The sequence below is a fragment of the Eleutherodactylus coqui genome, chromosome 7 (genome assembly GCF_035609145.1).
Source record: "Eleutherodactylus coqui strain aEleCoq1 chromosome 7, aEleCoq1.hap1, whole genome shotgun sequence".
In the NCBI taxonomy this organism is placed as follows: domain Eukaryota; kingdom Metazoa; phylum Chordata; class Amphibia; order Anura; family Eleutherodactylidae; genus Eleutherodactylus; species Eleutherodactylus coqui.
Window position 1 is genome coordinate 5,352,565 of NC_089843.1, and position 144,179 is coordinate 5,496,743.

At 50.3% G+C, this 144,179-nt stretch overlaps 2 protein-coding genes across 7 annotated transcripts in view; both read left to right on the forward strand.

Moving 5' to 3' along the window:
* The first annotated feature begins 9,760 nt into the window (after positions 1-9,760).
* Positions 9,761-69,020, forward strand: LOC136572337 (rab11 family-interacting protein 1-like). Of its 4 annotated transcripts, none has more exons than XM_066572841.1 (7): positions 9,761-9,985; positions 10,199-10,583; positions 35,837-36,291; positions 37,931-38,573; positions 46,102-48,417; positions 58,621-58,789; positions 66,571-69,020. In XM_066572841.1, the coding sequence occupies exons 2-7, from the start codon at positions 10,228-10,230 to the stop codon at positions 66,772-66,774; spliced, it is 4,143 nt and encodes a 1,380-aa protein (XP_066428938.1). In that variant the 5' UTR covers positions 9,761-9,985; positions 10,199-10,227; the 3' UTR covers positions 66,775-69,020. The 4 variants fall into 4 exon arrangements, with proteins under 4 accessions (XP_066428938.1, XP_066428937.1, XP_066428940.1 ...); XM_066572840.1 differs by having other exon boundaries at positions 9,761-9,921; XM_066572843.1 differs by lacking the exons at positions 9,761-9,985; positions 10,199-10,583 and adding an exon at positions 23,674-23,697.
* A 57,016-nt stretch (positions 69,021-126,036) lies between these two features.
* The window catches only part of SFXN5 (sideroflexin 5), a 425,941-nt gene continuing 407,798 nt past the window's right edge, over positions 126,037-144,179 (forward strand). For all 3 annotated transcript variants that reach the window (XR_010785791.1, XR_010785792.1, XM_066572844.1), the window contains exon 1: positions 126,037-126,365. Coding sequence is in view for 1 of the 3 variants with exons in the window: in XM_066572844.1 (XP_066428941.1) it covers positions 126,222-126,365 (144 nt within the window). In the remaining 2 variants the exon portion in view is untranslated. The remainder of the gene's footprint in view (positions 126,366-144,179) is intronic.

Genomic DNA, 144,179 nt, shown 5'->3' on the forward strand with positions numbered 1-144,179 from the left:
CTGTATCACATCTTGTATCCAAGCTAGAGGCAACCCAACAGGATACTGAAGCCTCCATGCCCACCCATATCACATTTTGTATCCAAGCTAGAAGCGGCCGAACAGGGTACTAGAGCCTCCATGCCCACCAGTATCACATCTTGCGTATAACCTAGAGGTAGCCCAGTAGGGTACTAGAGCCTCCATGCATGACCGTATCACATCTTGTATCCAAACTAGGGGTGGCCCAACATACTACTAGAGCCTCCATGCCTGTCTGTATCACATCTTGTATCCAAGCTACAGGCAGCCCAGCAGGGTACTAAAGGATCCATGCCCATCTGTATCACATCTTGTATCCAAGCCAGAGGCGGTACAACAGGGTACTAATTAGAGATGAGCGAACTTACTCGTTTAGGGCGTTTTTGCACTGGAGCACCTGACTACTCGGACAAAAAGATTCGGGGGGCGGCGTGGTGGAGCAGGGGGTAGCAGTGGGAAACTCTCTCCCCCCCCCCCCCCCCCCGCCACTCCCCTCTTCCGCCCCCCGCTTACTTCCGGCGTTTCCCGAATCTTTTCGCCCGAGTAGTCGGTTACTCTTAAGAAGCGGTGCTCGAGTGCAAAAACGCCTCGCTATATCAATGACTGCGGCCTCAGTGCATCGCGGACTTCAGATAGACCATACATAATTCTGTTTTCGCAGTTTTTCGCTATATCACGGAATTTTGCAGTACATACAGGAGATACAACACACCACTAGCGCTGCCAACGCGAGATGCTACACGGTTTACTATTGGCTGATGGAAGGTGTTCTGTATCCTGGGTGCTGATTGGCTGACTGATTGCAGCATCGGTCTGTTTGGTCACTTCTGCGCTTGTTTGGTAGGTAACCCAACAGATTCATTAGTGTAAATAGAACAGCGCTGCTTTCGGTTTTTACGTATAGCAGAGGTCTCTGGAACGTAACCCCTGTGATAGACAAGGGATCACTATATATATATATATCACTCCTGGGGGAGGGGTGTTACTGACAATGAGTGTATATACACTCGCTTAGGGGGGATGTTACGGACATTATATACACACTAAACTGCAGAACTTCCTCTGTCCTATATATACACTATAGGAAGCACAGAAGTGCCCTTACTGAGTCCAGGGGTGGTGAATGGAGTGCAGGGACTGAGTCCAGGGGGTGGTGAATGGAGTGCAGGGACTGAGTACAGGGGGTGGTGAATGGAGTGCAGGGACTGAGTACAGGGGGTGGTGAATGGAGTGCAGGGACTGAGTACAGGGGGTGGTGAATGGAGTGCAGGAACTGAGTACAGGGGTGGAGAGTGGAGTGCAGGAACTGAGTACAGGGGTGGTGAATGGAGTGCAGGGACTAAGTACAGGGGTGGTGAATGGAGTGCAGGGACTGGGTACAGGGGTGGTGAATGGAGTGCAGGGACTGAGTAGAGGGGGTGGTGAATGGAGTGCAGGGACTGAGGATAGGTGTGGTGAATGGAGTGCAGGGACTGAGTACAGGGGGTGGTGAATGGACTGCAGGGACTGAGTACAGGGGTGGTGAATGGAGTGCAGGGACTGAGTACAGGGGTGGTGAATGGAGTGCAGGGACTGAGTACAGGGGTGGTGAATGGAGTGCAGGGACTGAGTAGAGGGGGTGGTGAATGGAGTGCAGGGACTGAGTAGAGGGGGTGGTGAATGGAGTGCAGGGACTGAGTACAGGGGGTGGTGAATGGAGTGCAGGGACTGAGTACAGGGGGTGGTGAATGGAGTGCAGGGACTGAGTACAGGGGGTGGTGAATGGAGTGCAGGGACTGAGTACAGGGGGTGGTGAATGGAGTGCAGGGACTGAGTACAGGGGGTGGTGAATGGAGTGCAGGGACTGAGTACAGGGGAGGTGAATGGAGTGCAGGGACTGAGTACAGGGGGTGGTGAATGGAGTGCAGGGACTGAGTACAGGGGGTGGGGTGGTGAATGGAGTGCAGGGACTGAGTACAGGGGGTGGTGAATGGAGTGCAGGGACTGAGTACAGGGGGTGGTGAATGGAGTGCAGGGACTGAGTACAGGGGGTGGTGAATGGAGTGCAGGGACTGAGTACATGGGTGGTGAATGGAGTGCAGGGACTGAGTACAGGGGTGGTGAATGGAGTGCAGGGACTGAGTACAGGGGGTGGTGAATGGAGTGCAGGGACTGAGTACAGGGGGTGGTGAATGGAGTGCAGGGACTGAGCACAGGGGGTGGTGAATGGAGTGCAGGGACTGAGTACAGGGGTGGTGAATGGAGTGCAGGGACTGAGTACAGGGGGTGGTGAATGGAGTGCAGGGACTGAGTACAGGGGGTGGTGAATGGAGTGCAGGGACTGAGTACAGGGGTGGTGAATGGAGTGCAGGGACTGAGTACAGGGGTGGTGAATGGAGTGCAGGGACTGAGTACAGGGGTGGTGAATGGAGTGCAGGGACTGAGTAGAGGGGGTGGTGAATGGAGTGCAGGGACTGAGGATAGGGGTGGTGAATGGAGTGCAGGGACTGAGTACAGGGGGTGGTGAATGGAGTGCAGGGACTGAGTACAGGGGTGGTGAATGGAGTGCAGGGACTGAGTACAGGGGTGGTGAATGGAGTGCAGGGACTGAGTACAGGGGTGGTGAATGGAGTGCAGGGACTGAGTAGAGGGGGTGGTGAATGGAGTGCAGGGACTGAGTACAAGCGGTGGTGAATGGAGTGCAGGGACTGAGTACAGGGGGTGGTGAATGGAGTGCAGGGACTGAGTACAGGGGGTGGTGAATGGAGTGCAGGGACTGAGTACAGGGGGTGGTGAATGGAGTGCAGGGACTGAGTACAGGGGGTGGTGAATGGAGTGCAGGGACTGAGTACAGGGGGTGGTGAATGGAGTGCAGGGACTGAGTACAGGGGTGGTGAATGGAGTGCAGGGACTGAGTACAGGGGGTGGTGAATGGAGTGCAGGGACTGAGTAGAGGGGGTGGGGTGGTGAATGGAGTGCAGGGACTGAGTACAGGGGGTGGTGAATGGAGTGCAGGGACTGAGTACAGGGGATGGTGAATGGAGTGCAGGGACTGAGTACAGGGGGTGGTGAATGGAGTGCAGGGACTGAGTACATGGGTGGTGAATGGAGTGCAGGGACTGAGTACAGGGGTGGTGAATGGAGTGCAGGGACTGAGTACAGGGGGTGGTGAATGGAGTGCAGGGACTGAGTACAGGGGGTGGTGAATGGAGTGCAGGGACTGAGTACAGGGGTGGTGAATGGAGTGCAGGGACTGAGTACAGGGGTGGTGAATGGAGTGCAGGGACTGAGTACAGGGGTGGTGAATGGAGTGCAGGGACTGAGTACAGGGGTGGTGAATGGAGTGCAGGGACTGAGTAGAGGGGGTGGTGAATGGAGTGCAGGGACTGAGTACAGGGGTGGTGAATGGAGTGCAGGGACTGAGTACAGGGGGTGGTGAATGGAGTGCAGGGACTGAGTACAGGGGGTGGTGAATGGAGTGCAGGGACTGAGTACAGGGGGTGGTGAATGGAGTGCAGGGACTGAGTACAGATGGTGGTGAATGGAGTGCAGGGACTGAGTACAGGGGGTGGTGAATGGAGTGCAGGGACTGAGTACAGGTGGTGGTGAATGGAGTGCAGGGACTGAGTACAGGTGGTGGTGAATGGAGTGCAGGGACTGAGTACAGGGGGTGGTGAATGGAGTGCAGGGACTGAGTACAGGGGGTGGTGAATGGAGTGCAGGGACTGAGTACAGGGGGTGGTGAATGGAGTGCAGGGACTGAGTACAGGGGGTGGTGAATGGAGTGCAGGGACTGAGTACAGGGGGTGGTGAATGGAGTGCAGGGACTGAGTACAGGGGGTGGTGAATGGAGTGCAGGGACTGAGTACAGGGGGTGGTGAATGGAGTGCAGGGACTGAGTACAGGGGGTGGTGAATGGAGTGCAGGGACTGAGTACAGGGCGTGGTGAATGGAGTGCAGGGACTGAGTACAGGGGGTGGTGAATGGAGTGCAGGGACTGAGTACAGGGGGTGGTGAATGGAGTGCAGGGACTGAGTACAGAAGGTGGTGAATGGAGTGCAGGGACTGAGTACAGGGGGTGGTGAATGGAGTGCAGGGACTGAGTACAGGGGTGGTGAATGGAGTGCAGGGACTGAGTACAGGGGGTGGTAAATGGAGTGCAGGGACTGAGTACAGGGGGTGCTGAATGGAGTGCAGGGACTGAGTACAGGGGTGGTGAATGGAGTGCAGGGACTGAGTACAGGGGGTGGTGAATGGAGTGCAGGAACTGAGTACAGGGGGTGGTGAATGGAGTGCAGGGACTGAGTACAGGGGGTGGTGAATGGAGTGCAGGGACTGAGTACAGGGGGTGGTGAATGGAGTGCAGGGACTGAGTACAGGGGTGGTGAATGGAGTGCAGGGACTGAGTACAGGGGTGGTGAATGGAGTGCAGGGACTGAGTACAGGGGTGGTGAATGGAGTGCAGAGACTGAGTACAGGGGGTGGTGAATGGAGTGCAGGGACTGAGTACAGGGGGTGGTGAATGGAGTGCAGGGACTGAGTACAGGGGTGGTGAATGGAGTGCAGGGACTGAGTACAGGGGTGGTGAATGGAGTGCAGGGACTGAGTAGAGGGGGTGGTGAATGGAGTGCAGGGACTGAGTAGAGGGGTGGTGAATGGAGTGCAGGGACTGAGTACAGGGGGTGGTGAATGGAGTGCAGGGACTGAGTACAGGGGGTGGTGAATGGAGTGCAGGGACTGAGTACAAGGGGTGGTGAATGGAGTGCAGGGACTGAGTACAGGGGGTGGTGAATGGAGTGCAGGGACTGAGTACAGGGGTGGTGAATGGAGTGCAGGGACTGAGTACAGGGGTGGTGAATGGAGTGCAGGGACTGAGTACAGGGGTGGTGAATGGAGTGCAGGGACTGAGTAGAGGGGGTGGTGAATGGAGTGCAGGGACTGAGTACAGGGGTGGTGAATGGAGTGCAGGGACTGAGTACAGGGGGTGGTGAATGGAGTGCAGGGACTGAGTACAGGGGGTGGTGAATGGAGTGCAGGGACTGAGTACAGGGGGTGGTGAATGGAGTGCAGGGACTGAGTACAGGGGGTGGTGAATGGAGTGCAGGGACTGAGTACAGGGGGTGGTGAATGGAGTGCAGGGACTGAGTACAGATGGTGGTGAATGGAGTGCAGGGACTGAGTACGGGGGTGGTGAATGGAGTGCAGGGACTGAGTACAGGTGGTGGTGAATGGAGTGCAGGGACTGAGTACAGGGGGTGGTGAATGGAGTGCAGGGACTGAGTACAGGGGGTGGTGAATGGAGTGCAGGGACTGAGTACAGGGGTGGTGAATGGAGTGCAGGGACTGAGTACAGGGGGTGGTGAATGGAGTGCAGGGACAGAGTACAGGGGGTGGTGAATGGAGTGCAGGGACTGAGTACAGGGGGTGGTGAATGGAGTGCAGGGACTGAGTACAGATGGTGGTGAATGGAGTGCAGGGACTGAGTACAGGGGGTGGTGAATGGAGTGCAGGGACTGAGTACAGGTGGTGGTGAATGGAGTGCAGGGACTGAGTACAGGGGGTGGTGAATGGAATGCAGGGACTGAGTACAGGGGGTGGTGAATGGAGTGCAGGGACTGAGTACAGGGGGTGGTGAATGGAGTGCAGGGACTGAGTACAGGGGGTGGTGAATGAAGTGCAGGGACTGAGTACAGGGGGTGGTGAATGGAGTGCAGGGACTGAGTACAGGGGGTGGTGAATGGAGTGCAGGGACTGAGTACAGGGGGTGGTGAATGGAGTGCAGGGACTGAGTACAGGGCGTGGTGAATGGAGTGCAGGGACTGAGTACAGGGGGTGGTGAATGGAGTGCAGGGACTGAGTACAGGGGGTGGTGAATGGAGTGCAGGGACTGAGTACAGGGGGTGGTGAATGGAGTGCAGGGACTGAGTACAGAAGGTGGTGAATGGAGTGCAGGGACTGAGTACAGGGGGTGGTGAATGGAGTGCAGGGACTGAGTACAGGGGTGGTGAATGGAGTGCAGGGACTGAGTACAGGGGGTGGTGAATGGAGTGCAGGGACTGAGTACAGGGGGTGCTGAATGGAGTGCAGGGACTGAGTACAGGGGTGGTGAATGGAGTGCAGGGACTGAGTACAGGGGGTGGTGAATGGAGTGCAGGAACTGAGTACAGGGGGTGGTGAATGGAGTGCAGGGACTGAGTACAGGGGGTGGTGAATGGAGTGCAGGGACTGAGTACAGGGGGTGGTGAATGGAGTGCAGGGACTGAGTACAGGGGTGGTGAATGGAGTGCAGGGACTGAGTACAGGGGTGGTGAATGGAGTGCAGGGACTGAGTACAGGGGTGGTGAATGGAGTGCAGAGACTGAGTACAGGGGGTGGTGAATGGAGTGCAGGGACTGAGTACAGGGGGTGGTGAATGGAGTGCAGGGACTGAGTACAGGGGTGGTGAATGGAGTGCAGGGACTGAGTACAGGGGTGGTGAATGGAGTGCAGGGACTGAGTAGAGGGGGTGGTGAATGGAGTGCAGGGACTGAGTAGAGGGGTGGTGAATGGAGTGCAGGGACTGAGTACAGGGGGTGGTGAATGGAGTGCAGGGACTGAGTACAAGGGGTGGTGAATGGAGTGCAGGGACTGAGTACAGGGGGTGGTGAATGGAGTGCAGGGACTGAGTACAGGGGTGGTGAATGGAGTGCAGGGACTGAGTACAGGGGTGGTGAATGGAGTGCAGGGACTGAGTACAGGGGTGGTGAATGGAGTGCAGGGACTGAGTAGAGGGGGTGGTGAATGGAGTGCAGGGACTGAGTACAGGGGTGGTGAATGGAGTGCAGGGACTGAGTACAGGGGGTGGTGAATGGAGTGCAGGGACTGAGTACAGGGGGTGGTGAATGGAGTGCAGGGACTGAGTACAGGGGGTGGTGAATGGAGTGCAGGGACTGAGTACAGGGGGTGGTGAATGGAGTGCAGGGACTGAGTACAGGGGGTGGTGAATGGAGTGCAGGGACTGAGTACAGATGGTGGTGAATGGAGTGCAGGGACTGAGTACAGGTGGTGGTGAATGGAGTGCAGGGACTGAGTACAGGGGGTGGTGAATGGAGTGCAGGGACTGAGTACAGGGGGTGGTGAATGGAGTGCAGGGACTGAGTACAGGGGGTGGTGAATGGAGTGCAGGGACTGAGTACAGGGGGTGGTGAATGGAGTGCAGGGACTGAGTACAGGGGGTGGTGAATGGAGTGCAGGGACTGAGTACAGGGGGTGGTGAATGGAGTGCAGGGACTGAGTACAGGGGGTGGTGAATGGAGTGCAGGGACTGAGTACAGGGGGTGGTGAATGGAGTGCAGGGACTGAGTACAGGGGGTGGTGAATGGAGTGCAGGGACTGAGTACAGGGGGTGGTGAATGGAGTGCAGGGACTGAGTACAGGGGGTGGTGAATGGAGTGCAGGGACTGAGTACAGGGGGTGGTGAATGGAGTGCAGGGACTGAGTACAGAAGGTGGTGAATGGAGTGCAGGGACTGAGTACAGGGGGTGGTGAATGGAGTGCAGGGACTGAGTACAGGGGTGGTGAATGGAGTGCAGGGACTCAGTACAGGGGTAGTGAATGGAGTGCAGGGACTGAGTACAGGGGTGGTGAATGGAGTGCAGGGACTGAGTACAGGGGTGGTGAATGGAGTGCAGGGACTGAGTACAGGGGTGGTGAATGGAGTGCAGGGACTGAGTACAGGGGTGGTGAATGGAGTGCAGGGACTGAGTACAGGGGGTGGTGAATAGAGTGCAAGGACTGAGTACAGGGGTGGTGAATGGAGTGCAGGGACTGAGTACAGGGGGTGGTGAATGGAGTGCAGGGACTAAGTACAGGGGTGGTGAATGGAGTGCAGGGACTGAGTACAGGGGGTGGTGAATGGAGTGCAGGGACTGAGTACAGGGGGTGGTGAATGGAGTGCAGGGACTGAGTACAGGGGGTGGTAAATGGAGTGCAGGGACTGAGTAGAGGGGGTAGTGAATGGAGTGCAGGGACTGAGTACAGGGGTGGTGAATGGAGTGCAGGGACTGAGTACAGGGGGTGGTGAATGGAGTGCAGGGACTGAGTACAGAAGGTGGTGAATGGAGTGCAGGGACTGAGTACAGGGGTGGTGAATGGAGTGCAGGGACCGAGTACAGGGGGTGGTGAATGGAGTGCAGGGACCGAGTACAGGGGGTGGTGAATGGAGTGCAGGGACTGAGTACAGGGGTGGTGAATGGAGTGCAGGGACTGAGTACAGGGGGTGGTGAATGGAGTGCAGGGACTGAGTACAGGGGGTGGTGAATGGAGTGCAGGGACTGAGTACAGGGGGTGGTGAATGGAGTGCAGGGACTGAGTACAGGGGGTGGTGAATGGAGTGCAGGGACTGAGTACAGGGGGTGGTGAATGGAGTGCAGGGACTGAGTACAGGGGGTGGTGAATGGAGTGCAGGGACTGAGTACAGGGGGTGGTGAATGAAGTGCAGGGACTGAGTACAGGGGGTGGTGAATGGAGTGCAGGGACTGAGTACAGGGGGTGGTGAATGGAGTGCAGGGACTGAGTACAGGGGTGGTGAATGGAGTGCAGGGACTGAGTACAGGGGTGGTGAATGGAGTGCAGGGACTGAGTACAGGGGTGGTGAATGGAGTGCAGGGACTGAGTACAGGGGTGGTGAATGGAGTGCAGGGACTGAGTACAGGGGGTGGTGAATGGAGTGCAGGGACTGAGTACAGGGGTGGTGAATGGAGTGCAGGGACTGAGTACAGGGGGTGGTGAATGAAGTGCAGGGACTGAGTACAGGGGTGGTGAATGGAGTGCAGGGACTGAGTACAGGGGTGGCGAATGGAGTGCAGGGACTGAGTACAGGGGGTTGTGAACTGAGTGCGGGGACTGAATACAGGGGGTGGTGAACTGAGTGCGGGGACTGAATACAGGGGGTGGTGAATGGAGTGCGGGGACTGAATACAGGGGGTGGCGAATGGAGTGCGGGGACTGAGTACAGGGGGTTGTGAACTGAGTGCGGGGACTGAGTACAGGGGGTGGTGAATGGAGTGCAGGGACTGAGTACAGGGGGTGGTGAATGGAGTGCAGGGACTGAGTACAGGGGGTGGTGAATGGAGTGCAGGGACTGAGTACAGGGGGTGGTGAATGGAGTGCAGGGACTGAGTACAGGGGGTGGTGAACTGAGTGCGGGGACTGAGTACAGGGGGTGGCGAATGGAGTGCGGGGACTGAGTACAGGGGGTGGCGAACGGAGTCCGGGGACTGAGTACAGGGGGTGGCGAACGGAGTGCAGGGACTGAGTACAGGGGGTGGTGAATGGAGTGCAGGGACTGAGTACAGGGGGTGGTGAATGGAGTGCGGGACTGAGTACAGGGGGTGGTGAATGGAGTGCAGGGACTGAGTACAGGTAGACAGCTGCAGTCATTTTGAACACAGAGGAGCTGTAGTGAGTGCAGCCGTTGGTTTGTAGCATGCAGAGCCCTGCAGAGCGTTCTCCCTTCTCCCAGCTGGCAGCAGCATGCAGAGCCCTCTCCCTTCTCCCGGCTGGCAGCAGCATGCAGAGCCCTGCAGAGCGTTCTCCCGGCTGGCAGCAGCATGCAGAGCCCTGCAGAGCGTTCTCCCGGCTGGCAGCAGCATGCAGAGCCCTGCAGAGCGTTCTCCCTTCTCCCTGTTGGGCAGCAGCATGCAGAGCCCTGCAGAGCGTTCTCCCGGCTGGCAGCAGCATGCAGAGCCCTGCAGAGCGTTCTCCCTGTCAGCTGCCTCTGCTGCAGGATCTCCTCCCCTCTCTCTCTCCTCCTCTTCTGAGCAGCAGACACACAAGAAAGTTACTTTGCAGCAGCAGCAGGAGCTCCGGGACCCGCCTGCTCCCCCCCTGCAGCAGCCTGAGGACCCCCAGGAGACGAGCACCATGTGCATCAGCTGAGGGGTGAGCAGCCTGCATTGTGGGGAGGGCGCTGCGCTAAGTGCTGCATCATCCAGCCCTGCTGTAGGTAGGTAGCTGCAGTGCTGGGCATGGGAGGGGGCTGCTCAGGTCCTGCATGCGGGAGTATCGCCCCCTAGACCTGTTATGGGCCGTGACCTGGAGACCTTAGAGGAACTCCCAGAAAGTCCCAGAGCTTAGGGGGGCGACCGCTGGTCGTTATGCCATCCGGTAAGTCTGCGCACACCGCCGTATCTCTCACCGCAGACCTCTTGTATTTCAGGTCCGGCTGGTTCCTGGTACCGTCTCCAGATGTTTCTCCGGCCTGAGCCCGAGTTGGGCTGGCTCCCCACCCATGTCCAAGTCACCATCCTGCAAGCCAAAGGGCTGCGTGCCAAGGGCAAGCATGGCACCAGCGACGCCTACACGCTGATCCAGGTGGGCCGCGAGAAGTACAGCACGTCGGTGGTGGAGAAGACCCCCGGGTCTCCGGAGTGGAAGGAGGAATGTTCCTTCGAGCTTTCCCCCGGGTCCCTGGAAAGAGGGGAGAACTGCGATCTGCTGCTCACCGTCATGCATCGCGCCCTCATCGGCCTGGACCAGTTCCTGGGGCAAGTCAGCGTGCCGCTGCAGAACCTCTTCCAGGAGGGCCGCTCGCAGCGGAACCAGTAAGTAGGCGTAACGCAGCGCAGCCGGACCCGCTGTTAGATGCACCAATCCGCGTGTGTCGTGTGTATTGGCTGCTTGTTTGTGCCGCCCCGCTACCATGGCTGCTCTCCGCGTAACGCAGCGCAGCCGGACCCGCTGTTAGATGCACCAATCCACGTGTCGTGTGTGTTGGCTGCTTGTTTGTGCCGCCCCGCTACCATGGCTGCTCTCGGCGTAACGCAGCGCAGCCGGTCGCGCTCTGTATTTTTTCATGCAACAAAAAATCTTGTGAAAAATCCGCGACTGTGAAGGAGCCCGATGAAATCAATATAATCTGTAGACCGGTATTACGCCTGTAATAAGGAGCGTCCGCCGTGTGAAGGCGCCCGCTGGGTTATTTCACGCACCGCGGTTTTAAAGTTTGTGGGGGTTTTTTTTCCCCCTAGGTAATTTTGTACGATTAAAAAATTGGCGCAGCCGGATGCAGAGAGTTGCGTTCGTCGCCTGCCGACACCGCCGTTTCTTCTGTGGTGAAAGCTTTTCATGCTATTTTGTGGGTTATTGGCGTTTTTCTCTTTTCAGCGGCGGGTTTTATTTCCGCTTTTTTTTTTTTTTTTTTACATTGGCTTCTCTGTAGAAAAAAACACCCGGATTTACCAGTAAAACGCACCCAAACCGCGTGTGAAGGAAGGATCTCCCCTCTGCCACATTGCGCCAGACTCCGGTCGTATGTGTGGTCACGCTCTCCTCCATAATGACGGGGGGGGGGGGGGGGGGGGGTGACGGTAAAACCCACCGCAGGCTTTTCTGAAGGCGCCACGTTGCTCTTTGCAGCAGTTTCAATCTGCTGTGGTCATCGCCTGCAACCAACCGGAAACGGAATGGAGACTTACGCGAGTGACGTCACCGTCTGCAGTCTGTAAGAGAGGTAAGCATGCAAGATGGCGCCGTGCCCGCCGACTGCAGTTGGCTGCGGGATGTTTATGGATCCGCTGACGCCCATAGAGGCCAGCAGCGTGCAAGTGGTGCCACGTTGGTTCCCGGTAGGCCTGTGAGTGACCACTTCTTTCCTTATCACCCCCATTTGGGCAATATGGCGGCCGTGAAGGCTTGCATTGTCTGAGAACACCGCCATCTTTCTGCTGCATTGCCCGGTATAGGCCGACTTCAATAAGAGGTGTGGGCTTCATACGCAGGACTACGGCGTGCGTTGTGCGATTGTCGCCATGGCCACTTCATCGTCAGATGTAGCAGAGCTGAGCTTAGCGTTACACTAGGGCGGGGCGCGGCCTAGAAGGATGATATATGGACCCTCCAGCTGGGACTTGTAGTTCTACAGCCGGTCAGGTGGTATTATGTCATGAGTTCGCCGTACACCGCGGCGCTGTCGGTCTGTATGGGCTTCTGTACTGTAATGTCGGCCGTATGTATGCATTGGGTGTAAATATTCCATATCTGCCTACATATAGCCCCGGCTTAAAGGGTTAATTTCGTCATTAGGTTCTTCGTTCAGAGGGGCTTTGTTTATACAGGGGGCCGCGGAAGAGTAGCCGCTAAACGAAAAGCTGTCCTTGTTGCCCATAGCAACCAATCGCCCAATCACAGCGCAGCTTTCATTTTACCTCAGAAGGAAATGAAAGTGCAAGAACTGCAGAGGTAACACGGAAGCTGCGCTGTGATTGGGCGATGGGTTGCTATGGGCAACAAGGACAGCTTTTCTCTTAGACAGCCTTCATAAGGCTGGGGTCACACGGGGCGTAAATGTCACGGAATGTCGGCAGCACGACCGCACGGAAATACGGCGAGATGTCTGCAGCTGAAGCCCCGTGGGTCTTGGCGCAGGTTTTGAAAGCTGCTTATTCCGCAGCGGCCATCTCTGCCCCATAGAGAGGAGAGAGCCTGCAGCGGAACCAGCCATACAATGGACCTGCTGCGGCTTTGAATTCCGCGTAGCGTGTCCGTTTGAGCGCGGCCTGACCGCAGTGGAGCGCCCGCAGCGTGGGGGCGACATGTTTGCAGATCGTGCAGCTGGACTTCACGCACAGAACCTTCGCTGCCGCTCCGCCCCGTGTGACCACAGGTCTGCTGTGTGGCGCTGCCACTTGTCTGCGCCCCCCGGGGGGTTCATTAGCCACACCATTCCTGGCATGTGGGGCTGAATGCGTTCCATCCGCAGTAGTTGTCGGGCGACCGCCAGATCTCCGTGGGCCTGATTGGTCCGGTTGCCCATAGCAACCAGTTTTCTGTGCTGTGATTGGCTGCCCATAGGCCTTATTGAGGTGCAGACTGGAGTCCACCGCTCAGGACCCCTGCGCATGGGGCAGGAATACCGCGACATCCATGGCTGCTATGTGAACGTACGCCTGAAGACCCCCACAGGAGGCAGCCTAACTGTCAGACTGCAGGGGTCCCTAAAGGAGGCCATCCTGAGGTCTGTGCGCCCCACACGGACGGAGCGGCGCTGCACATGACGCTGCATCGCCGCCGCGAGATGCACCCCTCCATCTTCCCACGTCGCCCGTACGTACCGCCACCCCATTCACGCTGTACTTGGGGGTCCCAGCAGTCAGACCCTCTTCCCCTTTAGGGGGCGCTCACATGGCCTCCTCATACCGGCATCACCGGTGCCAATCTTAACTAGTATTCGGTTGCGGATTGCATCCATTTTGAACCTGCCCCCATACTGTGCCCTCGCTGCAGCGCACATCCGCCACCCGGGCGAGGGCTGGCAGCACTGCAGGCTCAGTATGAGGCGGGCGCAGGCTCAAACCGGCTGCGAATTCGCTAGTGACTAGCAGTCAGTTGGCACAGGCCGCAGGTTTGATGCGTAGTTTTGCCACGCTCGGCGTGGACGCGCCCTCTAAGGCGGTGTTCACATCTGCGTTGTGGCGTCTGTCCAGTAGACATGTGAACGTGCGGTGAGATCTGACGGCCGACGCCACAAGCGCCCGCCGCGCCGCACATTGGAGCTATTTCCACTTGTTCTTGGTCTGTGCGAGGGCGGACGGGCGTTTTGTCCCAGAATGCTTTGCTCGGGGTCGGTCCGGTCGGTCAGGGGTTATCAGCAGGCGGCTTGGGTGTGACAATGGCGGCGTCCTCCCGCTGTGTGGCGCGTGCGCGGTGCGCTGCAGCCCTGGGAGGAGGCCGGCTGTCTCTGTTTTGGTTTGGGTTATTTATTCCCGCTCTCACAGGACCGCTGCCTCCTGCTGCCGCTCGCCCGCTTCTCACCTGTATCTGGGAAAGCTGAGTGATCCACCGCTCCGCAGGCCGCGCTGCCGCCATCGCTCTCATAGTTGCACAGCAAGAATTTCCAGTATGGAAATGTGGAAAAAATCTGCCATCTTTCCCAGAATCCCTCGTGGGGAGCGGCTGATCCCTCGCCGACCGGCACTTCTCATCCTACTTTCCTCAGGGACACGCTGAGATTTCCCGTAGCGAGGTGCGTTACAGCCGCGCATAAGACATAATCTGCACGAACAATCGCCTGTCTGTACGCCACTAACCTACTTATGTGATCAGCCTGAGGGCGGCACTTGTACTTCACAGACCGCCGGTAATACCTCTATTACTGCACCCCTCCCCCATTACCAGCCAGAAACACCATGTACCAGAGAGCTTATATACATCATACCGGGTGTATGTCATTACACTGACCATAGGGGGCGGTAGTATAGTAGTTCTATTCTTGTACATAGGAGGCAGTATTATAGTAGTTATATTCTTGTACATAGGGGGCAGTATTATAGTAGTTATATTCTTGTACATTGGGGGCAGTATTATAGTAGTTATATTCTTGTACATAGGGAGCAGTATTATAGTAGTTATATTCTTGTATATAGGGGGCAGTATTATAGTAGTTATATTCTTGTACATAGGAGCAGTATTATAGTAGTTATATTCTTGTACATAGGGGGCAGTATTATAGTAGTTATATTCTTGTACATAGGGGGCAGTATTATAGTAGTTATATTCTTGTACATAGGGGGCAGTATTATTGTAGTTATATTCTTATACATAGGGGGCTGTATTATAGTAGTTATATTCTTGTACATAGGGGGCAGTATTATAGTAGTTATATTCTTGTACATAGGGGGCAGTATTATAGTAGTTATATTCTTGTACATAGGGGGCAGTATTATAGTAGTTATATTCTTGTATATAGGGGGCAGTATTATAGTAGTTATATTCTTGTACATAGGGGGCAGTATTATAGTAGTTATATTCTTGTATATAGGGGGCAGTATTATAGTAGTTATATTCTTGTACATAGGGAGCAGTATTATAGTAGTTATATTCTTGTATATAGGGGGCAGTATTATAGTAGTTATATTCTTGTACATAGGGGGCAGTATTATAGTAGTTATATTCTTGTACATAGGGGGCAGTATTATAGTAGTTATATTCTTGTACATAGCGGGCAGTATTATAGTAGTTATATTCTTGTACATAGGAGGCAGTATTATAGTAGTTATATTCTTGTACATAGGGGGCAGTATTATAGTAGTTATATTCTTGTACATAGGGGGCAGTATTATAGTAGTTATATTCTTGTACATAGCGGGCAGTATTATAGTAGTTATATTCTTGTACATAGGGGGCAGTATTATAGTAGTTATATTCTTGTACATAGGGGGCAGTATTATAGTAGTTATATTCTTGTACGTAGGGGGCAGTATTATAGTAGTTATATACTTGTACATAGGGGGCAGTATTATAGTAGTTATATTCTTGTACATAGGGGGCAGTATTATAGTAGTTATATTCTTGTACATAGGGGGCAGTATTATAGTAGTTATATTCTTGTACATAGGGGGCAGTATTATAGTAGTTATATTCTTGTACATAGGGGGCAGTATTATAGTAGTTATATTCTTGTATATAGGGGGCAGTATTATAGTAGTTATATTCTTGTACATAGGGGGCAGTATTATAGTAGTTATATTCTTGTACATAGAGGGCAGTATTATAGTAGTTATATTCTTGTATATAGGGGGCAGTATTATAGTAGTTATATTCTTGTATATAGGGGGCAGTATTATAGTAGTTATATTCTTGTACATAGGGGGCAGTATTATAGTAGTTATATTCTTGTACATAGGGGGCAGTATTATAGTAGTTATATTCTTGTACATAGGGGGCAGTATTATAGTAGTTATATTCTTGTACATAGGAAGCAGTATTATAGTAGTTATATTCTTGTACATAGGTGCAGTATTATAGTAGTTATATTCTTGTACATAGGGGGCAGTATTATAGTAGTTATATTCTAGTACATAGGGAGCAGTATTATAGTAGTTATATCCTTGTACATAGGGGGCAGTATTATAGTAGTTATATTCTTGTACATAGGGGGCAGTATTATAGTAGTTATATTCTTGTACATAGGGAGCAGTATTATAGTAGTTATATTCTTGTACATAGGAGGCAGTATTATAGTAGTTATATTCTTGTACATAGGGGGCAGTATTATAGTAGTTATATTCATGTACATAGGGGGCAGTATTATAGTAGTTATATCCTTGTACATAGGGGGCAGTATTACAGTAGTTATATTCTTGTACATAGGGAGCAGTATTATAGTAGTTATATTCTTGTACATAGGGGGCAGTATTATAGTAGTTATATTCTTGTACATAGGGGGCAGTATTATAGTAGTTATATTCTTGTACATAGGAAGCAGTATTATAGTAGTTATATTCTTGTACATAGGAAGCAGTATTATAGTAGTTATATTCTTGTACATAGGTGCAGTATTATAGTAGTTATATTCTTGTACATAGGGGGCAGTATTATAGTAGTTATATTCTAGTACATAGGGAGCAGTATTATAGTAGTTATATCCTTGTACATAGGGGGCAGTATTATAGTAGTTATATTCTTGTACATAGGGGGCAGTATTATAGTAGTTATATTCTTGTACATAGGGGGCAGTATTATAGTAGTTATATTCTTGTACATAGGAGGCAGTATTATAGTAGTTATATTCTTGTACATAGGGGGCAGTATTATAGTAGTTATATTCATGTACATAGGGGGCAGTATTATAGTAGTTATATTCTTGTACATAGGGGGCAGTATTACAGTAGTTATATTCTTGTACATAGGGAGCAGTATTATAGTAGTTATATTCTTGTACATAGGGAGCAGTATTATAGTAGTTATATTCTTGTACATAGGGAGCAGTATTATAGTAGTTATATTCTTGTACATAGAGGGCAGTATTATAGTAGTTATATTCTTGTACATAGGGGGCAGTATTATAGTAGTTATATTCTTGTATATAGGAGCAGTATTATAGTAGTTATATTATTGTACATAGGGGGCAGTATTATAGTAGTTATATTCTTGTACATAGGGAGCAGTATTATAGTAGTTATATTCTTGTACATAGGGGGCAGTATTATAGTAGTTATATTCTTGTACATAGGGGGCAGTACTATAGTAGTTATATTCTTGTACATAGGGGCAGTACTATAGTAGTTATATTCTTGTACATAGGGGCAGTACTATAGTAGTTATATTCTTGTACATAGGGGCAGTATTATAGTAGATATATTTTTGTACATAGGGGCAGTACTATAGTAGTTATATTCTTGTACATAGGGGGCAGTATTATAGTAGTTATATTCTTGTACATAGGGGCAGTATTATAGTAGTTATATTCCTGTACATAGGGGGCAGTATTATAGTAGTTATATTCTTGTACATAGGGGGCAGTATTATAGTAGTTATATTCTTGTACATAGGAGCAGTATTATAGTAGTTATATTCTTGTACATAGGGGGCAGTATTATAGTAGTTATATTCTTGTACATAGGATCAGTATTATAGTAGTTTATATTCTTGTACATAGGATCAGTATTATAGTAGTTTATATTCTTGTACATAGGGGGCAGTATTATAGTAGTTATATTCTTGTACATAGGAGCAGTATTATAGTAGTTATATTCTTGTACATAGGAGGCAGTATTATAGTAGTTATATTCTTGTACATAGGGGGCAGTATTATAGTATTTATATTCTTGTACATAGGGGGCAGTATTATAGTAGTTATATTCTTGTACATAGGAGCAGTATTATAGTAGTTATATTCTTGTACATAGGGAGCAGTATTATAGTAGTTATATTCTTGTACATAGGGGGCAGTATTATAGTAGTTATATTCTTGTACATAGGGGGCAGTATTATAGTAGTTATATTCTTGTACATAGGGGGCAGTATTATAGTAGTTATATTCTTGTACATAGGGGGCCGTATTATAGTAGTTATATTCTTGTACATAGGGGCAGTATTATAGTAGTTATATTCTTGTACATAGGGGGCAGTATTATAGTAGTTATATTCTTGTACATAGGGGGCAGTATTATAGTAGTTATATTCTTGTACATAGGGGGCAGTATTATAGTAGTTATATTCTTGTACATAGGGGGCAGTATTATAGTAGTTATATTCTTGTACATAGGGAGCAGTATTATAGTATTTATATTCTTGTACATAGGGGGCAGTATTATAGTAGTTATATTCTTGTACATAGGAACAGTATTATAGTAGTTATATTCTTGTACATAGGGGCAGTATTATAGTAGTTATATTCTTGCACATAGGGGGGCAGTATTATAGTAGTTATATTCTTGTACATAGGGGGCAGTATTATAGTAGTTATATTCTTGTACATAGGGGGCAGTATTATAGTAGTTATATTCTTGTACATAGGGGGCAGTATTGTAGTAGTTATATTCTTGTACATAGGAACAGTATTATAGTAGTTATATTCTTGTACATAGGAGCAGTATTATAGTAGTTATATTCTTGTACATAGGGAGCAGTATTATAGTATTTATATTCTTGTACATAGGGGGCAGTATTATAGTAGTTATATTCTTGTACATAGGAACAGTATTATAGTAGTTATATTCTTGTACATAGGGGCAGTATTATAGTAGTTATATTCTTGCACATAGGGGGGCAGTATTATAGTAGTTATATTCTTGTACATAGGGGGCAGTATTATAGTAGTTATATTCTTGTACATAGGGGGCAGTATTATAGTAGTTATATTCTTGTACATAGGGGGCAGTATTGTAGTAGTTAGCACTAGTGTGTTTGTGTATATGTTCCGCACTTCATATATTGGTTTATAGTTTACAGAAGTGACAGCCAAATGTCCTCGGAGTAGTTGTCGGTGCCCCTCCCCCACTTCAGAGAAGTACTTCACCCTGGGGTATGATGGGAGTGACGTTCTGGCATAATGACATTTGGGAACATTACTTTCTGGCGTCTTCTCACGAGTTGCGCTGACATGTCTGAGCGGTGCCGGCAGTCAGGAAGACTTTCCATGTCGGACGGTGTGATGGCAGTGAAGTGTACAGGGGGGGGGAGGGCTGTGCTGTTTGATCTTCGTGTCTGTAGAACGCTTTCATCTGGCGTGTTGGAAGCGTTCGCCGTCTTCTCGCTGTCACATTTATTTTCTCTTATCTGAAGCCGCGGAGACACGAGAAGAGCAGAGACCACTGTTCGCAGCGCGGCTCTACAACTCCTCTCAGGGCATTGGTGGGATCTCCGTGGTGCCGGATTATCGGGAGGTTTCTGGATTATCAGATGGTCATGGAAAGTGCCCGTATGATGTGTGAAGTCCCTGTGTTCGCGGCTGCGTTGTGAACCCGTCAGAGCTGTTGGTTTTTGGCGCCGCGGGCACGGCAGTGTCTGGATAACGTTGTAGGGCGTTGCTGCGGGATTCCTCGCCCTTGGTCGGAGGCGAGCGTCTCTACATTCGCCGCGGCTGCGCTGGAATGTTCCAGTTTACATCGCCGTCCTCCTGAGACATTCCACACGCTGACATCTCGCCTCGTCTTGTCCGCCTCACATTCCTGTAGAGACGTGTTACGGGTCGTCACGCGGCCGGGGAGGGGTCGCCCTCAGCATTTCGCCTCCGGGGGGATTGGACAGGGGGGCTCGGCCCGTATGTGGAGGATCGATGTGTGCTGGGTTTAGGGTTTATCCGAACCGTAACGCTAAGATGTCCTCGTTGTCCGTAGTAACCAAACGCAGCGGTGAGCTGAGAGCACGGCCCGGGTTGGTTGCTACGGGCAACAAGGACTGCGTGCAGCTACTTCTACGTCCACCAAATTCTTGGCGCCGCGGTCCGTTCGCCGGGTGATTTCCTTTAATTATCAAGAAGCCGCTGTTTTTACGTGTTGTCGTACCGGCCATCGGTGAGCATCGCCTGCTGGAAGTCCGCGAGGAGCGAGCGCGGGTTGTGCTGCGGCTCGGACCCCTTACAGCACGCGTCAAACTCCAGGCCCGCAGGCTGCATCCGGACCGCCATGATGGTTATGGCCACGACGAGGTCCGCATGTGGAATGCCCGTCTCTCTACTGTCTGTGGAGGACGCAGCTGGCACTTGTGGAGGGGGCGGTGCCAGCACAGGGAGCAGCTGCCATCTTTGATCCTGAGCTCCAGCGCACCTCCTCCGTTCAGCACCTCACAGGCGGTGGCCCAGCCCTACCTGCCCCCCACCCCTGAGGTAGGAAAGCCCCCTCATAGTGCGTGGAGCGCCACCGCCGTGTGAGGAGCGGTCACAATTAGGGATTATTCGCACCGGCGGATGCAGCTTCTGTCCGTCCTCCGCAGCGTTTCCACGGACTGACGCTGCGCGGATTCCCCGCGTATTTCCACGTTTCTGCTGGGTTTTTATTGTGCGTTTATTCCCTGTGATTTTCATGTGTGCAAAAAAGAAAAGGGCGCGTAGATTTCGCCGGCCTCCTTGTATCATTCGTATTTACGCGGTGCCATTGACCTCGCGTGCGTAAAACACAGGACTGGGGGATAAGCTGTCCGTATTACACATGTAATAAGGAGCTGGATACGAGAATGATGGGGCCCTCGGTGAGGGAGTCGGACGCCCCGGCCCTGGAGGCTCCGTGTTTGGCGTCACACGTGATGATAATTCAGGACGTCATGTGACCTGCGCCAGTTATGGGGCTCCTAGGATGGAACACGGTTCCAGCGCCGGCGTGATATGATTGCTCCTCCTTCCGTTTATCCGTCTGTCTGTCCCGAGGTACCTGTGTCTGACTGGCGGAGCGGGTCACAGGCAAGTCGCAGTCCCTGTCGAGGTTTGCGCTGCGACTTTGTCGACAACCATTGGCACAGCTCTGGCCGGAGCAGACATCCTGCCGTATATTCCAACCGCTTCACGCAGCGTGACTGCGCCATTTCAGCGTTCTGTCGCTGTGGCCCGTGCGGCGAGGGTTTAGCTGTCATGGGAAAAGAACGCACAAATGGCGGGAAGGCCGAGAAAATATTAGTCAGAATTGTGTGTTTTCCCGGCTTTCTGGGGTGCGGCGCTTCTCCCCTGTGTGTCTGCCCACCCGCCGGCCGTGGGATGTCTGCGGGTGTAGCAGAGCTGAGTTGGTCATTCTTCGGACATCTCCCCACAATCTGTGGTGTTACTCTGGGCTCTGCTACATCTAGCGGGCAGTGACTCCCCTCCCCCGCCGCTGCTGCCTCTATTATTCTTCCCTTTCCGGTCGTCCGCGCCCCTCCGTGCGGCTGTCGGTCCTGATAGGCCGGGAGGGGCTCTTACCGTCTCCGCAGGTTTTTCCTATTTGCTTTCCCTTTCAAGTTCCAGCTGCTGAGCGCTTGTTGGCTTCGTAACGCGTTCGCAGCCCCGCCGTCCGGCCGCTACCTGCTGCTTCCAGCCAGAAGGAACATTTCATCGCTGCTTGAAGCACGAAAGGGAGAAGGCGGCGAAAATATGTAATATACGTAAACCGTGTGCCGGATTATCAGGCCTCTGGAGTGTCGGACCTCACGGACCAGCGATTACCTCCCCCCCCCCCCCCCCCCCGAGCGTTGTAAGACCCAACCAAGGCGCACAAAAACCCTTGCATGGGTCCGTTTACCCGTCCGCTTCGTACTCTCGCAGGTTGGACAACAGCGCCGGTTATTTCCTCTGGCGAACCGTGTGATCTGCGTGCGGCACAATGTGGTGCTTTGAGTAAATTGTGCGTTTTGCGTGTTGCGAGACCACTTGCAGCGGCTGTACTCCCCTGGGCGGGCTCTCCCGCTGCGAGATGGAACGTAACGCTATTTCCCTGCGCGGCCGCAGAAATCTCACCGCTATTTTCATTGATTAAGAAAATGATCTTTTTTTCTATTATAAGGAACCTGCAATCCGCAGGAGCGCGACCGCTGCGCCATTCTTTTGCACTCGCATGCAAAATCTCTTGTTTACCATCCGTGTTGGCCCACTTGTGGCGGAGGGTATCGCGCGTGTCCACGCGGACGCTCGTCAAGTTGTGCGGCGGTAGCTTGCATGCGGACCAGAATGGGCGGCGCGTTTCTCCTCGGACTTCCAATGAACGGCCTCCTTGCCTTCTGGTTTTTCCGTCTTCAGACCGTGGGAGGATTGGCTGGTGTGTCCGCCCGCCAGTCTATGAACGCAGCATCCGATGTGGCGCTGCCGGATTAATGGAAGTTCACGCTTTAGATTTTATGTCTATAATTTAGTTTATATTTCTTTTCCTAGGTTTAGTTCATGATTTCGTGGCTGCGGTGGGCGGGGCTGCCACGGGTGGGCGGAGCTCTGACCACTACTAGGCTGGTGTTTCATTTAAACCAGTTTGGGCCAGAATTCAGCAGTAAGACGGTCACAATGATTTGCAGCTTTTTGGCACTTTGTGGCACCCTCTGCTGTAAATGGCGGGGTGGGCGGGGCATCTCATTATTTACACAGCAAACTATGATTGTAGGCGGTCTTACCAGGCGTGGACAGAGTAGGTGACCTCAGCGAAAGGGGTGTCACCACCTGTGATTGGCTGAGCTATTTCTGTGATTCATGCTCCGCCCCCTGTGTACCCCAGCCGACCGACTACGGTTCAGCTATCCTGGGGTCGTCGGCAGAATTACCTGTGGGAATCCTCTATAAAACATCTCTCCCGTTTGGCGCTCTCTTGTGTGTTTGCCACAGACAGGTCCTGATGCGATTGTAGCGCCCCCGATGTCCCCAACGCCCTCGAAACGCTCTGGGGCGCTGTTGGGTCTATTGTGCCTTTCCAAAGCTGTCGCAGGCTTCGGGTCTTGCGAGCTTCTTGCTTTGCCTTCGCTCTCAGGCGTTCTCCTATAGACCCCCCCCCCCCCCCCCCCCCAAACAATGGCGCTGAAAATAAAGCAATGTTCTTTGGTGATTTTTTTGTGAACCGAACAAAGAAAGAGGCGGAGCTGTAGACTGAAGCGCGGAGCGGGCGGGCGCCGCCGCTGTGAGGGCGATGAGTTTTGTGTGTAGTTGCCCTTTAAGACGGCGGTGCTGCAGAGTACAGAGCTGGTCTGACCACATGGCGCAAATACCAATACAGAGTGCGGCCGGCAGCTGAACCCACGGGAGACCGGCCTGTCAGCTTGGGGGACTACAAGTCTAAGCATGCGCACTCATAGACAGCAGAGCTGAGCTGCTAATTAACCCCTTCAGGGTCACAAATGTATCATATTTATAATGATTCCATTGACACGGCCGTCCGGCGCTGCCGCTATTGTTTAGTCTACGGAGGAGCCTAGAAGCATTAGTGGGGAGCGACAGGAAAAGCACGCCGCGCCGCTTCTGTTGGGTTTACTTCGTGCGGTCAGTCCGTACGGTTACGGCGACACCAAAGCTCTATGTATCGTCGGCCCCTGCGGACGTACTGCGGACGTACTGCAGTGTATTATCATCATGATGGTAAAACGGCTTTTCCCTCACTTTCTGCTGTAAACCGCGTGTTTGGGATCGCCGCGTCCGTGACGACCGGCGTGGTGAGCTGAACGCACTTTATTCTTCGGGGGTTACAAAGTTGTGGGCCTCTGAATGCAGCGATGCAAAATGAGATCAAACCAATGAAACTATAATTGTGTTTTTTTTCGTAACCGTAGCGACCCGCAGAAGAGAGATGAGCGCTGCAAAAAAAGAAATGTAAACCGGAGGGCAGGAATGTTCCCCCAAGTACAACACGCTACATGTGCCGCTGACAACCCCCCGGAGAGGCTTCTGGGAAGGGAGGAACAGCCCAAAATAGGCCGCGTCACCAAGGGGTTAAATCTGCACGGCGAGTTCTGCGCGATCCCTGAGGAGCCTCCGCCCGTGTGAGCGGGACACAGTAGGTAGGGCTCTACATCTAGGGGTGCGGGGAATGTGTGACCTCAGACCTCCCTCCTGGCAGCGGCCGGCAGGTCACACAATGTTCCAGCGTCTCGTAACATAAAACCTTCCCGGCTGCTTGTGCGGACGCTGTGGGGGTCATTACTGAGGGAGGATGTGAGGAGCGTGGGGGCTGCCGACTGGCTGCGCCGCGCCAATGTGGGGGCTGCTGATGGGCTGCGCTGCGCCAATGTGGGGGCTGCTGATGGGCTGCGCCACGCCGGTGTGGGGGTCATTACTGAGGGAGGATGTGAGGAGCGCGGGGCCTGCCGACGGGCTGCGCTACACTGCGCCAGTGTGGGGGCTGCCGACGGGCTGCGCCGCGCCGTTGTGGGGGCTGCGGATGGGCTGCGCCGCGCCAATGTGGAGGCTGCGGATGGGCTGCGCCGCGCCAATGTGGAGGCCTGCCGACGGGCTGCGCTGCGCCGTTGTGGGGGCTGCCAACGGGCTGCGCTGCGCCGTTGTGGGGGCTGCCGACGGGCTGCGCTGCGCCGTTGTGGGGGCCTGCCGACGGGCTGCGCCGCGCCGTTGTGGGGGCCTGCCGACGGGCTGCGCCGCGCCGTTGTGGGGGCCTGCCGACGGGCTGCGCCGCGCCGGTGTGGAGGGCTGCGCCGCGCCAATATGGGGGTCATTACTCAGAGAATTTGAGGAGCGTGGGGGCTGCCGTCGGGCTGCGCTGTACTATATATATTTGCTAGAAGGTGGTCTTAGTTTTTTGGAGGGCCAGAAGGATAACCGCATGGGTTCTGCCATGTAAACATTTAGCGGGCTCGCACCATTCCGCGGGCTCTGAGCGCCCGTGTGATCCGCGGTAACTCGCAGCATCCATTACATTGCCGTACGCGGCTCTGATCACAGTATGTTGGGGTTACGTAATATGCAAGCGCAGAGAACGCCATTTCTCCGTGTATATATGTGAGATGGCGCCCATTGTTCTCTGTGGGTGCATACATACCCTTTACATGTCGGGGGTTAACAGCGGGCATCACTGGTATCTGCAATCCCTGCTGTTGGTGCAGGAGGCCAGCTATCTGGAGCCTGCGCTATCCCACAGCGAACAATAAAGTTGGGGCTTTTGAACATGGGAAGGAAAAAAAACAGCCGCGATCATCAGTCCCGCTGATTACGGCTGTTAACCCTTAAATGTAATTCTGACCGCAGCTTGTCAATGCACTAGTCAGAGTTTGGGGGTCCCGGATCAGATTCCGGGGTGCCGTTTGGTTGCCATGACAGCTGGGGGCCTTCAGATAGCGCTATAATGTATTACTATTGTATTATCCAGGACCGGATGGGGACTAAAGAAGTGTAACATTAGGGGGGAAAAGGGTTAACTGTGGAGAAGTAGCAAAACTAGAAATGTGGCGTTACTGTTAATTGTACCGATTTGCAGAATTATGGTGTCCTCTGTACTAAGCAGCCCTAATAGGATGGCCCCTCCCCCGCCGCTCCTCGCTCACGCCGAACGTTTTATGTATCCCGAAGTGATGGCATAAATACAAGTCCTCCGGCGCGGTCACGAGCGCCCGCACCGCCGCATCAGCAGAAGGGGAGCACGGAAAAAGCTGAGAAGAAAAATGCTGCGCCCTTGTGTGCCGCCGCCACGGATTAACCCTGCGGAGTCCGGGACTGCGAGGAGCGCAACATGGAGGCGGCGTAAAGCAAAGTGTATTGGAGAGCTGAGCGTCTCCCTGCGTGCAGCCGCGCTCCTGGCCTTCACTGTGAGGGGGCGCTGTTGCTCACTGCCCCCCCACCGCCACGCTCTGTAGGAACTTATATTTAGACGGTTGGCCTTCCTGTTGGCGGCGTCCGCAGGAAGCGACCGCAGAGAAATGGAAGCAGCCGGACGCTGGATTGTCGCTAACGTCCCGCCGGCGGGGGCTGCAGGCTGACCAGCTTCTGTGCCATGCGGGTTTGCTGTTTGCACTGCTCTGCACTTGCTGTATGTGTTAACCCTTTCCTGCCCCGGGACGTAAACTTATGTCCTGGAGGTAAGTGTATGGATAGGGCAGACTCCGAAGCCTCCCGATGTTAACCCCTTACATGCTGCGATCGATGTGGATTGTGGGGTCACAGAAGGAGGGCGCTCCCTGTGTGACGTCATCGGTCCTCCGCTATGTAATCACGAAGGGCCAATGCATTGCCAGAAAATGGCGTCCGTGTCTGCCGTGGCCCGCGATCGCTGCAGTACGGACGTCCTCGGGGCGATCAGGGTCATCGATCAAAGTCCCCGCAGGGACTGCACAAGTGGGGAGAAATAAACGGGTTAAGAGCCTCGTTTGGCGCACTTTCCTCTTGTGCGTTTGGTATTGTCGCATCCGTGGAGCAGAATGAAGACGCTTTTATCCTCTGCGGCAAACACCGATTTACAGAAACGTCCAAAATGCTTTTTTCATTTATTTTGCCTCTAAAAAAATGTAATAAAAGTGATCAAAAAAGCCGTATGTCCCCCAAAACGGTACCGATAAAAGCTGCAGCTCCTGGCACAAGGGGCGCAGCCTCCGGCCCGCGGGAGATAGAAGTGGTGGCTGATGGAGGGTGAAGGTACTAATCCCCGAAGACTGTTTGTGTAGGGTCATGTGACCCGCAGCAGTGCGCTGCCGATACGTTGGACCGCGTGTCAGGTGACTGTTTGTGTAGGGTCATGTGACCCGCAGCAGTGCGCTGCCGATACGTTGGACCGCGTGTCAGGTGACTGTGTAGGGTCATGTGACCCGCAGCAGTGCGCTGCCGATACGTTGGACCGCGTGTCAGGTGATTGTTTGTGTAGGCCCATGTGACCCGCAGCAGTGCGCTGCCGATACGTTGGACCGCGGGTCAGGTGATTGTTGTTTGTGTAGGGCCATGTGACCCGCAGCAGTGCGCTGCCGATACGTTGGACCGCGTGTCAGGTGATTCTTGTTTGTGTAGGGCCATGTGACCCGCAGCAGTGCGCTGCCGATACGTTGGACCGCGTGTCAGGTGACTGTTTGTGTAGGGCCATGTGACCCGCAGCAGTGCGCTGCCGATACGTTGGACCGCCTGTCAGGTGATTGTTGTTTGTGTAGGGCCATGTGACCCGCAGCAGTGCGCTGCCGATACGTTGGACCGCGGGTCAGGTGATTGTTTGTGTAGGGCCATGTGACCCGCAGCAGTGCGCTGCCGATACGTTGGACCGCGTGTCAGGTGATTGTTTGTGTAGAGCCATGTGACCCGCAGCAGTGCGCTGCCGATACGTTGGACCGCGGGTCAGGTGATTGTTTGTGTAGGGCCATGTGACCCGCAGCAGTGCGCTGCCGATACGTTGGACCGCGGGTCAGGTGATTGTTGTTTGTGTAGGGCCATGTGACCCGCAGCAGTGTGCTGCCGATACGTTGGACCGCGGGTCAGGTGATTGTTTGTGTAGGGCCATGTGACCCGCAGCAGTGCGCTGCCGATACGTTGGACCGCGGGTCAGGTGATTGTTTGTGTAGGGCCATGTGACCCGCAGCAGTGCGCTGCCGATACGTTGGACCGCGGGTCAGGTGACTGTTTGTGTAGGGCCATGTGACCCGCAGCAGTGCGCTGCCGATACGTTGGACCGCGGGTCAGGTGACTGTTTGTGTAGGGCCATGTGACCCGCAGCAGTGCGCTGCCGATACGTTGGACCGCGGGTCAGGTGATTGTTTGTGTAGGGCCATGTGACCCCGCAGCAGTGCGCTGCCGATACGTTGGACCGCGGGTCAGGTGACTGTTTGTGCAGGGCCATGTGACCCGCAGCAGTGCGCTGCCGATACGTTGGACCGCGGGTCAGGTGATTGTTTGTGTAGGGCCATGTGACCCGCAGCAGTGCACTGCCGATACGTTGGACCGCGGGTCAGGTGATTGATTGTGTAGGGTCATGTGACCCGCAGCAGTGCGCTGCCGATACGTTGGACCGCGTGTCAGGTGATTGTTTGTGTAGGCCCATGTGACCCGCAGCAGTGCGCTGCCGATACGTTGGACCGCGGGTCAGGTGATTGTTGTTTGTGTAGGGCCATGTGACCCGCAGCAGTGCGCTGCCGATACGTTGGACCGCGTGTCAGGTGATTCTTGTTTGTGTAGGGCCATGTGACCCGCAGCAGTGCGCTGCCGATACGTTGGACCGCGTGTCAGGTGACTGTTTGTGTAGGGCCATGTGACCCGCAGCAGTGCGCTGCCGATACGTTGGACCGCGGGTCAGGTGATTGTTTGTGTAGGGCCATGTGACCCGCAGCAGTGCGCTGCCGATACGTTGGACCGCGTGTCAGGTGATTGTTTGTGTAGAGCCATGTGACCCGCAGCAGTGCGCTGCCGATACGTTGGACCGCGGGTCAGGTGATTGTTTGTGTAGGGCCATGTGACCCGCAGCAGTGCGCTGCCGATACGTTGGACCGCGGGTCAGGTGATTGTTGTTTGTGTAGGGCCATGTGACCCGCAGCAGTGCGCTGCCGATACGTTGGACCGCGGGTCAGGTGACTGTTTGTGTAGGGCCATGTGACCCCGCAGCAGTGCGCTGCCGATACGTTGGACCGCGGGTCAGGTGACTGTTTGTGCAGGGCCATGTGACCCGCAGCAGTGCGCTGCCGATACGTTGGACCGCGGGTCAGGTGATTGTTTGTGTAGGGCCATGTGACCCGCAGCAGTGCACTGCCGATACGTTGGACCGCGTGTCAGGTGATTGTTTGTGTAGGGCCATGTGACCCGCAGCAGTGCGCTGCTGATACGTTGGACCGCGGGTCAGGTGACTGTTTGTGTAGGGCCATGTGACCCGCAGCAGTGTGCTGCCGATACGTTGGACCGCGGGTCAGATGATTGTTTGTGTAGGGCCATGTGACCCGCAGCAGTGCGCTGCCGATACGTTGGACCGCGTGTCAGGTGATTGTTTGTGTAGGGCCATGTGACCCGCAGCAGTGCGCTGCCGATACATTGGACCGCGTGTCAGGTGATTGTTGTTTGTGTAGGGTCATGTGACCCCGCAGCAGTGCGCTGCCGATACGTTGGACCGCGGGTCAGGTGATTGTTTGTGTAGGGCCATGTGACCCGCAGCAGTGCGCTACCGATACGTTGGACCGCTGGTCAGGTGATTGGTGTTTGTGCAGGGCCATGTGACCCGCAGCAGTGCGCTGCCGATACGTTGGACCGCGTGTCAGGTGACTGTTTGTGTAGGGCCATGTGACCCGCAGCAGTGCGCTGCCGATACGTTGGACCGCGGGTCAGGTGATTGTTGTTTGTGTAGGGTCATGTGACCCGCAGCAGTGCGCTGCCGATACGTTGGACCGCTTGTCAGGTGATTGTTGTTTGTGTAGGGCCATGTGACCCGCAGCAGTGCGCTGCCGATACGTTGGACCGCGGGTCAGGTGATTGTTTGTGTAGGGCCATGTGACCCGCAGCAGTGCGCTGCCGATACGTTGGACCGCGGGTCAGGTGATTGTTGTTTGTGTAGGGTCATGTGACCCGCAGCAGTGCGCTGCCGATACGTTGGACCGCTTGTCAGGTGATTGTTGTTTGTGTAGGGCCATGTGACCCGCAGCAGTGCGCTGCCGATACGTTGGACCGCGGGTCAGGTGATTGTTGTTTGTGTAGGGCCATGTGACCCGCAGCAGTGCGCTGCCGATACGTTGGACCGCGGGTCAGGTGATTGTTGTGTAGGGCCATGTGACCCGCAGCAGTGCGCTGCCGATACGTTGGACCGCGGGTCAGGTGATTGTTGTGTAGGGCCATGTGACCCGCAGCAGTGCGCTGCCGATACGTTGGACCGCGGGTCAGGTGATTGTTGTTTGTGTAGGGCCATGTGACCCGCAGCAGTGCGCTGCCGATACGTTGGACCGCTGGTCAGGTGATTGGTGTTTGTGCAGGGCCATGTGACCCGCAGCAGTGCGCTGCCGATACGTTGGACCGCGGGTCAGGTGATTGTGTAGGGCCATGTGACCCGCAGCAGTGCGCTGCCGATACGTTGGACCGCGTGTCAGGTGATTGCCATTTGCGCTATTTTCACGGTCCGATAGAAAATAATAGGCGATTCCTGATAGAGTCCTGACAGTTCCAGGCGTGCCGCCATGTTTTTTCCGTTAAATTGCTCGTGTGAATTGATGTTTATCTATGAAGTTGTCCATCTTGGATTCGGCCCGAGGCGCCCGTGTGAGGCAGCCGGGGGAGCCGGCCTTCATGTGGGGATGGTTCCCGACTCGGAGAGATTTGGTTACATGCTTTATCCGTACGGAGAAAATGACCGCCGCTGCGGGGCCCACGCACATTACACTACGGGCCACAACCTGACGGGGGCGCTATAGAGATTGTGAGATGAGACCCTTTCTATCCGGTGTAAAGGACTAGCTGGTACCAGCGAGGTCGGCCTGTTCTCCTCCATGGCGCCCTACTGCTTCCGTCCGCAGCATGGAGACCAGGGCTGGATTCACAATGGCAGATGTGAACCAGCCTGTGCCGGGGTCCCACCGGGGTCCTCGGCACCAAACAGAAACTGGGCATATGCTGGACCTGGGGGGCATCGGACGGACCCCAAAGACTACAATGGGGTCAACATGAAGGCTAAGATTTCCCCAAGACAAAATACCATGGCTAGAAGTTGGCCAATCCACTGATTGTAAAGGGACCACCTGGCTGTTGGCACAGGGGGGTGAGGAGCCCTCGCCTAGCTGGTGCCAAATGGCGGATGTCTACGTGCCCGGCCCTCTGTTCCTGCAGGATACTAGATACATCCCCTCTGCTGCTCCGAGCACGTGGGGGGGGGGGGGAGAATAGCGGGCGGCTGAACAAACAAACGCTATGAAGCTACAGGGGATGATAAAACCGAGTATCGGGGATGTTTGGCCCGATGGGCGTGCGCCGCCCCTGTAGCTCCGCCCCTGGGTGGGGATTTCTCGTAGGTGTTCTTTTACTACGGGCCATTTGTATTCCGTAGGAGGGGACCCCTAAATCCTGCGCAGGTAGCGCCCCTTATGGGGCATGTGACCCGGGTGACCCCTCTGGGTCAGCTGACTGGCGGGGGGGCTCCTGGAGTGCGACCAGTTTTCCTTGGAGATTTATCAGTGAAGTTTTGGCGTCCAGAAGACAAGAAAGGCGCCCCAAGTATTTCCGTAAGCGCACAATATGGCGGTCTATCTGTTGCACTTGAGAAGCCATTGCCAGCGGTGCCTTCATCTGCGGCGTGAGGTGGAGGGGACCGTCTGTTAACCCCCAGCGGTGGAGGACTCTGCTGCGCTCCTCCCGTGGTGGCGACACTTCTCGGGGTTTCCTGAGTGCCGCCGCCTTTGTGTAATCGTGCAGGAAATGTGTAACGCCGGCGCTGACCACACAGTGTCAGCAGCATCGCTGGGGCTCCCCTATTACCGCATGTAGCTGAACAGCTATTTCTTCCTGTTATCAGCCATTTCTGCTCTTGTTCTCTAGTTCTATAGAGAAGGCGACCCTTGCAGTCGGGGCGGATGGCATCTCCACGTTGTAACCAGGGGGCGTAGAGAAGAAAGACCCCGCGGCTCTCTGGTCCCCCGCCCGATTCCGCAGTCCCCCGCCCCATTCCGCAGTCCCCCGCCCCATTCCGCAGTCCCCCGCCCCATTCCGCAGTCCCCCGCCCCATTCCGCAGTCCCCCGCCGGGCCGCATGTTCTCGGCCACCTTCACAACATGTATCTAAAATGGAAAAAATAAACCAACTCTGCAAATCTTCATTAACCGCTTCAGGACCACCGAACGGCCATAAGCCTCCTGCAGTGTGCGCAGCGGGCTCCTCGTCTGACCGCCAACGGTAATTGCTGCCATCAGAGTTTGCGTTGATCGTGGTAGTTAACTGCTTAGGCATCGCGGTCAAAGCGGACTGGACATCTAAACAGTCAACGGGGCGGGACTTCCCAGACTCCTTTCGAAATCCATGGTAAAAACCTCCACCGGGCCTGGATCAGAGCCGGCATGGATACTATTCCCCAGATATAATGGTGTTCCTGCGCCCTCCCCGTCTCCTAGATGACCCCCATCATGTGATCAGTTGGCCGCAGTTCACAGTACGGGCGAGGCTGATTCGCAAAATACACGGTCCTTGCCAATCGCGGTCTCTCCGGTGCTGCCAGCAGCCGTGGCTACATGTGACCCCCATCACCACCCGGCTGGTAACGGGCTTCCAAGGCCGGAGCCGGGATTTATTTATAACAAGCCACATTAATGGCCGAGAACCAAAATCATTGCTTCCTGTGAGAAACCGGCAGCAACCAGGACTGCAAGCAGATTACTCCCCGAAGCGTCTCTGGACCAGCCTCCGACCGGTGCGGCGCAGACCCTGGGGAGAAGCAGGCAGTTTGCATACAGCAGCCATGGTGTCCGGACCGGAGCTGCTTTGGGGAAGAAGTTATTTGTGGCTGTGGTTGTTACTCAATGCCACAAAAAGGGTGTTACTATTGGGGCCACTACAGGGGGCGTTATTACCTCTGGGGCCACTACAGGGGGCGTTATTACCTCTGGGGCCACTACAGGGGGCGTTATTACCTCTGGGGCCACTACAGGGGGCGTTATTACCTCTGGGGCCACTACAGGGGGCGTTATTACCTCTGGGGCCACTACAGGGGGCGTTATTACCTCTGGGGCCACTACAGGGGGCGTTATTACCTCTGGGGCCACTACAGGGGGCGTTATTACCTCTGGGGCCACTACAGGGGGCGTTATTACCTCTGGGGCCACTACAGGGGGCGTTATTACCTCTGGGGCCACTACAGGGGGCGTTATTACCTCTGGGGCCACTACAGGGGGCGTTATTACCTCTGGGGCCACTACAGGGGGCGTTATTACCTCTGGGGCCACTAAGGTGCACACTATTACTATTGGGGCCACTACTGGGAATGCACTTTTACCTTTGGGTTCATTAAAGAGGACTGTTGCTATTGCTGTGCCCTATAACCACAGAGGGGGCGCTATTACTACTGGGGCCAATGAGAGGCAAAATGTTGTGTTGTGATAAGCCACACCCTCGACACGCCCCCTTTTATGTTGGTCAGTATTTTCTGGTGACGGAGGTGGCAACCCACCCCGGGCCCGGTGAGATCAGCAGCTCCTCTAACAATGTGGCTTCCTTCAGTTTATTGCGTCGCACTTTTTTATATTCGTTTAGTGTTTTTCTTTGCCAGAGCAATAATGAGGGAAAAATAAACTCTGGACCCTAAAAACTGCGCCAAAAGTGAGGAAAAACACAATGTTTGCGGGATGTCGGAGGGGTCATATCTTACTGTGATCCTACAGCCAACATTTGCATGCTGCCTCCCACTAGGTGGCGCTGCAGAGGTCTTGTTCCATCTACCTATTTGCATATTTCCCAGAGGAGCCTGCATGGCCTTAAGTCTCCTCCCACCTGCCAGTTCCTCTCCCTAAGGAGAAGCAGTACCGCTCCTGAAAACTGGCAAAAAAAAGTCCTGCTGGCAGCGTGAAGGGCGCTCCTCACACCGTCCGCTGCGGATATTAACTCCGAAATCACCTGCTTATTTGAAGTGAAATCCGCAGCATAAATCGAGATGCTGAAAATGTAAAATCGTCACGTCAGGCGGCCCCCGCGGCGCACTGTCCGCACAGCGTGGGGGTGGGGGCCCCTGGGATCTGTAGTACTTGTGTGGATGTTTCCTAGGGAATCCCAGATGGATAAGCGGCCCCCCGACGAGGTGGACGATAGCCATCTGCCCCCCAGCCCCCCCCCCCCCCCCCCCCCCCCCCCCCCCCCCCCCCCCCCCCCCCCCCCCAGGCGCTGCCCCTCATCCTGTCTGCTCGCCTCTCAGCCCTCCGCACCATTACATTAATATTCAACCCCAACGGATGACTTTCCTAAGAGACGGGTTTGTGTTCCGGTTCTCTTGCGGATTAACCCTTTCTGGAATGGAATGCCGCCTGGCAGGTTGGCACGTCGTGAGGGCGTAATGCCTGGCCCGGTGTATTATAAGATTCTCCTGTTTGTCTTGGCTCCGGCTTTAAAGCCCTTCAACATGAAGCGGATGAAAGTAAATACGGGCGTTCCTGCGTCGCGGGTCAAATCCAGCAGCTCCGCGGCTCCCCGGCTCTGCACCCACCAGCTAGCGTTATGTGAATGTAGAGCCGGGCTGCGCGTGCCGTGGGGCCACCTCCCCCGTGGACGGCGGGCATGTGCTGTGGGGCCCCTGGAAACAATATAGTGGCTGAATGAAGCTGGCTAACCGTCTCTTAAGCGCGGTTCTGCGGCGGTTTCCCCTCTGAAGCCCACATTGGATTCTCTGCGTCCCGTGCCGATAATGGCGGGGCCCTCGGATTACACAGCGAGTCTTAGAGAATCTGACCGCTAACCGTAGGCGGGTATAAAGGAGCAAATCTGTGTGCCGCCTCCCCGAAGCCGATCCCGTAGCGAGGAGTGACACCGCCGCCCCCGCCACCTGTAAGGTGGACTTGCATCTGCGCACAGGAAACTCCCCCGGCCCCTCCTGGATGGGACACTTCTGTCCACAGGTTAGAGTCGGAGTCACGCGATGTCCTCCTTGTGAATGTCCTGATGCTACTCACAGCTGAGGGTTTGTTACAATTGTATCCGTTCCAGGCACCGAGTTCTGTTCAGACTGGAGGCGCCCCCTCAGCTGCGAGCCGTACCCCGCCCGTACACACTTGGCGTCATTCACTGACTGTGAACAGAGATCTTAAGTCATAAGCAGTGTGGGTCACACGGTTTTGTGTACTTGAACACAAAATTACAACTTTTGGGCCTTTTTGTCTGGACTCGCCGCTTTTCTAAAAGTGGGTGGGGCTTTGGAAAGAGGCGTGGCCTTCCAAGGTGCTCCTGATTTTGCTTCAGGAAGTGGCGTAAGCCGCAGTGGACATCTGTGCCACATTCTGGAGCACCAGCGTCCCAGACACGCAGCAGGTTTATGAAGGATGCCCCGCGGCGCACATCACATCGGGGGCTCAGAGGTGATACAATGCCAGCTTTAACCCCTTCATGCCCCAGTGTTATGTCCTGAGAGGGCGGGGTTTGTATGGAGCTAAGGCGGTGTGGGCTGTCTGACAGCCGCCTGCAACACCCAGGAACAGCATTCACGCGGAGCATGGCTGTTAACCCTTTAAATTCCTTTTTTGGTGTTTGTGAGCAATCAAATTGGGGACTAATTAAAAAAAACGTAATAATGAGTAAAAAAAATAATAAACTCAAAATAACCCCTTCCCATAGTTATACTCTCCAACCCATTTTGTATCGCTGCGTTCCTCCAATATATCGGAGTACGGCGTCAGAAAAAAATACCCCCCACCAGATCTGTGCTTTTTTTTCGGTCCCCCGTCTCCAAGAAAAGATGTAATGAAGAGCGATGAAAAAAAATCAAATTAAAGGGGGTTTCCAGGGAAATACTATTGATGGGTCCTCAATAGATGACCGGCTGGGGTCCGTCGCTAGGGACCCCGACCGATCAGCTGAGCGGGCGCATGCTGTCAGCACCACAAATACAGAGGTCGGAGTGGAAGCAGCGGAAGCCTCCACACCTGACCTCCGTATAGTGGCCGGCGCCTGTAACTGCAGGCTGTGGTATTGAAATCAGCGGGAGCCGTGCCTGCAGTTACAAGCGCCCGCCACTATATGGAGGTCTGTGCAGAGACTTCCACTCCGACCTCTCTCTGTTGCGCCGTTGACAGCATGCGCCCGCTCAGCTGATCTGTAGGGGTCCCAAGCAACGGACCCCAACCGACCAACTATTGATGAGCGATCCTGAAGACCCATCATCAGTATTACCCTGGAAGACCCCTCAAAGTTCAAAACGGTACCAAGAGAAATCTTGTACAAAGCTAGATGGAGGAGCTGCAGTTTTTTTCTCAGTACATGACATAGATCCACTGATAACCACAACCCTCCGACGGCGATGGATAAATAAGAGTTATAGCCGGGAGGAAAAACAAAAATGAAAAAAGGGCCGTGTCATTAAGGGGTTAAGTGAATTTCCCCAAGGTGTGCTGAAAGTGGCAGAGCTTCTGGTGATACGCACCTGGTTGTCCGTGGTTGTGTTCCATCATGGGGCGTCTAATGTTTGTAGCATTGTGAGTTTTTGGCTTCTCTTTGTCTCCCGGACTCCGCTTGCATCTTGTAGCCGCTTCCTTCCAACCACCAGTCTTTGTTTCCATTGTCTTGTAGTTGGTACAAGCTGCACTCCAAGTCCGGGAAGAAGGAGAAGGAGCGAGGAGAGATCCAGGTGTCCATCCAGTTCACCAGGAACAATCTGACGGCCAGCATGTTCGACCTCTCCATCAAAGACAAACCCAAGACGCCGTTCGGGAAACTCAAGGACAAGCTGAAGGTCAAGAAGCTCTCCCAAATGGAGTCGTCTTCCGCCATTGTGCCGAGCAGCATTGGCCGTCTGGACAGCGACGACGAGGATGAGAAGAAGCCAAAGTCCAAGGCAGCCGCTTTCTTTAAGGGACGTCTAAGAAAAAGCTCCCTAACCAGGTCCAATACATCTCTGGGATCCGATAGCACCGTCTCGTCCACCAGCGGCACCGTGCCGACCGGCGCCGGAGTCTCCATAGTGCTCCCTGATGTCGTCAAAAAACCGGCCTCCAGAAACAGCAGCCTGTCCGCTGAGCCTACAGGTAAATGTCCCACCTGTATTCACTGCTGCGTCCACAGAGCGATTCTCGTACAGTCGCTGCGCACGTTCACACGGGACCATTATGGTTCAGGTTCCCGCAGAGCCTCTGCGCTTCTGAATGATAATCGTCCCGTGACAGAGGTCCTAACGAGAGGCGTGGAGAATGACCGCTTGTGGTGGTGTTTGATCGGAGTTAGGAGACTGCTTTGTGACACGCAGTAATCTTAGACACTGTTTTACTGCTGGCTCTCTGCTGCCCTCTGCTGCAGTAATGGGTACTGCAGGCCTGAAAGTAGATGGTCTTTGCCTGGATCAAAATAACACCTATTTAGGGCTGGGTGGTTTACGGATATGGAATCTAATTCTGTTACGTGAACTAAATGGGCATCCAATTACCTTCCAGAATATTACTGTGAGGAGGTGCGAAGCTGCAGGGGGGCTTATTACTGTCATGTATAAGAAAAGGGGCGGGTCTATGTGCAAATAGCTTTAGTCATGTCCACGGCTCTTGACGAGTTCCCTGATGGCAGTTTATACATCTTGACCATTATGGCTCAGGCGGAGATGCAGATCAGAAGCCAAACGGGCACGAGGCGCCTGCGGTGCGCCACCAATGCTGGCAGCGAGGGACGAGCCGGCTGTACGAACCTAGGAGCGCCCGTGCATTGGTAACGGAGTCCATCCTTGTAACCATCAGGAATTTGTTTGGTTGTAAAATGCATATATCTTATACTGTAAAAACCTACTGAAAACTAGGAGCGCAGCTCTGAGGTTACGTCACGTTGGACCGATTCTTGAGGGTTCCGGTATTTCTATTTCTTTGGAAACTAGAGAAACACAAACCGACGTCCTTTCTTGTATTCCTTCATATTTCAGATGGAGTCTTGCATTTTACTGGACGTTTTGTCACTGAAATTCCCATCCGGAGCCGACCTGAACCTCTAAAGTCCCCGGCAACCATACCCCAGCCATACCCCTCCCTGCACGGCTGCTCCGCGGACCACAAATTGCTATTGGCGTAATGTGGCTGCTGTGTGTAAATGTGTTGTACCGTGTGTAATGGACGCGGTCCAGCCTTTCTTCCACTCCAACGCGCTGCTTGGTTCCTGATTTACTGTCTCGGCTCTCCCGACCCGGAGACGTCATGCGCTTCACACACAACATATGCGCCACAATTTGCAAGCTTGATGGTGACGGCTGGGAATGTCGCAGTGGATGCACCGAGATGTACAACGCATGTGCCGTGTGTGGGACACATAATGTCAGAACTGGAGGTATCCAAGAGCCAAGGGGCATGGAGGAGAGAGCCCGGACCCGTCCTGAGACTGAAATGCCGGACCCCTCTCAACCCATTTACATACTGCCAACGTCACACAACAACAGCCATTTTGGGGCCGCAGAGCGCAGGGAAGGATGTGGTTACAATACGGATATCGCCCCCGCTTTGGTTAGGTGTCATTTATGATGGCCATTTTCACCTTCTAAGCCCTAGTGATGTACGGCGCTCTGTACATTAATCAGTGTGGTGTAGAATGATGGAACAATTAGAACTAGAAACGGAGAATATTCTTAAATGGGATAAATACTTCTAAGACCCCCCCCCAACGTTATAATTGTCCGGGTGCCTTGTATCTTTCTAGTTAAAGACCACGAAGCTTCGCCCAGGATGACGCACAAGAGAGCGTTCAGTGATGAAGTCAGCCAATTAAAACTCTTCCCTGAACCAAAGTCGGTGCAGAACCTAAAGCCAAAGGGTAGCCCCATCTCTAGGTCTTCTGTCTGTATCAACGGAAGCCACGTCTACACAGAAGTGCCTGCTCCAAAGCCCGTCACTTCTCTGGAGAAATCTTCACCGGCGTCCAAGTCGTTTCAGAATATTGTAAAGAAAGCTGAGGAGGTGACAGAAGTAATTCGAGGACCCAGCCTTGGCTCTGAGAAACCAGAGCATAAAACGGGTCCTGCCACAGAGGAGCAAAGTACCTCCTCAAAGCCAACGCCACAACCAAAGCCAACGATTGACCCAGTGCGAGTGGAGACCAAACCTGTTCAAATCACCACCCCTATGGTGTTTTCTGAGGAGGAGTCCAAGAATAAAAGTCATGAAGTGAAGACCAAAGAAGAGAAACCCAAGACTGGCTTTCACCATGGACCTGGGAAGAATGATCCTGGTAACAAGAGTCTTGCCGAGTCTAAACCTCATGTGCCGGCAACCACTGAGGAGAGGGGCAAGGTCGGCTCCTGGTTTGGTTCCAAAGATACTAAGGAGGCTCATCAAAAACCAAGGTGGGTCACTTTTATTTCAGTTAGTATTTCCACCTGTAGTTGATGTCTTGGGTTTTCTTCTTGCTTATGTCTGTCAAGCTATGTCCTTGTTGAGAGGATATTCACTAGTTCCTTATACTAGCTGGTGGCACCACTTCTTCAAGCCTCTTTACCCCTAGGGCGTTGTCTTGGGCTTTGCAACTAAAGCTCCATTGTGAGAGCTTTGCGACCCTCTCTTCTGGGAATTGATAGGTGGTCTCAGCACATGGACCTTCTATTCATATGACCTGTGGAAGAAGGACTATCCATCAGAGATGTAGAACTGTCCACGGTGATGGTTTGGTTTATAACAGTTTGGTCTGGTTAGTCGAGATATTTTTGAGTTCTGGTAATTTTTTGGATGGCTCTCGTAGGATGGGGGTGTACAGTTGGGGATCTATTTTACTGCTTGGGTTGGTAAACCCAAAGTAAAAGGGTTTTTTGGACTGAAAAATTAGAATAGGCCAGGAATGTAATAAAATACAAGAATAAGCCTTTCTTGCCTTCTTAAGTGGCCCTCCAGTCCAGCACCGGAGCCTCGGCCTGCCCTGCGCCAATCCTGGAACAGGCTACAGCGGTCGTAGATGACTTGTCGCTGAAGCTTGAGATTGGACACGCGATCACTTGCACAGTGGACAGTATGTGACCGCGGCAGCCTCCTCTTAGTTCCTGCTGCTCCGATCCCAGAGTTGTCCACTGGACCGATGTGCCACCAAAAGGGGTTAATCAGGAATGCAACATAATGGCCACCATCGGTGCAGCCTGTGGAAATGCATTCTTGGACAGTAGGATGCATCCGTAGACCGGAGGAGGAAGGGAATGGGTTGGCCTGCAGACTAGGGGGTGGAGCTTAATGCCATACCGTTCCATTTTGTTAGGCTGGATAGTAAATCTGAAAGCGTGTGGTGTTGGGCTCAACCGTGGCTCCTTCCCTCCTCCAGACTAGAGATGTATTCCTTCCGGACTAGGAGAGGCTTCAACAGGCTCTTCGGATGGGGCCATTATGTTTCATCTCTGGACATCCCCTTATGGCTTATTTTTTATACCATTCTGATGTAAGGAGGGCGGGCGGCTCTCCGGTCTGTAACTACTTTATGTAACCATTCTGCAATGTCTCTTAGATCTCTACGTTGTGCCGTTCCTCTAGTTGTTCCTTCTGGCATAAATTGACAACTGGGTGTAACCTTTCTTGTAACTAGGGGTGTATCCCTACCCACTGACTCTGTCCAATCAGTGGCTGTAGGCCACACTCCCATCTGTCGGCAGCCTCCAGTGGAATCTGTTCTAGCTCGCTGTCTTACATTGACGCTACGTAACTTGAGCCCGTGGCGGAATCCCCTCCACTGTGTAATTATAGGGAAGGAGGCTGCAGGCCGGCGCCGCACGTCTGAGGAGAGACCCGGAATAGTTTCATCGTGGCCCTTATAATACTTTGGTTATAATGCATACTTTATCTTGTAGTAGTAGCGCCGTCTTAAAGGGGCGTTTGGTTGACGTTCAGTTACCACCGCTGCATTAACTTCAATGGGAGCAACAAATAGCATAGATGAAGCGCTCGGCAACCCCAGGGGCCTCATTGTGATGACTGGAGCACTCGCCGGGCGCGGGAAACTGATTAGAGGCGGTCCAAGCAGATGGGGGAAACTTAATGTCACCCGAATACCCACAAAGCCATAGGCATATTTACCTATTGGGAGAACGCGGATCCCTGGAAACTGTAAATTGGTGTGATGGTCGTCCACAGCGGCTGAGCAACACATTGCTTATTTGTTGGAGTCGCTTGGCTTCTAGTTCACCTAGAGACCGAGCGACTGTTGGCTCTGGTAAACGGCAGTCTTCGAGTGACTGGTGTGTACTGTGAGTGGGCGGCCGGGTCACTCCGCCTCCGTTCGCAGAACGGCTGTCAATCCTATGGAGCGGCAGTTACTCAATCGCTGTTGGGCGCCGATGCAGTTGTCCCGCGTAAAGGTACCGTAACGCCACGCTCGCTCGATCAGGCACATTGTTTAACTTACTGCAACAGAACAATGTTGGGTTAGGCTACGCCTGCGCCCCTTCCCCCCCCCCCCCCCCCCCCCGGTCTGCCCATGACTTCCCCCATCCTATTTGGGGTCTCCACAGGCCAAACAAACCGTGCAACCGTTGGGATGACTTCCTGAACAATCCCTGTAAGATCGAGCTGCCCTATCAAAGGGAGCCTCACCGGTTCTTCACACGTAAATCTCCCCGCCGGTAAAACACTAAACAATGAAGCATTGCGCCGGTGCGTCAAGCAGATGTTCTGCTGCGCCACATGCAATCAGTCCAGTGGGTGTGGCGGACTGATCGTGGTGGCCTGTCCGGACCGTCTCTGGAGCCCTGAGTAACTGCCCCAGTACTGTTCCCTCTCTGCAAGCGAGGTCATCTCAGCCGCACTCCAAGTGTCGCCGTGACCCCAGAGACAAGCGCACGCACAGTTGGAAGGGATGTATCTGCACCTGCACTCGTCTCAGCGGTCCGGGACATACGGGACACCTCGCTATGATCAGGTGGAGAACGTCTCCATGTTGCCTGCAGACAGTAGGGAGTTGCTCAGAGCTCCAGAGACGTAGTTGGCCCGGCACGTCCCGTGGACCGACCATACGGGATTGGCATTTGACGTGGGGAAAGTAAAGCTCTTTATTTTGTAGATGTGCTTGACTCCTATCTCTGTGCGCAATTCTTCAGTTTTCCATGTGTAAATCTGCTAGGCTGTTTAAACACTTGTGGCGGGTACCTCTGAAGGGTTTCCTGGTTATAAAAAAAAAAATTTGGCCTAAAATTCCAAAATCTTTTGTCCAAGAGGAACCCTGAAAATTGTTTCCTGCCCCCGGGAGCCCCTATAACCATCAACCTCCAGAGAGGCTTAAAAGGCCCATGCACAATGCCCAGCTATGAACATCCGGCTGTGAGCTGATGAACGAACCCTCATCGTTGTTGGCTTCACATCTCCCAGTGTGATTGTGGGATGTGCCGCCGACTGGTTGCTAGGGACATACTACGGTTGTTATGTAGTGTGCTGATAGCAACCATTCTGTCTCTGCGATGGTCTGGATTGTCTCCGTCCTGCAAGCAGCCATGCCAGTCCTGATGGAATGTGACTTGGAAGGTACTGATTCCCCTTGTGGTGATCCACCTGGGGGTGTTTAGGGCAGTGCTTCATGGGAAGAGTATGCAAATCAGCTCTCCTCCAGGCTATAATCCAAACTAGGTTCTCCTGGCTGTAGATGGCTCCGGGTCCGATCAATTCTTTCTGAAAATGTGTTTCCCATAAGGAGTCGTCCTCTCTGGACGTTTCCTTACTTGTTTGGGGCCCCCAATGTGTCTGTGAGTGACAGAAAGCGTTATCATAGAATGATAGAATGGTAGAGTTGGAAGGGACTTCCAGGGTCATCAGGTTCTACAGGGTCATTGGATCCCCCAGGATCATCGGGTCCTCCGGTGTCATCGGGTCCAACCCCCTGCTCAGTACAGGATTCACTAAATCATCCCAGACAGTTTCCCTACAGCATTCCTACAGGGAAAATGTGGAATTACAGCTTTTATTCAAATCAGTGGGTTCTCTATGTACCGTAGGACACTTTGGGTCCTCCGGGGGATGCAACCCCACCCCCTCAGCAAATTAGCGTTATGAGGCCCATTTAGACGGAATGATTATTACTCAAAAGATTGAGCGATAATCGTTTGTGTGCATTTACAGGGCAAGGTGATCGCTCAAACATTGAGCGATCGCCTTGCTCTCCGAGCGGGGTATACAGAAGACAAGCGGGTCTGCTTGTCTTCTGCATCCAGCTGTTCTGTGTTCGGAGCGCCTGGCTGTTATACAGCCGAGCGGGGTATGGAGAACGCAGCTGGACCCCGCTGTGTTCTTCATACCCGCCTGTCTTCAGGGAGTGGGATGAAACAATAGTATCCGCTGTATCCTGTTGTGAATTCCTGATAAGGCTCATCGTTCTCTTCCAGCATGCTGAAGGATCAGCGATGAGCGACGGCTTAACGAAAACTGCAGGAAGCCAGTTAGACACAACGATTATCACTCGAGACGGCTTTTAAGCGATAATCGTTGTGTCTAAATGGGCCTTTACACTTTACGAATGTCGATCTCCATGTGAAAGCAATTCAGTTCCTTCTAATCAGGAAGACCAGTAATTGCCCACGCCGACTCAGTTTGTCCTGGTGGGGAGGAGAAGTAGGAGGTGTCCCACAACACGAAGTTCTGATTGACCCTGGGAACTCTTGAGGTTCTGGCAGCAGCAGTGACCGTACAGATAGCAGCGGACCGAGGATGACCGCGTCTCACGGTCCTTCCTGCCACTTGGCACTTTGTTAGAATAGTTTATGGGCAGCTTACACAGAGCATAACCTCTTTTAACCTCTTCATGACCGCCAATTGAAATTTACGTTGCTGTTTGGGCTCTGTGCAGCAGTGACCTAAATTTGTTGGGGACTTCTTTGGCAACAGCCTGTTCGAATGCCATCATCGGGACCTGATTGGCTGTCAGTGATGACATAATCAGGACCTGAACCAATCACATCGCTGGCCGGGGAAGTTTGTAGTACACAAACTTTCCCGCATGTCGGCATGTTTCCCCCTCTGTCTTCCACTTTCCTGTCAGTGTGCGGTCACAGGAGAATATAATGTGTAAAACCACAGACATTAACCCCTTCTGTTCCAATCACCTATTTGGTTACTGCAGCTGATAGTATAGAGTTTGAAGGAGCGCTGACTTGGATGAGTAAAACCTTCCCGGAGTTATCCTGTGATAAACTGACACCCGGCAGATTTCCAGAATGGTCATTAAGGCGCTAACGGGCTCGGTCCTGAAGGGGTTAAACAGTCATTTGCCTGCACATTCCCTTCACCGCCAGCGAGTAGAAGCTTTTCTGCAGTGGCGGCGCAGAAGGCCTTCTGGCAAATGTACAGATTTGTCGCAGTCGGCGGGGCCTTGTATGGCCACGGTTTTCCATAGCATGTGATTTGTTAGCAGGCGGCTGCATACGTTCAGCTTCTTTCGTACTACGACGGGCATTTCCTGTAGGTTCCGGAAGCTTTCCTGATCTAGTTTATCTTGACCTTAGTAAAGCATTGGACAAAGTATCTCATCCCATACTTATTAAAAAATGACCAAATCTGGGATTGACAAGGCAACTGTTAGGTGGATTCACAACTGGCTGAGTGATCGTACTCAAAGAGTGGTCATAAATGGCTGCACATCCTATTGGAAGAATGCATCAAGTGGGGTACCACAAGGCTCTGTCCTAGGAACAGTGTTGGCCAACATTGTTATAAATGATCTGGAGGAGGGAACTGTGGGAAACTGATCAAATGTGCCGACAACACAAAGCTAGGAGGGATAGCTAACACTAGGGAAGAGAGAGAGGATTCAAAAAGATCTAGAAAAGCTTGAACAGTGGTCGGCGACTAACAGAATGGTATTTAACAAGGAGAAACACAAAGTCCTACATCTGGTCAAGAAAAATGAAAAAGGACATACAGAATGGGAGGAATTGGGCTAAGCAGCAGCACATGTGAAAAAGACGTGGGTATACTAATAGATCATAGACTGAACATGAGTCAACAATGTGATGCAGCAGCCAAAAAGGCAAACACAATTCTGGGATGTATTAAGAGAAGCATAGAGTCTAGATCACGTGAGGTCATTATCCCCCTCTACTCTTCCTTAGTCAGACCTCATCCGGAATACTGGGTCCAGTTCTGGGCACCCCACTTTAAAAAAGACATAGACAAACTGGAGCAAGTTCAGAGAAGAGTTACCAAGATGGTGAGCGGTCTGCAAGTCATGTCCTATGAGGAACGGTTAAAGGATCTGCGAATGTTTAGCTTACAGAAGAGAAGGCTGAGAGGAGACTTAATAGCTGTTTACAAATATCTGAAGGGCTGTCACAGTGCAGAGGGATCAGCCCTATTTTCATCTGTACAAGGAAAGACTAGAAGCAATGGGATGAAACTGAAAGGGAGGAGACACAGATTAGATATTAGACAGTGAGGGGGATCAATGAGTGGAACAGGTTACCACGGGAGGTGGGGAGTTCTCCTTCAATGGAAGTGTTCAAACAAAGCCTAGACAAATATCTGTCTGGGATGATTTAGTGATCCTGCACTGAGCAGGGGGTTGGACCAGATGACCCCAAAGGACCCGATGACCCTGGAGGTCCTGATTACCCCGGAGGACCCTTCCAACTCTACCAGTCTATGATTCTATGATTTATTAAACTAATCTGTAGGCCTACAATTAACCCGATGGCAGTCAGAAGGGAACTTTTGGCCTCCTTTAGACTTTAATATGGCAACAAACAATTTTTTTCTCTGTTTTTGGATGACTTTTTTTTTGTCATGCATCAGGCATCCATCGATGATGTGTCAGGAAACCCTACCATGTGCGCTACAGGGACAGTGAGCCGCCATTGGCTGAACCCACTACCTACCTTATGTGTATAGGGGTGTTTAGTCTTCTCCTCAGCCAATGACAGACTACAGAGAAAAGAAGGGTTGGCTTTGTTGGATTATCTCCCACGGGAGATAAGCCTTTGACTGCGGCCCTTTCCATTCTCCCAATAGATGGACACTTGCCTGAGTATGCCTGCTCATAGTGGAGACAGCAGGAATAGCCATCACTTACCGAACGTATTGATATACCGTTATGTTGGTGCCGCATGAGAACCCAACTTATGACTTATCACAGCCGTGGTCTGAAGAGCGTTATAATGTTTAGATGGTATTTTATGTTGATCTTATTGTGTGTGATTTTCATGCCTAATTTAGGCCGGGTTCTCCACAGCCATACGTCTTTTTTCCACTCTAGCATTGCAGTGAAATATCCAAGGGGAACTGATGCCATAGTCCTCGGTGGGGCAGTTCATGACACCCGGTGCCTCTGCGCTGGACAGAACAGCATTGCATGTCGCACTTTTCTGTCTGGCTATGGATGCCGGACCATTGTACCAAAATGGCATCAGTTGTATCCTGTTCTGGCACAAAACAAGTGGGACACAAATGATGCGTGGGAACCCGGCCTAATATTGGTCTTCTAGTAGAGCATATACCTGAAGCCCTGTTAGTACTAGTAGCCCCTGATTGTCTTGCACTGTTGATTTGCCCTATACACCAATCACAGCTGATGACATTGCTCTTCAGAACCCAAGTTTGTGTGAGTGTAATATAGTCCATGTTATTGTTTAGCACTAACATGGAGGACTGTTTTGTCTTCCTCCACAGTCTGGATGTGTCTCCTCAGGTAGAAACCAGCTCCTCTGCTTCTTCCCACTATTCCCCATGCCTTTCTGCCCAACCTCCGTCTTTAGTAGACGCTTTGCCTAGAACTAACCTTCGTAGAGCTTCTCTTAGTGGTGTCTTTGGGAATCTGTCTGCCAGCAACCCATTTCTAAACTTACTACAGAACAACCCTTTCTTTGAGGACTTCCTTTCTGACCGGTTACTAAATACTTCTTCACCTACTCACTTTTTCTCTAGTTTTCCCTCTGGGTCTATTGCTACCTCAGAAGCTGCTGAAAGGGGCTCTTCTCTTGTGGAGGAACACAGTCCATTGGTTTCCTCTTGCTCTACCGAAGATCTAAATGTATATTTGTACCAAGGAGAAAGTGGCAACTTTGATGATCGTCCCGAATTCCGTCCAACCCAAATTTCTTCATCAGAACCTCGAATGGTCTTGGGATGGGAACAGCAATTTGATGCTCTTGCTTCAAGTCGACTGCAGCCTGCATCTAGCAATTACCAACAGTCACCAGAACCTGAAGACCATAATGTCTCAAGGGAACCATTGTTTTTTCCATTTAACAAACCGGAAACTATAACTAATATGTTCATAGCCCGTCAAAAGGAAGATGAATGGCATAACCTGCAAGCGAATAATTCTAATCTTGACTTATGTTGGCCAGAAAGTTTCAACAGCGATGCAAAAAAATCTCCCTTGCCATCAAGTCTTCTGCCCAACCTTTCTCCAACATCTCCCCCCTCTCCTGGGTCTACAGGTCTTAAGTCATTTGTTAATTTATCTACAAATGCATTTAATGATCCAAAGTCATTCAACCATGCTTCTCAATGTGTAGACACACCAGATCCTGCCTCCTCCGAGGGCAGGGTAGCGACTGTCCAACCAATTGTACTAACAGAACAGAACATGGTTAAGATAGGAGAAGTAATGTCGCAGGACTCCCTGATCTTAACAAAGGACAGCGTTGCTCCCATAAGCAACCATGCACTAGAAAGTAGTAGTGATGTACATAACCTGCAAGTATCCAAGGAGTTCGTAGGACAAGTCTCAACCAAATGCAATCTTGACAGGATAGATGTTGAGTGGGACATCCTTCATAAGCAGACTGTTGGGGATATAATAAAAGAGCAGGCCATTAGTGTTGATGTAGGGTCTGTAGCACCACCCAAGCCCCCTCGGCTCAGGCTGTCAGGATGTATTGAACAAATAGAAGATGAAGATGATAGTTACAAACAAACAAGCCATCAGGATGCCATTGCAAAACAAATACAGAACCCAGAGGAACACATGGAAGAGCAAAACATGGGGGGTAGCACACAAGCGGTCTCTCTAGTGACCTTCTGTCCTGCAATTGAGATAAGAAGCCCAGTGTTAGGAGCTTTTACCAAGGACACCCAATCCACCACTGAGGGCCGTATGACTGCTTTAAGGGAAGAAGATAATTCGGGTGCTGTTAATGGGGAACACCTGTTAGATGTAGGTGAAGTAACGGCGTCGGAGCAGTTCAAGACTTGCCTGTCCAATGTCTCGCTAGACACAGACCTTTCACGTCGTCATGAAGCCTCTGATAAATTGGAGTTAATTAACCATGGTCAGTCCAAACCACTAAACATATTGGGGGGCAGTAAACAGAGTTCTGATGACTTTTACTTCAAAAAACAAATGCCGGTGTCAAAATTACAAAAAGGAAACTGGTCTGAATTGTCTACCCAGTCTAAGAAAGTTGAGCAGTCAGACGTTTTGTACTGGTCTGCTGTAGAGGAGCAGATGCCGAAATGTGTGATAGAACCCGGCACCCATGAGTATGTGCCAACAAGTCAGTGCAATAGTGCCTCGGCAGATGGCAGAAATGAAAGCAGTCTGAGTTATGAACAAAAACCTGAGCCAGATCAGAATAAACCTGAAGATGTAGTCCTAGAATTGGCTAGTCCACCATCTAATGAGCTTGAGTCTAATGCCAAAGCGTTAAGACATGAAAGCCAACATGGTTACTCTCTGAGACAACTGTCCTCATGGTCAACAGATATCATTGTTGACTTTAAGAATGAGGACTTCTGGAGAACAGAGTTTGATCAGTCAGACCAAAACCACTCACAAAGCTTGCCATCTCCAGGAAACCCCTTTTCCCCAGTTGACCCAACGCCATTAAGTCACAAAAACCCATTCATCCTCGAACACTCCCAAAGTAGTCAGAGCTCTGAGTCTTCCTTGCAAGAAGAGTCAAGCTTCAAAGACCTTCACGCCTCTGCAGCTCTTAGAAATTTTCCATCTGCTGTTCTCCCGACTGATGTGAAAACGCCTAACCTGCATGGCAGCCAACCTCTGGCCTTCTCCACTCCTTCCCTAGCAGCTGTCCCAAACATTAAACCATCCAACTTCCCCTCTCTGATCACGCTTCTGACAACCCCGGGTACCACTACAGCAACAAATACCCACACAGCAACTCTGTCGGGCTTGCATTCATCTGTGGCCGGCGGTGTGACAACGGCTGCCCCTCCGATTCTGCCTCTGGAGACACAGACAGCTGACAATCCATTTATACCACTAAAGATCAGGTGAGATATCTGTACTTGGATTGGGGTGTGTGCTGCTGGTGTGGATTGTGCAAAGTCTGGGTGATGTGTGGAGAATGTGCAAAGTCCTTCTAGGCTGCGATCATTTGACAAGTGTCTATTTTCCCATTGTCCTTTTTTTGATAACCACCTGACCCGGATTGCTGACTGCATTGATGGCTGTAATGATTGGTAATAGTGGACTTGCTGAATTCTGCAATAATTCCTGGTGCCCAAAGTGTGAGAGATAGCCACGAAGTCTGTATTGTGAAGGCAACAATTGAGTTGGCAAGGTGTTCACATAAAATACTGCTGAAAAAACATCCAAGCAGGTCAAATTCTGGCACATGATGGTTGGGTTCTGTCCATGGTAACGGGTCCCCTATATAAGAACTGTCTACAAGCCATGGACCAAAGTTTTGAGACGAATATAAATTTTGGTTTTCACACAGTTTGCCTCTTCTGTTCTTATTGTGGCAGTTTGCAGTAACTCCAGATCGTTGTGAAGAGCGACCCGATGATTGTAATAAACCGTAAGATCGTTCCTTGCATAAACAGTAACTTAATCACAAAAACCTATTTCCACTGAATTTCTGTTCTGCCACTAAATGATCTGCTAGCATCATCAGGAGAAAGTGTTACGGAGGACGAGGGGGCCGATATCGCTGTCTGGCTGAGTTATAAGAGCAGACTGGTTGCTTTAGAAGGGGATGGACATCCTTGTCTTCTTCTGATGACCACGGTTACCTCCAAGGAACTGAGCACTCCTCATTGCTTTACATTGAAAGGGCTTTACAGGCAAGAACATTGCTGCATGTGAGATCCTCCCTCAATTAACCGTTTATTGGAACTTCAAGGACAAAGGTTCAGTTGCTATGAAGAAGCTTCAGGGCACCCAAGAAAGTGCAGCAAGTGCCAGAGCCGTCTCCTAAAGAGGATTCAGCTACAGCATCAGGAATGGCAGCGGGCGGGTGTTGGTACATCTGCACACACCATGAGCCGAAGGCTTCTGGAGGCGGCCTGGAGTCAAGAAGGACAACAAAGAAAACGCTTCTCTCCAAGAAAACCATCAATGACTGGCTGAGATTCTGTAGGGAGTACAGTGGTTGACCTGCAGAGGACCGAGGATGAAGCTCCTTCAGACTTTTTGGGACATCTTAAAGAATGATTATCTAAAGATGGGAAGGTGCGCGCCACCATGAGTCCGGTGTCATGCCAACAGTAACACATTCCGAGACCATTCATGTGTGGGACCCCATTTTTTATTCACTCGCACCCCAAGAACACGGCCATGAATGAAGAACAGCATGTAAACCTCCTCAAGGAGCAACTCCTCCCAACCAACCAGGAGCTACTTCTCCTGACCAACCAGGAGCAACTTCTCCCGACCATTTAGGAACAATTGTGGTAATGAACAGTGCTTTCTCCAGCATGATGGAGCACTGTGTCACAAGGCAAAAGTGGTCACAAAGTGGCTTGCTCAACAAAACATTAACTGGAAACTCCCCAGATCTCATCCCATTGAGAACCTGTGATCAATCCTCAAAGCGGCTGGACAAACAAAAACACAAATTGTGATAAACCCCAAGCACTGATTAGGAAGAATGGTCATCAGTCAGGGTTTGGCTGATATCCAGCATGCCAGGGTGAATTGCGGAGGCCTTTTAAAAATCAGGGTCAGCACTGTAAATATTGAGTGTTTGCCTAAACTTGATACATCTACCAATAAAAGCTCTAAAACACTGAAGCAGCCAACTATGTGAAAACCAAAATTTTGTGTCCGTCTCACAACTTGTGGCCGTGACTCTACATAGGTCCTGTTCACCCCCACTTATCACATCTCCTCTTGCTGGTTGAACACTTTATTCTGAAACCGTGGGGGTATTCCAGTGATGACCACTAATGGCCACAATTATATATCCATAAGATAGATGTAAGTGTCTGGCGGTTCCACTGCTGTGACTTCCACCGATCAGCGGTACTAAGGTCCCGTTCTTTGGCTGCTACCTTGAAGCCAAGTAAAGGCAGAAAGTGAGCACCATTACGTCTACCACATATGTGTACATTCAGCCCTTCACATGAATGCTTATGGACAACCACTTCCTGGCAGTGTGACTTGCCCTTCCAATGTGGACTTGGTGCCTCTTTACTGTTAAGATTCGCATCCAATAAACCACAGCATCATTATGGTGGGGGGGGGGGGGCGGTGTCTTGTTGGAACATGAAACAACCTTCTCCAAGCAGTGGCCTGAAATTTGGATGTTTTAACGCAATGTTTTGGATGGTTATTGTATGTTGGAGCATAAGAGGGTCCAGTTGTAGGTCAGCTAATGTCCGGGGAGCATACCTCCCAACACTTGTAATCCCATTCATGGGACATTTCTGAGCCCTGCCCCAATCTACCTTGGAACGCCCACAAAATTTGCTCGAAGACCCACGTTTATGCAAATTTTAATAACTTTTTTCCGCTTTTCAAACTTTTTCTTTTTGGAACACTCCCATGAAAAACACAATGATTGATTGGGTACACCAATGGGGTTTCCCCTTCCTATAACTTCCTTAGCAGCTGCCAACACTTAGGCACTTATTGGTCATCAGAATTGATGATGCCTCCGGTAGCTCCTAGGTATTCCGCATGGACCCCTGGACCCCACCAACCAGGTATCTTCAAAACGATGTGCTAACAAAATGCAGATCCTAATAGTTAAAGGGGTGGTCTCGCGAAACCAAGTGGGGGTATACACTTCTGTATGGCCATATTAATGCACTTTGTAATGTACATTGTGCATTAAATATGAGCCATACAGAAGTTATTCCACTTACCTGCTCCGTTGCTAGCGTCCTCGTCTCCATGGTTCCGTCTAAATTCGCCGGCAGCTTGCTTTTTTAGACGCGCTTGCGCAGTCCGGTCTTCTCCATTCAGCACGAGCCGCTTCAGTGTGCTCCCCGCTACAGCTCTTCTGCGCATGCGCAGACGAGCTGTCACTGCTCGGGAGCGCGCTGAAGCGGCCATTCTGCACCATCCTCTGTTAGAGGAAGGTGCAGAAACTGGAGCTGCCCAGCGGAGAAGCCCAGCCCAGCCCAGCAGCCCCGAGAAGCCTCCCAGGTAAGTGATGGGTCGGGGGGCTGCCGCTGCGCCGGGCTGCGCCGGGGGGGGGGCTGTCGCTGCGCCGGGGGGGGGGCTGTCGCTGCGCCGGGGGGGGCTGTCGCTAGGCCCGGGGGGGGCTGTCGCTAGGCCGGGGGGGCTGTCGCTAGGCCGGGGGGGGCTGCCGCTGTGATGGGGGGGGCTGTCGCTAGGCCGGGGGGGGCTGCCGCTGCGCCGGGCTGCGCCGGGGGGGCTGTCGCTAGGCCGGGGGGGGGGCTGCCGCTAGGCCGGGGGGGGGCTGCCGCTGTGATGGGGGGGCTGTCGCTAGGCCGGGGGGGGCTGCCGCTGCGCCGGGCTGCGCCGGAGGGGCTGTCGCTAGGCCGGGGGGGGGGGGCTGCCGCTAGGCCGGGGGAACTAGCGCTGGGCTCCGGAACCTAGCGCTGGGCTCCGGGGCCTTCACCTGGGCTGAGGGTCTAGCGCTGGGGAGCCGGGGGCTAGCGCCGGTTACCTGCTGTCTGGTCGGCGGCTGCGGGGCGTCTGGTCGGCGGCTGCGATGCGTCCGGTTGCCATGGAGACACAGCTGGCGGCGTCTCGGGAGCGCGCACGTCGGGCTGCAGCGAGCGACGGGGAAAGAGCCGGCGGCCATCTTGAGGAAACTTTTATAAGTTGCTGAAACGCTGGAACGGTAAGTACGAACCAGCTAGAAATGTCATTTACAGGGGGGCTTAGTAATGTATGCTTAATGGGGGGGACTGGGCAAAAAAAAAAATTAACTGCTTCCTCGAGACATCTCCTTTAAATAAAAATTGTAGTAATTAGTAGGGGAGGGAGGACTACCCTTCCTTGGACCCTCCGCTAGACCAAAGGCTTGGGATGTTCCCCGTTTCAGTACATCTTAACCAACTTGATTCTGGCCCACATAACTGGCCGTGCAACCAGATAACCGGGTTAAGGACTTTAGATGCATCCAGAGAAACTGGAGAATTCTATTTGTCCCCTGGAGATAATGTTCATATTGCCATAAACATCGTATGTGATCTCTTGTGTGTTTTTTTTTTTTTGGTCAACAGCCCCTGTGCAGACTACTGATCGCCATGGTAACAGACTACAAACAAACCCTGTGTAGTCTCATCCTACAGTCATACTCCCTTCTATCATAAATACAGCACCAGAACCAAGCTCATGACAACATACAGTACCAGAGTGCAGCATATGACATAGTGTAAATAGAGCACCAGATCAAAAATCATAACTTATTGGAATTACAGCCTCAAAACAAAGGTTATAAAATACACTTTGAACCAGAACTAAGACCAGTACAGGGATAAATTACAAAGTGCGGTCATACCCAGCTATATCTATACCATGTTAAATAATAGCTCCCAGTATGAACTGAGCAATGAATGCTGGGAGGAGTTCATAAACAAGAATGCTACCACCCATCACACTGCAGACCATACAGGGACTACAGTCTGAGGCATTTTGTGATACTTAGGACATCCTCTGTGACTCCCTTTCATTGCCCGTCCGGCCCATACCAGTGTGACGTCTTCTGGGATTGACGTGTCTCTGTAGAGTTTGCCCACAGATGTAAGATAAGCTATTAATATTGCCACATGCAGTGCCCCTGCAAATGTAATTGGCGATACCTGACCCCCACAAGAAATATCTAGCCACACTGTGCCCATCAAAAATAACCCCAGCTAGGAATTGCCTTCCTCTCAGTAATAGTGCACCTGTCTGTGGTTGCAGCTAGTAACCGTGTCTCATTTTAGTGGTCACAGCTAGTGAAATTGTCTTCATCTCAGTGGCCCCAACTAATAGAGCCCTCCTTGCAGTGTCCCCAGCTAGTAATACTGCGCCTGTTTGTGGCTGCAGCTGGTATTATTGCCTTCCTCTCAGTGGCTGCAGCTAGTAATATTTCTTTCCTCCTCAGTGGCTGCAGCTAGTAATATTTCTTTCCTCTCAGTGGCTGCAGCTAGTAATATTTCTTTCCTCTCAGTGGCTGCAGCTAGTAATATTTCTTTCCCCTCAGTGGTTGCAGCTAGTAATATTTCTTTCCCCTCAGTGGCTGCAGCTAGTAATATTTCTTTCCTCTCAGTGGCTGCAGCTAGTAATATTTCTTTCCTCTCAGTGGCTGCAGCTAGTAATATTTCTTTCCTCTCAGTGGCTGCAGCTAGTAATATTTCTTTCCTCTCAGTGCCTGCAGCTAGTAATATTTCTTTCCTCTCAGTGCCTGCAGCTAGTAATATTTCTTTCCTCTCAGTGCCTGCAGCTAGTAATATTTCTTTCCTCTCAGTGCCTGCAGCTAGTAATATTTCTTTCCTCTCAGTGGCTGCAGCTAGTAATATTTCTTTCCTCTCAGTGGCTGCAGCTAGTAATATTTCTTTCCTCTCAGTGGCTGCAGCTAGTAATATTTCTTTCCTCTCAGTGGCTGCAGCTAGTAATATTTCTTTCCTCTCAGTGGCTGCAGCTAGTAAAATTTCTTTCCTCTCAGTGCCTGCAGCTAGTAAAATTTCTTTCCTCTCAGTGCCTGCAGCTAGTAATATTTCTTTCCTCTCAGTGCCTGCAGCTAGTAATATTTCTTTCCTCTCAGTGCCTGCAGCTAGTAATATTTCTTTCCTCTCAGTGCCTGCAGCTAGTAATATTTCTTTCCTCTCAGTGGCTGCAGCTAGTAATATTTCTTTCCTCTCAGTGGCTGCAGCTAGTAATATTTCTTTCCTCTCAGTGGCTGCAGCTAGTAATATTTCTTTCCCCTCAATGGCTGCAGCTAGTATTATTTCTTTCCCTTCAATGGCTGCAGCTAGTATTTATTGCCTTCCCCTCAGTGGCTGCAGCTAGTAATATTTCTTTCCTCTCAGTGCCTGCAGCTAGTAATATTTCTTTCCACGCCGGTGGCTGCGGCTAGTAGTATTTCTTTCCACCTCGGTGGCTGCGGCTGGTAATATTTCTTTCCACCTCGGTGGCTTCGGCTAGTATTCTCGCCTTCTCCTCGGTGGCTTCGGCTAGTATTCTCGCCTTCTCCTCGGTGGCTGCGGCTAGTATTCTCGCCTTCTCCTCGGTGGCTGCGGCTAGTATTCTCGCCTTCTCCTCGGTGGCTGCGGCTAGTATTCTCGCCTTCTCCTCGGTGGCTGCGGCTAGTATTCTCGCCTTCTCCTCGGTGGCTGCGGCTAGTATTCTCGCCTTCTCCTCGGTGGCTGCGGCTAGTATTCTCGCCTTCTCCTCGGTTGCTGCGGCTAGTATTCTCGCCTTCTCCTCGGTGGCTGCGGCTAGTATTCTCGCCTTCTCCTCGGTGGCTGCGGCTAGTATTCTCGCCTTCTCCTCGGTGGCTGCGGCTAGTATTCTCGCCTTCTCCTCGGTGGCTGTGGCTAGTATTCTCGCCTTCACCTCGGTGGCTGCGGCTAGTATTCTCGCCTTCTCCTCGGTGGCTGCGGCTAGTATTCTCGCCTAAACCTCGGTGGCTGCGGCTAGTATTCTCGCCTAAACCTCGGTGGCTGCGGCTAGTATTCTCGCCTTCACCTCGGTGGCTGCGGCTAGTATTCTCGCCTTCACCTCGGTGGCTGCGGCTAGTATTCTCGCCTTCACCTCGGTGGCTGCGGCTAGTATTCTCGCCTTCACCTCGGTGGCTGCGGCTAGTATTCTCGCCTTCACCTCGGTGGCTGCGGCTAGTATTCTCGCCTTCACCTCGGTGGCTGCGGCTAGTATTCTCGCCTTCTCCTCGGTGGCTGCGGCTAGTATTCTCGCCTTCTCCTCGGTGGCTGCGGCTAGTATTCTCGCCTTCTCCTCGGTGGCTGCGGCTAGTATTCTCGCCTTCTCCTCGGTGGCTGCGGCTAGTATTCTCGCCTTCTCCTCGGTGGCTGCGGCTAGTATTCTTGCCTTCTCCTCGGTGGCTGCGGCTAGTTTTTTCCTACTTAGGTTTTTTTCAGTACAATAAAAGAAGCAGCTGTCCCTGCTGATTAGCACACAATGCCTGTTTTACAGCCCCCTGCAGGCCATTCTGTGTACTGCCTTGCCACAAAATGTTCCCTTATTTATCTTGTTTGCTGCACCTTTACCTGACGATGGCTCTCTGAGGATGACTCCAGATCCACCCGAAAATAGTACATACAGCGTTCAATTAAGCGCCCCCCACCGATCCCGTTGTCAGCTCTACACCTGCTGACATCCCCCCCCTCACCAGATCCCGTTGTCGGCTCTACACCTGGTGACATCCCCCCCCTCACCAGATCCCGTTGTTGGGCTCTACACCTGGTGACATCCCCCCCCCCCCCCCCCACCAGACCCCGTTGTCGGCTCTACACCTGGTGACATCCTCCTCACCAGACCCTGTTGTCAGCTCTACACCTGGTGACATCTCCACCAGATCCCGTTGTGAGCTCTACACCTGGTGACATGCCCCCCCCACCAGACTCCGTTGTCAGCTCTACACCTGGTGACATCCCCCCCCTCACCAGATCCCGTTGTCAGCTCTACACCTGGTGACATCCCCTCCCTCACCAGATCCCGTTGTCAGCTCTACACCTGGTGACATCCCCTCCCTCACCAGATCCCGTTTTCGGCTCTACACCTGGTGACATCCCCTCCCTCACCAGATCCCGTTGTCGGCTCTACACCTGGTGACATCCCCTCCCTCACCAGATCCCGTTGTCGGCTCTACACCTGGTGACAACCCCTCCCTCACCAGATCCCGTTGTCGGCTCTACACCTGGTGACATCCCCTCCCTCACCAGATCCCGTTGTCGGCTCTACACCTGGTGACATCCCCCCCCCCCCCCCCTCACCAGATCCCGTTGTCGGCTCTACACCTGGTGACATCCCCCCCACCAGACCCCCGTTGTCGGCTCTACACCTGGTGACATCCCCCCCCCCACCAGACCCCCGTTGTCGGCTCTACACCTGGTGACATCCCCCCCCACCAGACCCCCGTTGTCGGCTCTACACCTGGTGACATCCCCCACCAGACCCCGTTGTCGGCTCTACACCTGGTGACACCCCCCCCACCAGACCCCGTTGTCGGCTCTACACCTGGTGACAGCCCCCCCCACCAGACCCCGTTGTCGGCTCTACACCTGGTGACAGCCCCCCCCACCAGACCCCGTTGTCGGCTCTACACCTGGTGACAGCCCCCCCCACCAGACCCCGTTGTCGGCTCTACACCTGGTGACAGCCCCCCCCACCAGACCCCGTTGTCGGCTCTACACCTGGTGACAGCCCCCCCCACCAGACCCCGTTGTCGGCTCTACACCTGGTGACAGCCCCCCCCCCACCAGACCCCGTTGTCGGCTCTACACCTGGTGACAGCCCCCCCCCACCAGACCCCGTTGTCGGCTCTACACCTGGTGACAGCCCCCCCCACCAGACCCCGTTGTCGGCTCTACACCTGGTGACAGCCCCCCCCACCAGACCCCGTTGTCGGCTCTACACCTGGTGACAGCCCCCCCCCACCAGACCCCGTTGTCGGCTCTACACCTGGTGACAGCCCCCCCCCACCAGACCCCGTTGTCGGCTCTACACCTGGTGACAGCCCCCCCACCAGACCCCGTTGTCGGCTCTACACCTGGTGACAGCCCCCCCACCAGACCCCGTGGTCGGCTCTACACCTGGTGACAGCCCCCCCCCCCCCCAGACCCCGTTGTCGGCTCTACACCTGGTGACAGCCCCCCCACCAGACCCCGTGGTCGGCTCTACACCTGGTGACAGCCCCCCACCCCCACCAGACCCTGTTGTCGGCTCTACACCTGGTGACATCCCCCCCACCAGACCCCCGTTGTCGGCTCTACACCTGGTGACATCCCCCCCCACCAGACCCCCGTTGTCGGCTCTACACCTGGTGACATCCCCCCCCACCAGACCCCCGTTGTCGGCTCTACACCTGGTGACATCCCCCCCCACCAGACCCCCGTTGTCGGCTCTACACCTGGTGACATCCCCCCCCACCAGACCCCCGTTGTCGGCTCTACACCTGGTGACATCCCCCCCCACCAGACCCCCGTTGTCGGCTCTACACCTGGTGACATCCCCCCCCACCAGACCCCGTTGTCGGCTCTACACCTGGTGACATCCCCCCCCACCAGACCCCCGTTGTCGGCTCTACACCTGGTGACATCCCCCCCCACCAGACCCCCGTTGTCGGCTCTACACCTGGTGACATCCCCCCCCCCCCACCAGACCCCGTTGTTGGCTCTACACCTGGTGACACCCCCCCCCCACCAGACCCCGTTGTTGGCTCTACACCTGGTGACAGCCCCCCCCCCACCAGACCCCGTTGTCGGCTCTACACCTGGTGACAGCCCCCCCCCACCAGACCCCGTTGTCGGCTCTACACCTGGTGACAGCCCCCCCCCACCAGACCCCGTTGTCGGCTCTACACCTGGTGACAGCCCCCCCACCAGACCCCGTTGTCGGCTCTACACCTGGTGACAGCCCCCCCACCAGACCCCGTTGTCGGCTCTACACCTGGTGACAGCCCCTCCACCAGACCCCGTTGTCGGCTCTACACCTGGTGACAGCCCCTCCACCAGACCCCGTGGTCGGCTCTACACCTGGTGACAGCCCCCCCACCAGACCCCGTGGTCGGCTCTACACCTGGTGACAGCCCCCCCCACCAGACCCGGTGGTCGGCTCTTCACCTGGTGACAGCCCCCCCACCAGACCCCGTGGTCGGCTCTACACCTGGTGACAGCCCACCCCCCCCCACCCCCACCAGACCCCGTTGTCGGCTCTACACCTGGTGACAGCCCCCCCCCCCCCCCCCCCACCAGACCCCGTTGTCGGCTCTACACCTGGTGACATCCCCCCCCCCCCCCCCTTTCCCACCAGACCCCGTTGTCGGCTCTACACCTGGTGACATTCCCCCACCAGACCCCGTTGTCAGCTCTACACTTGGTGACATCTGATGGTTTCTGTACTGGGATCTCCTCTGGGATCCTCTCCTTTATACCTAATGCTACACCTGACTGCTGGGGGGCAGATACTTTGGTCTGCATGGTGTATTTGTGCCCTGCTGTCCATGTAGCGTGTGTTGGAACGTGAATCTGTTGCTGTTAAGCTACTTAACGAAGTAAATGGAGGATGGATGAACATATGCGTCACATTAACTTGTCGTTCTCCCATCACTTCAGTCCTCACCCAGTGAAACCGATCAGCGCGACTCTCTCCGAACCGACCCCGGAAAAGAATATGCAGCGGCCGGCGATCACCACAGCGCTGAGCAGCGGGCTGGAGATGTTAAAATCAGTGACTGGTGTAACGAGCGCCACACCTAAGAAACCGGAGCCGGAGCGGCTGAAGGTGGGTCCAAATACAGTATAAGGGGCCTGGACCCAGTATATAGTGTAATGGGTGGATAAAGGAGCCGTGACCCAGTATATAGTGTAATGGGGTGGATAAAGGAGCCGTGACCCAGTATATAGTGTAATAGGGTAGATAAAGGAGCAGTGACACAGTATATAGTGTAATGGGTGGATAAAGGAGCCGTGACCCAATGTATAGTGTAATGGGGTAGATAAAGGATACAGATTGAGAGAGCAGCACTCCAGGGATTTTCAATAGATGTTTCTGTATGCTGTTAAACGAAGGTCCAGGATCCAGGACCTTGCATTGAGCGCGCACTGGTTATGAGGACGGTCCTCCCTCACACACCATAAGGTAAAGAGTGTGCTGTGATCCACTCAACATTTTTGGGGTAGATAAAGGAGCCGTGACCCAGTATATAGTGTAATGGGGTGGATAAAGGAGCCGTGACCCAGTATGTAGTGTAATGGGTGGATAAAGGAGCCGTGACCCAGTATATAATGTAATGGGGTAGATAAAGGAGCCGTGACCCAGTATATAGTGTAATGGGTGGATAAAGGAGCTGTGACACAGTATATAATGTAATGGGGTAGATAAAGGAGCCGTGACCCAGTATATAGTGTAATGGGGTGGATAAAGGAGCAGTGACCCAGTATATAGTGTAATGGGGTGCATAAAGGAGCCGTGACCCAGTATATAGTGTAATGGGGTAGATAAAGGAGCCGTGACCCAGTATATAGTGTAATGGGGTAGATAAAGGAGCCGTGACCCAGTATGTAGTGTAATGGGGTAGATAAAGGAGCCGTGACCCAGTATATAGTGTAATGGGGTGGATAAAGGAGCCGTGACCCAGTATATAGTGTAGTGGGGTGGATAAAGGAGCCGTGACCCAGTATATAGTGTAGTGGGGTGGATAAAGGAGCCGTGACCCAGTATACAGTGTAATGGGGTAGATAAAGGAGCTGTGACCCAGTATATAATGTAATGGGGTAGATAAAGGAGCCGTGACCCAGTATATAGTGTAATGGGGTGGATAAAGGAGCCGTGACCCAGTATATAGTGTAGTGGGGTGGATAAAGGAGCCGTGACCCAGTATACAGTGTAATGGGGTAGATAAAGGAGCCGTGACCCAGTATATAATGTAATGGGGTAGATAAAGGAGCAGTGACCCAGTATATAGTTTAATGGGGTAGATAAAGGAGCAGTGACCAAGTATATAGTGTAGTGGTGTGGATAAAGGAGCCGTGACCCAATATATAGTGTAATGGGGTGGATAAAGGAGCTGTGACCCAGTATATAGTGTAATGGGGTGGATAAAGGAGCCGTGACCCAATATGTAGTGTAATGGGGTGGATAAAGGAGCCGTGACCCAGTATATAGTGTAATGGGGTGGATAAAGGAGCCGTGACCCAGTATATAGTGTAATGGGGTGGATAAAGGAGCTGTGACCCAGTATATAGTGTAATGGGGTGGATAAAGGAGCTGTGACCCAGTATATAGTGTAATGGGGTGGATAAAGGAGCCGTGACCCAATATGTAGTGTAATGGGGTGGATAAAGGAGCTGTGACCCAGTATATAGTGTAATGGGGTGGATAAAGGAGCCGTGACCCAATATGTAGTGTAATGGGGTGGATAAAGGAGCCGTGACCCAGTATATAGTGTAATGGGGTGGATAAAGGAGCAGTGACCCAGTATATAGTGTAATGGGGTGGATAAAGGAGCTGTGACCCAGTATATAGTGTAATGGGTGGATAAAGGAGCTGTGACACAGGATATAGTGTAATGGTGTAGATAAAGGAGCTGTGACCCAGTATATAGTGTAATGGGGTAGATAAAGGAGCAGTGACCCAGTATATAGTGTAATGGGTGGATAAAGGAGCCGTGACCCAGTATATAGTGTAATGGGGTGGATAAAGGAGCCGTGACCCAGTGTATAGTGTAATGGGGTAGATAAAGGAGCCGTGACCCAGTATATAGTGTAATGGGGTGGATAAAGGAGCCGTGACCCAGTATATAGTGTAATGGGGTGGATAAAGGAGCCGTGACCCAGTATATAGTGTAATGGGGTAGATAAAGGAGCAGTGACCCAGTATATAGTGTAATGGGGTGGATAAAGGAGCTGTGACCCAGTATATAGTGTAATGGGGTAGATAAAGGAGCCGTGACCCAGTGTATAGTGTAATGGGGTGCATAAAGGAGCCGTGACCCAGTATATAGTGTAATGGGGTGGATAAAGGAGCTGTGACCCAATATGTAGTGTAATGGGGTGGATAAAGGAGCCGTGACCCAATATATAGTGTAATGGAGTGGATAAAGGAGCCGTGACCCAGTATATAGTGTAATGGGGTAGATAAAGGAGCCGTGACACAGTGTATAGTGTAATGGGGTGGATAAAGGAGCTGTGACCCAGTATATAGTGTAATGGGTGGATAAAGGAGCTGTGACACAGTATATAGTGTAATGGTGTAGATAAAGGAGCCGTGACCCAGTGTATAGTGTAATGGGGTAGATAAAGGAGCCGTGACCCAGTGTATAGTGTAATGGGGTAGATAAAGGAGCGGTGACCCAGTATATAGTGTAATGGGGTAGATAAAGGAGCCGTGACCCAGTATATAGTGTAATGGGGTGGATAAAGGAGCGGTGACCCAGTATATAGTGTAATGGGGTAGATATAGGAGCGGTGACCCAGTATATAATGTAATGGGGTGGATAAAGGAGCGGTGACCCAGTATATAGTGTAATGGGGTAGATAAAGGAGCAGTGACCCAGTATATAGTGTAATGGGGTAGATAAAGGAGCCGTGACCCAGTATATAGTGTAATGGGGTGGATAAAGGAGCCGTGACCCAGTATATAGTGTAATGGGGTAGATAAAGGAGCCGTGACCCAGTATATAGTGTAATGGGGTAGATAAAGGAGCCGTGACCCAGTATATAGTGTAATGGGGTGGATAAAGGAGCCGTGACCCAATATATAGTGTAATGGGGTGGATAAAGGAGCTGTGACCCAGTATACAGTGTAATGGGGTAGATAAAGGAGCCGTGACCCAATATATAGTGTAATGGGGTGGATAAAGGAGCTGTGACCCAGTATATAGTGTAGTGGTGTGCATAAAGGAGCCGTGACCCAGTATACAGTGTAATGGGGTAGATAAAGGAGCCGTGACCCAGTATATAGTGTAATGGGGTAGATAAAGGAGCTGTGACCCAGTATATAGTGTAATGGGGTGGATAAAGGAGCTGTGACCCAGTATATAGTTTAATGGGGTAGATAAAGGAGCAGTGACCCAGTATATAGTGTAGTGGTGTGGATAAAGGAGCTGTGACCCAGTATATAGTTTAATGGGGTAGATAAAGGAGCAGTGACCAAGTATATAGTGTAGTGGTGTGGATAAAGGAGCTGTGACCCAGTATATAGTGTAATGGGGTAGATAAAGGAGCCGTGACCCAGTATATAGTGTAATGGGTGGATAAAGGAGCCGTGACCCAGTATATAGTGTAATGGGGTAGATAAAGGAGCCGTGACCCAGTATATAGTGTAATGGGGTGGATAAAGGAGCCGTGACCCAGTATATAGTGTAATGGGTGGATAAAGGAGCTGTGACACAGTATATAGTGTAATGGTGTAGATAAAGGAGCCGTGACCCAGTATATAGTGTAATGGGGTGGATAAAGGAGCCGTGACCCAGTGTATAGTGTAATGGGGTGGATAAAGGAGCTGTGACCCAGTATATAGTGTAATGGGGTGGATAAAGGAGCTGAGACCCAGTATATAGTGTAATGGGGTGGATAAAGGAGCCGTGACCCAGTATATAGTGTAGTGGGGTGGATAAAGGAGCCGTGACCCAGTATGTAGTGTAATGGGGTAGATAAAGGAGCCGTGATCCAGTGTATAGTGTAATGGGGTAGATAAAGGAGCCGTGACCCAGTATATAGTGTAATGGGGTAGATAAAGGAGCCGTGACCCAGTATACAGTGTAATGGGGTAGATAAAGGAGCCGTGACCCAGTATATAGTGTAATGGGGTAGATAAAGGAGCCGTGACACAGTGTATAGTGTAATGGGGTGGATAAAGGAGCTGTGACACAGTATATAGTGTAATGGTGTAGATAAAGGAGCCGTGACCCAGTGTATAGTGTAATGGGGTGGATAAAGGAGCTGTGACACAGTATATAGTGTAATGGGGTGGATAAAGGAGCAGTGACCCAGTATATAGTGTAATGGGGTAGATAAAGGAGCCGTGACCCAGTATATAGTGTAATGGGGTAGATATAGGAGCCGTGACCCAGTATATAATGTAATGGGGTAGATAAAGGAGCCGTGACCCAGTATATAGTGTAATGGTGTAGATAAAGGAGCCGTGACCCAGTATGTAGTGTAATGGGGTAGATAAAGGAGCCGTGACCCAGTATATAGTGTAATGGGGTGGATAAAGGAGCCGTGACCCAGTATATAGTGTAATGGGGTAGATAAAGGAGCCGTGACCCAGTATATAGTGTAATGGGGTGGATAAAGGAGCCGTGACCCAGTATATAGTGTAATGGGGTAGATAAAGGAGCCGTGACCCAGTATATAATGTAATGGGGTAGATAAAGGAGCCGTGACCCAGTATATAGTGTAATGGGGTGGATAAAGGAGCGGTGACCCAGTATATAGTGTAATGGGGTGGATAAAGGAGCCGTGACCCAGTATATAGTGTAATGGGGTAGATAAAGGAGCCGTGACCCAGTATATAGTGTAATGGGGTAGATAAAGGAGCCGTGACCCAGTATATAATGTAATGGGGTGGATAAAGGAGCAGTGACCCAATGTATAGTGTAATGTGGTAGATAAAGGAGCGGTGACCCAGTATATAGTGTAATGGGGTAGATAAAGGAGCCGTGACCCAGTATATAGTGTAATGGGGTGGATAAAGGAGCGGTGACCCAGTATATAGTGTAATGGGGTAGATAAAGGAGCCGTGACCCAGTATATAGTGTAATGGGGTGGATAAAGGAGCGGTGACCCAGTATATAATGTAATGGGGTAGATAAAGGAGCCGTGACCCAGTGTATAGTGTAATGGGGTAGATAAAGGAGCCGTGACCCAGTATATAGTGTAATGGGGTAGATAAAGGAGCCGTGACCCAGTATATAGTGTAATGGGGTAGATAAAGGAGCCGTGACCCAGTATATAGTGTAATGGGGTGGATAAAGGAGCCGTGACCCAGTATATAGTGTAATGGGGTGGATAAAGGAGCCGTGACCCAGTATATAGTGTAATGGGGTCGATAAAGGAGCGGTGACCCAGTATATAGTGTAATGGGGTAGATAAAGGAGCGGTGACCCAGTATATAGTGTAATGGGGTAGATAAAGGAGCCGTGACCCAGTATATAGTGTAATGGGGTGGATAAAGGAGCCGTGACACAGTATATAGTGTAATGGGGTCGATAAAGGAGCGGTGACCCAGTATATAGTGTAATGGGTGGATAAAGGAGCCGTGACCCAGTATATAGTGTAATGGGGTAGATAAAGGAGCCGTGACCCAGTATATAGTGTAATGGGGTGGATAAAGGAGCCGTGACCCAGTATATAGTGTAATGGGGTAGATAAAGGAGCCGTGACCCAGTATATAGTGTAATGGGGTGGATAAGGGAGCCGTGACCCAGTATATAGTGTAATGGGGTAGATAAAGGAGCCGTGACCCAGTATATAGTGTAATGGGGTGGATAAAGGAGCCGTGACCCCGTATATAGTGTAATGGGGTAGATAAAGGAGCCGTGACCCAGTATATAGTGTAATGGGGTGGATAAGGGAGCCGTGACCCAGTATATAGTGTAATGGGGTAGATAAAGGAGCCGTGACCCAGTATATAGTGTAATGGGGTAGATAAAGGAGCAGTGACCCAGTATATAGTGTAATGGGGTAGATAAAGGAGCCGTGACCCAGTATATAGTGTAATGGGGTAGATAAAGGAGCCGTGACCCAGTTTATAGTGTAATGGGGTAGATAAAGGAGCCGTGACCCAGTATATAATGTAATGGGGTAGATAAAGGAGCCGTGACCCAGTATATAGTGTAATGGGGTAGATATAGGAGCCGTGACCCAGTATATAATGTAATGGGGTAGATAAAGGAGCCGTGACCCAGTATATAGTGTAATGGGGTGGATAAAGGAGCCGTGACCAAGTATATAGTGTAATGGGGTGGATAAAGGAGCCGTGACCCAGTATATAGTGTAATGGGGTGGATAAAGGAGCCGTGACCAAGTATATAGTGTAATGGGGTGGATAAAGGAGCCGTGACCCAGTATATAATGTAATGCGGTAGATAAAGGAGTGATGACCCCGTATATAGTGTAATGGGGTAGATAAAGGAGCCGTGACCCAGTATATAATGTAATGCGGTAGATAAAGGAGCCGTGACCCAGTGTATAGTGTAATGGGGTAGATAAAGGAGCCGTGACCCAGTATGTAGTGTAATGGGGTAGATAAAGGAGCGGTGACCCAGTATGTAGTGTAATGGGGTAGATAAAGGAGCCGTGACCCAGTATATAGTGTAATGGGGTAGATAAAGGAGCCGTGACCCAGTATATAGTGTAATGGGGTGGATAAAGGAGCCGTGACCAAGTATATAGTGTAATGGGGTAGATAAAGGAGCCGTGACCCAGTATATAGTGTAATGGGGTATTGTGGGCGGACAGCTCGGTTGAGTGCCGGTGGGCGGCAGTCAAAGGCAGAAACCAGTGGATAAAGTCCCAGTGCGGCGGGACCTGCGTTTATTTCTGTCCAGAAAATCAAACAAATTCAGCTTTAGCTTCAGGCACAAAAATAAGAGTCCAGCATCAGGATAACAGGCCGCCCCTGCCTGACCAGGTCACGCTCCGCACGTGCACCACACAGCAGGGCTTTCATCTCTAACAGGTATCACAGGCTGTCGGGGTCCAGCACCCATCTTATCCCCCCTGTGTCAGTGCACACTGCTATTTATATGCACACCTCTCCTGGCTCACCCTCAGCACCTCTACTGATTGACCTCGCACATAACCTGGAGTGGAGGAATGGATGGCCCCACTACCAACCTGCCATCCATTCCAAAAATCCAGGCCCAAAGACTTTTACAGAACCCATCTCCAGCAACTACTGTCTGGAGATTACCGTGCCCTCCTGGACTTTCATGTCTCTACTAGCAGGACATGAACTTCCTGCAGCCCCACTAGGCTCCTCAGGCAATTAACAAAGCCCCCACAGAGCTCCGCCCATGGGGAGATCAAGTCCTGGGGCTTCAAGTGCAGCGAGGCAAAACAGAAATGTTTTCCAAAAAAATCTGTTTTATTGTACAAAAGTAGAAAACCCTAAAGTGATCCTGGTTTTGGGATTCTGATTGTACCGACCGCAGAGTATCGCACCATCTATGCTGCATGATTAGTGGCAGAATGGGTGGTTTTTGTTTGTTTTTGTTTTTTTCCCTTCCGCCCTTCAAAAAATGTTAAACGTTCTGCAATCCATGAAATGTCCCCAAAACACTGCGTCCGCGGACGGAAAGTAAAGTTATGACTTTTGAAAAGTGAAGAGTAAGATCCCTCAACACTTGTTGCGTCCTTAGATGAAAAGGTCGCGTCACTAAAGGGTTAAAACTAGACTGATGATTGAGACATTCAAGTCCAGCAAATGTGCCAAAATAGAAGGCAGCGCTGTGTATAATGAAGCGGTAACGAGCGCTGCCCACTGTGGGCGGGGCCTGGCACCGTTCTCTCCGCCTTCTGCAGGGTAATCTGGTTTTCTTGTCGCCTTCTCTCCAGGATCTGTGTCTACCGGACCAAGCGGCCAAGTATTACCACCTGACCCACGACGAGCTGATCCACATGCTGCTGCAGCGGGAGGCCGAGCTGTGCCGCAGGGACAGCCACGTCCGAGAGCTGGAGGACTACATCGACAAGCTGCTGGTGCGGATAATGGAGCAGGCGCCCGCCCTGCTGCAAGCCCCGCTGGAAACCAAAGAGTAGAGCCCGCCGGGGTCCGGGGCCAGCCCTGTGTCCAGTCCTGGCATGAACCCTTCGCATTCGTCTTCTCGTCTCCTGAACGCCGGTTGGTTGATGCTGGACGCCTTCGGGACGGTTGTAGCTTGGAGGAATCGCTCACCATCGAAGTGTTAGGTTTAGCGGCTGGCGCACATTGGGTGATGGCGAGCGGCGGGCACGAGCGGCTCCGTATTACCCACAGTGCTGTAGTGAAGAGGTGTGAAGGCGCCGCTGTAAACGCTCTCCACATCTCCAGCAGCGCTGCTCTCCTCCTCACAGGATCATCCTCCGTGTTCGCAGCGTCTCCGGCGTGACGCGCTTGTCTGGGACTCGGTCCAGGGAGCTGACAGTACAACACGTATGAAGCGTGTCAACACTCCTCACAGCTTTCTCTTGTTACTCGGGTAAATATTCTGTGCCGTAGTAAATAGCAGAGTTGTCATTGAAGGGGCGTAGAAGCCATCCCAGCAATGCTGCCTGATGCGGACAGCCATCTTGGACGGCTCTACGGGTTGGTGAAGTGCGCACACCTCTTGCCGCTTCCTCCTTGTGCGCCATGCTGCGACCTCAGGGTGTCATTGTGCCACTTGAATCCACCCCCTCGGTCCCTGGGACGGTTTTAGCTCGTCATCTTGCGGCTTCGTGCATCGCCGTGCGCCCAACCCGTGAACTACGCCGATGGCTGCGGCCGCTAGTTGCTTGTGTATAAAGTGCGCTAAAGGGACTCTTCTGGGCTGTAATACTTCGGAAGCATGCTGTCACCCTAAGAACAACCTCATGCCCATACTGAAGGTAGTAGCATGCCTCTCGCCTCCACCTTCTGCCCTCCCAATACCCAGACCCTCGGCCAAAGATTGCAGAAGCTTAGGGGTTTGTCCAGTTGTAAATGATCAGTGGCCTAATTGCGGGATTAGCCATCAATAGTAGATCAGCAGCGGTCTGTCACTCAGATCCTCCGCTGATCAGCTATTTGCTGGCTGCCACACTTGTGCACTCGGCTGATTCCTGCAGGAAGCAGACAGCTCCATTCTTACTACAGTGGCCAGACTTGGTATTACAGGCAAAGTTCCCATTCACTTCAATGCCTGCAATACCAAGCCTGACCACTGCAGTGAGAATGGAGCTGTCTGCTTCCTGCAGAAATCGGCAGAGTGTACACCGGCCCAGAGAACAGCTAATCTGCTAAGGTCCTGAGGTCCTGGCCAATAGACCCTTGCCTATTTTACCATTGAGGACCTTTCCTAATGATTAGTCATCAGTAGCCATGTAGCATATACAGTATGTAGCCTTCCTACAGCATCTTCAGTGCATGAGTGATCCGGCTTGAATTTATAGAGTGGGATTATAGCACACCTCTTACTGGCCATGGGGGAGGGGAACTTTCTCCAATTTCTATGAAGTTGTTCCCTGGGGGTCTGACAGCAGCTATACTGCACTCATGGACCTCAACGCGCTGTTCACTCCATCATGTGGGTCATTTGCTGATCAGTGGGTGTCTCCCTGCTGAGACCCCGGCTGATTGTGTCCCCCCGTGGTTGCACTATGCTATTTGCTTTCAATGGGACTCGGGGGCAACACAAGCAGCCCCATCAGGGGGGGTATGTCGTCAGCCCATGCTCGGCCAACCCTGTAATCACAGTGACGGCACTGCAGGGGGGGAGGGGTGGGGGTGGGGGGTGACCTTGCAGTGACGGTCAAGGTGGGACTCTGGAGTCCTCTGAGATCGGTGGGGGTTCTCGGCTGTGAGACCCCCAACAATCAGCACATTTTTCTCTATCCTGTGGATTGGGGATTATTTGCAATTGTGGTACGACCCCATTGTAAAACTCGAGTCACCTCCAGAGCTGCACTCCCTATTCTGCTAGTGCCCCATTGGCTCTCAGGCTAATGGAGCTTACATCTCACCACTGCCACCTGCTGGTCCATGCATGCATCTGCCGTGGTGCTTTCTGGGAAACTGCAGCACTGGATGTGATTGGAGTAGAAGAATATGCAAGGAGTGAAGCAGGTTCTCCAGAAGACGCTGAGCTCCTGCTGGGGGACGGTGGGGGCCCCAGAATAAGACCACCGTTGCCCGTGTCTAGTCAGTTGCACTATGTAGCAGTTTCTGGCAGAGCTGCACGGTCTGTAGGGGGCAGACAAGAAGTCTTCCGCTGCCTTTTTCTACATTTGTATTAATCTGCTGGTTCTTAAAGCCGCGGTCGCTCTCCGGAGTCGTTCTTCTCGGGAAGGGGGGGGGGGGGGGGGGGGGGTTTGGTGTTTCTTCCCTTCAGGTTTGTAGAAGGTTCTGCTTAGCAATAAATACAGTTTTCGTTCCCCTGTTATATTGTAGTTCATTTCTGCAACCGGGAAGATGGAACAATGCCTCTACGGCGCCCCCTGTTGGAAGGCAGCATTCCTGCAAGTCAATGTCAGACAGTTTAACAAGCCTTGTAACGATGAGTGGGAATGTGAGCCGAAGCCGCCCCAGAAGGAAGGGATGCCACATACAGACTGTTTCAGTGGGCAAGAGGCCTAGAGACGTGGGCCAGGAAGGGTATCCGTGCTCTAGAGGCATTGCCCCATCTCCCCTTCCTGGCCCATGGCTACAGGCCTCTCACCCAGCCAAGCCAGCACCCTGAAACGAGTCTTCTGGAGAAGACTCCAGCTTTGGCTCACAATCCCAGTCATCGTTACAAGGCTGGGTAAACTGTCTATCATTGATTTGCAGGAATGCTGCCTTCCCGTAGGGGGTGCTGTAGAGACATTGTTCCATCTGCCATTATTTCCCAGAGAAGCGCTAATGGCCTTATTGTCCTCACACCTTCTGGGTGGTCTCCATACCCTTCCTGACCATTGTAGGGGATGTTCTGTTAATGGAGGCTTGGTGGAGCCGTTGTGGGGATAGTAATGTCCTCCACTACTATAGCAAAAGCCAGGACTACAACAAAAAGCCGATGCTGATCTTGTCTTCACTCAAAGGTCCCTACAAGCGGAGTGTCTTCATTCGGTGTTTCTCCTCGTGGGTGCCTCTGTCTTGAGGTGCTCACCATGTCCTCCTTACACTACTCAGGTCCGGGATGTCTTCCATGTAGAGAAGCCACCAGTGTCTTATAAATGCTGCGTCCTTCCTGGAGAACGGAGGCCTCTGGTAGATCCGGTGCTCGTGGTTTGGCTGGTTCCTGGCTGCACCCCTCCGCCAGGAGTCCAGGCTCTATTGTAATGACATGAATGAATTGTCCTCTTCATCCTGACTCCAATACAAGCGGATAATCAGACCTTTAGTTGTGGTTTCATCTGGCGGTCGCTGTCCATCCATGGTCTGGGATCGCTGAGTTCATCTCCACCCCTCGCTGAGATCTCGCTGGGAAGGAAGCCGCTGCAAGATAAACTTCATATTCGTTTTGGGCCATCTGAGGAGGCTTGGAAGAATGCATTGTGTGTTCGTGGTGCCACTCTTCAGGCGTGAAGTCTTCACATGTGACGCGGTGTCAGTGTAACCAACAGGAAGAAAAGGCCGTTAAGAGATGGTCTACCGGTGGATCACTCTGTGCCGTTCACAGAAGTCGTAGAGGATCTTGTAGATGGCATCTTGGGCATCCAATATGGCATGGTGCCAGCCCTTTGGCGCAGTCGGGGTGTTATTCAGTGCAGCGTAGACTTCCTCTTAACCCCTTTGTGACCACAATGTGTATTTTTACTCACCTTATGTTTAAAACTGCACATACATCCCTTTAAGGTAGGGTCTTCATAGACTACTGACAGCCCGGCTCCTGCTCTAACTGCCAGGAACTGAGGAACCTCAGACCCTTGCAGTTTAACCCTGTATATGCCCCAATCAATAGTAACTGCAGCATGTAAGCAGATGACGGTCAAGCTGCTCTTTCTGTCACCCATCGACACCACGCACTGCGATTGGGTAGGTACCAATGGGTTCCCATGGCAGCTGGAAGCCGGAAAAAGGCCTCTATGTCTGCCGTGTAACTCGGCCTGATAGACCCCGCCTCCAGCAGTCTAATAGCATAAATACAATGCACTGCATAAGGATTGCGGTGTATGATCCTAGTGACTGAGCGATCACAAAGTGGAATTGAAAGAAAACTCCACTTAAAAAATACCCATTTAAAATGCCTAAAAATGTTGTGTTAAAAAGCAGCGCGGAATCGGTATTACCGCGTTTGTGACGACGCAGCCCATGAAACGATCCGGCACGGTGGATAGCGTAATAATAAAGGGACGCCAGCGTTGTTATTAATCTAGAGGTGGCCGGTACCTAAAGCTGGTGCCAACCAACTACAGCTCTTCCTGCAAATACCAGCCCTCAGGCCGGGCGACGGCCCGGGGCTCACAAGGCCGCAATGTGCTTTTCTTTAAAAATGTGTTTTTGTTGTAGAAAGGTAGTAAAAACATTTAAAAAATTCTCTCTAAGCTGCTGCAGTGATCGTGCCGATCCAGAGGGGGTTTGTACGGAATCGTCAGCGGGTTCTGGCTCTCGCAATGGGACAATGTAAATCGGCTGATCCTCGGGTCACAAAGGGGTTAACTTGGACACCCGTCGCCACGCCCTTAACTCGCTGCCAAACTCTTCTGCGAAAGCGAAGTGGCTTCCAGTACAAGTAATGGGCTTTAATGTAAGCGTTGCCTGGAGGCCTCGCCGGGCCCTCGGGACCACGACCAGGATCTCCGACTCTCAGTAACCTCTCTCGTCTCTTGCCGAAATGTAGAATTTTTTGCAAAATTGATTAGTTTTCATTGGTTTTGACTTTCCACGCTCTCCTTTTTTAAATGTTTTTTTCCTCTTGAACTTGGAAACCCGGTGTGAGTACGATCACATGGCATGGAGATATGTAAGAGGCGTGGGCAATTCGGGGCTGGTGACGACCCGAGGTCATGTGACAGCTGCGACGTGGGGCATTCATGAAACTGAATCCTCTGCAAACTGCGGAATGGGCCGATGAGAAGAAAATGGCAACAATGCCACGTACAAAGGAGTAGAATACACAATATAGTATGAATTAGGAATAAACCGCAGTATAAAGGACGATTTATAATCCGGATTACCGAAATGAGCCAAAAGGCCACCAGTAAAGGAGTGATCAGTGGCTGCCGCGACCCGTGCCACGATTCTACAGCTCGTCTGTGACAGCAGAGGACAATCCAACTCGGAGCAAGAGACCGCTCTCTACGTATACACTGCCTAACGTCTACTGTTTTCATGGGGTCATCGGGCATAAGCGGTCTCCTACACAGAACAGACTCGGGGTTTGGTGACTCCTCGCAGGCTGGTTTTTGTTTTCCCTCCCTAATTGACCTATTAGACTTTCTCATAACAGATTCTGGGGGTCGAACCTCTTTAGTACCAGACAGCAGATGACGGAGACCCGATGGCGGTCATTACTGATCACTACACAGTTACGTTGTCAGTGACCGTATCCAGCGGCAGCAACATGGGAGCCGAGCGGATCGTCCTCGTTTTCAGTATTTCGCTCTTCGCCTTACAGTTTTGGTTCTTTGAGAGATCATTCATTGAAAACAGCAAAACCCCCTCTTTCTGCCCGACGTGCGCCGCCGCTGCTCCTCTGTTTGTGTATTAATCAGTTTGTTTTTTTATTTAAGTCCGGATTCACATAAGCGTATTTGTGCAGAATATGAAGAAAAGATCCCCTTTGGTTTCAGTGGGCTCAGCCAATGTTCCCCTATTTAGTGTGCAGAATTCAGTTGCGCCAAAAATACGTAGCGAGCTCTATTTTTCTGCGTATTTGCACAGGGAAAGAGCATATTGCACTCATTGCACTAATTAGCCATTTCGATAGCCGAGTATCATTGTGTGTATTTTGGCGCACGCAAAAAGTACTGTATAAAATGCACTTACAAATATGCAACACCCACTCCGCAAAAATGCAGCGCAAGCGTGCCTACGCTCATGTGAATCCAGCTTAAGGAGGCTGACTGTTGATGGGGTCCGTCATGCTCTCCATCTGGGTATATATATATATTGCTCTGCCAAATAGGTCTGTCTATATTTTATAAGCGTTGCTTATGTTTACGAATCTTCATCGACCGTTATTATGTTTTTAAGCACTTAAATAAAAGTCACCTGAACGGGTTTTGTCTTGTATTTTCATTAGTATGAAACCAACCCCGAGATCTCCTCTAAAGGCGAGTCTAGGGGTCTGAGCACAATGAGGACCACTCCAAAATGGCCACTAAACTCCTTGGCTATGGTCACACAGCAGCTTTGATATCTTCCAGTAGATGGCGCTGTGGAGGATTATCCCATTGCTCATTTACATAACTATTTCCCAGGGATCAGTGCATCTGTAAGACTCCCTCTACCCCCGTGGTGCTCTCCACAAGGACAGACATTACCCCCTGGACGTGTCGCCTTTTGATGTATAATTCATGTTGGGACAGCCACACGTTTGTCCCCTTGATTTGGCCTAAATGCACATGCAGATCGCAGCAGCGCTATGTGAAGATCTGCGGCTCAGCGTTGGATTTCGGCAATGTGGATGAACCCTCAGGCCTCGCTCAAACCACCGTAGAACGGTCTGATCGATGTTAGATCTTTCCAGTGTGGAGCTGCCAGATAACACAGATCTGCGACTATAAAGCTGTTTTTGATTATTTTCAACTAACTGCCATGTATTTTGGGTGCTGAAAACGGAAAAAAATTGAAAACAATCCAAAACGTCAGGATTTACCACAAAATGCAAAATTATCTTCAAATTCAACAAATTTTTCTCAATTTTTGATATTTTTTTAATCTTAGGGTTTTTAACTAAATTTAAAGTCAGAATGACTATTAATTAGTTGACATCAGTGCATTTCAGATATACAATGCCAAAAAACATAACTTTCAAAGAAAATGCCTTCCAGAGTGCGCTAATGGAAACCAGCATCAGCATGTTGCAGGCTGACCACGCCGACTCTGACGTGCATGGGCGTGATTCAGTTTTTTATCTTGGTTCTTGCTTCTGGTACTATTGTATCTTGACGCCACCGGAAGTATGGGTGGAGACAAGATGCAGGGTGCATAACAGGGGAGAGACGCCCCCAGGAGCTGATTGGCTGCCATGAGCAAGGTCCTAGCATGCCACAGCAATCACTCTCCCCAGAACAGCCGTCCCCCTTCCTTCTCCCCATGGTGAACCACTAGGTGTCACCTGCGCTGACAGTGTGATACTGCAGCCACTTTAGGAATCCCCCTGCTGTGAGGCTGTGCCGCCCTCCCATCTCCCCTGGCGAAGCCCTTGTGCTGTGACTTATGAAGGCGCAGAGCATCTCCCTTTGGCTATCAGCTCCCTCCGCAGACGCGTCTGTGCCGCCTCTCAGCTCTGTCCTAGATGCCGACTCTCTGCTGCTGTGGCCCCTGACAGCTCGCTCCCCCGCTCAGTGTCTGCCGCTACTGCCAGTGATGCCCTGTTCTCTGCTGCTGGGGCTGCTGACAAACGGAATGAGGGAGTGACTCCCACAATCTCTTTGTGTTAGCTGGACAGTCTTAAATCGTGTTTCCCCAAGTTAGCGTCATGGCTCCACGGACGTCTATTAATTCGCCTGACAGTTTGTTTCATTTGTGGTGAATATACAGTGCTGAAGCAACAGCTGAATATTACAGACTTTGTCAAAAAAGTATACTTCACCTACTTCAGACTAAAACTTGGAGATCAAGATGAAGTGTGGGCGCCTCATAAAGTGTGTTGAGGACCTCTGAAATTGGGTCAAGGGTAAGAAAAAAAACTTTCCGTTATGGGATTCCTATTGTATGGCAAGAGCAAAAGAACCATAGTGATGGCTGTTACTTTAGTTCATGCGATGTAAAGGGTATGACTCCAAATGGAAGCATTCTATTTCATACCCCAATCTTCATTCAGCAATTCGTCCCATCCCCCATGGGACAGATATACCAGTACCCAAGCCCCCTACTACCTTGGAAGAGATTCCCAGCTCTGATTAAGGTGGAGTCAGACCTGAACCAGATGACCAATCAAGTTCTGACTTTGAAGATGATACAAGACCAACATTGTTTCCCAGGAGGAGATGAATGATTCGGTAAGAGACTTGAATCTCCCCAAAGATGCCGCTGAGTCACTCGGTTCAAGACTCAAAAGCAGGAGTTTATTATTGCCAGGAGTGTCTTTTTCATGGTTCAGACATCATGACAAGGAGTTCGTTCCTTACTTTGCCCCGGAAGACAAGCTGGTTTATTGCATCGATGTCGAGGGTTGGATGGGTCAGTTCAAAATCCAACATGATTCAACACAACGGCGTCTTTTCATAGATTCTTCAAAAAGAAGTCTCAAGGCAGTTTTGCTCCACAACGGCAATTTTTACGCTTCCATCCCTGTAGGTCATTCCGTACACCTGAACGAAACCTACGAGAACTTGGAATTGGGTCTTCGTAAACTTCCATATGAAGACCACGGTTGGCAAGTGTGTGGGGAGTTAAAGGTCCTGTGCACGCTGCTCGGGCAACAAGCTGGATATACCAAATACCCCTGTCTTCTGTGTCTATGGGACAGTCGGGACTGACAAAATCACTGGACCAAGAAGTGAGAAGTAGAGTCGGAGGCAGCAGACCGGGATGTAATAAAAAATAATGCTTTTATTCCTCCATCAACATAGCCGCCTTTGTCAAGCAGACTATATCCCTAACCATACACAGAGTATAACTAACATACATAGAACACACCCTCCACCAATCACATTACAATAACACAGCCGAAATCCATCAAGCAGGTTAACACACTGAGACATGTTGATTAACCCCTTCCAATCCACTAAACTGGACTGCAAAGGGTTAAAAGCTGAAGTCCGCCATGTGCGCCTCCTCCAGATAGACAGCATTGCCCCCGATCGCATTGCGCAGGCGCGAGCAAATCTAGTGATGCTGGTTGGTGATGTCATCGCCAAGGAGCACCCGACTAAACAGAGTGAGCGCGATAATCTAGAGCATGCGCAGAAAATAGATGCGTGACTATGGATGCAGCATCAAAGTTGTCTGGCAACGCCAAGAATAGAACAAGCCCGCAGGTCTATAACGCAACTGCGCATGCGCCAAAATCTCGCGATATTTCCGTATTCAAGCTTTAATAAAATATCCCCATTGTCAAAGGTTATCCAGGTAAACAAATGCACAGAAACCTGTGGAGAGGCCATATATGTAGAGCTATAGAATGCGGAACAAGCCTAGCTCTCCAGCAGTATCCATACATGCGCATCAAACAGAACTCTCCGGTAATATCAAAGGGCATTGGAAACCATCTGGTAGGTACACACAGGGAAGAATAATAGATAGTAATGGGTGCTTATATGCAATATATATATATATATATATATATATATATATATATATATATATATATATATATATATATATATATATATATATATAATAATAGTAATGGGTGCTTATATACATACCATATATATATAAAAAGGGGATCGTATAGCTATAAGGATACATGCTGCGGTAGGTACTCCCATTGTATACGAAAGTACAGCGAAGGTGTTATACATAGTTCATAATAAAGGTGGTTTACACATATACACTAGAACCGTATCAACACGTCTGATATAGAAATAGAGGAACCAAATCACTACTGAAATCCCAAACGATGACATCACGCCCCTGCATACTGCCACAATATATCTTTATTGATAAATCACATAATCAAGTACGCAGACTAAATGTCAGCGCAATTAAGGGGGAATCCAATATAGCCGGTGGAGACAACACGCAGACATCCGGTATATCTAAAAATAAAAGCATATACACATTAGGTATCATATATAATAGCATTCAACTCTACCCAGTGTATATGTACCTACACGGAAGACGACGCTAAGACCCAAGTGTTTATAAAAATGGCGCTCAGGGATGTTCTAAAGTGAGACCCGTCGGGGTCATAGTACCCAACTCGTATATCCATTTCAATTCTCTACGTTTCAAAAGGCTCATACGGTCTAACCCCGCCCTCAATGGCGGAGCAACCCAATCAACAATTCTAAATTTTAGCTGACTAATAGAATGTTTTCGTCTCGCCGTCCTGATGGTGCTATTGTGGTTGACTATGCGGGTGGGAGCCTCCATGCTCGTCTCACCCACATAGCCAAGACCACAAGGGCATGTGATCAGATAGACAACAAATGTAGTAGTGCGGGTAAATCTCCCCTGAAGATACTTTTTACCATGATCTCCTCTCAGCATATTGCCATGACAGGCAGGGAAATTACCCTTTCTCGCAGGTGACAATGTACGTTGTATAGACTCACTAGTCCTGGATATTAAAGGACGTGCCAATCTATCACGCAGATTGGGGATTCTCCTATACGCCATGACAGGAGGCTTAGAAAATGCAGGGACCTCACTACAACACCCACGAATCAGCGGCCAATGCTTCTGAATTATACTTCTCCTCCCACTTGCTGGCCCGTGAATAGACACAAAGGGGTGCGGGTTTCCTTCTGTGTCTGGATCTTTTCAGTTAACAGTTCACTCCAAGTCCGGCCCCTCACTTTTGTGCTTGCATCATCCAATAGGTGTCTTGGATAACCCCTAGCCTCAAATCTCCTACACATCTCTTCCAACCGGGTGTCCACCACCCCGTCATCGGCAATGCGTCGAACACGGAGCAGTTGTGACCACAGGAGAGGGTCGACCATCCTCCTTGGGTGGCTACTCTCATACCCCAAAAGGTTATTTCTGTCTGTCGCTTTTGTGAACAGGTCTGCTTTAATCAGAGAGTCTACAATAGACACCTTTACATCCAGGAAGTGAATGACCTCTCTAGATGATGTCATCGGAAATGTCAACTCCGGCTAGATGCTATTCAGAAATGTATGAAAGCAAGCAACTCGGTGTCATTACCTATCCACACCATAAGAATGTTGTCGATATATCTATACCAACGTACGACATTGTGCCAATAAACAGATGAGTATATACGATCTTCACATATGCGCATATAAATATTAGCGTAAGTCGGCGCCATGTTGGAACCCATAGCGGTGCCCTGCCACTCACGATAGTACACCCCTGCAAACTCAAGCAACGACAGGGCAAACCGCTGGCAACCGACTGAAACAGTAGATGATTGAAGGCAATGACTAACGGCTCTCATACCTCTCTCATGAGTGATGGACGTATATAGGGCAACAACATCAAGTGTAACTAAGTACATCGTCAGCCATAGTGAGATTACTGACTCTACGCAGAAAGTCATCAGTGTCCCCAGGTCATCAGGGCAGAGACCCCTCAGAGAATCGTCTCAATACTTTATCAAGGAAGCGAGCACAATTACTGATTATCCATATAAGCACCCATTACTATCTATTATATATATATACTATATGATCCCCTTTATATATATATAATGCATATAAGCACCCATTACTATCTATTATATATATATATACTATACATCCCCTTTATATATATATATATATAATGCATATAAGCACCCATTACTATCTATTATTATTCCTTTGACATTACCGGAGAGTGCTGTTGATCGGCACTACATGACAGTGCTGATGCGCATGTATGGATACTGCTGGAGAGCTAGGCTTGTTCCGCATTCTATAGCTCTACATATATGGCGTCTCCACAGGTTTCTGTGCATTTGTTTACCTGAATAACCTTTGACAATGGGGATATTTTATTGAAGCTTAGATATGGAAATATCGCGAGATTTTGGCGCATGCGCAGTTATGTTATAGACCTGCGGGCTTGTTCTATTCTTGGCGTTGCCAGACAACTTTGATGCTGCATCCATAGTCACACATCTATTTTCTGCGCATGCTCTAGATTATCGCGCTCACTCTGTTTAGTCGGGTGCTCCTTGGCGATGACATCACCAACCAGTATCACTAGATTTGCTCGCGCCTGCGCAATGCGATCGGGGGCAATGCTGTCTATCTGGAGGAGACGCACATGGAGGACTTCAGCTTTTAAGCCTTTGCAGTCCAGTTTAGTGGATTGGAAGGGGTTAATCAACATGTCTCAGTGTGTTAACCTGCTTGATGGATTTCGGCTGTGTTATTGTGATGTGATTGGTGGACGGTGTGTTCTATGTATGTATGTTATACTCTGTGTATGGTCAGGGATATAGTCTGCTTGACAAAGGCGGCTATGTTTATGGAGGAATAAAAGCATTATTTTTTATTGCATCCCGGTCTATTCCTCGGACTCTACTTCTCACTTAGTGTCTCTGGTGGAACCAAAATCCGGGTTCACTTTCCCTTGGCGTGCATTGATACCATAGTCCTGCCCTTCTTTGGATGTGTGTGAGTGCTGCCTGTTGACCTTTTTTGTATTCAAACTGGACCAAGAAGAGTTGGCAGTCGGGGGTGCTCACAGTCGGTCAACAAAATGTCCCCCAAGAAAGTTTGGTCCCTCCACATAAAGTTCCTCTACCACCTCTCCAGATAAAATTGGGGTTGATGAAGCAATTCGTGAAATCCCTTCCAAGAAATGAAGAATGTTTCAAGTATTTGGTCACCAAGTTTCCAGGCCTCTTGGAGGCAAAATTAAAGGATGGTGTGTTCGTCGGACCAGACATTAGAAGGCTGATAGCTGATCAAGAGTTTGCCAATACCATGAGGGATTCTCAAAAAGAAGGGTGGATGGCATCTAAAGAGGTCGTAGAGAAATGTGTAGGCGATAAGAAAGATCCTGACTACAAAAAGATCGTCGGACGAAGGCTGAAAGCATCTCAAGCTTTAGGTTGTCTGGTGAGTTTAAAGTGCATTTCCCCCAATCCCACCTTGACTACTTTCCTGAACATGTGGAAGCTGTGAGTGAAGAACAAGGTGAACGATTCCACCAGGACATTTAAGAGATGGAGAGAAGATACCAGGGAAGATGGAGCGTTACAGTGATGGCAGACTGCTGTTTGATCCTTCAGAGAGACATTCCAGATGCTACTCACAAGCGTAACTGTACCACGAGGAGCCTCACAGGGAAGAAGAATCCATTTTAGTGTCTTGGTGCTCATTTCAGTTGAAAAATGATTTTCATGTAAAACTTTTATTTAAAAAATTAATTTTATGTCTGTTTTTATTTATTTTGAGGTATTGCCTTATAAAACATAGATACCTGAATTGTCAGGAAACGTGATGTCCAATGACAAAACGGAGGTCATTATCGGATTCAGCGTACCGAAAAATATAATGGAATAACCAAAACAGCTCGTAAGTTTTTTTTGCAGACCGGTGTAATCAGTGGCCAAACTCCAAGCCTGAGCGTCGGATTGCTGCTGCGGATTTTACCTCCATCAATGGGGTAAATCTGCATGTGGTCATCTGTTGTGGAATCCACAGCAGGAAGCACCCATTCCTTTTTTTTTTTTTTTTTTTTGCCAAGACGCGGATGCCAAAACCTGTGTGAAAAAAATGCCGATTTGTATAAATTGCGACACTGATTACCATAGCAGGCAATAGAATGCTGGAATGGCACCACTTCCACGGTCTAAGCGTATGCTCACATTTCCGCAATAGAAAATGCATGGCTAATCCACAGCTGCAAAATCTGCACCAAATGATACCAATTTTGCCCTTTGTGTTGCAGAAGGTGAAATTCGCAGCAAGTGTCACACGATGGATGTAAAATAGGCAGCGCAAGTCCATCCTGCTCTTCCTGAACTCACCTGCGACTAGTGATGAACTAAGTTCTCAGATCTTCAGTTCTGCTGCTTCACCAAATTTGGGTAAAAAGTTTGGTTCAGTCTAAATTAGTTCGAACTGAACGAATACCCCTAAAACTAGAGTATGACACTGCTAGGGGCTTATTCACACGGGTGGGACTCTCGCCTGAGTTTTGTGCACTGTGAGACGCACGAATATGAACTCCATTCTTTTGAATGGACTTATTCACATGAGTGAAGGATGAGAATCGCAACATGTTCCATCTTTGGACGTTCCCGTAGATCGCCTCACCAATTCTTTTCAATGGGACCTTAAGATAGAGCAGCCACCACCCCGCACATACCAGTTGACTAGGCAGGTAGTAGTAGTGGAAATGGGGGAGGGCTAGCCCCCCTTCCTCCCTGGGCGGACAGAGTTTCTAGTTTAATTCTCGGGGTGGATCCTCGCCCCAGTATACGGAGGAGTATCTTTCAGAGAGCCATAGAAAAACATTTTAGGTGTATTCTGGAATATATACAGAAATTTGGGCAATAGCTTAATTTTGATTAGGTTTGTGCGACCTACTAGCGTCAGTGGGAGTGAAGCCCATCGGGTTGCCATACCTCCTGCCCACGCCAACAGTGGGGCAAGGTTGTCTCTTGTTTGCATAGAAATGGTCAGCAGACTTTTGCACCACTATCCCAAGGTAAGTGACCCTGTCAGTCCACCTCAGAGGGGCAGGAAGGGCCAAAGAGGTCGCATGGGCATCGACTGCCAGCAGCCCAGGTTTATCCCAATTGACCTTCACCCCAGAGTATATTCCAAATATATCAACAATAGAGAGTGCTGTAGCCAAGGAGGATTCTGGGTCCTGCAAGAATAAAAGAGTATCATCCGCATATAGCGCCACCCGTCCTTCATATGCTCTCAGTCGGAGCCCCGCAACCTCAGTTGAAGCTCTGATTTACATTGCTAGTGCTTCGGTTGCAATTGCAAAAAGTGCTGGGGACGGGACAGCCCTGACGTGTTCCTCTAGCCAGGGAGAACTGCTTAGCTATATAGGTGTTTGTAAATATTCGAGCCCCCGGTAGATAGTACAGCGCTTGTACCCATTTAATGAAACTTGCCCCAAAACAGAACCCAATCCTCACCTCCCACAGATATCTCCACTGCACAGAATCAAAGGCTTCAGCTTGGTCGATTGAAAACCAGGATACGCTTCCCCCGGTTGGAGAGTGGTAGTGCAAGCTTAGTGAAGTCGTCTAACATTCATGGTCGCACTCTTGCCCAGCATGAATCCTGATGGCTCAGCGTGTATAATATAGTGAAGGCCCTATTGATGCGCATTGACACTACTTTTGCTAGGATTTTAATATCGTTGTTAAGGATGGAGATGGGTCGGTAAAGTTAATGAAGTAAGGCATTTTAGCGGGCTCGCCCGAGGCAAACCCCACGAGGTTGGGGTTCGTGCTGACCATAATGTCTAGCAAAGTTGGACTGAAAATAGAGTTTGACTGTTTTTGCTTTGCCCAACAATACTTGGGACGCCGGCATTGCCGGTTGACGAGTGTCGCATCTGGGTTGGATATTTTGTGACTGCAATGTTGCGGCAGGTTTAGACTCCATTGAGTTCGCTGGCCGTGCAGTCCAGCTGTGCTACACAGTGCCATGGTTTTGGTCATGCAGCAGTCCTCAATATCCCCATGTAGCCTTAGGTGTATGGATACGTTTAGCCCAGGTTCACACGAGGCCTCCAGCTTTCCCTTCCTTTTCTGTAAATTCACTCCTGTTATGGGCAAAAAAAGAAAAAATGTTTCCAAAAACTACACCAAAAAATAGGGAATAGCCTTGGTCTTACAATCCTATCCCTCTGCTGACTCCTATGCATAGGTGATGGGTCCTGTGGGTAGACCTACATCCTGCCACCCACTTACTATGTCCATTAGAACCGTGAAACTACCCAATCGTACATTTGCGAATGGGCCAGGCTTGTAATACCTTCCCTCGATATTTGTGAAATGAGGAGAAACTTGTAGAAGGGACAGAATATATAGATGAGCTCGTGATCACAATGGCCAAAAACTACACAAAAACATAAGGGAAATCATTGATTTTTGATAAGCGGAGGATACAATTTGCTCCTTACATTGGTGTTGACACAGTAATTTAACCCCCTCCTCCTCTCTTAGACCACCAGATTATAACTACAGGAACTTTGACCTCAATTTTCACAAAAATGTGGAGCAGCTTGAGCTCTCGGAGCGTCTGTGAAAACTACTGCTGGACTACATGAAGGGGAAGCTTGTGCTTATCTGCAGCAGCTGCCATCCCGTCGCTCCGCGGTCATCGTCTTTCTCCCACCGTTATTAGGCAGAACGTGGAGTGACCTCAGATGGAATAACAGAGTCGCGGCTGCACGCAGCTGTTTCTGCACACCAGGATCACGGTTTCTGTTGTTTTTTGCTAAGGCGTCTGACCTTTTCATTAATGTTATGAACATTTTTTAAAAAGTGGATTTTTCTTACAAGTCTATAAAGTTGTGGCTTGTTTTTTTAGTGTGAGAAGAACGGCTTGGCCCCAATTAAATGTCATAGATTATGGTCCGTTCATTTAGCTTTTGACCCATCGCTAAGAAGGTAAACCTGCTGTTATGAGGGGCTGCGCAAAAGTCTTTGGCTTTGACCTCAAAAACTGACATATAGCAATGAAATTGCACAGTTCTTCTACATGGCCCTGCAGATACCAAGACACTTCTGACTGCGCTGTTGCAATTTTTCAACCCATCCAGATAGAATTCCTTTGATTTGGGCAGCAAACCAGGCATCAGCCACTGCATCAACAATTAAGGCACATTTTATTCTCTAAAATCTTTCTTTAAACTAGAAAATAGATAATCCAAGGGCAGCCGAGGAGGCAGATGAGGAGGGTAATCCAGCTGGTGGAAGCCCAGCCAGTCTGCTCTAAATGATGACCCCCATGTAGGACAAGGCGTTGCCATGCAGGAACATGACACCATGGGTCAACTTTCCAGGCCTTTTTGACTTCAGTGTTTCCCTCAATTTATCCGAACTTGTTGTCATAGCCAACATGATAGTAGACCCATTTAAAAGGTTGTCCACAGGTCAAATGCCCTCTTTATCCCAGAGGACAATGATCATAGAATCATAGAATGGTAGAGTTGGAAGGGACCTCTGGGGTCATCTGGTCCTCCAGAGTCATCGGGTCCTCCGGGGTCATCTAGTCCAACCCCCTGCTCAGTGCAGGAATCACTACATCATCCCAGACAGATATTTGTCCAGCCTTTGTTTGAACACATCCATTGAGGGAGAACTCCCCACCTCCTGTGGTAACCTGTTCCACTCATTGATCCCCCTCACTGTCTAATATCTAATCTGTGTCTCCTGCCTTTCAGTTTTATCCCATTGCTTCTAGTCTTTCCTTGTGCAAATGAGAATAGGGCTGATCCCTCTGCACTGTGACAGCCCTTCAGATATTTGTAGACCGCTAATAAGTCTCCTCTCAGCCTTCTCTTGTGTAAGCTAAACATTCCCAGATCCTTTAACCGTTCCTCATAGGACATGATTTGCAGACCGCTCACCATCTTGGTAACTCTTCTCTGAACTTGCTCCAGTTTGTCTATGTCTTTTTTAAAGTGGGGTGCCCAGAACTGGACCCAGTATTCCAGATGGGGTCTGACTAAGGAAGAGTAGAGGGAATAATGACCTCATGTGATCTAGACTCTGTGCTTCTCTTAATACATCCCAGAATTGTGTTTGCCTTTTTGGCTGCTGCATCACATTGTTGACTCATGTTCAGTCTATGATCTATTAGTATATGTAGTCAAGTATGATCACTTCTCCACTCTTTGGACATGGGGAATCGCTATGTCTCCATTCTTTTGACTTTGGCCTCACTCACACAGGCGTTTGTTTACAGCGTTTAGTGAGCCTTCCTAACGCCTGCTCTGAGCCTCTATTTATTTCAATGGGGCTTCTCAGATGAGCATTTCTAAGAGTGTTTCTAAGGCATGCTAAAACGAATGCTGTATGTTCTATTTTTGTGCATTCAGCGCGTTTTTGACGCACCACATCACCGAATACAGTGATTTATCTACTGTGAAGTATTGCGAGACCCTCTTGGCAGACGCCGTCCGCATGTCCAGATATTTGCAAGTTATGGACCCGACTCTTCCTCTTGAAATGTTCAGGGTTCCGCCTTTCATCCTAACATAAATTCGTCGATCTTCCAGAATCGTGTCATGGGCGAGGTCTGTGGTTTTGGTCTCTCGCAATGGTCTTCATTGTTTGAGTTGAAGTGGTTAGTTTGAAATTTGGCAGCCCAATTTTTCACCGTGGAGAACGAAGGCCTCTTGCCACCTGATGTTTGCACCGTCTCACTGGGATTTGTCTTTGGCTGCATCCCTTTCAGAAACAAACGTCGCTGTTCTGCCATATTGTCTTCAGTTCCTCATGACATAAGAATGGCGCATAAGATAATGCAAATATTTGCTCACAAAGTATTGAAGAGATTTCAAATGATATAACTTTCATTGATATGAAAACACATGAAGATCACAAATCCAAAGACCTATCAGCACCCCTCGTGTGTGGACTTGACCCAAAATCATGTCAACCAACCATCATCCTCTTCTGTACTAATGAGGGGCAAACAGCTGTTTACAGATGCCTCTTTCCCTTCTGGTGCAGACTCTGGTTTGGCTTTTATGGGAAGTCATGTTGCAAGGTTTGTTGGAGGATGGCTTCCCTATAAGTCAATGTTTAACCTTTTAATAGGTGGCACGAAGGACGTACTGTTAGGGCTGGCCTGGAAGGATGTACCTCTTAAGGAGCGACTTATGGAAAACCATATGGATTCTCCACGAGTCCGGCAGTGCCAGCTCGTACGCCATAAAATTAATGGTGACTCTGGTGACTGGAAAAGGGCCCACAAATCGGGGAGCCAGCTTCAACAAAGGCACTTTTAACTTCAGATTCTTGGAGGACAAGTATACCAGCTGGCCCACAGAAAAAGGGGTCAGAAATAGTACACATACCTCTACTCCCCCTTAGTATCGCACCCCTGGACTGCTCCAAGTTCCCACGCACTGTCTCCCACACCTCCTGCAGGTCCTGAACCCAAGCGTCTGCAGAAGGATTGTTAGAGGAGGAAAGGAAAGACACCGCGAAACTGGGATTAAAACCAAAATTACAGAAGAAAGAAGACACGCCAGACGCCGAATGTGTATGATGATTGATGGCAAATTCAGCCAACGCTAAATAATTGACCCAGAGACTCTGACAATTACTAACATACATTCTGAGGTACTGAACCAGTTCCTGTCTGCCCATTTGACTCCGGGTGGAATGCAGAAGAAAACGACAACCTGATACCTATACTCTTACAAAAAGCCCCCCCTAACAGGCAACAAATTGGACTCCCCGGTCGGAAACAATATCCTTGGGAACCCCATGTAGGCGCACAACCTCCTCGATAGATATGGTGGCTAACTCAGGAGCAGACTGAAGCTTCTTAAGAGCAGTAAAATGCACCATCTTGGAGAATCTGTCGACGACCAACAAAATGACCGAGCACCCCATGGAAGCGGGCAAGTCGGTAATAAAATCCATGGACAGATGGGTCCATGGCCTTTCCAGTATGGGAAGAGGAGGAAGCAGATCTTCTGGCCGTCTCCGTACACTCTTCCCTCGGGCACAAATAGGGCAGGACTTAACAAATTCCCTGACGTCCCAAAACATTTGTGGCCACCAATACAAATGACCACACAGCTCCAGGGTGCCTCGGACTCCTAAATGACCTGATAAGATCGAATGAACCTCCTGCAATATGAGGAGGTGCAAGGCACGGGGAACGAATAACCTCCCCTCAGGGAGACCCTCGGGAACGGACTGCTGAGCTGCCAGGATTACAGCAAAGGTGTCGGGCGTAAGGGCAGCTACTACCACGCCCGGGCCTGGAATACTCTTCGGCTGAAGCTCCTCTACCTCGGGTACCCCAAAACTACAAGACAAAGCATCGGCTTTGACATTCTTGGACCCAGGCACATATGTGACTACAAAATTGAAGCGCGAAAAAAACAATGCCCACTTTGCCTGACGAGTGTTCAAGTGCTTGGTGGACTCTAGATAAACCAAATTCCTAATGTCCGTGAGGACCATAATAGTATGACGAGCGCCCTCTAAGAAATGTCTCCATTCATCAAAGGCCCATTTTATGGCCAATAGTTCCCTGTTGCCAATATCATAGTTGCGTTCTGCCTGATTTAACTTCCTGGAAAAGAAAGCACAGGACTGGAGACCCGGTCATACGGGAGATTCCTGTGAGAGGACTGCCCCCACACCATGCTCACAGGCATCCACTTCAATGATGAACGGGCGATCTAGATCCGGCTGGGCCAAAACCACTGCTGTGGAAAAAGCCTTCTTGAGAAGTGTAAAGGCCTCCACAGCCTCCTGCAACCAGGAATCAACCCTAGCCCCCTTCTTGGTCAGATCAGTCAAAGGCTTGGCCACCACCGAAACGTTCTTAATAAATTTCCGATAAAAGTTTGCGAACCCCAAAAAGTATTGTAACGCCTTTAAGTTGGCGGGTCGCACCCATTCGGTGATGGCCTTGTCTGAGTCTATCCGGATGGCTGATGCAGAAATAACATATCCAAGAAAAGCAATCTCCTGTACCACGAAAAGGCATTTCTCCAACTTAGTATACAAATGATGAGCTCAAAGGCGGAAAAGAACTGTCCGTAAATGCTTGACATGGCTCTCCCAATCAGAAGAGAATATCAGAATGTCATCCAAATATACAACCATGAACGTGCCCAGGATGTCATCGAAAATGGTGTTCATAAAACTTGAAAAATAGCTGGCGCGTTACATAACCTGAAAGGCATGACTAGACATTCAAAATGCCCCAAAGGAGTATGAAACGCAGTTTTCCATTCGTCTCCCTCTCTGATACGGATGAGATTATAGGCTCCCCGAAGATCGAGCTTGGAGAACCAACAGGCCCCTACGACCTGGGTGAGAAGGTCAGGAATCAGGGGTAAAGAGTACTGATTCTTCATGGTTATCCTGTGCAAGGCTCTATATTCAACACAGGGCTGAAGGCCAACATCCTTCTCCACGAAAAATAACCCTGTCCCTGCGGGTGATTCGGAGGAACGTATATGTCCCTTGGCGAGACTTTCCGTAATATACTGTTTCATCGCCTCACGTTCAGGGACTGTTACATTCTATATTCCCCCCTTGGGGATCTTGCTCCCGGGAATGAGATTGATCTTGCAATCCCATTCACGGTGCGGAGGCAACGTCTCAGAAAGTTGTTTCGAAAACACGTCAGGAAAATCTTTACTATACGGAGGTAAGCACTTGACCTCACACTCAGTAGAATGCACCTGGACTGAGACCAAATGCTCACTGCAGACTTGCCCGCATTGTACTAGCTCAGAGGTGGACCAATCAAATGGGATTGTGAAGCCGGAGACAGGGTAACCCAAGGACTAAATCATCAGGGTAACCCAAGGACTAAATCATCAGGGTAACCCAAGGCTCTCCATCACCAGAAAAAAAAAACACCTCACAATGAAGCGCCACTACAGAAAAAACTAGTTCAGGAGTCCTCTTACTGATTAACCCTGCCGACAACGGAGTAGAATCAATACCCGAGACCCGGATTGGGCGATTCACCGGTAAAAGACATGCAGACATAGATTTAACAAATTCAAAATTAATGAAGTTCGGCCCCCGAATCAATGAAAGCCCGACCTGCGAGGTGATGGGCATTATAAGAGAGAACGGCACAAACAATTTAGAACATTCCGGAAGTACCTGGGCTCCCAGGCGATCCCTCCGGACATCGCCTAGGAGCGGAAGTCCCCCCGGCGGCTGTTTCTTGAAGCAGTTGGCAAGCCAATGACCTGGACTTCCGCAATAAAGGCATAATCGGTTCCTGAGCCAGAATTCCTTGTGTTCCTGTGGGGACATAGAGCCCACTTCCATTGACTCGACTTCATTGGTAGCTGAGGCCCTAGACGGATTCTCGGACTGGGACACGGGCAGTTCGGTCTGCGTCTTGCGTCGGGCCCTAGGACAACAGTCGGCCTTTACTGTGATAGTCATGGCCTGCTCTAGCGTCTCGAGTTCCGGTTGCGACAACAACAAATCTTTTAGACAAACCAGTTAAAAACAAGTCTTTCAGAGCGCGGTCATTCCATCTTGATGCCACACAAAACTGACGTAACTGGGAACAAAATTCTTCAGCGGAACATCTGCCCTGTCACAGACTTAATAGCTTAGTCAGGGCGTACCCCGCCCTATCTGGCTCGTCATAAATCTGCCCAAGGGCCGTAAAAAAGGCATCCATTGATGGGCGAGACTGCGAGTCGGGGGGTAGCGAGAATGCCCACTTTTGAGAGTCGCCCCTCAAACATGAGATACCAATGCCCACTCTCTGGTATTCAGAGCCTGACGAGTGGGGACATAAAATTAAATACAACCTACAGGCCTCTCGGAAGGAGAAAAACGTCCTACGGTCACCAGAAAGAACGTCAGGTAGAGCGATCTTCGGACAGCAGCAGTTGTGACCAGAGTACTAGTAGCGGTCTGCTCCTGTTGCTGGAGCCGAGTGGACAGGTCTTCCACCATACCTGTCAAGACTCGCACCTGATTGGCAAGCACAGCAACAGCGTCCATATCAGGGGTTAAGCGGGAAGGTCGCAACCGGTGCCCAGCAGCAATATTGGCCAGTGTTTCTGTTAGGGCTGGCCTGGGCAGATGGATAGGGGATCCCTACTCCAGTACTCTCCCATGTCCCTACCTACTTGCCCCCCCTTGGCTAGGCCCCAGGGTGACAGTCCCTGTGCTGCACTAGTGACAGGGACCCCAACAGGAGGAGGGACAGGGCGACCCGCAGATGGGCACCACGTAACTAACAGGAAACTACAAATGGGCAAACCAGAGCATAGTCGTAAAACAGCAGGGTCAAAACCGGAAAACACGAGCAGATTACAAGAGGACAAAATAGAGGCAGAGTCAGGAGAAAAGCCGAAGTCAAACACAAGAGGGTCAGGTCAATAAATGCAGGCGTAGGCTGAACGAGACAGAACCAAACACTGGCACCATTGTCTGGGCCAGCCAGGTCTACATACAGAACTCTCTGCCCAAAGGGGTGGAGTGAAGTCACATGACACCTGGAGGGGATCATAAAGCCGCCTCCCAATGGTGGCGCGTACCAGCCAGAGCACCGCGCTGCCGACCGGCAGACAGACGCGCTGCCGGCCGACGCGACCAACCACCAGAGTGGGAGGGGGCCCAGACAGAACTGCCAGGCCAGGCCCCCGCAGCACCCAGATGAGCACCCCACACCAACCGGACCCTGGCGCCCCCAGTGGTAACCCCATATCTAACAAGTACATTTCTGAAATACCCTATTTTGCATCCTAGTTTTCCAGAGAGCATTGCAAGAAAAAACTCCCTACACCAAGCTGGTGCCCTGCACAAGAAAACCTATTCAGACCCATTCCGATACTAAATAAGTCTATTTGCAGAGGGTATTCTGTAGATCTCTAGTAGCTCCTCTTGTTCCTCCGGTCCTGATGCTGGAGGGTATTCTGTAGGGCTCTGGTAGCTCCTCCTGTTCCTCCGGTCCTGATGCTGGAGGGCATTCTGTAGGGCTCTGGTAGCTCCTCCTGTTCCTCTGGTCCTGATGCTGGGGGGTATTCTATAGGGCTCTGGTAGCTCCTCTTGTTCCTCCGGTCCTGATGCTGGGGGGTATTCTGTAGGGCTCTGGTAGCTCCTCTTGTTCCTCCGGTCCTGATGCTGGGGGGTATTCTGTAGGGCTCTGGTAGCTCCTCTTGTTCCTCCGGTCCAGATGCTGGAGGGTATTCTGTAGGGCTCTAGTAGCTCCTCCTGTTCCTCCAGTCCTGATGCTGGAGGGTATTCTGTAGGCTCTGGTAGCTCCTCCTGTTCCTCCGGTCCTGATGCTGGGGGGTATTCTGTAGGGCTCTGGTAGCTCCTCTTGTTCCTCCGGTCCTGATGCTGGGGGGTATTCTGTAGGGCTCTGGGATCTCCTCCTGTTCCTCCGGTCCTGATGCTGGAGGGTATTCGGTAGGGTCTGGCAGCTCCTTATGTTCCTCTGGTCCTGATGCTGGAGAGTATTCTGTAGGGCTCTGGTAGCTCCTCCTGTTCCTCCGGTCCTGATGCTGGAGGGTATTCTGTAGGGCTCTAGTAGCTCCTCCTGTTCCTCCAGTCCTGATGCTGGGGGGTATTCTGTATGGCTCTGGTAGCTCCTCTTGTTCCTCCGGTCCTGATGCTGGAGGGTATTCTGTAGGGCTCTAGTAGCTCCTCCTGTTCCTCCAGTCCTGATGCTGGAGGGTATTCTGTAGGCTCTGGTAGCTCCTCCTGTTCCTCCGGTCCTGATGCTGGAGGGTATTCTGTAGGGCTCTGGTAGCTCCTCTTGTTCCTCAGGTCCTGATGCCGGTGGGTATTCTGTAGGGCTCTGGTAGCTCCTCCTGTTCCTCTGGTTCTGATGCCGGTGGGTATTCTGTAGGGCTCTGGTAGCTCCTCCTGTTCCTCCAGTCCTGATGCTGGAGGGTATTCTGTAGGGCTCTGGTAGCTCCTCCTGTCCCTCCGGTCCTGATGCTGGAGGGTATTCGGTAGGGGTCTGGTAGCTCCTCCTGTTCCTCCGGTCCTGATGCTGGGGTGTATCCTGTAGGGCTCTGGTAGCTTCTCCTGTTCCTCCGGTCCTGATGCTGGAGGGTATTCTGTAGGGCTCTGGTAGATCCTCCTGTTCCTCCGGTCCTGATGCTGGAGGGTATTCTGTAGGGCTCTAGTAGCTCCTCCTGTTCCTCCAGTCCTGATGCTGGGGGGTATTCTGTATGGCTCTGGTAGCTTCTCTTGTTCCTCCGGTCCTGATGCTGGGGGGTATTCTGTAGGACTCTGGTAGCTCCTCCTGTTCCTCCAGTCCTGATGCTGGGGGGTATTCTGTATGGCTCTGGTAGCTTCTCTTGTTCCTCCGGTCCTGATGCTGGGGGGTATTCTGTAGGACTCTGGTAGCTCCTCCTGTCCCTCTGGTCCTGATGCTGGAGGGTATTCTGTAGGGCTCTGGTAGCTCCTCCTGTTCCTCCGGTCCTGATGCTGGAGGGTATTCTGTAGGGCTGTGGTAGCTCCTCTTGTTCCTCCAATCCTGATGCTGGAGGGTATTCTGTAGGGCTCTAGTAGCTCCTCCTGTTCCTCCGGTCCTGATGCTGGAGAGTATTCTGTAGGGCTCTAGTAGCTCCTCCTGTTCCTCCAGTCATGATGCTGGAGGGTATTCTATAGGGGTCTGGTAGCTCCTCCTGGTCCTCCGGTCCTGATGCTGGGGGGGGTATTCTGTAGGGTCTGGTAGCTCCTCCTGGTCCTGATGCTGGGGGGCATTCTGTAGGGTCTGGCAGCTCCTCCTGTTCCTCCGGTCCTGATGCTGGGGGGTATTCTGTAGAGCTCTGGTAGCTCCTCCTGTTCCTCCGGTCCTGATGCTGGAGGGTATTCTGTAGAGCTCTAGTAGCTCCTCCTGTTCCTCCAGTCCTGATGCTGAAGGGTATTCTATAGGGGTCTGGTAGCTCCTCCTGTTCCTCCGATCCTGATGCTGGGGGGGGGTATTCTGTAGGGTCTGGTAGCTCCTCCTGTTCCTCGTCCTGATGCTGGGGGGTATTCTGTAGAGCTCTGGTAGCTCCTCCTGTTCCTCCGGTCCTGATGCTGGAGGGTATTCTGTAGAGCTCTAGTAGCTCCTCCTGTTCCTCCAGTCCTGATGCTGAAGGGTATTCTATAGGGGTCTGGTAGCTCCTCCTGGTCCTCCGGTCCTGATGCTGGGGTGTATTCTGTAGGGTCTGGTAGCTCCTCCTGTTCCTCGTCCTGATGTTGGAGGGTATTCTGTAGGGCTCTGGTAGCTCCTTCTGTTCCTCCAATCCTGATGCTGGGGGGTATTCTGTAGGGCTCTGGTAGCTCCTCCTGTTCCTCTGGTCCTGATGCTGGAAGGTATTCTGTAGGGTCTGGTAGCTCCTTCTGTTCCTCCAATCCTGATGCTGGAAGGTATTCTGTAGGGTCTGGTGGCTCCTCCTGTTCCTCCGGTCCTGATGCTGGTGGGTATTCTGTAGGGTCTGGTGGCTCCTCCTGTTCCTCTGGTCCTGATGCTGGGGGGTATTCTGTAGGGCTCTAGTAGCTCCTCCTGTTCCTCCAGTCCTGATGCTGAAGGGTATTCTATAGGGGTCTGGTAGCTCCTCCTGGTCCTCCGATCCTGATGCTGGGGGGGTATTCTATAGGGTTCTGGTAGCTCCTCCTGTCCCTCTGGTCCTGATGCTGTCCTCCTGTCCCTCTGGTCCTGATGCTGGGGGGTATTCTGTAGGGTCTGGCAGCTCTTTCTGTTCCTCCGGTCCTGATGCTGGAGGGTATTCTGTAGGACTCTGGTAGCTCCTCCTGTTCCTCTGATCCTGATGCTGGAGGGTATTCTGTAGGGCTCTGGTAGCTCCTCCTGTTCCTCTGGTCCTGATGCTGGAGGGCATTCTGTAGGGCTCTGGTAGCTCCTCCTGTTCCTCTGGTCCTGATGCTGGAAGGTATTCTGTAGGGTCTGGTAGCTCCTTCTGTTCCTCCAATACTGATGCTGGGGGGTATTCTGTAGGGCTCTGGTAGCTCCTCCTGTTCCTCTGGTCCTGATGCTGGAAGGTATTCTGTAGGGCTCTGGTAGCTCCTCCTGTCCCTCCGGTCCTGATGCTGGGGGGTATTCTGTAGGGTCTGGCAGCTCTTTCTGTTCCTCCGGTCCTGATGCTGGAGGGTATTCTGTAGGGTCTGGTAGCTCCTCCTGTTCCTCTAGCCCTGATGCTGGAGGGTATTCTGTAGGACTCTGGTAGCTCCTCCTGTTCCTCTGATCCTGATGCTGGAGGGTATTCTGTAGGGCTCTGGTAGCTCCTCCTGTTCCTCTGGTCCTGATGCTGGAGGGCATTCTGTAGGGCTCTGGTAGCTCCTCCTGTTCCTCTGGTCCTGATGCTGGAAGGTATTCTGTAGGGTCTGGTAGCTCCTCCTGTTCCTTTTGTCCTGATGCTGGGGGGTATTCTGTAGGGTCTGGCAGCTCTTTCTGTTCCTCCAGTCCTGATGCTGGGGGGTATTTTGTAGGGCTCTGGTAGCTCCTCCTGTTCCTCCGGTCCTGATGCTGGAGGGTATTCTGTAGGGTCTGGTAGCTCCTCCTGTTCCTCCAATCCTGATGCTGGGGGGTATTCTGTAGGGTCTGGCAGCTCCTCCTGTCCCTCCAGTCCTGATGCTGGAGGGTATTCTGTAGGGCTCTGGTAGCTCCTCCTGTTCCTCCTGTCCTGATGCTGGGGGGCATTCTGTAGGGCTCTGGTAGCTCCTCCTGTTCCTCTGGTCCTGATGCTGGAGGGTATTCTGTAGGGCTCTTGTAGCTCCTCTTGTTCTTCCAATCCTGATGCTGGGGGGTATTCTGTAGGGTCTGGTAGCTCCTCCTGTTCCTCCGGTCCTGATGCTGGGGGGGTATTCTGTAGGGTCTGGTAGCTCCTCCTGTTCCTCCGGTCCTGATGCTGGAGGGTATTCTGTAGGGCTCTGGTAGCTCCTCCTGTTCCTCTGGTCCTGATGCTGGAGGGTATTCTGTAGGGCTCTGGTAGCTCCTCCTGTTCCTCCAATCCTGATGCTGGGGGGTATTCTGTAGGGTCTGGCAGCTCCTCCTGTCCCTCCAGTCCTGATGCTGGAGGGTATTCTGTAGGGCTCTGGTAGCTCCTCCTGTTCCTCCTGTCCTGATGCTGGGGGGCATTCTGTAGGGCTCTGGTAGCTCCTCCTGTTCCTCTGGTCCTGATGCTGGAGGGTTTTCTGTAGGGCTCTGGTAGCTCCTCTTGTTTCTCTGGTCCTGATGCTGGAGGGTATTCTGTCGGGTCTGGTAGCTCCTCCTGGTCCTCCGGTCCTGATGCTGGGGGGGTATTCTGTAGGGTCTGGTAGCTCCTCCTGTTCCTCCGGTCCTGATGCTGAGGTGTATTCTGTAGGGCTCTGGTAGCTCCTCCTGTTCCTCTGGTCCTGATGCTGGAGGGTATTCTTTAGGGCTCTGGTAGCTCCTCCTGTTTCTCTGGTCCTGATGCTGGAGGGTATTCTGTAGGGCTCTGGTATCTCCTCCTGTTCCTCCAATCCTGATGCTGGAGGGTATTCTGTAGGGTCTGGCAGCTCCTCCTGTTTCTCTGGTCCTGATGCTGGGGGGTATTCTGTAGGGCTCTGGTAGCTCCTCCTGGTCCTCCGGTCCTGATGCTGGGGGGGTATTCTGTAGGGCCTGGTAGCTCCTCCTGTTCCTCCAGTCCTGATGCTGGAGGGTATTCTGTAGGGCTCTGGTAGCTCCTTCTGTTCCTCCAGTCCTGATGCTGGGGGGTATTCTGTAGGGCTCTGGTAGCTCCTCCTGTTCCTCCGGTCCTGATGCTGGGGGGTATTCTATTGGGGTCTGGTAGCTCCTCCTGTTCCTCCGGTCCTGATGCTGGAGGGTATTCTGTAGGGCTCTGGTAGCTCCTCCTGTTCCTCCGGTCCTGATGCTGGAGGGTATTCTGTAGGGTCTGGTAGCTCCTCCTGTTCCGCTGGTCCTGATGCTGCAGGGTATTCTGTAGGGCTCTGGTAGCTCCTCCTGTTCCTCTGGTCCTGATGCTGGAGGGTATTCTGTTGGGCTCTGGTAGCTCCTCTTGTTTCTCTGGTCCTGATGCTGGAGGGTATTCTGTAGGGCTCTGGTAGCTCCTCCTGTTCCTCCGGTCCTGATGCTGGGGGGTATTCTGTAGGGCTCTGGTAGCTCCTCCTGGTCCTCCGGTCTTGATGCTGGAGGGTATTCTGTAGGGTCTGGTAGCTCCTCCTGTTCCGCTGGTCCTGATGCTGCAGGGTATTCTGTAGGGCTCTGGTAGCTCCTCTTGTCCCTCAGTTCCTGGTGTTGGAGGGTATTCTGTAGGGCTCTGGTAGCTCCTCCTGTTCCTCCGGTCCTGATGCTGCAGGGTATTCTGTAGGGCTCTGGTAGCTCCTCCTGTTCCTCCGGTCCTGATGCTGGGGGGTATTCTGTAGGACCCTGGTAGCTCCTCCTGGTCCTCCGGTCCTGATGCTGTAGGGTATTCTGTGGGTGTCTGGCAGCTCCTCTGGTCCTGATTCCGGGTTGATGTCCGTCTGTCTGGTTCTTCTCGTGTTTCGGCCCTTGTCCCCCTATCTGCCCTTGTCCTGGGAGACACAGTAGTTATGTTGCTCCGGCACGTATGATTGTGCCATCCTGGAGGAATAGGACTACCTCTACCACCTGATAGGGCTGCAGGTGGCGCCTCATTTGCCAAGAGGGAGGGGGATGCTAGCACAACGCAGAAATCAAGAGAAATCAGAGGAGGAGGAGGAGGAGTGGTCTCCCTGTCGGGGTGTCTCGCTGTCACCTCTCCGGCGCTCCTGTTGTCACTTTCATTCCCAAAGGCTTCTACTTCCTGACTCGGTAGATTGAGGTCCCGGAAGTTGAAGTGACTTGGCATTATACTGGGATGCTTAAGTGTTCTCCAAATGCCTATGAGCAGAGTATATTGGAGACAACGTATCTATAATCCAGCGAGCTTAGATACAGGGGCTCAGCTGCAGTATGCCTCTATATGATGCAGTCACCATATAATGGTCAGACCCCACCTCTACGCAGTGATAGTGCTCATAGGGGACGTCTTCACTGATCGTTCTTTTTCTCTTTTATTCTCTATCCACCCCAGACCACCATGAAGACTTCCCATAATGTAATGCCCCTTCTGTACCCCGACAAAGTAATTGTGATGGCCAAAAGACTTGTGCAGCTGTGCAGGGCAAGCTTGGTCACTCTTCCTGCTGCTGGATCCAGCGCAGGCTTTTAGAAGCCCAACTCCTATCCCCGTCTCCTGCTCTCGGTTGTGGCTGCACACCTCAGATCATGCAATAAAGAACAGAGAGGAGCTTTAGGTGCGGAATCCTTATGGTTATATGATTGGCATCACTAGTGTTGCTGAACCAAAGCAGTGGAACCCTGTTTCTGGTTGAACTTTGCTAAAAGTTTGAGGCGGCGCTATCCTGAACCCAGCCCACTTATATAGTAAGAGTCCCGGGATCCTGCCGCTTCCACAGCTTCTTCATTCACACCCCGCGGCTGAAGAACGAGTTGAGATGCTACAAGGAATCGGAGCTCCAAATGGCACAGATCAGGAAAGAGTCGGCCACTAATGGATCAAGGATTTATTCGGTTCCACAAGCTACAATGTGTTTCGAGTCCGAACTTGTCTCTTCCTCAGGCAGTAGAGCGCTCAGCCCTGAATGTATTCCCCCATTGTGATGGATATGCAAACAATGCCATCCCTGCGCCGGACTGGCCACCCAATGGCGTTCTAATGTCCATATATCTCCTGTTTACTGAGCACCGCGAGGGGCTGCAGACGGGGCCGTGTGGTCTTGGCATGAAGTCTTGGAAGGAATGAAGATCCTCTATTATAAACAGAAGCCTAGAAGAGGGTTTTGTGCTTCGGCTGGTGTCACCATGGCACCAAGTTGCTGTAGTTATTACTCCGGGGTGCTGCTTCAGCAAACACTGGAGTCCATAAAAGACTTCTTGTCCGCAGGATTAGTGTGCGCACAAGACAGGAAGTGTCCGGAATAATGAATGATCCCATTTATCTGTCTCCTGGTGAAGCATTGTTCTCATTAACAGCACAGTGCCGGCAGGACCGGCTCATTCACTTACATAGATATTCCCAGCCGGAGGAGCAGACGATAGATATTCAGGAAGCGTATAGCAGAAGATGAGGAGACGAGGCCGAAGTCATATACTGTGTGAGGAGGTAGCTGTATACTGGCTGTGAGGGAAGAACACAGGAGAATGAAGAACAACCTATACTTCACTGCAAGACGCCAAGTCACTACCCAATGCAATGTGACCTCTAACTGCTACTACTCCACATCAGTCACTGGACATGTCCAACATCACTGCAGTATAACATCAGTCACTGGTAATACCACACATCACTGCAATGTAACATCAGTCACTGGACATGTCCAACATCACTGCAATGTAACATCAGTCACTGGTAATACCCCGCATCACTGCAATGTAACATCAGTCACTGGTAATACCCTACATCTCTGCAATATAACATCAGTCACTGGACATGTCCAACATCACTGCAGTATAACATCAGTCACTGGTAATACCCCACATCACTGCATTGTGACCTCAGTCACTGCTAATACCCCACATCACTGCAGTATAACATCAGTCACTGGTAATACCCCACATCATTGCATTGTGACCTCAGTCACTGCTAATACCCCACATCACTGCAATGTAACATCAGTCACTGCTAATACCCCACATCACTGCAATGTAACATGAGTCACTGGTAATACCCCACATCACTGCAGTATACCATCAGTCACTGGTAATACCCCACATCACTGCAGTATAACATCAGTCACTGGTAATACCCCACATCACTGCAGGGTAACATGAGTCACTGGTAATACCCCGCATCACTGCAATGTAACATCAGTCACTGGTAATACCCCACATCACTGCAGTATAACATCAGTCACTGGTAATACCCCACATCACTGCAGTATAACATCAGTCACTGGTAATACCCCGCATCACTGCAGTATAACATCAGTCACTGGCAATACCCCGCATCACTGCAGTATAACATCAGTCACTGGTAATACCCCGCATCACTGCAGTATAACATCAGTCACTGATAATACCCCACATCACTGCAGTGTAACCTGAGTCACTGGTAATACCCCGCATCACTGCAGTATAACATCAGTCACTGGCAATACCCCGCATCACTGCAGTATAACATCAGTCACTGGCAATACCCCGCATCACTGCAGTATAACATCAGTCACTGGTAATACCCCGCATCACTGCAGTATAACATCAGTCACTGATAATACCCCACATCACTGCAGTGTAACCTGAGTCACTGGTAATACCCCGCATCACTGCAGTATAACATCAGTCACTGGCAATACCCCGCATCACTGCAATGTAACATCAGTCACTGGTAATACCCCGCATCACTGCAATGTAACATCAGTCACTGGTAAAACCCCACATCACTGCAATGTAACATCAGTCACTGGTAATACCCCGCATCACTGCAATGTAACATCAGTCACTGGTAATACCCCGCATCACTGCAGTATAACATCAGTCACTGGTAATACCCCGCATCACTGCAGTATAACATCAGGCACTGATAATACACCGCATCACTGAAGTATTACATCAGTCACTGGTAATACCCCACATCACTGCAATGTAACATCAGTCACTGCTAATACCCCGCATCACTGCAGTATAACATCAGTCACTGGTAATACCCCACATCACTGCAATGTTAGATCAGTCACTGGTAATACCCCACATCACTGCAGTGTAACATCAGTCACTGGTAATACCCCGCATCACTGCAATGTAACATCAGTCACTGGTAATACCCCGCATCACTGCAGTATAACATCAGTCACTGATAATACAACGCATCACTGCAGTATAACATCAGTCACTGATAATACCCCGCATCACTGCAGTATAACATCAGTCACTGATAATACCCCGCATCACTGCAGTATAACATCAGTCACTGATTATACCCCGCATCACTGCAGTATAACATCAGTCACTGACAATACCCCGAATCACTGCAGTATAACATCAGTCACTGATAATACCCCGCATCACTGCAGTATAACATCAGTCACTGGCAATACCCCACATCACTGCAATATAACATCAGTCACTGATAATTCCCCGCATCACTGCATTGTGACCTCAGTCACTGCTAATACCCCCCCACATCACTGCATTGTGACCTCAGTCACTGCTAATACCCCACATCACTGCATTGTGACCTTAGTCACTGTTAATACCACACATCACTGCAGTATAACACTAGTCACTGGTAATACCCCACATCACTGCAGTATACCATCAGAGACTGGTAATAACCCACATCACTGCAGTATAACATCAGTCACTGCTAATACCCCACATCACTGCAGTATAACATCAGTCACTGGTAATACCCCACATCACTGCAATATAAAATCAGTCACTGGTAATACCTCACATCACTGCAGTATAAAATCAGTCACTGATAATACTCCACAACACTGCATTATAACATCAGACACTGGTAATATTCCACATCACTGCAGTATAACATCAGTCACTGGACATGTCCAACATAACTGCAGTATAACATCAGTCACTGGTAATACCCCGCATCACTGCAATGTAACATCAGTCACTGGTAATACCCCGCATCACTGCAGTATAACATCAGTCACTGGTAATACCCCGCATCACTGCAGTATAACATCAGGCACTGATAATACACGGCATCACTGAAGTATTACATCAGTCACTGGTAATACCCCACATCACTGCAGTGTAACATCAGTCACTGGTAATACCCCACATCACTGCAATGTAACATCAGTCACTGCTAATACCCCGCATCACTGCAGTATAACATCAGTCACTGGTAATACCCCACATCACTGCAATGTTAGATCAGTCACTGGTAATACCCCACATCACTGCAGTGTAACATCAGTCACTGGTAATACCCCGCATCACTGCAATGTAACATCAGTCACTGGTAATACCCCGCATCACTGCAGTATAACATCAGTCACTGATAATACCCCGCATCACTGCAGTATAACATCAGTCACTGATTATACCCCGCATCACTGCAGTATAACATCAGTCACTGACAATACCCCGCATCACTGCAGTATAACATCAGTCACTGATAATACCCCACATCACTGCAGTATAACATCAGTCACTGATAATACCCCGCATCACTGCAGTATAACATCAGTCACTGATAATACCCCCCCCCCCCCACATCACTGCATTGTGACCTCAGTCACTGCTAATACCCCACATCACTGCATTGTGACCTTAGTCACTGTTAATACCACACATCACTGCAGTATAACACTAGTCACTGGTAATACCCCACATCACTGCAGTATACCATCAGAGACTGGTAATAACCCACATCACTGCAGTATAACATCAGTCACTGCTAATACCCCACATCACTGCAATGTAACATCAGTCACTGGTAATACCCACATCACTGCAGTATAACATTAGTCACTGGTACTACCCCACATCACTGCAATATAAAATCAGTCACTGGTAATACCCCACATCACTGCAGTATAAAATCAGTCACTGATAATACTCCACAACACTGCATTATAACATCAGAAACTGGTAATATTCCACATCACTGCAGTATAACATCAGTCACTGGACATGTCCAACATAACTGCAGTATAACATCAGTCACTGCTAATACCCCACATTACTGCATTGTGGCCTCAGTCACTGCTAATACCACACATCACTGCAGAATAACATTAGTCACTGGTAGTACCCCGCATCACTGCAATATGACATCAGTCACTGGTAATACCCCACATCACTGCAGTATAACATCGGTCACTGGTAATACCCCACATCACTGCAGTATAACATCAGTCACTGCTAATACCCCACATCACTGCAGTGTAACCTGAGTCACTGGTAATACCCCACATCACTGCAATGTAACATCAGTCACTGGTAATACCCCACATCACTGCAATGTAACATCAGACACTGGTAATACCTCACATCACTGCACTGTGACCTCAGTCACTGCTAATACCCCACATCACTGCAGTATAACATCAGTCACTGGTAATACCTCACATCACTGCAGTATAACATCAGTCACTGCTAATACCCCACATCACTGCAGTATAACATCAGTCACTGGTAATACCCCACATCACTGCATTGTGACCTCAGTCACTGGTAATACCCCACATCACTGCAATGTAACATCAGTCACTGGTAATACCCCGCATCACTGCAGTATAAGATCAGTCACTGATAATACAACGCATCACTGCAGTATAACATCAGTCACTGATAATACCCCGCATCACTGCAGTATAACATCAGTCACTGATAATACCCCGCATCACTGCAGTATAACATCAGTCACTGATTATACCCCGCATCACTGCAGTATAACATCAGTCACTGACAATACCCCGCATCACTGCAGTATAACATCAGTCACTGATAATACCCCGCATCACTGCAGTATAACATCAGTCACTGATAATACCCCGCATCACTGCAGTATAACATCAGTCACTGATAATACCCCCCCCCCACATCACTGCATTGTGACCTCAGTCACTGCTAATACCCCACATCACTGCATTGTGACCTTAGTCACTGTTAATACCACACATAACTGCAGTATAACACTAGTCACTGGTAATACCCCACATCACTGCAGTATACCATCAGAGACTGGTAATAACCCACATCACTGCAGTATAACATCAGTCACTGCTAATACCCCACATCACTGCAGTGTAACCTGAGTCACTGGTAATACCCCGCATCACTGCAATGTAACATCAGTCACTGGTAATACCCCACATCACTGCAATGTAACATCAGACACTGGTAATACCCCACATCACTGCAATGTAACATCAGACACTGGTAATACCTCACATCACTGCATTGTGACCTCAGTCACTGCTAATACCCCACATCACTGCAGTATAACATCAGTCACTGGTAATACCCCCACATCACTGCAGTATAACATCAGTCACTGCTAATAACCCACATCACTGCAGTATAACATCAGTCACTGGTAATACCCCACATCACTGCAATGTAACATCAGTCACTGGTAATACCCCACATTACTGCAGTATAACATCAGACACTGGTAATATCCCATATCACTGCATTGTGACCTCAGTCACTGCTAATACCCCACATTGCTGTAGTATAACCTGAGTCAGTGTGAATACCTCACATCACTGCCTTGAGGCATCCATTACTGGTAATACCCCACATCACTGCAATGTAACATCAGTCACTGGTAATACCCTGCATCACTGCAGTATAAAATCAGTCACTGAGGTCAGAATGCAGTGATGTGGGATATTACCAGTGACTGATTTTATACTGCAGTGATGTGGGATGTTACCAGTGACTGATGTTACATTGCAGTGATGTGGGGTATTACCAGTAATGGATGCCTCAAGGCAGTGATTTGAGGTATTCACACTGACTCAGGTTATACTACAGCAATGTGGGGTATTAGCAGTGACTGAGGTCACAATGCAGTGATATGGGATATTACCAGTCACTGCTAATACCCCACATTGCTGTAGTATAACCTGAGTCAGTGTGAATACCTCACATCAATGCCTTGAGACATTCGTTACTGGTAATACCCCACATCACTGCATAGCCAGCTCAGTTAAAGGTAATACCTCAGTCGCATAAGGCCGCTCTCACATGCGTCTACAAAACGCCGCATCCCAAACCGCGGTGCTTCACCGTGGCGTTTTCAAAAGCATGTTACAGTGTTTGGCAGCATCCGTTAACGTACCTCGTTATTGTGATGGGTAATGAGGTGCGTCTCCAAGTACTAAAATGCACGAAAAAAAGAGCAGAGCGCGCTCGAAGGCCGAACAACTGGTCTGCGGAGCCGCAGTGAAATCAATAGGGTGTTATATCGCGGTGAAAAGCGGGCCGTGAGAGCGGACGGAAGCTCTGCAGGTCTGATGTGATGTCAGTCACTATAGAAGGTAAGCCAAGGAAGCCGATACATCTCACAGCAACACAAGCTCACGTGCAGTACCTGGCACCTCAGTGCCACCCTCAGTTACTGGCACCTTACTGCTATACCTGGCACTGCCCTACCTCAGTGCCACCCTCAGTTACTGGCACCTTACTGCTATACCTGGCACTGCCCTACCTTAATGCCACTCTCAGCTACTGGCACCTTACTGCTATACCGGGCACTGCCCTACCGTAATGCCAATGTGTTACTGGCACCTTACTGCTCTACCTGGCACTGCCCTACTTCAATGCCACTTTGTACTGGCACCTTACTGCTATACCTGGCACTGCCCTACCTCAATGCCACTCTCTGTTATTGGCACCTTACTGCTATGCTTGGCACTGCCCTACCTTAATGCCACCCTCAGTTACTGGCACCTTACTGCTATACCTGGCACTGGCCTACCTTAATGCCACTCTCTGTTACTGGCACCTTACTGCTATACCTGGCACCGCCCAACCTCAATGCCACTCTCTGTTACTGGCACCTTACTGCTATACCTGGCACTGCCCTACCTTAATGCCACTCTCTGTTACTGGCACCTTACTGCTATACCTGGCACCGCCCAACCTCAATGCCACTCTCTGTTACTGGCACCTTACTGCTATACCTGGCACTGCCTTACCTTAATGCCACTCTGTTACTGGTACCTTACTGCTATACCTGGCACTGCCCTACCTTAATGCCACCCTCAGTTACTGGTACCTTACTGCTATACCTGCACTGCTCCACCTTAATGCCACCCTCAGTTACTGGCACCTTACTGCTATACCTGGCACTGCCCTACCTCAATGACACTCTTAGTTACTGGCACCTTACTGCTATACCTGGCACTGCCCTACCTTAATGCCAATCTGTTACTGGCACCTTACTGCTATATCTGGCATTGCCCTACCTTATTGCCACTGTTACTGGCACCTTACTGCTATACCTGGCTCTGCCCTACCTCAATGCCACTCTGTACTGGCACCTTACTGCTATACCTGGCACTGCCCTACCTCAATGCCACTCTGTTATTGGCACCTTACTGCTTTGCTTGGCACTGCCCTACCTCAATGCCACCCTCAGTTACTGGCATCTTACTGCTATACCTGGCACTGCTCTACCTTAATGCCACCCTCAGTTACTGGCACCTTACTGCTATACCTGGCACTGCCCTACCTCAATGCCACTCTCTGTTATTGGCACCTTACTGCTATGCTTGGCACTGCCCCACCTTAATGCCACCCTCAGTTACAGGCACCTTACTGCTATACCTGGCACTGCCCTACCTTAATGCCACTCTCAGCTACTGGCACCTTACTGCTATACCTGGCACTGCCCTACCGTAATGCCAATGTGTTACTGGCACCTTACTGCTCTACCTGGCACTGCCCTACTTCAATGCCACTTTGTACTGGCACCTTACTGCTATACCTGGCACTGCCCTACCTCAATGCCACTCTCTGTTATTGGCACCTTACTGCTATGCTTGGCACTGCCCTACCTTAATGCCACCCTCAGTTACTGGCACCTTACTGCTATACCTGGCACCGCCCAACCTCAATGCCACTCTCTGTTACTGGCACCTTACTGCTATACCTGGCACTGCCCTACCTTAATGCCACTCTGTTACTGGTACCTTACTGCTATACCTGGCACTGCCCCACCTTAATGCCACCCTCAGTTACTGGCACCTTACTGCTATACCTGGCACTGCCCTTCCTTAATGCCACTCTCACTTACTGGCACCTTACTGCTATACCTGGCACTGCCCTACCTTAATGCCGATCTGTTACTGGCACCTTACTGCTATATCTGGCACTGCCCTACCTTAATGCCACTGTTACTGGCACCTTACTGCTATACCTGGTACTGCCCTACCTCAATGCCACTCTGTACTGGCACCTCACTGCTATACCTGGCACTGCCCTACCTCAATGCCACTCTCTGTTATTGGCACCTTACTGCTATGCTTGGCACTGCCCTACCTCAATGCCACCCTCAGTTACTGGCATCTTACTGCTATACCTGGCACTGCTCTACCTTAATGCCACCCTCAGTTACTGGCACCTTACTGCTATACCTGGCACTGCCCTATCTCAATTCCACCCTCAGTTACTGGCACCTTACAGCTATACCTGGCACTGCTCTACCTTAATGCCACTCTGTTACTGGCACCTTACTGCTACACCTGGCACTGCCCTACTTCAATGCCACTCTTGGGTACTGGCACCTTACTGCTATACCTGGCACTGCCCTACCTCAATGCCACTTTCGGTTACTGGCACCTTACTGCTATACCTGGCACTACCTTACCTCAATGCCACCCTCATTTAGTGGCACCTTACGGCTTTCTCCAGTACTGCCCTACCTCAGTGCCATTCTCTGTTACTGGCACCTTACAGCTATACCTGGCACTGCTCTACCTTAATGCCACTCTGTTACTGGCACCTTACTGCTACACCTGGCACTGCCCTACTTCAATGCCACTCTTGGGTACTGGCACCTTATAGCTATACCTGGCACTGCTCTACCTTAATGCCACTCTGTTACTGGCACCTTCTACACCTGGCACTGCCCTACTTCAATGCCACTCTCTGTTACTGGCACTTTACCGCTATACCTGGCACTGCCCTACCTCAATGCCACTCTGTTACTGGCACCTTACTGCTATACCTGGCACTGCCCTACTTCAATGCCACTTTGTACTGGCACCTTACGGCTATACCTGGCTCTGCCCTACATCAATGCCACTCTCTGTTATTGGCACCTTACTGCTATGCTTGGCACTGCCCTGCCTTAATGCCACCCTCAGTTACTGGCACCTAACTGCTATACCTGGCACTGCCCTACCTTAATGCCACTCGCAGTAAGTTGCCAGTAACTGATATACATGGCACTACCCTACCTTAATGCCACCCTCAGTTACTGGCACCTTACTGCTATTCCTGGCACTGCCCTACCTTAATGCCACCCTCAGTTACTGGTACCTTACTGCTATACCTGGCACTGCCCTACCTCAATGCCACTCTCAGTTACTGGCACCTTACTGCTATACCTGGCACTGCCCTACCTTAATGCCGATCTGTTACTGGCACCTTACTGCTATATCTGGCACTGCCCTACCTCAATACCACTGTTACTGGCACCTTACTACTATACCTGGCAATACCCTACCTCAATGCCACTCTGTTACTGGCACCTTACTGCTATACCTGGCACTGCCCTACCTCAATGCCACTCTGTACTGGCACCTTACTGCTATACCTGGCACTGCCCTGCCTCAATGCCACTCTCTGTTATTGGCACCTTACTGCTATGCTTGGCACTGCCCTACCTCAATGCCACCCTCAGTTACTGGCATCTTACTGCTATACCCGGCACTGCTCTACCTTAATGCCACCCTCAGTTACTGGCACCTTACTGCTATACCTGGCACTGCCCTATCTCAATTCCACCCTCAGTTACTGGCACCTTACAGCTATACCTGGCACTGCCCTACCTTAATGCCGATCTGTTACTGACACCTAACTGCTATACCTGGCACTGCTCTACCTTAATGCCACTCCGTTACTGGCACCTTACTGCTACACCTGGCACTGCCCTACTTCAATGCCACTCTTGGGTACTGGCACCTTACTGCTATACCTGGCACTGCCCTACCTCAATGCCACTTTCGGTTACTGGCACCTTACTGCTATACCTGGCACTACCTTACCTCAATGCCACCCTCATTTAGTGGCACATTACGGCTTTCTCCAGTACTGCCCTACCTCAGTGCCACTCTGTTACTGGCACAATATATCTAGCATTGCCCTACTTTAATGCCACCCCAGTTACGTGCACCATATATCTAGCACTGCCTTTCCTCAAAGCCACCCTTAGTTATTGGCACCATACTGTTCAACCTGGCACTGCCCTTACTCAATGCCACTCAGTAACTGACCCCTTACTGCTCTACCTGGCACTGCCCTACCTCAATGCCACTCTCAGTTACTGGCACCTTACTGCTATACCTGGCACTGGCCTACCTCCATGCCACTCTGTTATTGGCACCTTACCAGTTGGCCTGGCACTTCCCTACCTCAGTGCCATCCTGCTTCTCTTTCACACCACACCTTTCGTTGATTGTTTTCTAAGACATCATAGAATCCAATATAAGAGTTCCCATCTGTTTCTCTTGTCTGTACGGGCGATCTCCTTGGTTTGCGCTCTCCTGCGAGCGCCCGTGAGTGCCCGCGAGCGCCCGTGAGTGCCCGCGAGTGCCCGTGAGTGCCCGCGAGTGCCGTGTCTTCCATGATGAGGTTTTCTCAGCTGCGTAGCTCTGAAGTAGATACTGTTATCTCTCCTGAGATCTCGGTATTCTTCTCCACACTGAGGGAGATCAGCACCTTGGACAGCAATAAGCTGCTCTCCCAATCCATAGGGTGATGTCACCTGTGTTGTGGAGGAGCCATGGGGTATTATATAACCTTACTGGGTGCCAACCGGAGATGCAGGAGCCGAACACCAGCAGTAATGGGTTACATTCTCAAAGAGCCGACTGTATGGGGGTACGGTATTAATTTCACTGTGCCAAGAGGCGAGTCCTTCCACAATGACAAAGCGTCTCTTACAATTCTCTCGCTTGCTCCATGTCCGTTCAGGACGCACTGCATTCCCAGACAATCTCTGCTTCTACCATAGAGCATTTACCCACTGATCCACCCTCTATACGTTGTAGAGGCTTTACTTATAGTCAGAGAAAAAGTGAAAACTAAGGCAGAGCTTAATGAAGCAAGATGTGAGGCTGAGCACCAGATTTATTTATTTAGACACTTTTTAAAATCTCACTAGACAATGGGGCGGGGCTAAGTAGAATATTAAAATGAACCCAATTTAAAGGGGTTGTCTCGCGAAATCAAGTGGGGTTATACACTTCTGTATGGCCATATTAATGCACTTTGTAATATACATTGTGCATTAAATATGAGCCATACAGAAGTTATTCACTTACCTGCTCCGGTGCTAGCGTCCCCGTTGCCATGGTGCCGTCTAATTTCGGTGTCTTCTTGCTTTTTTAGACGCGCTTACGCAGATGGGTCTTCTCCCTTCGGCTCCGCTCGGCAGCATCAGCGTTTTGGCTCCGCCCCCTTGTACGCGTCATCGTGTAGCTCCGCCCCATGACGTGTGCCGGTTCCAGCCTCCTGATTGGCTGGAATCGGCACGTGACGGGGGCGGAGCTACGCGATGACGCGTACAAGGGGGCGGAGCCAAAACGCTGATGCTGCCGAGCGGAGCCGAAGGGAGAAGACCCATCTGCCCAAGCGCATCTAAAAAAGCAAGAAGACACCGAAATTAGACGGCACCATGGCAACGGGGACGCTAGCACCGGAGCAGGTAAGTGAATAACTTCTGTATGGCTCATATTTAATGCACAATGTATATTACAAAGTGCATTAATATGGCCATACAGAAGTGTATACCCCCACTTGATTTCGCGAGACAACCCCTTTAATAATGCCATGTCCCACAATTTTGGAATAAACTATCAATCTAACAAAAGGCCAATTCAGAGGAGGTGGAAGTAAGAAAAAGAGTATGATCAGCGGCATAACTAAGGACTGTGGCGTCCGGGTGCAAGAAATCAGCTCCAAGTCCCGTCAGCTGCACATATTCCTGTACAGATACCTAAACCATGCTACATGCAGCTTCAAAATAAATTGACATACATGATCTAGCCCCTTGACTTTTTTTAGATTACATACAGGAGATACCCAGGTTATACCAGCATGCTCCATATCACTATATACAGGAGATGTATAACTTATAGCAGCTGTACATATATAATTATATACAGGAGATCCCCAGGTTATACCAGCATGTTCCATATCACTATATACAGGAGATGTATAACTTATACCAGCTGTACATATATAATTATATACAGAAGATACCCAGGTTATACCAGCATGCTCCATAGCACTATATACAGGATGTATAACTTATACCAGCTGTACATATATAATTATATACAGGAGACACCCAGGTTATACCAGCATGCTCCATATCACTATATACAGGAGATGTATAACATATACCAGCTGTACATATATAATTATATACAGGAGATACCCAGGTTATACCAGCATGCTCCATATCACTATATACAGGAGATGTATAACTTATACCAGCTGTACATATATAATTATATACAAGGGATACCCAGGTTATACCAGCATGGTCCATATCATTATATACAGGTGATGTATGACATATACCAGCTCTACATATATAATTATAGACTGTATATACAGGAGATTATCCATTCTGACGGGCACTAAAAATGCTGGGGTTGTAGAACAATAAGCGCTCCATCCAGACAGCGTCTCTTTCAGGGAAGACCTTGTATATTTCAGCAGCACAATGCTAAACCACATACTACATCCATCACAACAGCATGGCTTCACAGGAGAAGAGTCCGGGGTGAACCGGCCGCCAGCAGTCCAGACCTTCAACCATATACTACATCCATCACAACAGCATGGCTTCACAGCAGAAGAGTCCGGGGTGAACCGGCCGCCTGCAGTCCAGACCTTCCATTATATACTGCATCCATCACAACAGCATGGCTTCACAGGAGAAGAGTCCGGGGTGAACCGGCCGCCAGCAGTCCAGACCTTCAACCATATACTACATCCATCACAACAGCATGGCTTCACAGCAGAAGAGTCCGGGGTGAACCGGCCGCCTGCAGTCCAGACCTTCCATTATATACTGCATCCATCACAACAGCATGGCTTCACAGGAGAAGAGTCCGGGGTGAACAGGCTGCCTGCAGTCCAGACCTTCCACCACTTACTGCATCCATCACAACAGCTTCACAGGAGAAGAGTCCGGGGTGAACAGGCTGCCTGCCGTCCAGACCTTCCACCACTTACTGCATCCATCACAACAGCATGGCTTCACAGCAGAAGAGTCCGGGGTGAACCGGCCGCCTGCAGTCCAGACCTTCCACCGCATACTACATCCATCACAACAGCATGGCTTCACAGCAGAAGAGTCCGGAGTGAACCGGCCGCCTGCAGTCCAGACCTTCCATCATATACTACATCCATCACAGCAGCATGGCTTCACAGGAGAAGAGTCCGGGGTGAACCGGCTGCCTGCAGTCCAGACCTTCCATCATATACTACATCCATCACAGCAGCATGGCTTCACAGGAGAAGAGTCCGGGGTGAACCGGCTGCCTGCAGTCCAGACCTTCCATCATATACTACATCCATCACAGCAGCATGGCTTCACAGGAGAAGAGTCTGGGGTGAACCGGCCGCCTGCAGTCCACACATTCCACCATATACTGCATCCATGAAAACAGCTTGACAAGAGAAGAGTCCGGGGTGAACTGTCCACCTGTAGTCCAGACCTCCCACTATATACTACATCCATCACAGCAGCATGGCTTCACAAGAGAAGAGTCTGGAGTGAACCGACTGCCTGCAGTCCAGACCTTCCACCGTATACTGCATGCATCACAACAGCTTCACGGGAGAAGAGTCCGGGGTGAACCGGCTGCCTGCAGTACAGACCTTCCACCACATACTATATCTACCACAACAGCATGGCTTCACAGGAGAAGAGTCCGGGGTGAACCGGCCGCCTTCAGTCCAGACCTTTCACCATATACTACATCTATCACAACAGCATGACTTCACAGGAGAAGATTATGGGGTGAACCGGCCGCCTGCAGTCCAGACCTTCCACCACATACTACATCCATCACAACAGCTTTTACAGGAGAAGAGTGAACTGGCCACCTGCTGTCCAGACCTTCCACCATATACTGCATCCATCATAGCAGCATGGCTTCACAGGAGAAGAGTCTGGGGTGAACTGGCCGCCTACAGTCCAGACCTTCCACTGTATACTACATCACAACAGCATGGCTTCACAGGAGAAGAGTCCGGGGTAAAACGACTGCCTGCAGTCCACACATTCCACCATATGCTGCATTCATGACAACAGCTTGACAAGAGAAGAGTCTGAGGTGAACCGGCCGCCTGCAGTCCAGACCTTCTACCATATACTACATCCATCACAGCAGCATGGCTTCACAGGAGAAGAGTCTGGGTTGAACCGGCCACCTGCAGTCTGGACTTACCACCACATACTATATCCATCACAACAGCATGGCTTCACAGGAGAAGAGTCTGGGGTGAACCGGCTGCCTGCAGTCCAGACCTTCCACCATATACTACATCCATCACAGCAGCATGGCTTCACAGGAGAAGAGTCTGGGGTGAACCGACTGCCTGCAATCCAGACCTTCCACCGTATACTGCATGCATCACAACAGCTTCACGGGAGAAGAGTCCGGGGTGAACCGACTGCCTGCAATCCAGACCTACCACCAAATACTGCATCCATCACAACAACATGGCTTCACAGGAGAAGAGTCCAGGGTGAACTGACCGCCTGCCGTCCAGACCTTCCATCACATACTATATCTACCACAACAGCATGGCTTCACAGGAGAAGAGTCCGGGGTGAACCGGCCGCCTGCAGTCCAGACCTTCCACCACATACTACATCCATCACAACAGCTTCACAGGAAAAGAGTCCGGGGTGAACCGGTCGCCTGCAGTCCAGACCTTCCATCACATACCACATCCATCACAACAGCATGGCTTCACAGGAGAAGAGTCCGGGGTGAACCGGCCGCCTGCAGTCCAGACCTTCCACCACATACTAATTTCAGCACAACAGCTTCACAGGAAAAGAGTCCGGGGTGAACCGTCTGCCTGCAGTCTGGACCTTTCACCATATACTACATCCATGACAACTGCCTGCGGAGGAGCCTCCAATCTGTTGGTATTTTCTAAATGTTTGCAAGTTCCATCGCCCAATATTTATTTCCAGCTCTCTACGCTGAGATCGGGACTCGTTGCTGTTGGTTGTCCATCTCTTCCTTCTTCACCTTCCTTGTGTACTTTTGGATGTGCTGAGCCATTATCCAGCAGTACGGACCCATTTCTTACACTTGGCTGCTTATATCAACAATCTTTTGGTGTCATCATTCCTCTAACACATTCCAGGCCTGCAGTCCCGGAAGCAGCAGAGTAGCCCCAAAATATCATGGCTTCTGTAGTATGTCTCACTGTAGGTAGGGAACGCTGTCCTTTATGGACTTCATGCTCTATAAACATATCACTGGTCTGCATTGCCAAAGAGCTCCTATTGGTTCGATCTGTCCACAGAACATTTTTCCAGAAGGCTTGTGGTTTGTAAATGTAAATCTTGCTATTTGTATAGCACCAACTTATTCCAAAGCGCTTTCAAGTAATTTATTTATTAAGCCCCACCAAGCTTGGTGCTCATTTTACCAACATCAGAAGGATGGAAGGCTGAGTTGACCTTGAGCCAGATACCTGAAGCATGTGGGGATTGAACTCACAACCTTAAGGTCATGAGCGAAAGCTTAGGACTGCATTTCTATCTATGTAACTTATGGTTCATTTGCTGTTTTTTGCCTTAAGCAGTGGGGTCCTCCTTGGGCTTCTCCCATAGAGCCCTGTTTTGCTCAGCATGCAACTAGTGTCTGGTCCGGAGTGAAAGCATCAGTCCAGACGCCTCCAGGTAAGCCTGAAGTCCTTTGGATGTTGTATGTGGTTTCTTTGCTACATTTCAAACCAACTTTTATAGATGAATGTTCCGCTTTCCACCTCGTCCTAAAAAGTTCTTGACTGTTCCACAAGTAGTTCCATGAGTAGTAAACTTCTTGATAGCATTTGGAATTAGCGTTGAGTGAAGTGAACCAGTAGAACTCTGTTGCCGGTCAAATTCTACTAAAAGTTTGGTTTGACATGGACCTGAACTGAACTTTTTAGCAAAGTTCTCCCCAAAGCAGCGTTCTACTGGTGCAGTTCTCTGATCACTGGAGTGTAATACCCTCTGAGCATTGTACGGGGCTTCTATTGCTCGCAGATTTGTCAGACACCAGTTTTAGGGGTTTTGGTAAACTTCTGGTTCAGTTCAAACTCATTTGGGCAAATTTCAGCGAACTAGCCAAACCTAACTATTCAAAAGTTTGCTTATTAACATTCGGAACTGTTGAAGCCGAGGTCTTTGGAGACTCCTTCTGCCTGCGGATACCGCTTCTGTTATCCTCAAACCGTTCTCGCCTTTGGGATTGTGGTTAGGGGATAGAACAAACTGCCATTCATTGGCTGATTTCAGTCATGTGAGCGCTGACAAGTCGGGGGCTGGAGTCTAATTCCTAATTAAGCACAAGTTCCTGTGATTTTGCCGCCATCAGAGGGCCGTCGCGTCCCGCAGCATTGTAGACTGAGTTAATTAAGGTGATGTATTTTTTAGACTCACCCACTCCCGCGATCCGGCGCTGTACCAGGTGAAGTCGGCACACGACATGTATATCTGACTCTTTTCAAAGTCCCGCGTGCACTTTTCCATAGACTTGTATAGGAGAGTCACGCTGATTGTGGCTATTGCACGCTGGTGTCAGCTCACACCTACCACATGTGCAGCCAGATGGGATACCAATCCTGCTCCATACAAACCTCAGTCACCCCGGACACAAATGTACGCCCTGGGGCTCGAAGAGGATGAAAACTATCTACCAGTATGATGTCCTATCAGAGCTCAGCTTTCAATTTTGAAAGCTGCTAAGGTGAAACCTGCGTTCTGATTGGTCGTTATGGGCAACTAGAACATCTTTCTGTTAGACAGTTTTAATAAATGAGGCCCATTTTCTCTGGAAATGCAAACTGCACGCCAGCAGGTGCCGCCCCCTGGTGGACAAGACACCTGGGGAGAAAAATGGGGCAGGAGTCATTGATTAACACTAGTCTCCTGGAAATAAGCATGGCTCTAGATAAAGTATGAGAAAGACAGTGGTTGTCCATCATGTGAAGCACCCTGCCTACAGATATCATACCTTCTCACCTCCCCGGGTATATAGACTTAGTCTTCATATCCTACCTCCAGGTGTGCCCCAAGACTTTATTCTGCCTGAAGTGAAGTGTGAAATCTCCCCCCTTCCCACAAAAAGCCCCCTCATATTACAGGATACCCAACACACGTGTGAACTACTGAGACTGGTCTGAAGTGACGGAGTAATAATGTCCCCAGTAGTTACAGAGACCCTGTTAGTGGCCCGAATAGTAATAGCGATCCCCCGTTAGTGATCCCAGTAGTGATAGTGACCTTCTTAATGGCCCCAGTAGTTAGTGACCCCGTTAGTGGTTCTAGCAGTAATAGTGAGCCTCTTATTGGCAAGAGTAGGAACAGTGACCCAGTTAGTGGCCCGAATAGTAATAGTAATCCCAGTAGTGATAGTGACCTTCTTAATGACCCAAGTAGTAATAGCGATCCCCCATTAGTGATCCCAGTAGTAATAGTGACCTTCTTAATGGCCCCAGTAGTTAGTGACCCCGTTAGTGGTTCTAGCAGTAATAGTGACCTTGTTAGTGGCCCAAGTAGTAATAGCGATCCCCCATTAGTGATCACAGTAGTGATAGTGCCCTTCTTAATGACCCAAGTAGTAATAGCGATCCCCCATTAGTGATCCCAGTAGTGATGGTGACCTTCTTAATGGCCCCAGTAGTTAGAGTGACACCGTTAGTGGTTCTAGCAGTAATAGTGACCTTGTTAGTGGCCCAAGTAGTAATGGTAACCCCTATAGTGGCCCCAGTATTAATACTGACCCCCATAGTAGCCCAAGTAGTAAAAGTATCCCCAATAGTAAGTGTCCCCCTTAGTGGCCGTGATAGAAGTAGTGAGCCCATTAATGGCCTCAGTAGTAATAGTGGCCCCATTAGTGGCTGTGATAGAAGTAGTGAGCCCATTAATGGCCTCAGTAGTAATAGTGGCCCCATTAGTGGCTGTGATAGAAGTAGTGAGCCCATTAATGGCCTCAGTAGTAATAGTGGCCCCACTGGTTGTCTCAGTATTACCAGCTCTTTCATATAATTCCCACGGACGGATTTCTGCCACATTTCACGCAGCTATTTGGCTCTATTGAACCCATTAGCTTTTTGCCTTGCAGCGTTTATGCTGCGGAATTCCGCCGCGTGAAACAAATTGCGGAAAAACACGCAGCCGGATTTTATTGCAGTCAATGGAAGCTTTCCGTCACGCGATACTTCTGCTGTGAGCAAAACAGAAGTATCGCGTGATTACGTGTCACCGCCCACCGCCAGCGTCATGCGCTGCAATGTACATGCGTGCCAGCTCGCTGGGCGGTTCTCCTGCGACAAATCTAGTAAGGCGAGTATCGGGACTTTGTGGGGAGCTGTGTCGGACTCTGTTGCGATATTCCGCTGGCAGAGTCCAACATGGCTGTGGGGATGAGGCCTAATACAGGATGTAACTCCGGATCAGTACAGGATAAGTAATGTATGTACACAGTGACTCCACCAGCAGAATAGTGAGTGCAGCTCTGGAGTATAATACAGGATGTAACTCAGGATCAGTACAGGATAAGTAATGTATGTACACAGTGACTCCACCAGCAGAATAGTGAGTGCAGCTCTGGGGTATAATACAGGATGTAACTCCGGATCAGTACAGGATAAGTAATGTATGTATATAGTGACTCCACCAGCAGAATAGTGAGTGCAGCTCTGGAGTATAATACAGGATGTAACTCAGGATCAGTACAGGATAAGTAATGTATGTACACGGTGACTCCACCAGCAGAATAGTGAGTGCAGCTCTGGAGTATAATACAGGATGTAACTCAGGAGCAGTACAGGATAAGTAATGTATGTACACAGTGACTCCACCAGCAGAATAGTGAGTGCAGCTCTGGGGTATAATACAGGATTTAACTCCGGATCAGTACAGGATAAGTAATGTATGTATATAGTGACTCCACCAGCAGAATAGTGAGTGCAGCTCTGGAGTATAATACAGGATGTAACTCAGGAGCAGTACAGGATAAGTAATGTATGTACACAGTGACTCCACCAGCAGAATAGTGAGTGCAGCTCTGCAGTATAATACAGGATGTAACTCAGGGTCAGTACAGGATAAGTAATGTATGTACACAGTGACTCCACCAACAGAATAGTGAGTACAGCTCTGGAGTATAATACAGGATGTAACTCAGGATCAGTACAGGATAAGTAATGTATGTACACAGTGACTCCACCAGCAGAATAGTGAGTGCATCTCTGGAGAAGGTTGGGTGTGTGAGAGCTCTGCAGGATCCAGGGTGTGGTCACCAGTAAGAGGAAAGCTTACCCAGCCAAGTCTACAGGTGCTGGGCTTGCTCCAGCCATGGAGTCCCAGACCTCCTCCCTCCGGCTTCGGTCGGGGGGAGGGAGGACTGCACCCCAGGAGGGGAGAACACCTAGTCGGAGTGGCAGCAACGTCACCCTGACTCCCCTGGAGGAGCCAAGGAGGACTCGCAGCCAGAGGAAGAAAGAGGAGGATCATGCGGCAAAACAACGTTTGCAGGCAAGTTGGGCTGATCGTAAGGAGGGCGAGTCTGTAACGGATGTGGCATCACGCATTGCCAAATATATGAAGGACTTTGGGCATGTCGGGAGGCAGCTTTACAAATATAGGCAGGAGCTGCGCATTGCCCGCTATGATGCGGAGCGGGCCAGATCCCGCACCAGGAAATTGGCCATATCGCGTCAGATTGAAGCCTGTGAGGAGGCCATTGAGTTCTATGCGGAAGAAAGGGAAAGGATCCTGGAAACAAGTGGACCTTTCAAAGAAAAGCTCTTGAACGATGAAAGGTTCAGCAAAATGGCGTCAGTGAGCAGCGCTGCTATTAAAGAGCGCTCTGCCAGGCACTCAAGCAGCAGCACGGGCGAATCAGACAGTGCTGAAGATGGGCGAGCTGGGTGCTCTGGTGAGCATCAATTGTCACTGCCAGCTGGGACTACTGGGCCCAGCATCCCAGCTGAACAGGTGAGCCTGCCCCCCACGTCGGGCGAGTCTGACCTGGAGGACACTGATGACAGCTGCAGCAGCAGTGGAGAGGGGGCGCTGATAATGCGGCAGATACAGCTGCAGGAGTCCCCAGAGAGGCTGCAGTCCTGCTATTTTGGGAATGATTTACCCCCAGAGACCTCAAGCAAAAAGAGGAGGAAAAAGGAAAAGACATATATTCAAGAAAAGTTCGTTTATGTCACCAAGCACTCTGGTTTGGCTGCAAAGTCAGACCAGGATGGTAACCCTGAGCTCCTAGTCCCGGGCTCTGTGGTGGGTCCAGTGCAGGGGACTGGGGAAGAGAGGGTTAATGCGGCCCAAAACTCCAAGTCCGCTTGTGCTAGTAGTGGGAATGGAGGAGTAAAGGAGGTGGAGAAGAGCGTTGGGAAAGCGAAGGGTCGCGGCCAGTCCAGAGGTACTGGTGCTGTCGGTCACGTCCCAGTGGGAGGGGGGCGTGATCCGGCGCCAGGTCCCACCGGTGGTGGCTTAGCTGTCCCCCCTGTGTCCCTAAAGCGTCTTTCAGGTGCAGAGGGGGCGCAGTGGGTGGTGGCTGGGTCTGCCGATCCTCCCACCCATGGTAAACATCAGCCTGTTGTGCGAAGTAAAGTTGGAGGAACTACAACTTCCAGAGTGGCTAAGGTGGGCGGAGCTACAGCCACCAAAACCAAAAGAAGTGTTGAAGGGCCAGATACGGAAGCTGCTGGCGTGCATCTTCAGCCACCCACTGAAGGTGCCATGGACTTGCCCTCTGGGCAGAAAGGGAAAAATAAGGATAAAGGTAAAATGGGTCCTGGTCCAGCAGCTAAGGCAGATGAGAGTGTGATAATGAATGCGGCTGTGGGTACCCCTGTTGCCCCTGTCCCTGCTGCCCCTGCTTCTGTGGGGACCCTGGGAACTCCAGGTATCCCCGATTCCCCGGCTAGTATGCCATCAGCTGTACGGGAGGGTGGGGCTTCGGAGGGTAGTCAGGGGGTGGGTCAGGATCCAGTCGCCCCTCCAGCGGCGACAACAGCTGGTAGAAGTTATGCCAGTGTCGCCGCTGGAGGGAGGGGAGAGGCGTCCTCCTTGTCCTTGGGCTCTGGGGACGGCGTTTTGCAACAGCGCCTCCTGGAGGCCTTGAGGAGGGGGGAGAGCTCGATGAATGTAGGGGGCAGAGTTGTGGATTTGTCTCTCTGGGTGGAGAGACATGGTCTTGGTGCCTTCCGAGAACAAAGGGGGGAGACCGTCTGGTCCCTGCCGACAACCGGGCAGGACATTGGCCGTAGGAATGTGGCTCGTCTTCAGTGGAGAGGCAATGACGCGTGCCCATCCAGGAGTAAGGTGCTGGAGCTTCTGCTAAAGATGGGGTTCAGGGCAAATGACATCTATGCCCTGATTCATCCTTATGGCACGTCTGAATTCGACATCAGCTTTGCTCGCCCGGAGGGCCTGGAGCTCTTCTGGGGGAATTATGAGCTGATGAAGGACGAGCCCGGCTGGCGCGGTATCGCTGCACAAGTGGTAACCCGCCAGACTGGAGTCAAGAGAGTGACCGTTTTGACTCGTAACGAGTCCCTCTCTTGTTACGATATCATGACTTGGATAAGTCGGTATGGAGAGGTGGTGGATATGCCCAATAAGAACCGGGACGAACACGGCATCTGGTCCGGAGCCTGGACGTTTATGGTGAAACTTAAGCGTTCAGTGAATTCGGTGGCCCACATACCATCCGCGGCTTTCCTTGGCAGGGATCGTATCTTGGCCTTCTACCAGGGGCAGCCGAAGCTCTGTCACAAGTGCGGCGACCCCACACATTTGAGTGCAGCCTGTAACGTCATCAAGTGCGCTCTGTGTGGCGAGGTAGGTCATCTTGCGGCATCTTGTACAGAGATTAGGTGTCACCTGTGTGGTGACCTCGGTCACCCATTCAGTCGCTGTCCGCGCTGTTTCGCCAATGCGGTCAGGGCCCCAGCGGAGGAGAGCCGTGAGGTTGCTTCTGCAGGGGAGGGGACCAGCAGAGGCGATGGAGCCCAGGAGCCAAGGAAGAACAAACATGCTGGGGCAGCCAAGCTAAGGCGCCAAGAGAAGCGTGGAAGGGGCAGGGAGCTGGTGGAAACCCAGGTGGCAGGTGGGTCAATGCTGGCCCCTGCTCCGGACGCAAATCATGTGGCTGAGGCTCCAGGGGACAGGGAGCTGGATGAGGAGGTCAGGAGGATCCAAAGGGAAGAGGATGCCACTTATTCCGATTCTTCCCACTATGAAAGTGTGGGTGAGGGCAAGGATGAGTGGCAAAAGAAAAAGCGCAAGCAGGGCTCCAAGAAAATGAAAAAAAGGGAAGGGAAATCTTCCCCTGCAACGGGCCAGGTGCAGGAAGGCAATCCAAACTCTCCTCTTGTTGGGCTCTCCAACAGGTACCAAGCTCTCTCGTCCTCGGAGGGAGAGGTGCCTAGGACAAGCGTGGGGCCTACAGGGGGTGCTGAGCCTTCCTCTTGTGGGGGTTTGGTGACCTCCAGGGGGAGGGCTGGCCCAGAGCCCAGTGGCAAGGAGGACGAGGTTGAGGAGCCCCTTGCCATGGACCTTTCAGTGTCCAAGAAACGTGGCAAGGGGTCATCCTCAGACCCTGATGAGAAGGGGGGTGGGAAGAAGAAAGCCATCTAACTCAATCACCAATGATGGCGGCACCCGCTCCGTTGACGCTGGCATCCATTAATGTTGCCAGCATTAAGTCTGATATGGCTAGATTTGCGGCCTTTGATTTTCTCGGCCGCGTTGAAGCCGACATTTTGTTTTTGCAAGAGACCAGGCTGCCAAATTTGGCAGCTGTGCATAATGCAAGGAGGGAATGGAGGTCTGGTCCATCTTACTGGTCTCTTGCGGCCGAGCCATATAGCGGAGTGGCGGTACTTTTTACTGCAGCGGTTGAATGCCGACGGGTTATCGAGTTAGAAATAGGGAGGTGCTTGATCCTGGATGTTCTCATGAAGGGACAAGAGCTTCGGCTAATCAACATCTACGGTCCCCAAACCAAGCGGGACCGCAAGGATCTCTTTATGAGGATCAAGCCGTACCTTTTTACCAGTCGGCAGGTGATCTTTGGGGGTGACTTTAACGCAGTCACGAGGACCCGTGACAGGGGAGGCTCCCTAGGCAAGCTGACTTATGATAGCGTCGCGCTTAATAGCATAGCTAGCGAAGCTCGCCTGGTGGATGTCCACATCCGGCACACTCCAGGCCACGCGGGTTTCACCTATTATAGAGGCGAGTGCAGGTCTAGAATAGATAGGTTTTATTTGAAGGAGGAAGCCATCTCTTCACCAGTTTCTGTTGTTGAGGTGGAATTCTCCGACCACTGTCTGATTTTGTTTTCCCTGAATGTTGCAGAGACCCCCCGGATGGGTAGAGGCTTATGGAGGCTGAATTCATCACTCCTGGAGGAAGCAGAGATAAGACAGTCCTTTGAGGATTTTCTGCAGAGCCAGGTACCATTACTGGATCTTTGTAGCAGTAAGTCAGAGTGGTGGGAGATGCTCAAGATCAGGGCGGCGAGGTTCTTCCGCCAGCTCTCTAGCCTCAGGAGCCTGAGTAAGTACCGTCTTTATCAGGGCCTGAGGAGGAAACTCGAACATCTCGTCTCGACTGGAGGTAGCCGCGAGGAGATCTCCAGAGTGAAGTCTTTGCTCAAAGGGTGCCAGTATAATAGGCACACATCTTTGGTTTTTGAGAGGGACTTCGGGAAGTACCACTCACCTGACCCTTACAGAAACTGCAAGATGTCAGTGAATCGTAAAGTTGTCACTGGACTGATCGACGGTACGGGATCTCTGAACAGGTCCAGATCAGGGATTCTGGAAGTCATCAGATCCTTCTACTCGCACCTTTTGAGAAAGAGGGATCTAGATCGAGATGTGATGTCGGCTTTCCTGGCTGAAGCTGTTCCTGAGCCAGGGGATGACATCTCCCTTAATGTTTTGACAGAGGAGATCAACATAGAGGAAGTTAAACTGGGGATTGATGGGCTTGCGCTCAAAAAATCGCCAGGACCGGATGGCTTAACATCTGAGTACTATAAGACCTTTAAGGACCTCTTGAGTCCCCTCTTGACTGAGGTCTTCAATGAGTGTCTTTCCTCGGACACTCTCCCAAAGTCAATGAGGAGGTCGGCTTTGATCCTTCTGTCAAAGGGTAAAGACTCGAGCCGTATTGAGAACTGGCGTCCCATAGCGCTTCTCAATACAGACAGGAAGGTTCTGGCAAAAGTGCTGTTTAATCGGCTGGTCAAGTTTGCACCCCGGCTCCTCTCAGGCACCCAGGATTGCTCTGTTCCAGGCCGTAGCACCTTTAGTGCTGTTCTAGGTGTCCGGGAGGCAGTGGAGCAGGGTAGGGCTGGTCACTGGGAGGGGTACCTGCTGTCCTTGGATCAGGCCAAAACGTTTGATCGGGTTAATCACGAGTACCTCTGGTCTGTTCTTCTGAGGTATGGCCTGCCAGTGGGGTTTGTCAATTGGCTCAGGACATTGTACGCGGGGGCTGAGACTTTCCCCCTAGTGAACGGTTGGGTCGGCCACCCATTTGAGGTTGAGTCTGGCGTCCGTCAGGGTTGTCCTCTGAGCCCCTTGCTGTACGTGTTTGCCATTGATCCTTTCCTTAGGATGATTGATGGTGGGCTTATGGCGGGGGTCGGGATGGATCTGGCGGTGTCGGAAGCCGCCCTCAGGGTGGCAGCGTACGCTGATGACGTTACCGTCTTTGTGTCCTCGAGGGGGGAGGCAGAGTACGTGATGGCAGAGGTGGATCGCTACTCGGAAGCATCCGGGTCCGGCATCAACTGGGATAAGTGCGAAAGTCTCTGGTTAGGAAGGGGAGATCCTACATTTAGTCTCCCGGACACCCTTCCAGTGCCCCAGGACTCGGCTAAAGTTCTCAGCATCAAATTTGGCCGGGGAGATTACCCCATGCAAAATTGGGTGGTCAGGCTCGATGGTGCCACTCAGAAGGTGGCAAGGTGGAAGGGTTGGTCTTTGACCCTTCGGGAAAGGGTTAACCTGATCAAAACATACCTGCTCCCTTTATTCATCTACCTGGGCAGCGTATGCATTTTGCCAGAGCCTCTCTGGACCCGGGTCTACAACCTGTTCTTCCTAATGTTGTGGGGGAACAGGTTGAACCTAATTAGGAGAGATGTCACATATCGCACGAGGAGACTAGGGGGGTTATCTATGGCCAACCCCGTGGTGTTTCTCGTAAACACCTTTGTTAAGATCAATATAGGCAACCTCTGGCAAGAGAGGGCTCCTCCGTGGGTATTCTCCTGTTGGGGATGGCTTCGGCCTTTCTTCCAGGAATGGGAGACTGGAGGGCGAGTGAAGGATCTTCGCACGCCGCACGGGCATCTTCCGGCTTGCGCTACCGTGGTTCTGAAGATGATACGTCGGTGGGGTCTGGGGATGTGGGAGATCAGAACTCTGTTGAGGAAACTCCTCGATAAGAGGGTTCTGTTGACCCATTTCCAGAAGCCCCTGGCGCTCAAGGACTGCCCAAGTCGGGACCTGGAGGGAGGGTTACGTTTATTGAATTCTGACAGGATCCCCTTGAAGTTTTGGGACTTGACTTGGCGCTGTTTCCACGGGAGACTGTATGTAAGGGACAACTTGAAGAGCAGGCCTCTGGTGGATAGGGGTTGCCCCCGCCAGGAGTGCAGCAACGTACTGGAAAGCATGGAGCATTTCCTGCTTCAGTGTCCCTTTAATACAGAGGTGTACAAACGGGTGGGAGCCTCCATTGGTTGGCCCAGGTTGGCACGCCTCTCGTATGCGGAATGGGTCTATGGGGCATTCGGGGACCTTGGTCGCAGGGACCGGTGCACTTTATTCTTAGTCAGCCTAGTGGTCAGGTTTCACATTTGGAACGCACGGTGTCTAGTTTCGACGGAAGAGAAAATCCTCCCCGCGGATGAGGTGAATAGGAACATCCTTGGTGACCTGGTGAAGGTGCGCTCTCTGGATTATGAGAGGTTGGGCACGACTAAGGCCTCTCTCCTATGGAGAGGGTTTGTATTTCGTTAGGGACAGTCTTCTTATTGTTAGGGTCTTTGTAGGGACAGAATAGGGAGAGGTAGGGACAGTTTCTCTGAGGGTAAGTTTTAGGGAAGGAGTAGGGACATTGTAGGGACAGATTAACTATAGGGATAGTGTTTCTCTATTTGGTCGGTGCCCGGCTTATCATATCCAGTCCTTGTGGAGGGCTGAGTGTGACACTAGTAGAGTTTTTGTTTTCGGTCAGAGATCAGGTATGTACGGCTGCAGGTAACTGAACCTTAGGCTTTCGGGTATTAATATGTAGTGTTGGTTTGTAGTTATGTAATGTGAGAGGTTATATGTTTTGTTTTGTATATAGGGCTAGGGGTTATAGATAGGTTGGGTGGGGGTTTATTGGGGGGAGGGGGGGATTTATGCCTCAGCCGTAGCTTGACACATCCCGGACAATGAACACTGGGCACGGACTGTTGGTGCGGGCGTGGCCCTCAGGCTGCGGCGGGCAGGGTGTGTGTATGCGGTGCAGCTAGGCTCGTCCTGGACATAGCATTGAGCACGGACTTGGGATGCAGGCGTGGCTCCCAGGCTGCACCGTAGGGGGTTGTTTGGGGTGTGTGGTGGTTTGGTCTGGGTATAGGGTTTAGGATTATGTAAGGTTTTATTCTTTAGGTGGTGGGTTTAAAAAAAAAAAATTAATAAAAAAAAAAAGTAATGTATGTAAACAGTGACTCCACCAGCAGAATAGTGAGTGCAGCTCTGGAGTATAATACAGGATGTAACTCAGGAGCAGTACAGGATAAGTAATGTATGTACACAGTGACTCCACCAGCAGAATAGTGAGTGCAGCTCTGGAGTATAATACAGGATGTAACTCAGGATCAGTACAGGATCAGTAATGTATGTACACAGTGACTCCACCAGCAGAATAGTGAGTGCAGCTCTGGAGTATAATACAGGATGTAACTCAGGAGCAGTACAGGGTAAGTAATGTATGTAAACAGGGACTCCACCAGCAGAATAGTGAGTGCAGCTCTGGGGTATAATACAGGATGTAACTCAGGAGCAGTACAGGATAAGTAATGTATGTACACAGTGACTCCACCAGCAGAATAGTGAGTATAGCTCTGGGGTATAATACAGGATGTAACTCAGGAGCAGTACAGGATAAGTAATATATGTACACAGTGACTCCACCAGCAGAATAGTGAGTGCAGCTCTGGGGTATAATACAGGATGTAACTCAGGATCAGTACAGGATAAGTAATGTATGTACACAGTGACTCCACCAGCAGAATAGTGAGTGCAGCTCTGGAGTATAATACAGGATATAACTCAGGATCAGTACAGGATAAGTAATGTATGTAAACAGTGACCCCACCAGCAGAATAGTGAGTGCAGCTCTGCAGTATAATACAGAATAAGTAATGTATGTACACAGTGACGGCACCAGCAGAATAGTGAGTGCAGCTCTGGAGTATAATACAGGATGTAACTCAGGAGCAGTACAGGATAAGTAATGTATGTACACAGTGACTCCACCAGCAGAATAGTGAGTGCAGCTCTGGAGTATAATACAGGATGTAACTCAGGATCAGTACAGGATAAGTAATGTATGTAAACAGTGACTCCACCAGCAGAATAGTGAGTGCAGCTCTGGGGTATAATACAGGATGTAACTCAGGAGCAGTACAGGATAAGTAATGTATGTACACAGTGACTCCACCAGCAGAATAGTGAGTGCAGCTCTGGAGTATAATACAGGATGTAACTCAGGAGCAGTACAGGATAAGTAATGTATGTACACAGTGACTCCGCCAGCAGAATAGTGAGTGCAGCTCTGGGGTATAATACAGGATGTAACTCAGGATCAGTACAGGATAAGTAATGTATGTATACAGTGACTCCACCAGCAGAATAGTGAGTGCAGCTCTGGAGTATAATACAGGATGTAACTCTGGATCAGTACAGGATAAGTAATGTATGTACACAGTGACTCCATCAGCAGAATAGTGAGTGCAGCTCTGGAGTATAATACAGGATGTAACTCAGGATCAGTACAGGATAAGTAATGTATGTACACAGTGACTCCACCAGCAGAATAGTGAGTGCAGCTCTGGAGTATAATACAGGATGTAACTCAGGATCAGTACAGGATAAGTAATGTATGTACACAGTGACTCCACCAGCAGAATAGTGAGTGCAGCTCTGGAGTATAATGCAGGATGTAACTCAGGAGCAGTACAGGATAAGTAATGTATGTACACAGTGACTCCGCCAGCAGAATAGTGAGTGCAGCTCTGGTGTATAATACAGGATGTAACTCAGGAGCAGTACAGGATAAGTAATGTATGTATACAGTGACCCCACCAGCAGAATAGTGAGTGCAGCTCTGGTGTATAATACAGGATGTAACTCAGGATCAGTACAGGATAAGTAATGTATGTATACAGTGACTCCACCAGCAGAATAGTGAGTGCAGCTCTGGAGTATAATACAGGATGTAACTCAGGGTCAGTATAGGATAAGTAATGTATGTACACAGTGACTCCAGCAGCAGAATAGTGAGTGCAGCTCTGGAGTATAATACAGGATGTAACTCAGGAGCAGTACAGGATAAGTAATGTATGTACACAGTGACTCCACCAGCAGAATAGTGAGTGCAGCTCTGCAGTATAATACAGGATGTAACTCAGGAGCAGTACAGGATAAGTAATGTATGTACACAGTGACTCCACCAGCAGAATAGTGAGTGCAGCTCTGGGGTATAATACAGGATGTAACTCAGGATCAGTACAGGATAAGTAATGTATGTACACAGTGACTCCAGCAGCAGAATAGTGAGTGCAGCTCTGGAGTATAATACAGAAATCAGACACTGATGATATTGATGCTTGCATGACATTAAGGATGCACGATAAGAAGTCACCGTTTGCACGACACAATGATGTGGTGTAGCAGGGCGTCCAGTACGGTGGGTACGTTTGAGCAGGTTATAGGGCGCACTGCACTCAGCTGTCACGTAGTTTTGCTCTGACTAGACCACTGCTGGTCATCCGGACTACATCTCCCATGAATCCTAGCGCTTGCCGACGTCTGACGTCACACGTCTGGGCGGAGCCTGGCGCTCCTCCTGCTTCATCCCAGAGAGTAGCGGTAGCAGCCGAGAGATGAGGGCAGAAGGAGTCGGGGAGTCCCCGCCAGGACTACAACTCCCGGCACCCCCCGCGGCGGGGGAGACCAACACACCGCGGAGACTTGACATGGCGCCGGACGACCATCCGTTTGTTTTGGGGAGACCGCGCTTCGAGCAGGTAAGTGTCCGTGTGCTGCTCTTCCACAGCCGGCTTCTTCCGCATGACACATCCCTCTACTGGGGGGCGCTGTGTTTTGCCGGTTGACTCCACCTCCGCGTCCTGCTCTGCCACGCCTGATTGGCTGCGGTGATTGTCGCTCAGGATGAGGGAAGGCTGTACGGGAACCGGGAATGGTCATGATTGGTACGTTCTACTATTAGTGGGCGTGGTTATTAATGAGGGGGCGGGAGCTGTCAGTGAGAGACGGTCAGTATGGGGATGCAGAGTGTGAGCTGTCCTGTGTATAGCGGTGTGGGATAACCCTGTGCAGAGGACATCACCTGGATATACGTAACCTGTGTACGCTGGTATATACGTCCTGTAGATTAAGATCACCTGGATACGCCGGTATATATGTGTCCTGTATATTAGTATAACTGTATACACTGGTATATTAGGTGTCAGGCATATTAGCTCACCTGTATATTAGGTTCCTGGATATTGGGTCACCTGTATACGCCGGTATATATGTGTCCCGTATATTAGCTCACCTGTATACGCCGGTATATGTGTCCTGTATATTAGCTGTATACGCCGGGTAATATACAGGTGAGCTAATATACGGGACATATATTACCCGGCGTATACAGCTAATATACAGGACGTATATACCGCCGTATACAGGTGAGCTAATATACGGGACATATATGTGTCCTGTATATTAGCTCACCTGTATATTAGGTGTCCTGTATATTCGCTGTATACGCCGGGTAATATGTGTCCCGTATATTAGCTCACCTGTATACGCTGGTATATACGTCCCGTATATTAGGTGTCCTGTGTATTAGCTGTATACGCCGGGTAATATGTGTCCCGTATATTAGCTCACCTGTATACGCTGGTATATACGTCCCGTATATTAGGTGTCCTGTGTATTAGCTGTATACGCCGGGTAATATATGTCCCGTATATTAGCTCACCTGTATACGCTGGTGTCCTGTATATTACCTATATACGCCGCCACAGGTTGTCCTGTAGAGCAGTATACAGGTCTGTATACGCCCCTCAGGTGCCGTGGTATTTACGAGCGGGGTGCGGCGCGGCCTGCGGTCACTCGTCATACAGGTCACATCGTATCTCCCGCTCACGTCGGGTTTTTCCTGAATTTGTACGCCAGCTGTTTTTTCTTGGTGAGTTACGAGGAAACCTGAGGGTCTTCCAATGATCTCGGGGGTCCTCGGGCGAGCAGTGGTAATTGCGGCAGCCCGTCGCCATGTTGCTCTCTACTTGGTGGTCAGCCACCACCCTATAGCATGGGAGGTTCACGGATTTCCACCCCTAGAGGTGAGACGCGGTGCGGCGGAGGTCTGCGGCGCGGCGGAGGTCCGGGGGCAGTTACATCACTGTCCTCACTTGTAGTTTGATGGACCGTTCTGTCCTCCCTACGAGTGGAGCATCAGTAGACCGGCAGATAACCTTCCCTGCAACACAATGACGGTGGAGACATATCCACTGTTAGCCTTATTGTAAGCAGAGGTAAAACGGTAGAGTGAAGAAGTAATACACTTAGCAATATACACTGACATGGCAGGACATAGAATATGTTACATATAAGAGGAGGCGGGCAGCATGTAATACAGCCATGAGAGGTGATAGGCGTGCGGATACACCAGGACACGTAATACAGCCATGAGAGGTGATAGGCGTGCGGATACACCAGGACACGTAATACAGCCATGAGAGGTGATAGGTGCGCGGATACACGAGGACACATGAGAAGACAGGCAGCATGTAATACAGCCATGAGAGGTGATAGGCGCACGGATACACCAGGACACGTGAGATGACAGGCAGCATGTAATACAGCCATGAGAGGTGATAAGCGCACGGATACACCAGGACACATGTGAGAAGACAGGCAGCATGTAATACAGCCATGAGAGGTGATAGGTGCGCGGATACACCAGGACACATGTGAGATGACAGGCAGCATGTAATACAGCCATGAGAGGTGATAGGCGCACGTATACACCAGGACACATGAGAAGACAGGCAGCGTGTAATACAGCCATGAGAGGTGATAGGCGCGCGGATACACCAGGACACATGTGAGAAGACAGGCAGCATGTAATACAGCCATGAGAGGTGATGGGTGCACGGATACACCTGGACACATGTGAGATGACAGGAAGCATGTAATACAGCCATGAGAGGTGGTAGGCGTGTGGATACACCAGGACACATGTGAGAAGACAGGCAGCATGTAATACAGCCGTGAGAGGTGGTAGGCGTGTGGATACACCAGGACACATGTGAGAAGACAGGCAGCATGTAATACAGCAATGAGAGGTGATGGGTGCGCGGATACACCTGGACACATGTGAGATGACAGGCAGCATGTAATACAGCCATAAGAGGTGATAGGCGCGCGGATACACGAGGACACATGGGAGATGACAGGCAGCATGTAATACAGCCATGAGAGGTGGTAGGCGTGTGGATACACCAGGACACATGTGAGAAGACAGGCAGCATGTAATACAGCCATGAGAGGTGATGGGTGCACGGATACACCAGGACACATGTGAGATGACAGGCAGCATGTAATACAGTCATGAGAGGTGATAGGCGTGCGGATACACCAGGACACATGTGAGATGACAGGCAGCATGTAATACAGCCATAAGAGGTGATAGGCGTGTGGATACGCCAGGACACATGTGAGAAGACAGGCAGCATGTAATACAGCAATGAGAGGTGATTGGTGCGCGGATACACCAGGACACATGAGAAGACAGGCAGCATGTAATACAGCCATGAGAGGTGATAGGCGCGCGGATACACCAGGACACATGTGAGAAGACCGGCAGCATGTAATACAGCAATGAGAGGTGATGGGTGTGCGGATACACCAGGACACATGGGAGATGACAGGCAGCATGTAATACAGCCATGAGAGGTGATAGGCGCGCGGATACACGAGGACACATAAGAGATGACAGGCAGCATGTAATACAGCCATGAGAGGTGATAGGCGTGCGGATACACCAGGACACATGTGAGATGACAGGCAGCATGTAATACAGCCATGAGAGGAGATAGGTGCGCGGATACACCAGGACACATGTGAGATGACAGGAAGCATGTAATACAGCCATGAGAGGTGGTAGGCGTGTGGATACACGAGCCCAGAGCCTTACCCTCCGTGTGATACGGACATTGGTTTCTGGATTACGTTTTTGTCCAGCTCCTGACTGCGACCTCTCCCCCCTGGTGGCCACTCTGTCCCACATTCCCTTCGGGGCACCTGCTGTCTTTGGTGACATCTGGGGACCTCCACCTGCTAATCTGACGTCCTTGTGGGTGCTAGGGGCGAAGAACGGGTGGATTTCTTAGTCTTTGCACCTCAGTTTAGCCGATGCCACTGGACAGGGGAGAGCTTCCTGGTTGGGGGGTCTCGCCCCTGAATGTGACTCCCATTTCCCACTCTTCTGCCACTGCAGGAGTCGCCTCTTCCCCACAGTGATGTCACCATGAAGGGAGCGCTGGCTGCTCCTGTGTGGTCAGCCCACCATTCATTTCAATGGCGCCGCTGGCTACCGGCAGAATCCCACTGACAGTGACTGGAGCGCTCGTGTGCCTGTGAGTCCATTCTGTCTCCTCACTGCTGGGGGGAGCGGTAACCCCGTGGCGGGTTTCTTACCCCCCCCTGTCAGACCCACCAGGGCAGGTTCTTTAACCCCTTGAGTGGCGGGTTTCTTACCCCCCTGTCAGACCCACCAGGGCAGGTTCTTTAACCCCTTCAGTGGCGGGTTTCTTACCCCCCTGTCAGACCCACCAGGGCAGGTTCTTTAACCCCTTCAGTGGCGGGTTTCTTACCCACTCCCCATCAGACCCACCAGGGCAGGTTCTTTACATGGGCCAATCATTTAATTTCAACTAATTTCCCAGTCTCGTTCCATAACTTTTTCATTTTCCCACTGATACGGCCGTATGAGGGCTTGTTTTTTGCGGGACAAGTTGTACTTTTTGATGGCATCATTTTTGGGTAAATATAATGTATTGCAGAACTTTTGTAAAAAAATTTGTAGAGAGATTGGGGGGAAAAAAGAAATTCTGTCATTTGTCTTTTGGATTTCCTTTTTACGGCGTTCGGCGTGCAGAATAAATAGTGCGATAACGTTATTCTCTGAGTCACATGATCCGGTGATATCGGGTTTATACAGGTTTTATTTTGCTATTTTTGTACGTTTAAAACATTTTTTTCTTAAAGGTTTGCTTTTGTGTCTCCACATTCCAAGAGCCGTAATAATGTTATTTCCCATCGCCAGCGCTCTAGGCGGCCGTGTTTATTGCAGGATGAACTTCAGGCTTCATTTATCTTAGGGCGCATTCAGACGACCGTATATCAGCTGGGTATTCACGCCGACCGATATACGTCGTCTCTCTCTGCAGGGGAAGGAGGCTGGAAGAGTCGGGAGCAGGGCTCTGAGCTCCCGCCCCCTCTCTGCCTGCTCTCCACCCCCTCTCCACCCCTCTGCACTATTTGCAATGAGAAGAGGCGGGATAGGGGTGGGGTTAAGTTCTGTGAATTAGCTCCACCCCCATCCCTCCTCTCATTGAAAATAGTGCAGGGGGCTCTTCCAGCCTCCTCCCCCTGCAGAGGGAGACGCCGTATATCGGCCGGCGTGAAAACCTGGCTGATATACGGTCGTCTGAAATAGGCCTAATTTTTTGGGACATGTAAAATTTTTATCGCTTTTTATTCCATTTTTCTTCTAGTTGCAAGATAAACAAAATCTGTAATTCTGGCTGTTTTTTATTTTTCACTGCAGTATAAATAATATATTATAGTTATTCTACCGGCCGCTACGATTATGCCAATACCAAATTGTAAGAGTTTTTTTCTTTTTCACAACTTTTTCACAGTTGGAAAAAAAAAAAAAAAAAAGCAATAAAAGTTTAAATCTCCCCCTTTTGCCATATTGATGATAAAAAAAAATCTAAATCGTGAAAGAAAAATACATATTTGGTATCGCCGCATCCGTAAAAGTCCGATCTATCACAGTAGTGCATTATTTACTGCAGACGGTGAATGTAGTCCGGAAAAAAAAAATAAAGAACGCCACAAATGCACTTTTTCAGTAACCCTGTCTCCCAGAAAAAATGCAATAAAAAGCGATCAAAAAGTCGTATGTATTCCAAATTAGTACGATCGTAAACTACAGGACGTCCCGCAAAAAATGAGCCCTCGCTGAACTATGTCGATGAAAAAATAAAAAAGTTATCGCGCGCAGAAGATGGCAGAAAATAATTTAAAAAAATTAAATGTCTTTGAAAAAAAATACAAACAGTACAGCAAAAAAAACCCTCTACAGGTTTGGTATCGCAGTAATCGTACCGACGCGCACAATAAAGCTATCAGGTCATTTTTGTTGCAGTTTATGCGCCGTAGAAACAAGACGCACCGAAAGATGGCGGAATGTTGTTGTTTTGGTTTTTTTCCATTTACTAAATCCTAAGTGGAGTAAAAAGTTTTTCAGTACATTAAATAGCACCATGGAAAAATACAACTAGTCCAGCAAAAAACAACGAGCCCTCATACAGCGATGTCGATGGATGAATGAAGGAGTTATGATTTTTTTAAACAGGAGGAGGAAAAGAAGAAAGGGGGGGGAGGGAGGGGGCCGCGTCATTAAGGGGTTAAATGTACTATCTTCCTTCTCTGGGTCATAAGGACGCAGGGATATCACATGTGTAATTTTGTTTTTAATTTTTTACAAAGTAAAAAATAAGAAGAGAAGTAAAGGGGTCCAATGGTGACAGCCCTTTACATGCTGGAGTCACATAGACCGCGGCATGTAAAGGGTTAACACAGCAGAGATCGGAGGTTTTCTCCATTCTCTGCTGTGTAAAGCTGGTGCCTGGCTGTCTTCTGACAGCCAAGTACCAGCTCTCCCTGCCATAGAGACCATCGGCTGGCTTCTGAGAATTCGATGGTCTCCATAGGAACCTGTAAACAAAGCAGTGCAGGACTTTGAAAATGGAAGCGGGAAATTGACGGCAAATTGATAATATCTTCCTGCTTCTTTTTTCAAAGTCCTGCGCTGTTATGTGTGGGACTGTGCAGGCAGAGCGCACTGCCACAGCTTATGGCATTGTTCTTTGCAGGTCCCATAGTGATACATAGCCCGGAAATCTTCTGGGCTATATCGCTATGGGCAGTGGAGCTCATCCCGGAAAATTTCCGGGCGTGCCACTCAAGGGGTTAAAGGCCCTCTTACAGGGAACAATTATTAACAATCGTTTAAATGACCAAAAATAAAAGATAATTGTAAACCGGGCCGACGATGGAATAATGACCGATAAGTCATGCAGACGTGATGATCGCCGTTGGCTCGTTTGGTTTAATATCGCTCGCTTGTACAATGAATGTGAAGGACTGAGTGATGCCGTGAGCAAACGAGTGAACTCCGACATGGTTGTGTGTAAAGGCAGCCTTGGCCCCCTCCGTGTGGTTGTGCTGTGGATAGGGGAGGACCTCTCTAATGATGACTGATGGAGGATTTCCCCAGCTAGACAATGCAGAGACTGACCCCGCTAGAGTCCTTGACACGACCCTCCGGCCTTCTTTCTACACCACTAAGGATCTCCACACTGTTGGAAGCTCTGTTGCCGATTCTGCCGCATTTGATGGGAAGTTCAGTGCTCAAGTGTCTTTCACTATGCAAAGGGCAAGATGAAGCAATACCTCTACAGCGCCACTTATTGAAAGGCATCATTTCTGCAAGTCAATGCCGGCCCTTTTAACAAGCCCTGTGACAATGATTGGGAATTGTGAATCTGGTTTTGGCTTATAATTCCCAATCATTGTCGCAAGACTTGTTAAAAGGTCCGGCGTTGACTTGCAGGTATGCTGCCTTCCAATAGGTGGTGCTGTAGAGGCATTGTACCATCTCTCCGTTTTACATATTTCCCAGAGGAGCATAGCTTATAAGTCTCCTCACACCTTCTAGGTGCTCTAACTAAGGAGACACGATACCCTTCTTAAATCTCTTTCAATAAGGGTGTCCTCCGGCAGCTGCTTCCACAGCCTCTTAGACTACCCCACCTTGAAGTCTATAGCCCGATAACCATGCCCGTACAAGTTGGCAGTAGGATCAGAAAACCTATCCGGTCCTTGCATTCAGGCAGTAGCCATAAGTGTGAGAAAAAGGTGTTCCTCTGTTACTGACTTCTCCAAGAGCTGATTACAGATGAGATGGCAGTGCTGGTGTCACAGGGGCTTTGACCAATAAATAAAAGCACACAAGGCACAGAGCTGTTCTTCTCAGTGATTGGTCAGTGTGCGTCACGCCTCAATGAAAACAACTTTCAGAAGACGTGTTCTAGAGCTACATGAAGCTGGAATAAACTTCTAAGCTCCCAGGTGTCCATCAGTCCATGGTTATGGTCTATAGATGGAGGACATTCAGGACTGATCTACTCTCCCCAGGAGCGTCCTGTTATATCACTCCAAGAGTACAATGGGGGTCCTGAAAGAGGGGCTGAAGAACCCAAGAGGGACAGTGGAGGACCTACTGAAGAGTCTGCAGGCTGCAGAGGCCTCTGTCCATGCCTCCTCTACTTGATAAGGACCAACTATGGGGATCATGGAAGTTAACCATAAGAGAAGCAGAAGGCCAATAACACATTGTGACCCATCTCAAGTTTGCCCGAGACCACCCGGATGCTTCCTAATGTTTGTGGGAAATGTTCTAGATGGATGGATGGATGAGGCAAAAGTGGAACCGCTTAGCACAAATAATGTTGGAGGAAAAATAGCGCCACAGTGCACACATACCGAAACCTCAGCCCCTGTGAAGCTGGGCGAAGGGGGCATCATGGTTTGGGGCAATGGGGTTGGAGCGGGGCATCGTGGTTTGGGGCAATGGGGTTGGAGCGGGGCATCGTGGTTTGGGGCAATGGGGTTGGAGCGGGGCATCGTGGTTTGGGGCAATGGGGTTGGAGCGGGGCATCGTGGTTTGGGGCAATGGGGTTGGAGCGGGGCATCGTGGTTTGGGGCAATGGGGTTGGAGCGGGGCATCGTGGTTTGGGGCAATGGGGTTGGAGCGGGGCATCGTGGTTTGGGGCAATGGGGTTGGAGCGGGGCATCGTGGTTTGGGGCAATGGGGTTGGAGCGGGGCATCGTGGTTTGGGGCAATGGGGTTGGAGCGGGGCATCGTGGTTTGGGGCAATGGGGTTGGAGCGGGGCATCGTGGTTTGGGGCAATGGGATTGGAGCGGGGCATCGTGGTTTGGGGCAATGGGATTGGAGCGGGGCATCGTGGTTTGGGGCAATGGGATTGGAGCGGGGCATCGTGGTTTGGGGCAATGGGATTGGAGCGGGGCATCGTGGTTTGGGGCAATGGGATTGGAGCGGGGCATCGTGGTTTGGGGCAATGGGATTGGAGCGGGGCATAGTGGTTTGGGGCAATGGGATTGGAGCGGGGCATAGTGGTTTGGGGCAATGGGATTGGAGCGGGGCATAGTGGTTTGGGGCAATGGGATTGGAGCGGGGCATAGTGGTTTGGGGCAATGGGATTGGAGCGGGGCATAGTGGTTTGGGGCAATGGGATTGGAGCGGGGCATAGTGGTTTGGGGCAATGGGATTGGAGCGGGGCATAGTGGTTTGGGGCAATGGGATTGGAGCGGGGCATAGTGGTTTGGGGCAATGGGATTGGAGCGGGGCATCGTGGTTTTGGGCAATCGTGGTTCCTTCCTCAGGGTCTGGATGTCTTGTGATCATTCAGAGAACAATGACTTGTAAGGTGGATTGGAGCATCTTACAGGAGGATGAGCATCCAGGACCTCCAGCTAAAGAGACGTTGGGTGATGCCACAAGACAACGATCCATACACAAGGAATCAACTTGTGTTTTGGAATGTTAGTGTCCTGACCCTAAGGCCACTTCACGTGGACATATTTGCACGCATAATAGACAGTGAACCTATTGATGTCGGCGGGTTCCTTCCCATATGTGTATTTTACGCGCACCTTCTGGCCCCGCAATAAAGTTAGGCAGAGAGAGCACGATCTACTTGTGCAACAAAGGTCCCCATAAGAGTCAATGGTGATGCGTAAATGTGTGTGCAACATCCAAGAGATGTGAAACGCTGTAACTGCGCTGGATGAAGAACACAACTGGTTAGCCATCCCAATCCGTACGTTTGCCCACGCAGATCAACGTGGCTTGTGGGCAGAAAAGGTGCAGTAAAATACATTTGATAAGCACATAAAACAGCCTGGTATGTAGTACAAAGACGTTACACTAAGGTGTGTTCAATTACACTTACATCCGTGTGAAGCCGTCCTCACCCTATGGAGAGCACTGTGCGCACAAGGCATCCCAGAAATACTGATGAACTGAAACACATTTGTGGGGAGGAAGGTCACTTAGCAGTCGGCGATGTGTGTTGTATTGTCACATGACTTGTCACCCTGGGAACAGATATTAGTTATCTACTGGCTGTCCAAAGAACATGAATACCTAATGCACCGACGAAGGAAGGACAGAAGGGGGCGACTGCAGAAGCCGTTCCTCAGGAGTCCTCCCACGGCGCGGCGTACATCGGGTGCCTCCTCACCGTCTGCCTCCCGTTGTTTGGATCCCATTAGGTGCTTTCTATCTAAACATGCTGAGGATGGAGCTGCGTTGTGCGAGGAGCGACCGGCTCTCTCCAACACAGACTCGCTTGCATTAAATAAAGGCGAACTTTCCTTATGACTGCGAGGAATTCTTCCAACGTCTGCCGCGCATCCAGGAAAGACTCCTTCTCGTTCTGACCACGAGCCCAACGTGGCAGAGGATTTGCCAAGCTGTTAATTTGCTAATTGCTGAACTCAGCTGCTGCTAAATGAGGCTCAATCATATGATTAATTTCTGGGCGCGCGGAGGACGGGAGATGATAGACGTGGACTAGATTCCAGCACAGCCTTCACGAAGGGCTATAATTGGCTGCAGAGGTCCTGTATCCATACGGAGACTCGCTCGTTCACGCCGTTTATGGGATATAGAATAGATGTACTATTCGGTACTGTTGGCTGAATGGCTCCTATATTACAGCCCCCACCCCTTTATTAGCGCCCCGGCCGCCTCATGATTGGCGCTTCCCTGTACGGTAATTTCCCCCCATGACCCTGGGGTGCGGCAAAAAAATTACAAGTTTTCCGCTGATCAGTTTCAGGGTGAGCCCACATTAGATGGGAAAACCCAGCGATCGGAGCGACTTCTAATGAGGCCGGTCATCAATGCTGGACTAGCCGGGGGCTCACTGCCAACCGCGGGGGTTTTCTCATGTAACGGTGTGGAGAGTATACTGAGAATGGCGCGATCGAGGGAAACATCCAACGGAAGGGGATCCTGCGGAAAAAACTCCTCACTGAAAGGGGTCGGAGGAGGATGTCAGGAATCGCTCTGACCAACAGGCTGCACAGTCAGCTAACTACAACGCTGGAGCTCCAACTAACGTGTCCGAACGCACAACTCGCCGTTCCTCCGCACGGATGGTATAACAGCGGGCGACCAGTTCCAGCACCATTGTGTCTAAGAGGAACAGAAAGACTCCAGCGGGCAAAAGAGCGCAAAACTTGTATCCCTGAGCAGCGGAGAAACATCTCCTGGTCAGATGGATGCAGATTTCTGTTGCTGATGGGAGGGCAGAATTTGGCACAAGCAGCATGAATCGCTGACCCCTTCCTGTCAGCCGGTCAGAACATGTCAGCACCGCCATCTAATCTGCAACAACTACAAGAAGCTTCCTGTCCGCAGGGGCCGGTATTTCTGCAGGAGGGCTTCATCACCCAGTGGAATCGGGAGTAATCGCTGCGGATCTGAAGGCCTGAAGAGCCCAACGCCATTAGATGGGGGCTGATAAAGGGGGGGGGGGGGGGCAGATCCATAAAGGGTCCGAATCTGTTGCATCCACATAGTTGACCAGATGAGCGCTTCTATCGGGCCGCTTAGAGGCAACGTGCGCGAGCTGCCATGACGTGTGATGTCCAGTTTGGATTGATGGAGGGGCACGGGGAGACATATTGGCGGCCTCTTATGGCAGACGGTGCAGCTGAGGCTCAGAGATCTTGGCAGGACACTGGGAACGTACGGAGTAAGGATAAAACCCTGCGCCTAATAGGGGAACGACCATTGTTCTCCTACAGGGGGCATTCTTCAGCCTCAGCACGGTGTGTATGCCAACAGGGGAAATGACAAGTCCGTGTTCGCGGCTGTAACCCTTTTTAATGTTGGTTTGTGGTGCAGGATCTGTGAAATGGCGCTACTGCAGAGCGGCACATAAAGCATTAGTGTGGTGTTGGTGAATGTGGCGGATTCCTCTGCCTCTTTAAAGATATATTAAAAGCTCATCCCCAAAAATACTCTGCCCCCCCCCCCCCCCCCCCCTATTCCTTCTTCCCGAAGAAGCTGCCGTGTTACTGTAGACCCCGTCCTGCAGTTCCATCTCAGACATATCTGTAAATGATGGGAGTTGTGGTGATTAGATGGACGGTCACCGGAGGCCCTAAAAGTGGTTCCCCCTTGGCCTATAAGAGGCTCTCAGAGGCTCCTTGTGTGTAGTGACCTCTTCTTCCACTTGTAGAGCTTGTTGGCCACTAGACGCCTCTACGACGCAGAGAAGAGATTTCACCCGTTACCAGAGGGGGGCGCATTATTGGGGTGTGAGGAGCTGGATGGTCGGATTGATGAATTGTCCCCCAATAGCCGATCTGTCCAGACTGTTAGGAGGTGTTGGGGCTAATGGATGGAGGTACACAAGGTGATCGGGCTCACGACGCCCCCTACAGACCACCAGTAATGAGGAGCATCTGACCAGACTGTTAGGAGGTGTTGGGACCAGTGAATGGAGGCACACAAGGTGACCTGGCTCAGGATGCCCCCTACAGACCACCAATAGAGAGCCTCCATGCCTGCCTGTATCACATCTTGTATCCAAGCTAGAGGCGGTACAACAGGGTACTAGAGCCTCCATGCCTGCGAGTATCACATCTTGTATCCAAGCTAGAGGCGGTACTACAGGGTACTAGAGCCTCCATGCCTGTCTGTATCACATCTTGTATCCAAGCTAGAGGCTGTACAACAGGGTACTAGAGCGTCCATGCCTGCTTGTATCACATCTTGTATCCAAACTAGAGGTGGTACAACAGGGTATAAGAGCCTCCATGCCCACCCGTATCCCATCTAGTATCCAAGCTAGAGGCGGTACAACAGGGTACTAGGGCCTCCATGCCCACCCGTATCACATCTTGTATCCAAGCTAGAGGCGGTATAACAGGGTACTAGGGCCTCCATGCCCACCCGTATCACATCTTGTATCCAAGCTAGAGGCGGTACAACAGGGTACTAGGGCCTCCATGCCTGCGAGTATCACATCTTGTATCCAAGCTAGAGGCGGTACTACAGGGTACTAGAGCCTCCATGCCTGCGAGTATCACATCTTGTATCCAAGCTAGAGGCGGTACTACAGGGTACTAGAGCCTCCATGCCTGTCTGTATCACATCTTGTATCCAAGCTAGAGGCTGTACAACAGGGTACTAGAGCGTCCATGCCTGCTTGTATCACATCTTGTATCCAAACTAGAGGTGGTACAACAGGGTATAAGAGCCTCCATGCCCACCCGTATCCCATCTAGTATCCAAGCTAGAGGCGGTACAACAGGGTACTAGGGCCTCCATGCCCACCCGTATCACATGTTGTATCCAAGCTAGAGGCGGTATAACAGGGTACTAGGGCCTCCATGCCCACCCGTATCACATCTTGTATCCAAGCTAGAGGCGGTACAACAGGGTACTAGGGCCTCCATGCCCACCCGTATCCCATCTTGTATCCAAGCTAGAGGCGGTACAACAGGGTACTAGGGCCTCCATGCCCACCCGTATCACATCTTGTATCCAAGCTAGAGGCGGTATAACAGGGTACTAGAGCCTCCATACCTGCTCGTATCACATCTTGTATCCAAGCTAGAGGCGGTATAACAGGGTACTAGAGCCTCTATGCCCTCCCGTATCACATCTTGTATCCAAGCTAGAGGCGGTACAACAGGGTACTAGAGCCTCCATGTCTGCCCGAATCACATCTTGTATCCAAGCTAGAGACGGTATAACAGGGTACTAGAGCCTCCATGCCCGCCTGTATCACATCTTGTATCCAAGCTAGAGGCGGTACTACAGGGTACTAGAGCCTCCATGCCGCCAGTATCACATCTTGTATCCAAGCTAGAGGCGGTACTACAGGGCACTAGAGCCTCCATGCCGCCAGTATCACATCTTGTATCCAAGCTAGAGGCGGTACTACAGGGTACTAGAGCCTCCATGCCTGCTCGTATCACATCTTGTATCCAAGCTAGAGGCGGTATAACAGGGTACTAGAGCCTCTATGCCCTCCCGTATCACATCTTGTATCCAAGCTAGAGGCGGTACAACAGGGTACTAGAGCACTGCCAAGAGTAACATTAGATCTGTGGGAGTTCTTTCTTTGCAGGATCTTGGGTCTGTAGTGGGTCGGGGACGCTGCACGATGCCTCTTACAGGTTCCTGTGAATTGTCATTGAAACTCCTTAGGACCAGAGAATTTTTTTAATTTTTTTTTTTCTGTATTCCAATCGTTTCAATTTTTAATCATTTAATATTTTTATGGAAAAAAGAGTTTGTTTGTTTGTTTGTTTGTTTTCCCCCTAAAATATATATTTATTACATTTTTAACTTTAGAGAAAACTTTTTCTTTTTCTTCATTTCCTCCTCCTTTCCATGTAGTCTCCACAGGGGACTTGAACTTGCTGATTTGCGCGCTTGTATCTATAGTGCCGTTCTTCAGTATGGTGATGTTTGATGTTGCGAACCCTCCTGAGGAATGACCAGTGTTTGCTGCCCATATAAAATCTTTCATCGTGGCCCTCATGAAGAAGTGACCGTGTGCCTTATGACTTGGAGGTCCCAGCTGTGGTGTGGACACCCCTACCCATTGGTCCTGGGATATCTGAGGACTGAGCTCCAGCAGTTTCCCACTTTGGCATCTTAGTGGGGTCCTACCAATGCCACATTACCTGACCACTGCCAATAAGGGGCATTATAATGTGCTTACGTGGATCCAGTGGATGCCCGCCGTCCTCCAGCAGCTCATAGACTTCAACTGTCCAGAAAAGACTTCCAAGATCCAAAGAGTTAAACTTCGTATTTTCACTCATTGGTTTTGGGGTCCCCAAGAACGGAGTTTGAGGGGATTCTGTTGCGCTGGACCCTGGAAGATGTCTCGGAGCACCCTCAGAAGGAAGCGCTCCGGAGTCCCGCCTGACCGGTCACAAGATGCTGTCTTTGGGAAATGCGCAGTTGCAGGAGACAGGATGTTGGCAGCTCGCGCAAAGTGTTCATCTCAAGCTGTATGATTAAGGGAGCGAAATATGTTGCATTATCTTAATCATTTACATTTCATCTGTGTTGATGAAATAATCTCTCAGGAGCATAAAAATACAAGAAATAATAAAGCAGCCGCGCCGCCTACGCATCCAGCCGGCGGGGACAATATGCTGCCACTGCCGAGTTAACCTTTTCCTGCCAGGCCCGGGAGTATCGTTACAACTATAGGTTATGGGGATTTGGCTGCGGACGCCTTCTGGGGGGTTTTTGGCATATAAATGCTGTATTTTGGGCAGATCACTTTTACAATAAAGTGTAACTAAAAATGGTGTACGGTTTCTTCTCTATAACTGCTACATATCAAAATATATAAAAACTGCAAACCGAGTCTCAGTAGGAGATCCGTTGGTGCAGCTGCCATGAAGATTTAGTTTGCCTCTGTTCTCTCATCTCCTGTACCTTCTAATAGGCTGATTTATCACCAGAAAACATATATTATCTGATAAAAGTGCAAGAGAACCGACAATAACTGCACAGTAAGTCCTGCCTCACTGGCGGATCTCCTGATGACTCAGTCTGCAGTTTCTATATACTGTAATATGAAGAAGCTGCAGAAAACAAACGGTACGAAATTATTAAACAACCCTACTGCAGAAATGTATACAAGAATATAACTACTATAATACTGTCCCCTATGTACAGGAATATAACTACTATAATACTGCCTCCTATGTACAAGAATATAACTACTATAATGCTGTCCCCTATGTACAAGAATATAACTACTATAATACTGCTCCCTATGTACAAGAATATAACTACTATAATACTGCCCCTATGTACAAGAATATAACTACTATAATACTGCCCCTATGTACAAGAATATAACTACTATAATACTGCTCCCTATGTACAAGAATATAACTACTATAATACTGCCCCTATGTACAAGAATATAACTACTATAATACTGCCCCTATGTACAAGAATATAACTACTATAATACTGTCCCCTATGTACAAGAATATAACTACTATAATAGTGCTCCCTATGTACAAGAATATAACTACTATAATACTGCCTTTATGTACAAGAATATAACTACTATAATACTGCCCCCTATGTACAAGAATATAACTACTATAATACTGCCCCCTATGTACAAGAATATAACTACTATAATACTGCTCCTATGTACAAGAATATACCTACCATAATACTGCCCCCTATGTACAAGAATATAACTACTATAATACTGCTCCTATGTACAAGAATATAACTACTATAATACTGCCCCTATGTACAAGAATATAACTACTATAATACTGCCCCCTATGTACAAGAATATAACTACTATAATACTGCTCTCTATGTACAAGAATATAACTACTATAATACTGCCCCCTATGTACAAGAATATAACTACTATAATACTGCCCCCTATGTACAAGAATATAACTACTATAATACTGCTCTCTATGTACAAGAATATAACTACTATAATACTGCCCCCTATGTACAAGAATATAACTACTATAATACTGCTCCCTATGTACAAGAATATAACTACTATACTTCCCCCTATGTACAAGAATATAACTACTATAATACTGCCCCCTATGTACAAGAATATAACTACTATAATACTGCCCCCTATGTACAAGAATATAACTACTATAATACTGCCCCCTATGTACAAGAATATAACTACTATAATACTGCCTCCTATGTGCAAGAATATAACTACTATAATACTGCTCTCTATGTACAAGAATATAACTACTATAATACTGCCTCCTATGTACAAGAATATATCTACTATAATACTGCCCGCTATGTACAAGAATATAACTACTATAATACTACCTCCTATGTACAAGAATATAACTATTATAATACTGCCCGCTATGTACAAGAATATAACTACTATAATACTGCCCTCTATGTACAAGAATATAACTACTATAATACTACCTCCTATGTACAAGAGTATAACTACTATAATACTACCTCCTATGTACAAGAGTATAACTACTATAATACTGCTCCTATGTACAAGAATATAACTACTATAATACTGCCCCTATGTACAAGAATATACCTACCATAATACTGCCCCCTATGTACAAGAATATAACTACTATAATACTGCTTCTATGTACAAGAATATAACTACTATAATACTGCTCCCTATGTACAAGAATATAACTACTATAATACTGCTCCCTATGTACAAGAATATAACTACTATAATACTGCCCCCTATGTACAAGAATATAACTACTATAATACTGCTCCCTATGTACAAGAATATAACTACTATAATACTGCTCCTATGTACAAGAATATAACTACTATAATACTGCCCCCTATGTACAAGAATATAACTACTATAATACTGCTCCTATGTACAAGAATATAACTACTATAATGCTGCCCCCTATGTACAAGAATATAACTACTATAATACTGCTTCTATGTACAAGAATATAACTACTATAATACTGCTCCCTATGTACAAGAATATAACTACTATAATACTGCTCCTATGTACAAGAATATAACTACTATAATACTGCCCCCTATGTACAAGAATATAACTACTATAATACTGCTCCTATGTACAAGAATATAACTACTATAATGCTGCCCCCTATGTACAAGAATATAACTACTATAATACTGCTTCTATGTACAAGAATATAACTACTATAATACTGTCCCCTATGTACAAGAATATAACTACTATAATACTGCTTCTATGTACAAGAATATAACTACTATAATACTGCTCCTATATACAAGAATATAACTACTATAATACTGCTTCCTATGTACATAATATAACTACTATAATACTGCTCCCTATGTACAAGAATATAACTACTATAATACTGCTATGTACAAGAATATAACTACTATAATACTGCCTCCTATGTACAAGAATATAACTACTATAATACTGCCCCCTATGTACAAGAATATAACTACTATAATACTGCCCCCTATGTACAAGAATATAACTACTATAATACTGCCCCCTATGAACAAGAATATACCTACTATAATACTGCCTCCTATGTACAAGAATATAACTACTATAATACTGCTCCTATGTACAAGAATATAACTACGATAATACTGCCTCCTATGTACAAGAATATAACTACGATAATACTGCCTCCTATGTGCAATAATATAACTACGATAATACTGCCCCCTATGTACAAGAATATAACTACGATAATACTGCCTCCTATGTACAATAATATAACTACTATAATACTGCTCCCTATGTACAGGAATATAACTACTATAATACTGCCCCCTATGTACTAGAATATAACTACTATAATACTGCCCCCTATGTACAAGAATATAACTACTATAATACTGCCCCCTATGTACTAGAATATAACTACTATA

Excerpts from the sequence above, each read along its gene's own strand:
- LOC136572337 (XM_066572841.1), top strand. The coding sequence starts at position 10,228 with ATGTTTCTCCGGCCTGAGCCCGAGTTGGGCTGGCTCCCCACCCATGTC. Across the intron at positions 10,584-35,836 it reads GGCCGCTCGCAGCGGAACCA|TTGGTACAAGCTGCACTCCA; the intron begins GTAAGTAGGCGT and ends ATTGTCTTGTAG. Across the intron at positions 36,292-37,930 it reads CCTGTCCGCTGAGCCTACAG|TTAAAGACCACGAAGCTTCG; the intron begins GTAAATGTCCCA and ends GTATCTTTCTAG.